The following is a 115,212-nucleotide window of genomic DNA, read 5'->3' on the forward strand; positions in this document are numbered from 1 at the left end:
TGTTTATTTATTAAATTACTCACTCACTCCCTGTACTTGCTTCCCGACTCTCAGCGCACTCGTTACATTTACCTTCAAATCACAGCCAGATAACAAGACCAAAGTTTGACTATTGCCAAAACTTCCTTGGAAATAATGCCAGCACTTTAGGGGGGATCACTAGTTAGTGGCTGGCATGTTCTATTATGTCATTGTTGTTTACTCACAGTCATTGTTAGGACCAGTCCTGTAGCTCTCTGTCTGCATCCCAAATGGCACGCTATTCCCTACATAATACACCAATTTTGATCAGAGCCATATGGGCCCAGGTCAAAAGTAGTGCACTGCATTCTCTGTAGCTTTCTGGGGTTTGAAATCATTCAGTCACACTGGGGGTGGGTGTGTGTGTGTGTGTGTGTGTGTGTGTGTGTGTGTGTGTGTGTGTGTGTGTGTGTGTGTGTGTGTGTGTGTGTGTGTGTGTGTGTGTGTGTGTGTGTGTGTGTGTGTGTGTGTGTGATGCACCAAGCTACCCCTAGCTAAAGGGATCCTGAGTGGCGCAGCGGTGTAAGGCACTGCATCGCAGTGTTCCAGGCGTCACTACAGACCTGGGTTCAATCCCGGGCTGTGTCACAACTGACCGTGATCGGGAGTCCCATAGGGCTGCACACAATTGGCCCAGCGGTTTGGCCGTCATTGTAAATAATAATTTGTTCTTATTAACTGATTTGCCTAGTTAAATATTCAATTAAAAAAGTAAAAAAAATAAACAGCACAGCCAGGGGAGGACTAAGTGATGTGGAGTCTCCAGACAGAGGCCATTATGAGCCCCCCACCTCTTGTGTGTGGACACTTGAGCCATGAACACAACCAGACATTATGTTTTCATCTGATTTTCAAACAAATCACTTCAAAATGTAGGTTACTTTCACACGTTCCTCTAAAATAATTCCAGAATCCAAACACTGGCTGAAACTATCTCACCAGAGAACACATCCAAGTGAGCGAAACAGCGCCCCTCTGTCTTACAACATGTAGCCCATGTATCTGATCCTGTCTGGACAAAAAAGAGTGACATGCCATACTCTTTTTGGCCAGACAGCATCAGATGCGCAACACATACAGTTCCAGTCAAAAGTTTGGATACACCTACTCATTAGGGTTTTTCTTTAATTTTACTCTTTTCTACATTGTAGAATAATAGTGAAGACAGCAAAACTATTAAATAACACATATGGAATCATGTAGTAACCAAAAAAGTGTTGAACAAATCTATATATATTTAATTTTTGAGAATCTTCAAAGTAGCCACAGCTTTTTAGCTTGTCAGCTCAGGAATTCGATCCAGCAACCTTTCGGTTACTTGCCCAACGCTCTAACCACTAGGCAAGAAGTAAAGGTTTTTGGCTTTGGCACCTTGCTGAAGATTTCTTCAAGAGAGAGGACACTATTTCACCTAAGCCAAACTCTACCCAGGGACAGATTGTTGGCTGAATACCCAAAACACTGTTGACCAGAGCCCTTTACTGCAGTAGGAGGCTCAGCTGTCGATTATCAATATCTCCTCTTTGTGCAAACCACAGGAGATTGGTGGCACCTTAATTGGGGAGAACGGGCCCGTTGTAATGACTGGAGCGGAGTCAGTGGAATGGTATCAAACACATGGTTTCCAGGTGTTTGATGCCATTCCATTTGATGCCTCCACTGGTGCATCAAACTGGTGCATATCATAGATGTTATCAGCTAGTTGCTACTCCACAACGGAACCACAAAGCCTTCTGAATCTGACCAGAATATGAAACGTAAGTACAATTCCAAGTCTCTTCTGATGACCTTCTCTTATAGTTTACTCTAAGTTAACTTTATTATTACTTGGTGTTAGTCAGATTGATTATATTCCATGTTCTCTCTCTCTCTCTGCCAAAGGAAAAAACACATTAACCCATTCAGTTGACACATGTTTAAAGTATCACATGTGTGGTAACAAGTAGAACGTGGTAATCCTGAGCTTTGGCACATGTAGCATGTTTTCAACCACTGGAAACAGCTGTTCTATTTTAACTATCAATGACTTCATCACATGAACTGGTGTGTCGTGCATCACGAATGGCATAGGGCTCTGGTCAAAGGTGGTGCACTATATAGGGAATAGGGTGCCTTTTGGCACAGCGACCTAACTATTAACTGTAACGGATTACATTTAAAAAGTAACTTATCCAACCCTGGTCAGAAGAGGTGACAGCCTTGAGGCTATAAGATTTGTGTATCTAATAGGCTATCTGGAGATTATACTCATGCATAGTTCATGAAGCTTTCTTTTCCTGTTGACTGACAGAATTGTTATTTAACTAGGCAAGTCAGTTAAGAACAAATTCTTATTTACAATGACGGCCTACCAGGGAACAGTGGGTTAACTGCCTTGTTCAGGGGCTGAACGACAGATATTTACCTTGTCAGCGCAGGAATTCGATCCAGCAACCTTTCGGTTACTTGCCCAATGCTCTAACCACTAGGCAAGAGTGGGTGTCTGAAGTAAAAGTTTTCAGCTTTGGCACCTTGCTGAAGATTTGTTCAAGACAGAGGACACTATTTCAGCAAATTTCTTAGGCTGCTAACTCTAATGAACTTATCATCTGCAGCAGAGGTAACTCTGGGTCTTCCATTTCTGTGGCGGTCCTCATGAGAGCCAGTTTCCTCATAGCGCTGGATGGTTTTTGCGACTGCCCTTTCAAAGACACTTCTTGAAATTTTTCGATTTGACTGACATTCATGTCTTAAAGTAATGATATACTGTCGTTTCTCTTTGCTTATTTGAGTTGTTCTTGCCATATTATGGACTTTGTCTTTTACCAAATAGGGCTATCTAATGTATACCACCTCTACCTTGTCACAACACAATTGACTGGCTCAAATGCATTAAGAAGGAAAGAAATTCCACAAATTATATTTTAACAAGGCACACCTGTTAATTGAAATGCATTCCAGGTGACTACGTCATGAAGCTGGTTGAGAGAATGCCAAGAGTGTGCAAAGTTCATGAAGGCAAATGGTGGCTACTTTGAATAATCTCAAATATAAAATATATTTTGATTTGTTTAACATTTTTTTGGTTAATACATGATTCCATATGTGTTATTTCATATTTTTGATGTCTTCACTATTATTCTACAATGTAGTGTTATGACCATATTATAACAGTTTATGACAAGCATTTCACTGCACATGTGACAAATAACATGTGATTTGTTTTGACTTGCACTGCCATTTATGTTATGGGTTATTCTGACTATTCTCTCATAATTGATTTCATATATTATTTCAGCAATTTGAGGGGTTTCTGTATAGTTGTCTAATGTTGGTGGGGCATATTATTCTGTTTTCGTGTTAGTCCTAAGCCACTGTGATGAATATAATTGTTTTTCTTGAGTGTATTTTTTCAACAAAGCTGAGATTTACTTTGTAGTCTAAAGTGTATTAATACAGGTAAAATCAGTTGCTGACACAGACATGGTGTCATAGCAGGAAGATGGGAATGTTGTAAATGCAGAGGATGTGAGTTCAATTCCCAGGAAAGGACATAATAATTACTGAACAAATAACCATGCACAATGCAGTCAAAATATGTCAGTTAGAAATATGTCAATATGTCAAACCATGTATGTTAAAAGCACTGTGTATTCTAATGATTCACTTTTGCCTGCAGGGCATCGCCTATGAAATATCTTGAGAAAATATGAATCCACATGTGAAACATGAGAAAATATGAATCTTCATGTGAATTGTTCCAAAACAAATGGTTTCATATGATTTCACATGTGCAAAACTGTTATGTTCCCCAGTTTCTGTGTTGTAGTTTGTATTTGAGTGTGTGTGTTTCAGGAGATGGCTTCCTGAATTCTCCCCAAGCAGCTGATTGGTCAGCCCCATTGATGATTGGAGCTGACCCCACCCCCTCGTCAAGTTACAGCTGTGTCCGATTAGACTCCTTCTGAAGCTATATAAAAGCCTGTGTTTTGATCAGAAAAGACCAGATTGCAGAAAGATCATTGCTGAGAGATGATGCCTGAGAGAGGAGGCTGATGCCTGAGAGAGGAGGCTGATGCCTGAGAGAGGAGGCTGATGCCTGAGAGAGGAGGCTGATGCCTGAGAGAGGAGGCTGATGCCTGAGAGAGGAGGCTGATGCCTGAGAGAGGAGGCTGATGCCTGAGAGAGGAGGCTGATGCCTGAGAGAGGAGGCTGATTGCTGAGGGTTATAGCATATGTTGGTTGTTTCTCAGGCAGTTGGTATGTACTAGGTTAGTTGTAGATGGGAGCAGCTTTGGTATGTTCTGTGTGAGTTTGTTGCTCAGTTAGAGCATATTTGATGTCCTGTATTTCTCAGTGTGTTTGTGAAATTGTTTATAATATTCTGTTTCATTTGTTCCCAGGGGGTAAGGGGAAGGCACCTAGGGAGTGCTTAGGCAAGAGGCCTGCGGGCATACATATACCCGTAGTATATTCACTGTCTAGGCACACTAGGTAAGACTTGGGTGGACCGCCCCCTGTGTTTTGGTTGGCGCACCAGGTGGTGTTAGTTAGGTAAGTAGTGGGTAGGCAGGTAAGGTAGGAGAGGGGGCTTTGATATTTACTTTCTTTGCTTTGGTTCCGTCACAGCACCGTTTCCCCAAAATTACAGCGTGACGGAATAAATTCCTTGTAAACGGTACAATTCTCTGCCTTTTGTCATCCTTACTCGCACCTACAGTCCATGCCTCTTTCACTTCACGTTGAGTTGTAGCAGGGTGTTGCGTTCCCACTTCATAGAGGCGTGCGAAACACGAGGAAATGTTACGTGAAACCTTCTGAAAACAGAAGATACACTACAGGAATGACGGAGTCCATCCAAATCATCTTGGCTCCTGGACTCTGTCCATGAATTTCAAGGCAGCGTTGAAACAATGACGGGTAAATGATCCAGGACGAGCTCAGTTAATCCCTACCATTGTGACAATGAGTCGTCATAATGCTGCATCAAATGTACATGATTTTAGGGGCATTGACAAACACAATGTAAGTAATTTAATTTATGTACCCCTAATTGCACTGAATACATCTGTTTATGCTACAGCTATTGTAAGCAGTAATCATGAGCCTATAAACCAGATTTACACTCTTAGCACTGAGGCGGTGTGCAATAGTAGGAAGACCACTTTTGGGCAGCTCAACCTGTACTATCAGCTCCAATATAAATAACATGAGCAAGTCTACCTCTAAGCTTCCCAGTAAAGCATTAACAATCAAATAACCCAGAAAAGTGCTAAAAATAGCCCATATTACATATGTAGCCATAGAAACAAGGTCCATGAAGTCAATAACTTGCTTGTAACAGATGACATTTATATTCTGACTATCTCTGAAACTCACTTAGATAATACCTTTGATACAGTGGTAGCAAGACAGAAATGCCAACGGAGGCGGTATTGCGGTCTGCTGTATATTCAGAACCACATTCCTGTCAAGCTTAGACAATCTAATGTTAAATACTGTGTTAAATAATATGGCTACAGGTTCATCTGCCTCACCTAAAGCCCATTCTAGTGGGAAGCTTCTATAGACCACAACGTGCTAACAGTCAGTATCTGGATAATACATGTGAAATGCTTGATAATGCCTGCAACCTGGATCAGGTTGTCAGTCAACCTACCAGGGTAGTTACAAACAGCACAGGAATTAAATCATGTATTGATCACATTTTTACTAACGCTGCAGATATTTGCTTTAAAGCGGTATCCAAATCCATAGGATGTGGTGATCACAATATAATAGCCATATCTAGGAAAACCAAAGTTCCAAAGGCTGGGCCAAATATAGTGCATAAGAGGACATGCATTAAGTTTTGTAGTGATTCATATGTTGATGATGTAAAGAATATTTGCTGGTCTTGTGGTGTTTAATGAGCAACCAGGTGCGGCACTTGACTCATTTATAAAACTACTTATTCCAGTTACTAATAAGCATGCACGCATTAAGAAAATGACTGTAAAAACTGTTAAATCCCATTGGATTGATGCGGAATTGAAAAATTGTATGGTTGAGAGGGATGAGGTAAAAGGTATGTCAATTAAGTCTGGCAGCCCAACTGATTGGCACACGTACTGCAAATTAAGAAATCATGTGACTAAACTACATTTAAAAAATATGAAAATAAACTACACTATGAAACAAAGATAAAATATATAAAGAATGATGGTAAAAAGCTTTGGAGCACCTTAAATGATATTTTCGGGAAATAAAGCCAACTCGGCTCCTTCATTTATTGAATCAGATGGCTCATTCATCACAAAGCCCACTGATATTGCAAACTACTTTAATGACTTTTTAATTGTCAAAATAAGCTAACTTAGGGATGACATGCCAGTAACAAACGCTGACACTATACACATCCGAGTATATCGGACCAAATTATGAAAGACAAGAATTGTACATTTGAATTCTGTAAAGTCAGTGTGGAAGAGGTGAAAAAATGATTGCGGTCTATCAATAATGACAAGCCACCAGGGTCTGACAATCTAGATGGAAAGTTACTGAGGATAATAGCAGACAATATTGCCACTCCTATTTTCCAAATGTTCAATTTAAGCCTACTAGAGAGTGTGTGCCCTAAGGCCTAAAGGGAAGCTAAAGTCATTCCGCATCCCAAGAATAGTAAAGCCCCCTTTACTGGCTCAAATAGCCGACCAAACAGCCTGTTACCAACCCTTAGTAAACTTCTGGAAAAAATGGTGTTTGACCAGATACAATGCTATTATGCTATTTTACAGTAAACAAATTGACAACAACATTTCAGCATGCTTATAGGGAAGGACACTCAACAAGCACAGCACTTACACAAATGGTTGATGATTGGCTGAGAGAAATTGATGATAAAATTATTGTGGGGGATGTCTTGTTAGATTTCAGTGCAGCTTTTGACATTGTTGATCATAGTCTGCTGCTGGAAAAACGTATGTGTTATAGCTTTACACCCCCTGCTATAATGTGGATAAAGAGTTACTTGTCTAACAGAACACAGAGGGTGTTCTTTAATGGAAGTTTATCAAATATAATCCAGTTAGAATCAGATGTCTTCAATTAAGTTAAACATCAAATGAATAACTGTATGTTTATCAGTTTGTTTTGACCAATTCAATTTGTCATTGAATTTCTAGAAATATTGATAGTGGATTAAGTGTGCGTGGGGAATAGAGTGGCAATGCTGCAGTGCAGCAGAGGTAACTCTGGGTGGCGGTCCTTATGACAGCGAGTTTCATCATAGCGCTTGATGATTTTTGCCACTGCACTTGAAGAAACTTTCAAAGTTCTTGACATTTTCCAAATTGACTGACCTTCATGTCTTAAAGTAAGGATGCTGTCATTTCTCTTTGCTTATTTGAGCTGTTCTTGCCATAATATAGACATGGTCTTACCTTGTCACAACACAACTGCTTGGCTCAAACGCATTAAGAATGAAATAAATTCCTCAAATTAACTTTTAACAAGGCACACCTGTTAATTGAATTGCATTCCAGGTGCCTACGTCATAAAGCTGGTTGAGGAAATGCCAAGAGTGTGCAAAGCTGTCATTAAGGCAAAGGGTGGCTATTTTGAAGAATTTCAAATATAAAATATATTTTGATTTGATTAACACTTTTTTGGTTACGACATGATTCCAAATGTGTTATTTCATAGTTTTGATGCCTTCACTATTATTCTACTATGTAGTGTTATGACCCTATTATAACAGGTTATGACTGTGAATTGTCTGTCCTATATCTGAGAGCTATAAGAAAGCTCAGATATAAGAAAGCCCCCCAAGAAAATACCTGTATACCTTTGATGTGGAAATGCCCTATTCACTTCCATTCCTTTTTGGGCCCGGTACCATGTTACCTTCAGACGAGTCCTGTGACACTTGTGACACACCATTTGGGAGCGGCAGACATTTCAGTGAGAAGACCGATTTTCGAGATGTCTCCTGGTCTGACAAACACCACTGTAGCTTTGTCACCTTCCACCACAGATGCAGAAGGCCCAAATCGGTGGATGCAGTGGATTTCGATGCAGCCCATGCAAAAAAAACAAACTATATCTAGCTTTAACAGATGGATTTTGATGGGTTTTCTTTTTTTTCATGCATTTTGCCTCGAGCGGAGCATGGGGGGGCTCAAGCTGAGAAATTACTTTTTTTTATGGCCAGCTCATGAGACCCCTTCATGATGTGAGGCCTAAGGCAATTGCCTCTTCTGCCTAATGGTAAGTTTGCCAGTGAGCACAGCAACACTGTCATTTGAAATATGTTATTCAGTTGAACCTTCGCTTTCTATTTATAAAATCAATGCAGTGTGTTGTTTTACAGTTATTCTGCACTGATTCCAATACAGACAAGCTGGTATCGCAGCTTAATCACACAACAAATATTAACAGGCAGTTAACCCACTGTTCCTAGGCCGTCATTGAAAATAAGAAATTGTTCTTAAATCTGACTAGCCTAATTAAATAAAGGTAAAATACAAATAAAAAGTTACAGCAGTTAATGTTAAGACAGTGTGCTGCTTACTTAGGATTTGAATTCACAACCTCTTGGTTGCTACCTGAAGTGCATGCTGCACCACCAAGTATGTGGTCTATCAGAAATGAGTATTCAACAATGGTATAAAGTATACTACCACACTCTCAAAAAACAAGGGCAGGATTAGGGTACACTACAGTTTGTAGGTATACTGGGACATTTTTCCACACAATATTTGAAATGTAAGGTACGATCATCACTGCACGTTGATAGGTGGGTGCAATGTATTGGTGGGACTCATTAGCATATTTGGGGGCTTGGTCAAATATGCAGTGTGTGTATTTGTGCCAACCGTCAGTGGAAGTGTTGCAGCAGTTTAAGTGTTTGATGGTTATTCCGATGCAAGTAGAGGACCTCCTTTGACACCGTCTGTTCTGTCAACTTTGTAAGAGAATCTGCCAGTATTGAGTTGCACTCTGAAGAGGTTATTGTGCATTTCCCAGTAGTTTAGCAGCAACTTGTTTGTTTGGATATATGTTTAGCAGCAACTTGTTTGTTTGGATATATGTTCTTGGTAACAAATAACCATATGGTGGCACTGCTGCTTAATGTCAAGTGTCCCTGAGCACTGCTTCTTTTTAGTTGGTGTTGTCAAATAATCACACAATTATTGACTTGATTCCAGGCAACTTTCTGCAGAAATGTATTCTTGCCAATAATTCTGTGGCCGATCTCTGTCACAGCCATAGACCTTGTGTCGAAGCAGAAAAAATCATGTTGCTGTCATCTAATGACAGCCTAGATGACAGCCTTTTCTTAAAGTATGGGTTGCGACCCGGACCTGTTAATAGGGGGTCGCAACGTGCCAGAGTAAATTTGATAATTATTTAATTAATTACTGGAATTGATTTGGCACATGCGCTCTCTGCTTAAGCAGCGGTCTCTGCTTAGTTTGGCATCTGCGCGAGCGTGAGAGGGACATGCCAGTGTGCCTCGCAGTTTACCGGATCTTTTTACTTCCGTTTTCTTGAAGATCACTCCGCGACACACACGCTGCAGCGCTTGTCCTTCAGCAGCAGATGATGCGCTGTCTGCCACTAACTTGACATTCCTACTTGCCATCACTCACCGCTGTCATCAAATGGACTCATGCTAGCCACAAGTTCTGACTGCGCTCAATTGTCATGAAACGCATATACAGCGATGAGTTTCTCTCTCTTTCATACAAACGTATAACGAGGAGCGCCCACAATGTGTTTTGTGTGTGGAAGTGCTTAGTAATGAGTCTCTCATTACGAATAAATTAATTAAACGACACGTCCTGACCAAACATCCACAGCATGATGGTAAACCCAGGGAGTTATTTCAGAACAGGGCAGAATGCTCCAGGAAACAGTGCTTCGACAGTGGAAAAGTAAGTCAGCTTGCAAGGCATCGTTGTCATTTTATAACAGGTGATGATAAGCAGAAGTAAGGGAGTACTAACTAACTCTCATAGTAGTAGATGTGAGTTTCTCTTTCAAACAATCCCCTGGCCTTGTACACAGCAAATAATAGCTAAAATTCGCCAAAGCAAGCTAGCTACTGATAGTGTAACCCGAGTAACAGTACAGATGAAGATGAAAATGATCAGGCCTACTGTACATCTTACTGTATAAATTATTGTTGAAAACTAGTCTAGGTTGGAACTGTTGCTATTAAAATACAATAATAATTGTTATTTTTAACTGGAATAAACTGATTGAAGCAAGATGTTTTTTTGAGGCAAACACTCACACAGTTCTGGGTTGTCCATCTACAGCAGGAAGCGGTCTCCTGCCTGACTGAGGAAGCAGTAGATGTTCTGGTCCAGTTTGGCACCACATACATATGCGAGTCAGGGTTCTCAACTCTGACATACTTAAAAAACAAGTACAGAAACCATTTCAAAGCTGAGCATAACCTCAGTGTTGTCATGTCAAAAACGGAGCCCAGAATAGACATGCTCTCATTAGGATTGAGTGTGTTTTCTGGTCTACATCTGTGATGTGATCGGTCAGAATAAAAAATATGTATTGTATTTTAACAGCAACAGTTCCAACAGTTCCAACCTAGACATATGTAAGTGTTTTAAATGCTGGAAAATAAACATTAATATATATTTATATGGATATTTTATTTAATTGTTATTTGTTTTTGTCTATATTGCATTTGTTTTAGGCATAATGAAATCTACCAATATTTATGTACAGTTGCATATTTTCCTAAGCTTGTGTACCAGGAAAACACAGAATTTCTCATTTAGCTCCCAGGCTGAAAAAGTTTAAGAACCACTGATCTAAGAGGTTGTAAGCTCAAATCCCATGGGGGTTGCATCCCAAGTGTGCTAACCAATGTTGAGGTCAATTCCATTTAAGTTCCAGTCAGTTCAGAAAGTGAACCCAATTGTATTTTACCGGTATAATAATTGAATTAGAATTGTAATTTCTGTTGTATATTTACAGACAAAATACAGTTCAGCTGTAGAAATACATTAAAACTTGCTTCCACTATTTTCACCGCAACTTAGTAGCCGGTAATTTACTTTAAAATGGTAATACATGTTTTTTTTTAACAGTTTGTGCCATAAGCACATCTAAAGTATCCTATTAGTTTAAATGCAATTGCAAGTGAGGTATGCCAAGTTAATTTGCAGGATGGGCCAAAAATAACGCAAGTCCATTGCGATTGACAGTAAATATATAGCAAAACACTAGTACACAGTATCCCATTAATGTAGAAATGTACCACAAAATGAACAGAAATGGCTAACAGTGTAGTTTCATCACATGTTGAACTAGATGATTTCACATGTGGACTATCACATAAATTTACACATGAAATGTGACGTTTCACGTGTGAATTCATGTGATTGTCCACATGTGAAATCAAGGGAAAACGTTTTTGGAACACCACGTGACATTTCACAGGTGAAAACATGTGATCACGTTTTCAACGGTGCAATTCCACGTGTTATTGCTGTTCAGCTAAAATAGGACCCGGCCTGGGATATGAATTTACAACCTGGATTTGACATCTTTCTGCTGTGCCACAAAGTCTGTAGATTTTCCCTAAACATTCATTACCTACTGTATAATACATCTCTGCATTTAGCAAAAGAGAGCCACTGCTATTTTTCTATTTCTTATTGTTTACTTAAGTTTATTTACTAAATACTTTCTTAACATGTATTTTTTTCTTAACTGCATTGTTGGTTAAGGGCTTGTAAGTAAGTGGAACGATGTGCGCTGAGAGTTGGGAAGCAAGTTCAGGGAGTGTTTCAATAAATAAACGCAACATAAAACAAGAAACATGAACAACGCATAGACTTAACACTGGAACAGAAACAATAATGCCTGGGGAAGGAACCAAAGGGAGTGACATATATAGGGAAGGTAATCAGGGATGTGATGGAGTCCAGGTGAGTCTGATGACGCGCAGGTGCGCATAACGATGGTGTGCACCATAACGAGCAGCCTGATGACCTAGAGGCCAGCGATGGAGCACACGTGACAGTAAGCATTTCACTGTAAGGTCTACACCTGTTGTATTCAGACATGTGACAAATAAAATGTGATTTGTTTTGATTTGAACTGTCATTTATGTTATGGGCTATTCGGACTATTCTCTCATCATTGATTTCATATACTTATTTCAGCAATATGAGGGTTTTCTGTATAGTTGTATAATGTTGGTGGGCATATTATTCTGTTTTCACATTAGTCCTAAGCCACTGAGATGAATATAATTGTTTTTCTTGAGTGTATTTTTTTTAACAAAGCTGAGATTTACTTTGAAGAATAAAGTGTATTAATACAGATAAAATCAGTTGCTGATACAGGCATGGTGTCATAGCAGGAAGATGGGAATGCTGTAAATGCAGAGGATGTGAGTTCAACTCTCAGGAAAGGACATGTTAAATAATAATTAATGAACAAATAGCCATGCACAATGTAGTCAAAGTATGTCAAATATGTCAGCTGAAAACCCTGTGTATTCTAATGATTAACTTTTGTCCTCAGGGCATCGCCTATGAAATATCGTGAAAATTTGAATCCAAATGTGAAACCTTATATTTTCACACGTAAAAATCCACATTATCACAATTGAAGTGTTCCAAAAACACATAGATTCACATGTGCAAAACAAGAGGAAATGTTATGTGAAATCTTCTGGAAATGAAAACATTTGATTTTCCACATGTGAAATCATGTTGTTTTTCCATAAGGGGCACTCTGGGCTATAACATGTAAAGTTCCTATATGCACACACTGATGTCTTCAATTAAATTAAACATCAAATGAATAACTGCATGTTTATCAGTTTGACCAATTCAATTTGTCATATTGTCTTTCTATAAATATTGATAGTGGATTATGTGTGCGTAGGGAATAGAGGGGCAATGCTGCAACGCAGACACATTACAGATTGGATTCATCCTTTTTTAATATGGAAAGGCCATGCAAACTAAAGTTTCGTTAGCCTACATAATAACTGGGAACCAGCAGTACAGCTCTGTTAGCGTGAGTCTGTTTCAGTGGCTTGCTTCGGGTGACAGCGGGAGATGTCCGGGCATACTGTATGTTGAAAGCAGTGGAGGCTGGTGACTTGGTATAGACGAGGAACGCACAGAGATGACAAAGTGTATTTCAAAAATCATCAAAGACTAATTATTTTAACCTAAAGCATTTAATAAAGACATTTAAGGTACAATATTATGGGGAATGGGAATGAGAGGGCTACTTACACCATGTTGGAAAGGGATCACAGCAGTGATTGAATGAGGCATGAGTTGAGGTGTTCAGAGGCTTGACCAGTGCAGTACAGGATTTGACTGGTAAGACAAAAAACTACAAGACAACACAGTACACAGTTTGACAAAAGAGCTAAGAATAAGTTAGTCCAAGCAAGGAGGAAAATCATTGATGTGTAATAATGTGAGTGTAAGTAATTGACTCTACATACAGTAATGAGAGAAAATTGATAGGGGGTACTCAGTGCTCGGAGGGGAAACATTCAATGTGCCAGTGGATGAGCAGGCACATGAGATGTGGCTTCAGTTTATGTCAGGAGAAAGTTGACAATTGTAGTGGAGTCGAGTAATCATCACCTCTTAATCAGGGAACAGGAGGGGACTTCCCTGTAAATACAAATAGCAGATATATTCCATTACATTGTAGGTTTGGACAACAAGTTTCTCTATGAACTTCAACTAAGACACCTCAAAATTCACGAGGTCAAACACAGACTGCGCATCTTGTCCACTTGACACATTAAAGTAGCCCTGTCACGCTCGTCGATGGAAGGATCGGACCACGCTTCCACATGTTTCATAAATATGAAACTCACCAAAAACAATCTAGACCATGACGTTCTGGGCTGCTCAGGCAACTACACAAAAACAAGATCCCACAAACAACAGGTGGGAAAAGGCTGCCTAAATATGATCTCCAATCAGAGACAACGATAGACAGCTTCCTCTGATTGGGAACCATACCAGGCCAACAAAGAAATAGAAAACATAGATTGCCCACCCTAGTCACACCCTGACCTAACCAAATAGAGAATTAAAAGGATCTCTAAGGTCAGGGCGTGACAAGCCCAAGAAAAATTCCTGACTAAAGCCCTGATCTAATGATCTAGATTTCTAATGTTTAGGTGTAGCCTAGGCTGCTGCAACATTTATGTCATAAGTTTTTGCTTGTGTCTTATGTGTTATCATCTTTGCTAAATAAATACCGGAGGAAAGTGGAAAGCCTTAGCGCACGCTAAAAAATGCGCAGCGTCAACCTCTCTCTTTAATATAACTTTTCACGGATGAGGCGATGGAAGTTATCTGATAATTCGGAATTGTTTATAACATCCCAGAAGAGACAGTTGAAGGTTCCATATGTTCAGCAAGTAAAGCATCACAACATGCAATTACCTCTACAAGCTCCTTGTACTTGCCCTTGTTAATGGAACTTTCCCTCTAGTCTTGTCCTCCTAAAAGCAAATTCTTACATGCCCTGCTTTTGTTTTTTCATTTAGCTGAACGATCGTTGTTCTTCAGGTCACTGCACCCACCTTTCGAGCAAGGCTCAGACGTTACAAAAAGCAGGTAAGGCCAGCAATAGCCTGATGAAAGGCTCCCTGTTAACCAGCTACACTTTTGATTCAAGTTTGTATTGAACGCCCTCACATTTTCATAAAGCTGGTCGACCCTCGCTTTTAATTCGCACCTTTTCCATGTATCCCAGAGAATGAAAGAGGTTCTTCAACAAAAAAGTCCACAACATTTTCGGCAGCGTTAGCCATTCTGGCATACAAAACTGCACACTTGTGCAGGTAGCTAGCTAGCTACTGAAGTTAGCGAAGCATAATTAAATAAATTGCACTAACTGAACACAAAAATAAAGTTCTAAAACGAAGAAAACTATTTATAACATACCTCCTCCATCTCCTGTAATTTGAAAAAACAATTTAATAAATTTAATAATAGAACCCCCATAATGATCTGTTGGAAAATGGGAAGATTGTTCCTTCTCACTAACTCACTAGGTTCATTCTCTGATCCTAATTCTATGATTGGATGGACAACATGTCAGTTCATACTGCAAAAGCTTTGATTGGTTGGAGGACGTCCTCTGGAAGTGGTCAGAATTACCATGTATGTCTATGGAAGGGGGTGAGGCCTACGAGCCTCCTAGGTTTTGTATTGAAGTCAAGGTAGCCAGAAGAGGACAGAAGCTAACACCAGGGTTCTACCCCAGACAGTGCTGTTGAAGTTACTGTAGACCTTCATTGCAAAAAGATGTATTTTAATACAATTTTTATTTTTTATGCTCTGAGGAGCACCATAACCCTTACCTAACCCTAACCCAGCTAGCAATGAGGAATTGGCCCAGAAGCGCCCCACTTCAAAATGAATGACTGCCCAGAATCGGCCCAAGTACATTGTACATTTCTCAGCTACTTACCAGAATCCCCCCAGAAGCGGCCCGATGCAAATTTAAATAAATGTATACAAAATGACCTGATTTAGTCATTTTAAATATTACTATTATACATTTTATACATACAAATTATACCCATCCACAAAAAAACTAACATTTTGTCTTGGAGGAAACAGTATACACTTGGTGACCGTGTCAGCGGCATGCGCCTAGCCCGACACAGGAGTTGCTACAGTGCGATGGGACAAGGACTTCCCGGCCGGCCACACCCTCCCCTAACTCTCCCGGTCAGCTAAACCCTCCCCTAACTCTGACAACGCTGAGCCAATTGTGCGTCGCCGCATGGGTCTTCCGGCCGGCACGGGTCTCGAACCAGCCTCTGTTGAAACGCAGTTTTCACTGTGACGCAGTGTCTTAGACCGCTGCGCTCCTCGGGAAGTTTCATCCACAAAGTTTTTAATGCTTATCAATTGCCTTGCACAAAGTATGAAAATACTAAAATACTACACAGGACGCCTAAAGAATTTCATTTAAATGTTAATTGTATTTTTTGATCACAGAAACAATGAGAAAATATGGAAAAAAATAAACAATTAAATGTTAATTATATAAAGCAGCCCATGTAATCATCTGCCAGAGAGTAGCCCCAATCTGCCCGAGCCCCAGGTAATACATTTGGGCCAGATAACTCACACCGGAATCGGTCCAAGCTCAATCCCCGCATCCTAGCAATAAGTAATACTGCAGTAGGTGGCCCAGACTCGGGCCACATGACATCGGCCGAGTCTGACTCTCAACCGAGTGCCCCTACTCTCAGCCGGAATCGGCCGAGATCCACTGTGCTGGTTGGGACCCTTTTAACCCTCCGGTTGTGTTAGTTTCATGTTAATTAATTCTGTGTTCTCGGTCCAAAATGACCACCCCATCATAATACATACGAATTTTATCACCTAATGTTGTGTTATATATTTTTATTAACTTAAGTTAAATAGAAGTTTTGAACTTCTATTAGCTATTTATGGCCTGTAGGCCTCATTGACCTGAGCTCATACAACTTGTTTTTGAGTAAAAAAAAGCATTATGTATGGATTATTTTTACTATAACAAATACTAAGATTAAACATATTGTGCTATTTATCACAGACTACTTCACTGTCAGTTTCCTGGCCTCTCTCTTCCTCACCAGTGTCATGATCAAAGATCTGATCAAGAGCCTCACATACAGTATATCGTTTGGTCATTGTGCTGCCAATGTCACGGACGTAGGAAGAACCGGACCAAGGTGCAGCGTGTTTAGCGTACATTTTCTTTGGAAAAATGACGCCGAACATTGCAATAAACACTACAAAAACAAACCGTGAAGCTAAAGGCTATGTGCACTAAACAAAGTCAACTTCCCACAAAGACAGGTGGAAAAAAGGGCTACCTAAGTATGGTTCTCAAGCAGAGACAACGATAGACATCTGTCCCTGATTGAGAACCCTACCCGCCCAAAACATAGAAATACAAATAATAGAATATAGAATACCCACCCCAACTCACACCCTGACCAAACCAAAATAGAGACATAAACAGGATCTCTAAGGCCAGGGTGCGACAGTACCCCCCCCAAAGGTGCGGACTCAGGCCACAAAACCTAAACCTATAGGGGAGGGTCTGGGTGGGCATCTATCCACTCTGGCGGCTCAGGTGCGGGACGCAGACCCCGCTCCACCACTGGCTCACCTCACTTTGGTGGCACCTCTGGTGCGGGGACCCTCGTCGCCGACCCCGGACTGGGCCCCCTCATTGTGGGCCCCGGACTGGGTTGCCCCCGTTGCGGGCCCCGGACTGGGCGCCCTCGCTGCGGGTCCCGGGCTGGAGGCCGTCTCTGGGGGCTCCGGGCTGGAGACTGTCTCTGGATGCTCCGGACTGGAGGCCGTTGCTGGAGACTCCGGACTGGAGGCCATCGCTGGAAGCTCCGGACTGGAGGCCTTCGTTGGAGGCTTTATGCCATGACTCCTCACTGGAGGCTTCATGCCATGGATCATCACTGGAGGCTTCGTGCCATGGATCATCACTGGAGGCTTCGTGCCATGGATCATCACTGGAGGCTTTGTGCCATGGATCATCACTGGAGGCTTATTGCAATGGATCATCACTGGAGTGGAGAGACAAACAGGAGGCCTGGCTCTGGGAGCAGGCACAGGACTCACCAGGCTGGGGAGACATACAGGAGGCTTTTTCCTTGGCCGAGGCACCTGATACACTGGGCCGTGGAGGCGCACTGTCGGTCTCGAGCGCAGAGCTAGCACAACCCGTTCTGGCTGGATGCCCACTTCCACCCGGTAAATGCTGGACGCTGGCACAGAGCACACCGGCCTGTGAATGCTCAACCGAAACACTGTGCGCATCACCCCATAGCACGGTGCCTGACCAGTCACATGCTCGCCACGGTAAGCACGGGAAGTTGGCTCAGGTCTGAATCCTGACTCTGCCACACTCCCCGTGTCCCCCCCCCCAAATGTTTTTGGAGTGGCCTCCCGGTCTTTAGTGCCAGCCGTGACCCTGTGTAAACCTGAGCCCTATTTCTCGCTGCCTCCGCCTTCCTCTCTGCTTCCAGCTGCTCCCACGGCAGGCGATCTTTCCCGCCAGGATCTCCTCCCGTGTCCAGGATCCTTTGCCATTTAGGATGTCCTCCCATGTCCAGTCCTCCTGAACACGCTGCTCCTCCTTACCACGCCTCTTGGTCCGTTTGTGGTGGGAAGTTCTGTCACGGCGTTGGAAGAACTGGACCAAGGTGCAGCGTGGTCAGCGTACATTTTCTCTTTATTTGGAAAAATGACACCGAACAAAACAATAAACACTACAAAAACAAACCGTGAAGCTAACGGCTATGTGCCCTAAACAAAGTCAACTTCCCACAAAGACAGGTGGAAGAAAGGGCTACCTAAGTATGGTTCTCAAGCAGAGACAACGATAGACAGCTGTCCCTGATTGAGAACCCTACCCGGCCAAAACATAGAAATACAAATAATAGAATATAGAATACCCACCCCAACTCAAACCCTGACCAAACCAAAATAGAGACATAAACAGGATCTCTAAGGTCAGGGCGTGACAGCCACAGAATGAATTGTGAGCAAGACCTCCAAAAAGCTTTATATACCAGAGCTGCAAGAAAAGTTCTATATATTATTGAAACAATGTTGCGATTGTTTGTGAGAATGCCAACAGGTGAAAGGTTCCTGTGGGGGTTGACATGGAAGCCAAGAAGGGGAGTGAGGTGTGTGTGTGTTTTCTCAAACACACATGCATGTGTGGGTCTGGGAGAGGAAGTGTGTCCATCTGATGAATGGGCATGTGCCTGAACTCAATTTTATACACTAATTGTAGTCTCACCAGTTCATTTTTATTGACTGGTTAAAAGTAACACCACAGGTGTACAAAAGTTAAATAAAACACCCAAAATATTTTGCGTGTTCAGATGCCCTGCGTGGACAAAGTAATGGAACCTTATGACAATCAGATTAAATGAACCTACATCTGTCAGAGAGAAAACGTGTAAATTGGTCCAATTCGACCGGAACACAACAGGAGAGTTAAATGACAACGTCAATGGGGTAGGGACGTCCCAAGGATACCAAATAGCACCGATCGGGAAGAATTGCACTGAAATCCAGATAATATGCGTTTCAGGGGCTGGAGCAGAGTGAGAGCTGAGTGGGCGACGACAAAACACTTAACAAAAAGCTGCGCGCCATCTGCTGTTGATGTTGCTGCTTCTCCGCGCCGCGGCAGGGACCGGAGGTACCCCAGGGACCCTGGTGCCTCTTACCCCCCTGCGGATCTGAGAGCCAGGTCCCAGCGTGGAGCCCAGGTCCCCCCAGAGACTGGCCCTTATCATCTCAACTTGAGAGGAAGGAGGAATCACAGAGAGAATACTAATGGGCCTGCCGTTGCACAGCGCAGCGCAACTTTGAACTGTGAAAATTTGGAAACAAGTGATGCATAATAGGGCGGCTCTTTTCTTCTTCTACACGTGCACTTTTCACTTAACTGTACTGCACAACGAGAATCTTAAAGTGGGCATAATCTATCCCTATAAATAGTGTTTGTATGTTTTGCCCACACATTCCGCAACCTCAGTATCTCCACTCAAAAACTAATCAGACCAAGATTAGTTGTAGCAATCCCTCTCTGCGCCCCCGTACATTGGAGGCTGTGTTATTATTAGGTTACATACCTATTCCCGGGTTTTATCAAGCATGTTAAAAATGACAGCTGTGTAGACCCGGAGCACCCTGCCTGCGTGTTCGCTGCGACGATGACCAACGGTGACTGGGGGCACTGGGCATCAAAACAGCTGTGCAGTTGCTAACCAATGACAATCGGAAGAATCCTCTCGGAGTATAGATTCCCAAGCGGCCGTATTCAAACACAACCTACACATTATCAAACCATCGCAGTTGCAATGCAATGCCTGTCTGAACGCTTGGTTTCCCGTGAGCGAGGAGATGCGTACAAAGCCGTGTGCCTGTAGGTCAACTTAACGAGGCTTTTGGAGTAACTTGTGGAATTTTAGACTTGCACGCATAACGATGCCTTATCTGACTAAATCGCTATTTTTATTCTTCTGTCTGGTGGTTACCGGGGAATGCCGTAATCACGGACACCGAGTACGGAGATGGACGGGTACCGTGGAGACGGCAAAGCATGGCACAGAGACAGCAAATCATGGCACGTAAGTTTGTACTCGATACTGCTCACCCAGGGGTGGTTCTGTGGTGTGCAGTGGTTCAAGATCCGTTGTCTTCTTCTTCATCATTGAAATTCACAAAACTTGATATGCAAAATTGGACATGGAAAAACGATCTAATAACTAATTATAAAGGACAGAGGGGCGGTGAAAATCCAACAAGACCCAGACAGACAGTGGTACAAGACACGCAACCTGGTCTCAGAGCATTTCGTATTATTCTGTATGTAAATCTGTGACTCTCCATTTAGTATGAAATGTTAAGTTTGGTGTGGTTACATAAGACAATGGTTACTTGGGGCAAAAACTATAATGCGAATGTCTAGCTACACAAAGGTTGTGAGTTCAAATCTTGTCATGGACAACTATAGCATTTTAGCTTAATTAGCACCTTTTCAACTACTTGCTACTTTGCAACTACTTAGGATGTTAGATAACCTTTCTCCTAATCCTAACCTTAACCCTTTTAGCTAACTCTTCCCCCAACACTAACCTTAACCCATCATAAGTTTAGCAAATTAGTAACATACAATACGCTTTGCAATTCCGTAACATATTGTAGGTTTGTAAATTCGTAACAAAACACGTATTGCTAATTATTAACATATAATACAAATTGTAATTCATAACATATCATACAAAATGGGTGGTGGACATCCACAAATGATTACATTCTATACAAAACATAACATATCATACTAAATGGAGTGTCTCTGATTTACATACAGGATAATGTGAAATGCTATGAGAAAAGGTTGCAACACTAGACAGCCTGTGAAGACCCTAGGTATAGCCTACTTGTTGTGCCCACTCATCAATTACAGTTTAGGGTCTGGCTGCCAAGTGCCTTGAGTAAGATCAGCATGACCACGTGTCTCAAAGCCATCTGTCAAAGCCATCAGGGAGGGAAGCACAGTTATCTGGATGTCACCCAGTAGGGGTTGAGAACTGCAGCTACTGTTTTCATTTAATAAGGCAAAGCAACATGAATTTCCATTCCACTTTGATTGTGCTTTATGTTATAGCGAACGTCAGGGCATGAACGTGAACACGGGTCACTGGTGTAAAAGGCAAACACCCTATGCATTGCGCAAATAGGGTCAGCCCACTTAGCGGCAATTGTAAATTGGCTCATATAGCGAGGAAAGCACGTCCCTGTGCTTTGACTACTCAGATGATGGCCTCACCGTCCTCCATCCCACTTCGGACGCCAATGTAGCGAACTGGGCGGTAACTGGCTTGAAAGGCAAGCACCCTACACATCGCGCCAATAGGGTTAACCCACTCGCTACAATATGAATAGGCTCAGAGAGACCAAAGTGAGATATTCTCCACTCATTTAGAGTTTTATTTGATCTCATTCTAGATGTGCTTGTGTCAAGTTAGAAATGAATTATTCCACCAGACAGTTGTTGTGACTTATTATGGTGTTGTCTTGTGTTGTCTTAAACCAGCTCCTTGACAAAGAAGCCTCCGGATGTGACCAAAAATCGCAAGCTGAAGACAGAGCAGCTTCTGAAAGTAGATGATCATGATTTCACCATGAGGCCAGCATTCGGAGGTAGGGGGAATCACACACACACACACACACACACACACACACACACACACACACACACACACACACACACACTGGCCGAAGAATCCACTGGCCGAAGAATCCAGATATGCTCCTATTGGATGGTTTTAAGGGGACCCCATTTATCTGTAAGATGTCATGTGAAACACCTTAAACATCTTTCACAGACTGCATGAATTTCCCATTCATGGTATTTACCTACCTTAGTTGAATGCATGGACTGTAAGTCGCTCTGGATGAGAGTGTCTGCTAAATGTAAAATGGTAATGCTTTAGTGCTAGTTGACTTCACTCAGTTACTGAGTTCAATGGTTTAGCTGTAAGCCCATTCACAGTCCTGTAACAACTGCAGTCCAACATGACAGGTCAATTAAACACATTAGGTAAAGTGAGAGAACATGATCTCAACTTTTATCCTCTCAAATTACACACCTTCTCCTGCTTGTTAGAAAAGCAAAGAACAAAGTGAGGCTCTTACATCCTGTAAACTATAAATACTTTTGGATAGATACAGTACCTGTGTGTTGGTTAAACAATTAGATTTGCTGAGTTTTAAGCATTTCATATACTTAAAATTATTAGAACATTATTAAGTCAATGATGCCATAATGGGTGGACTGATTCTGATTCTATGCCCATTCTACTGTATTCTAATTCGATGGTTGTAAACCTCTGTTTCGGTACCTCCAAATAACCACATGTCTTACACCCAGCTACCACACTCTAAAGCATCTGAAGAGGATTTTTAAAAGCCGTCTACTTAGTTTTCAGTTACATACTGTACTCTAGCTTGTTATAGCCTACTAACCTGACTCACCATGTTCTTTGTGCAGCAGCATATTGAGAACAATTCATGAGATGTTTCATGGATTTCCTATGAGTGAACCTAGAGATCATTTCTTAGTGCTTTGAGTAGCAACGCGCAAGGATCTGTCTTTTTCAGCCACAGTGCAGATAGGGTACGGTTAGGTTTTGCAACCACCTAAACCCATGCTCTGTCTACCCTACCTGCACTGTGGCTGAAAAAGACAGATCCATGGGCGTTGCTACTCAAAGCACGAAGAAATTGTCTCTGGTGAGTCAGCCCTGTTCCACTTCTTCTTTTTCTTCTTCGATATAATGGCGGTCCGCAAGCAAATATTATAGGTGCATACTGTATTAGCTGTGTATCAGCCTACTATTCTGTAGTATGAATTCATTACACTTTGTGAAAAAAATGGCCCTACCAACTAACTCTACACCCATTAAAACCTCACCACTATTCCACTACTTTGGCCCTATCTGACCCTACACCAGGCCATCAGCCTGGGAGGACAAGACATTATCATTCAAAACATCTTGTAACTGTGCTGCAGTAAAATCTCATACACCCAAGTACTTCTATGCAGCTGCTACCTTAACATCAATCCTCTGTGATTTACATTCAATACCTGCGGTACAATTATCAACCATGGTCATGAACGCCAAAAAAACAACCTTACTGAAGCACATGTTATTCCTATTACTCTCTATTGGCCTCAGCCTATTCACAGGGATCCTTTTAGGATTCCTCACCCTGGAGCCATCTTCCTCTACTACTCTCTTTACTGCCTCAATATAAGACACCTTCTGCACTACTCTGATCCTGGCAACCTCAACATGCCTTTCTCTCAGCAGACACCTCTAATCTCCAGCACCATAGGTACCCCTACAGTTGACACACAACTTTTCCCACTGATACTACACATTCCTTTGTCTCATGTCCTTCTGCACACTTCTCACATCTAGACATCTCCCTCCTACACACTGCTGCCACATGACCATAAGCTTGACACCTAAAACACTGTAATGGATTCGGGACAAAAGCTCTAACAGGATAAGTGACACATTCTAAATGGATTTTATCTGGTAAAGACACTGCATCAAAACTCAGTTGTACAGAAAGTGTCTTCTCTGTTTCACCACGCTCTCCACCAGGTCTGCATCACACCAAATGGTGGGTGTAACAGACACCGGGAATCTTCAACTTCAGTTGATCCTCCTCAACACTTAACGCCACTCCAGTTATCACTCCTTTTAACGGCGCTCTGCTCCAGAGAAGAAAGTGTGGGATGTTATGGGATGCATTTTATCCATTGTTTTTGATGGCAGGCCACTCTGGTAGGCCCACAATATGATGAAACAGCCACAGTAGCCTACTTGGCCACTGTTAAAACTGTAATTTAAAGTGGGTACAGACTCAGTGTTCACAGTAAACTGGAGGTTGCACAGGATTTTCACAACGTTCAAGTTGGCACTCAGCAGAGCTGACATTTGCTCAATGCCGAAAATAATTGGAGGGAACATTGCTCCTGAACCCAGATCCTCTCAAGCTCTGTCAGGCTGGGTGGGGAGTGTCGCTGTACAGCTATTTTCAGGTCTCTCCAGAGATGTTCAATTGGGTTCAAGTCCGGGCTCTGGCTGGGCCACTCAAGGACATTCAGAGACTTGTCCCGAAGCCACTCCTGTGTTGTCTTAGCTGTGTGTTTAGGGTTGTTGTCCTGTTGGAAGGTGAACCTTCGCCCCAGTCTGAGATCCTGAGCGCGCTGGAGTAGGTTTTCATCAAGGATCTCTCTGAACTTTGCTCTGTTCATCTATCCCCCTGATAAGTCTCCCAGTCCCTGCCACTGAAGAACATCCCTACAGCATGATACTGCTACCACCATGCTTCACTGTAGGGATGGTGCCAGGTTTCCTCCAGACGTGATGCTTGGCAATCAGGCCAAAGAGTTCAATCTTGGTATTATCAGACCAGAGAATCTTGTTTCTCATGGTTCGCGAGTCATTTAGGTGCCTTTTGGCAAACTCCAAGTGGGCTGTCGTGCCTTTTATTTAGGAGTGGCTTCCGATTGGCCACTCTACCATAAAGGCCTGATTGGTGGAGTGCTGCAGGTTGTCCTTCTGGAAGGTTCTCCCAAAACTCTGGAGCTCTGTCAGGGTGACCATCGATTTCTTTGTCACCTCCCTGACCAAGGCACTTCTCCCATGATTGCTCAGTTTGGCCAGGCGGCCAGCTCTAGGAAAAGTCTTGGTTCCAAACTTCTTTCATATAAAAATGATGGAGGCCACTGTGTTCTTGGGGACCTTCAATGCTGCAGACTTTTTTTGGTACCCTTCCCCAGATCTGTGCCTCGACAAAATCCTACAGACAATTCCTTTGACATCATGGCTTGGTTTTTGCTCTGACATGCACTGTCAACTGTGGGACCTTATATAGACAGGTGTGTGCCTTTCCAATCAATGTAATTTACCACAGGTGGACTCCAATTAAGTTGTAGAAACATCTTAAGAATGATCAATGGAAACAGAATGCACCTGAGCTCAATTTCCAGTCTCATAGCAAAGGCTCTGAATTCATATTCATAAGGTATTTCTGTTTTTATTTTTTATAAATTTGCAAAAAAAAAATATTTAAAAAAATGTTTTTGTTTTGTCATTATGGGGCATTGTGTTTAGATTGATTAAGATGTTTTATATATATACATATACATTTTAGAATAAGGCTGTAACATAACAAAATGTGGAAACATGGAAATGTGTCTGAATATTTTCTGAATGTTATACCTTTCTTTATTTTAACACAAAATATTGTTTAAATGCCTGATACAATAAGAGAGAGTGCATTATAAGAAAATAAAGTGCATTTTGACAATAAACTGAATACCTGAATTACAACCAAAATTCCTGAACTCTATGTCCGTGCCAGTGAAATGTTTAATGTGCAAGAATTCAGTCAATATCTGATGGATTATACCATTCCAAAAGTTGGAGTATCTTCGTCCGTTCAACTGTTGCATTTATTACAATTGTTTAAAAATATGACCGTTGCTACTTTTAATGTGTGAAATCTAAGCAGACTTGTATTATTGGATGAGTTCAGATGAGACTTGCTCAGGGCTAGTCTTTGTGTTGACGTACATAAAAGTTTGCTTCGTTTGTTGCAACCGAGAAATCTACCAACTTAAACTTTAGGATTGTTTTCTTCGTGACAAAGGTAGCTTTTTTTTTTAACAATGTTTGGAGATGCTGCATTTGAAAATGAGAAAAAATATGGAAGAGAGAGAAAGAGCATGAACAAGTTTTCTTTTCTTTTGATGTTTTCATCTCAACTTGTTTCTTGTTTGGAGCTGATCTGATGAAAGTAGGGGGGCTTGTACTGCAGGGGAACGAAGGGGAACATTGATCAGCAGGGGGTCACACACACATACACATGCTGTACACACACACACACACACACACACACACACACACACACACACACACACACACACACACACACACACACACACACACACACACACACACACACACACACACACACACACACACACACACACACACACTCTCACACACACACACACCATTCAGCAGGGCATCACAGTGTCATGCAGAGCTGGAAATAGCCTGAGTACAATCATCCCCAACAGAGGGGACATGGATCTAATCACACTACAATGGAAACTGACTAACTCAGGCTCATACAGTTACAGTCTCCTCTCCTGTCCTTGAAGAGAAACATGTATGTGGAGTTACACAGGACTCGTACAGATGAACTAGTGGTGTGTCACTTTCTGTATGCAAATGGCACAGTAAAGGAGCTTTCCTTGGACAGGCTTGGCTTATTTTAGTCCCTCCATGCATTTTCAAAGTCTGTGCTTTGTGGGAAGTTTAAAGTGAATGTATGCATGTCGGAACACTGACTTGTAGGCTGCATGCTGTTTGTAGACTTATATTATGCATTTGCTTTGCCCTCTCCTAACACATTTTTTTTCACTATTAAATTGTTTTCCACCACTTCTAGCTACATCTAGTTTCCCATACAGGAACCGAGCAAGCCCGACCCTGCTTAGCTTCAGAGGCAAACCAGTAGTAGTATGCAGGGTGCGATGTGGCTGGAATGAAAGTGCCAAGAATTGCAGCTGGATAAAAGGCAGCAAAAGCAAAAGCCATTGTCACGCGCTGACCTTAGAGATCCTGTTTATGTTTCTATTTTGGTTTAGTCAGGGTGTGAGTTCTGGTGGGTATTCTATATTCTATTATTTGTATTTCTATGTTTTGGCCGGGTAGGGTTCTCAATCAGGGACAGCTGTCTATTGTTGTCTCTGATTGAGAACCATACTTAGGTAGCCCTTTTTTCCATCTGTCTTTGTGGGAAGTTGACTTTGTTTAGGGCACATAGCATGTAGCTTCACGGTTTGTTTTTGTAGTGTTTATTGTTTTGTTCGGCGTCATTTTCCAAATAAAGAGAAAATGTACGCTCACCACGCTGCACCTTGGTCCTCTTCTTTTAATGTCCATGACAGCCATGGACAGCCAACCGAATATAGGGAAAATTGCAGGAAAAAGGGGTCCGTTTTATTTAATCGTGTTATTGTTTTACGTGCTCTTAACCAAATGTGTTTTTTTTGTTGTTTTTTTGCGTTGTTTGTAACTTAAAAAAAAAAAACGTATTCTGTACATAATATTGCTGCTACCATCTCTTATGACCAAAAATAACTTCTGGACATCAGAAGTGGCAGAAGCTTTTTTTTCCTTTAACGAGTCCAACGTGCCTGACGTGAAGGACATACTGCTTTCCCGGGAACAGGCTCAAATCCCTGCAATTTGCGTGAAGATGGAGAAAAAGAGGATGGAGGTCAGGCTGCCTTCTGAGAATTCGTAGGCGATCGAACAAACCCCCACTGCCTTCCGTTTTACTAGCTAACAAGCAGTCATTGAAAAATAAAATTGACGACCTACGAGGAAGATTAAACTACCAACGGGACATTACAAACTGTAATATCTTGTGCTTCACAGAGTCGTGGCTGAACAACAACATTATCAACATACAGCTGGCTGGTTATACGCTGTATCGGCAGGATAGAACAGCGGCGTCTGGTAAGACAAGGGGGGGTGGACAATGCATATTTGTAAACAACAGCTGGTGCACAATATCTAAGGAAGTATCACATGATAAGCTGTAAACCACACTATCTACCTAAAGAGTTAATCTGTATTTTTTGTAGCTGTCTACATACCACCACAGACCGATGCTGGCACTAAGACTGCACTCAATGAGATGATTCCGCCATAAGCAAACAGGAAAACGCTCATCCAGAGGCGGCGCTCCTAGTAGCCGGGGACTATAATGCAGGGAAACTTAAATCCGTTTTACCAAATTTCTATCAGCATGTTAAATGTGCAACCAGAGGGAAAATAACTCTAGACCACCTTTACACACACAGAGACACGTACAAAGCTCTCCCTCACCCTCCATTTGGCAAATCTGACCATAATTCTATCTTCCTGATTCCTGCTTACAAGCTAAAATTAAAGTAGGAAGCAACAGTGACTCGGTCAACAAAAAAGTGTTCAGATGACGCAGATGCTAAGCTACAGGACTGTTTTTCTAGCACAGACTGGAATATGTTCCGGGATTCTTCCAATGGCATTGAGGAATACACCACATCAGTCACTAGCTTTATCAATAAGTGCATTGAGGACGTCGTCCCCACAGTGACTGTACGTACATACCCCAACCAGAAGCCATGGATTAAGGCAACATCTGCACAGAGCTAAAGGCTAGAGCTGCCGCTTTCAAGGAGCGGGACTCTAAACCGGAAACTTATAAGAAATCCCGCTATGCCCTCAGACGAACCATCAAACATGCAAAGCATCAATACAGGACTAAGATCGAATCGTACTACGGCTCCGACGCTCGTCGGATGTGCCAGGGCTTGCAAACCATTACAGACTAGAAAGGGAAGCACAGCCGAGAGCTGCCCGGTGACAAGAGCCTACCAGACAAGCTAAACTACTTCTATACTCGCTTCGAGGCAAATAACACTGAAACATGCATGAGAGCACCAGCTGTTCCGGACAACTGTGTGACCACATTCTCTGCTACTGATGTGAGTAAGACCTTTAAACAGGTCAACATTCACAAGACAGATTACCAGGACGTGTTCTACGAGCATGCGCTGACTAACTGGGAAGTGTCTTCACTGACTTTTTCAACCTCTCACATGTCCGAGTCTGTAATACCAACATGTTTTAAGCACACCACCATAGTCCCTGTGCCCAAGAACACTAAGGTAACCTCCCTAAATGACTACCGACCCGTAGCACTCACGTCTGTAGCCATGAAGTGCTTTGAAAGGTTGGTCATGGCTCACATCAACACCATTATCCCAGAAACCCTAGACCCACTCCAATTTGCATACCGCCCTAATAGATCCACAGATGATGCAATCTCTATTGCACTTCACACTGCCCTTTCCCACCTGGATAAAAGGAACACCTATGTGAGAATGCTGTTCATTGACTACAGCTCAGCATTCAACACCATAGTGCCCTCAAAGCTCATCACTAAGCTAAGGACCCTGGGACTAAACACCTCCCTCTGCAACTGGATTCTGGACTTCCTGACAGGCCGTCCCCAGGTGGTAAGGGTAGGTAACAACACATCCACCACGCTGATCCTCAACACAGAGGCTCCTTAGGGGTGCATGCTCAGTCCCCTCCTGTACTCCCTGTTCATTCATGACTGCACGACCAGGCACGACTCCAATACAATCATTAAGTTTGCCGATGACACTACAGTGGTAGGCCTGATCACCGACAACGACGAGACAGCCTATAGGGAGGAGATCAGAGACCTGGCCGTGTGGTGCCAGGACAACAACCTCTCCCTCAACGTGATCATGACAAAGGAGATGATAGTGGACTACAGGAAAAGGAGGACCGACCACGTCCCCATTCTCATAGACGGGGCTGTAGTAGAGCAGGTTGAGCGCTTCAAGTTCCTTGGTGTCCACATCATCAGAGGAAGGCCCTAAAAATTGTCAAAGAATCCAGCTGCACAAGTCATAGACTGTTTTCTCTGCTACCGCACGGCAAGCGGTACTGGAGTGCCAAGTTTAGGTCCAAGAGGCTTCTATAAACAGCTTCTACCCCAAGCCATAAAACTCCTGAACATCTAATCAAATGGCTACCCAGACTATTTGCATTGCCCCCCCGCTTTTACTTAGCTGCTACTCTCTGTTATTATCTATGCATAGTCACTTTAATAACTCTACCTACATGTACATATTACCTCATTTACCGTGACCAAACTGTTCCCCCGCACATTGACTCTGTACCTGTACCTCCTGTATATAGTCTCGCTATTGTTATTTTACTGATACTCTTTAATTACCTTTTCCTTTTATTTCTTATTCTTATTCATATTTTTTAAACTGCATTGTTGGTTAGGGGCTTGTAAAGTAAGCATTTCACTGTATAGTCTACACCTGTTGTGTTCGGTGCATGTAACTAATACAATTTGATTTGCTGCTACTGTGTACACAGATACATTACTCCTCTATGGCTGGAATATGGCTCAGCTATGACATTCATCTGCCAACTCGGAAATGTCTCGAACAGCAGTGGTCGCTAACATAATGCTGAACCACCCAAGTCGTATGCTATCCTGCATATGTGTGCCTTGTCCTGTGTGTGTGTGTGTGTGTATTTTTGTGTGCGTATTTGTGTGTCCTGTCCCATGTTTACAGTGTGTCCACTCCTTTGGGAGGAACACTAGAGTAATCGCCACCCCCACTGGGATGCTTTTGATTAGCGACAAAATAATTTGTCGCCAAGGCTAAGCAATACTCACTGACGGCTGGCTTAACCCGTAGCCATCTGCTGTAGCCTTAACCCTAGCCTAGCCATCACATCTAGATTTGTATTAGCTGCTGTAGCTAGCTGCTAGCCTTAGCTTACCCTAGCCAGTGATACCTAGCCGGCGATGCTAACGATCATGACCAGATTAAACTGGCAAGGGATCCTCCTGCTGACCGTGTGGATTAGCACATAATGCACTAGGGACTTTACCATCCATAACACTGTCTCAACAGACAGACCAGATGCCAGGCTGGCAGGCTGGCTCAGTTGGGCACTAAAGGACACAGACAGTACTGAGTAGTACTAAATACTTACAGTACTGAGTAGTACTAAGAGCATTACTGTAACTTACATTATACTAGCAGTGACATCGTCTTGCTGAACAACAGTTTTGGGGTGATCAGTAGATTTTGTCTGAATCCCAAGTGGCACCTTGTTTCCTACATTATTTATTTGTTTATAGGGGACAATGCACATTAATCAACATCAATATTACAATAATGCAACATCCATATAAATGTGCCGGGGTTAGCCAAAGCTCATTTGCACCTTTAGTCGCCAGGCAGGTAAGGGCCTTTACACAGCCACTATACAAATACTCACAAAAACAATACAAAATACAAATACATTACATCCAATAATATATCATTCTGTTGGGTTCTGAAAGTAGGAAATATACTTATTCATGTCACTGAGGGAGAGAGGGTAATATATAACATTTACGTTATGTCAGGATATGTTATTGTTAGCCATCAGGGATCCTCTGGGAGGAGAAGAGACACAGTCTGGTACCAGTCACCATGACAGCCATGAGTTGGGGAGGAGTGAGCACTTTGGGGCAGAGGTCAGGTCATATGAAGTGAGGAAGAACCGGTATCACTAAAGGTTCTGTCTAGCAACAGAGATGCATTGGCTGTTCAGATGTGTCGGAGGAGACTCAGCATAGGAGAAAGGGTTTTAAATACTAGTGCTCGTGTGAATATGTTTGATCCTTTGGGAAGAATAGACTTTAAGCTTTCACAGTGTCCGTCGAGTTCTTACTCTAATAATTAGAATCTAACAATTCTAACAACAACAATAACATTATCATCAAATGTCATCTTGCATATGAGGAACCACAGATAACTCATGTGTACAGGTTTGGATAGATTTGAGCCATGTTTTCAATTTAAATTAAAAAATACAATAATCAGTGCAGCTTCTCAAGTCCATGGGCATTGCATTCCAGTATATTGTAGCTCTAACAGAGAAGGCAGATTGACCAATTTTACTGTGTGGAAAAGGGACAACAATCCCCTCTAGTTACTGCCCTTGTTATCCTGGAGGTGCTTTCCTTGAGCATGATATTCCGGTATAGGGGTGGAGGGGCAAGACCATGCAGGATCTTAAAGATAAGGCTTGCATCTACATACTGCTTAAAGCTATCCAGACTAAATAAATGATGTTTGTAAATTATATGGCAATGGTGGTAGCCGTTTGGTTTGTTATCAAAAATCTTAAGTGTTTGTTTGTATAGTGATTCGATTGGTTTCAGAATATTAGCTCCTGCTTGTGACGAGCATGTGAGGCAATATCTCAGATGTCAGAAGATCATAGCATGCCTATATAATTTGGCGGCTTCCAGAGGAAGGTCTTATAAACCTAAAGTTGGATAATCCAAACTTGACCGTGTTATAACCACCTTTGTTCACATGTTTCTTAAATGTCAAGTTGGAGTACAAAATGACGCCAAGATACCTGAAGTTAGACACATTAACAAGAACAGCTCATTGGGAATAATCAATGGATTTCTTAGAGAAGTACATACAAACAGTCTTATTTAAATATTTAAATGCAGGCAAGAATTAGTCATCCATTTAGAAACATGTACCATAGCTTCAGTTAACTTGTTAACAACTAGTTGTCTATTTTCTGAGTGTATATACAGAACTGTATCGTCTGCATACATCTGCATGTTAACTTGTGGGCAAGCAAGTGGGAGATCATTTATATAGATGGTAAACAGAAGGGGGCCTAATATTGACCCAAGTGGGACCCCAATGTTATGGTAAAGAGAGTCCGAATGAGTGTCCCCCAGACGAACCCTTTGACTTCTGTTTGTCAGATAGGAATACATCCAACTAATAACTTCAGTGGACACATTAAGGGAGGATAGTTTGGATAGGAGGACCTCATGATTCACAGTATCAAAGGCCTTTTTAAGATCCAAAAAGACTGACTTCACCACCTATGTCCAGTTTAGATTTAGTGCATTTCAGAAAATAGCAATTGGCTGTTTCGTTAGATTGGTTAGTTCTGAATCCAAATTGCATTTGATGTATGGAGTTGCCCTGATTGAGGTGATCAGTCAGATGATCAGCCACCCAACTTTCAGCTACTTTTGATAGCACTGGAAGAATGCTTATAGGTTGGTAATTTTCCACCAGAGTTGGGTCACCAGATTTTATAACAGGTATGACTGCAGCAGACTTCCAAGCATTGGGGAAGAGCCCATATTTGATGGACAGATTAACTAGATGTACAAGAGGGGCAATCAGATAATATTTGTGTCTCTTCAAGAATACAGTGCCTAGACTAAATACATATTTAGTTATCGAGCTCTTGAAGAAGCTACTAATACTGCCCACTGCTGACGCTGAAATTTCAGGAATTCTGAATATTGGTTTATTATTATCGATCTATGGGAGTGAGAACTGTGGTCTTGGTTGAAAATCTTTAAGTCAGTTCGCTGACAGTCAACCCCAAAAATTGTTAAAGTTGGTGGATTTGAATATATTTAAATCGCCCATGAAGATGATCTCCTTCTTTTGATCGTGTTTTTTAAGCATGGCATTTAGATGGTCATAAAACGAGATATCAGATGTTGGTGGTCGATACAATCCAATAATAGTGAGAGATATATGAGGGGAGAGGAAGACATTCAGCCCCATACATTCAAGGTCATTGGCATGTTTCCATATGATACCATTGCATTTAAAGTTAGATTTCATGTACATAAGCAATCCACCCCCTCTGGACTCATTAAAGTCAGAAAAAGGAGAACATTTCTTCAGCCATGTCTCAGAAAAACAGAAAACAATCTAGATTAGAGTCATTCAATTAAATGTTCTACCTGTTCACTCTTGGAACGAGGGTCCCAGAGTATTTTGGCCTGATTAACGGTTTGAAAAGTTTCATGGTACATTGTTTTCTAATACCTGGCTTAAGGGAAATTAGATTCTGTCTCGAACGTGGGTTTTGTTTGGGACATGTATCAAGAGTTGGCATTAAAATGTAATTATCTGCAGATTGCTAATTCTTTTGAAAAGGCATGTTAGCGACAGAGGTTATGCTCACATACATAGATGTCCTTCTCTGAACCAGATAATATAGGCTACTCAATGCAAACATAATGCACTACTTGGGAATAGGGTACCATTTGGGATGTAGCCTGAAGACATGACCAGTTTGCAATGCATTTTTGCATGTCTGTAGGTCGACTTGACCTCAATTTTGCTCCACAAAGCACGAGAAGAGAGCAACATGAAGTCGTTTAACAGAAGTGCATGGAGTTTGCATAAAGACATCACTCCGGGATGTCTTTAAAAACCTTTGATATGCAATATGTTGCCAAGTTTTTTTTAAGGGGATTTGGAATATTATTTATAATATATCAATATTATTCATTAGTTCATACTATTAAATAATTCAATACAAATTGACTCCAGAAGGCTTCTGACTGTAGACAGTATAATGACATCTAGGCTGTTGCACTGTTACATTCACCACTTAGTTCAATGAGTTGAGATGTCAATGTAAATTGACTGTAAATCGCCATGTGTTGATTTATCGCAAGTTGTAAAAAGAGAACATTGCATTGATGACTACTATGCAGAAACAGTCAGAAACTATTGATCTCCTGGATCTCTTTTAGACCGAACTGGGACAAAGTTGGGGCAAATCGAACCTAGGTCAGAGTGACAGAATGCAGATACATACATACACACACGCGCACACGCACACACAAACAATAGGCATATTAATAGGCCTGGGGGTGTTTATTCGAACATGTACCAGCATTGTTTACCCAATGGACATTAATCTAATCTGATCACAGATACCCCAGGATAGATAAGTAGATAAATGTAAACAAATGACCAACAGGTTGTAGGATGTGTTGCTGTGTGATATGCAGTAGTATCTAAAGTATGGCGGCGTGAAACCACAATGCATGCAGCTCTAGATTTAGATTCAGATCTTTCCTCTGGCTAAATTTATGCAGTTTATCCACATTATGTTATGTTAATGTATGTGAATGAAACTTCTTGCACTTAGGTTAGTTATTGTCTATGCAAGTTATCCCAATTAACCAAAGCCTTTATTGCACCCAGTGATGCAAACAGAAATTGGAAATTGCATCATGTAATAGCAAATTAAAAAAATCTATAATTGTTTCCACAGACAAGCTAATAGCTATGCATCTTAAAAGGGAGCGGAGAGCCACTTTGATATCCAGTAAATGGCACCCTATTCTCTATATAGGGCACTGCATACTATATTCTAGTCTATATAATGCCCTATGGGTCCTGGTCAAAAGTAGTGCACTATGAAGGGAATGGGGCGCCATTTGGGATGCAAACCCTCATCTTATTCTCAGCTCAGAGACTCTTGATTGAGAATCGAAGACAGATTCAGAAGCAAAACCGTGAAGACGTTCCGCATTAAGTGATTTTGAATCACAGACAATCAAAAAGCAGCTTGCAGGCCAATCCAAATCACAACCTCTTCTGAAATAACATGTCAGCTATGACTCCTAATAATGTCTTCTCTGCAGTGAATCTGTCTCCATACATGGGCATTCTACAGAAGTGGTACAAATTGTAGTCCCACGCCAAAAAACTATTTTAAAAAACCCCCCAGTTAAGTCTCCAAATTTAGGACATTTATTTACATCATGATATGTTTTATTTCAATCCAAGGCAATAACAAACATATTATAAAATTAACATTGTACATACTGTATATAGTACATTGTACATAATATAGTACTTATAATATAGTACTTATTGCACTTATTTCTATTGAGATGCGTTTGAAAATAAAGCATTTCATTAATTTTTAAAACACTATTATTTCAATAGAAAATCTTGTAGTTTACTTGTAGATTTTTAACAAATCTTAAAAAAAAAAAAATGATGTCCCCTCCGTTGATGTCACTATCGAAACACACACATTGAAAGACTGTAGAATGAATGTGCCTTAAGCCACACCCATACAAATATCACCAGGTGATGGGATTGCACTCCTCTCCAGCATGGCCACAAGGTGAGTAGTCTGTTTGCAAACATTTTTGAGAAAATGAGTTAGCAAGTTGATAAAGCTTCATGTATTTTTAAGTGTCACTATCGAACACCTAATATACGGCAGCGGTTTCGCCATTCTAAAGTTGAATGCACCGTGCTATACCAACTGAGCTACAGAGGACTACCATGTGGGTAGTGGACAAGTGCACACTTCAGGAAAAAGTGGAGCCAGCAGTGGGGCTCCAATGCTCCAAGAGCCCAAACATTTACATATATTTGGCAGAAACATTAGGTGTCTTTAATGTGCTATACTGTACTGTTTACTTGAGTGTCTTACAATTGAAGAAAGGGCCCGTGGACACTTGATCGAGTGGTCTTGGTGTTGGGCCACTCAAGACCACATAAATTCGGTCTTTAATAACCTTTTACTGCAGTGGGTTAAATCAGGGTCACACAGAGTGTTTCTTGGTAGTCTTAAGTCTTAAACGAAGTATAAAAGTATACACCTCACACACATGGTTATGGGCTTAAAAAAAAGAAGACACCTGTACCATGTCAGAGATGTATATGTATTACATTTTGAGTTTGCATACAAATATTATACTTTATATACATCACAGAAGACTGAAATTGATCAAAACCATTTGAAATAGAAACACCAGATTTTCAGTCATTTAACCTCAGGAAAGGGGGACCTTGTCATGGCCTCAACTCACTGGGTCTGGATCTTGGGACCAATCCTAACTTCACTTTGTCGGGCAAAGACTCAACTTCAAAACTCAAAAGAACAGACAATGACTCTTCTGTTTCCCCACTCTCGCCACCGTGTCTGCGTCGCATCAAACGACGAGCATCACATACACCGTAAACCTTTTCCCTCAGCTGGTCAACTTTTATATTTACTGCTACCCCATTTATCACTCCTTTCATTTATGCCCTTTTCTTGAGAACGAAACAATTAACTTTTCTTCCCCCCCATTCGTTTTACTCCAAGCGCATTCCACCTCTGACCAACAGAAACACAAACAATTATCACTAGACCACTTCTGGTTACCCTCACCGATTCCACATTACCCAACTCCTTTTTTCACCCACTGTGAAACCACAAATGGATCAGCCAAAAGGCAAGGGTCAACTTTTTCTAAAATAATTTGGAGAAGGGAAAGGTGAAAAAAATATACTTCTAACATTCAAAAGTCAACTAAAAACTAAAACTGTACTCCTTCAGTCATATTCAAATGTCTATTTAGATCCCTAAACAGGCTCAGGAACCTGGGAGGGGGAACCTCTTTATTCAGTATTCCCTGTAACAAGTTCTGTTTAGGGATCCAGGTGGCCGTTTTAATAATTGTTTATGTCTTGGGGTGGAAGCTGTTAAGGAGCCTTTTGAACCTAGACTTGGCGCTCTGGTGCTGCTTGCCGTGTGGTAGCAGGGAGAACAGTCTAAGACTTGGGTGACTGGAGTCTGACAATTGTTTTGTACTTTTTCTGACACAGACGAGTATGTATGTCCTGGATGGCAGGAAGCTTGACCCCAGTGATGTACTGGGTCGTACGCACTACCCTCTGTAGCGTCTTACGGTCGGATTCCGAGCAGTTGCCATACCAGGCGGTGATGCAACCGGTCAGGATTATCTCGATAGTGCAGCTGTAGAACTTTTTGAGGATCTGGGACCAGGCCAAATCTTTTCAGTCTCCTGAGGGGGAAAAGGTGTTGTCGTGCCCTCTTCACAACTGTCTTGGTGTGTTTGGACCATGAGTTTGTTGGTGATGTGGACACCAAAGAACTTAACTCTCGACCCGCTCCACTACAGCCCTGTCAATGTGAATGGGGGGCGCTTTCAGCCATCCTTTTCCTGTAGTCCACGATCAGCTCCTTTGTCTTGCTCATGTTGAGGGAGAGGTGGTTGTCCTGGCACCACACTCCAAGGCTTGAGAACCTGTTGTGCTTGAGAACCTGTCGAGCCAGCCGAGGCAAGGAAGCCTGATGAGCCAGCTGAGGCATCCCTGTTGCTTCGGCAGTGACACTTGGACCCAAAGTCACCAGTAAAAATATTATGAATCCCTGTTGTTTCCCCTTGGTGAGTTGTTATTCTGTAACGTATACGCTGGGAGTCGGGAAGAAAGTACAGGGAGTGAATTTAATAATAAATGAAACAAAACAAGAAACACAAGTAGCGTACAGAATCAGAATCAACAACTGAGGAAATAACCAAGGGGAGTGACAGATATAGGGGAGGTAATCAGGAAGGTGATGGAGTCCAGGTAAGTGTCATGAGGCACAGGTGCGTGTAACGAGGTTGGCAGGTGAGCATAATGATGAGAACTGGTGACGTAGAGCACCGGAGAGGGGGAGGGGGAGTGGGAGTAAACGTGACAAAAACTGATTTAAGTTTGCCTACATTCAAGTCCCCGGCCGCTAGGAGTGGTTGAGCATTTTCTTGTTTGCTTATGGCCGTATACAGCTCGTTGAGGTCTTAGTGCCAGCATCGGTTTGTGGTGGTAAATAGATGGCTAAGGAAAATCTAAATGAAAACTCTCTTTGTAGATAGTGTGGTCTACAGCTTATCATGAGGTACTCTACCTGAGGCGAGCAATATCTCAAGACTTCCTTAATATTAGACATCTGGACATTGATCTTGTACTGGTATATAGCTCCATTCTTGTGTATTTTATTTAATTCCTCGTGTTACAATTTAATTTTTAATTTTTAAACACTGCATCGTTGGTAAGCGCTCCTAGGGCAAGCATTTTATGATAGTCTACCCCAGTTATATCGGCGCATATGACAAATTTGATTTGAATATAGGCCTTCGTCCTCTATTGAATTACACAGATTTAAGTGTTACTCACTGCTTGCCACTGTGGGTGGAACAGAGGTACCGCAAGGCCATTACATGAAAGACAGTACAGTCAGAGGTTTTCCGGGTACTTGGCCTACTTTTAGTACCAGAATGCAGTTGCGTAATTTGGCCAGCGGAATTTGTACTAAACCCCAACGTTTCTACTCCCATTTACAGTGCCAGTTAAAAGTTTGGACACACCAACTCATTCAAGGTTTTTCTTTCTTTATTTGTACTATTTTCTACATTGTTGAATAATAGTGAAGACATCAAACTATGAAATAACATGAAATCATTTAGTAACCAAAAACGTGTTAAACAAATCAAAATATAATACCGTTCAAAAGCTTGGGGTCACTTAGAAATGTCCTTGTTTTTGAAAGAAAAGCTCATTTTTTGTCCATTAAAATAACATCACATTGATCAGAAATACAATGTAGACACTGTTAATGTTGTAAATGACTATTGTAGCTGGAAACAGCTGATTTTTAATGGAATATCTACATAGGCGTACAGAGGCCCATTATCAGCAACCATCACTCCTGTGTTCCAATGGCACGCTGTTAGCTAATCCATGTTTATCATTTTAAAAGGCTGATTGATCATTAGAAAACCCTTTTGCAATTAAGTTAGCACAGCTGAAAACTGTTCTGATTAAAGAAGCAATACAACTGGCCTTAGACTTGTTGAGTATCTTGAGCATCAGCATTTGTGGGTTCAATCACAGGCTCAAAATGGCCAGAAACAAAGACCTTTCTTCTGAAACTCGTCAGCCTAAACCTGTTGTGAGAAAAGAAGGCTATTATATGCAAGAAATTGCCAAGAAACTACAGCTTTCATATAACACTGTGTCCTACTCCCTTCACAGAACAGAGCAAACTAGCTTTAACCAGAATGGAAAGAGTGGGAGGCCCCAGTGCACAACTGAGCAAGGGGACATGTACATTAGTGTCTAGTTTGAGAAACAGATGCCTCACAAGTCCTCAACTGGCAGCTTCATTAAATAGTACCCACAAAACACCAGTCTCAACGTCAACACCGAAGAGGCGACTCCGGGATGCTGGCCTTCTAGGCAGAGTTCCTCTGTCCAGTGTCTGTGTTCTTTTGCCCATCTTAATCTTTTCTTTTTATTGGCCAGTCGGATGGCTTTTTTTCTTTGCAAATCTGCCTATTAGGCCAGCATCCTAGAGTTGCCTCTTCACTGTTGACGTAGGGTCAGGTAATGCAACGACAAAGCAATGATTTTGCTTTGAAGTTCAACGCGGATCATTCTCCTAATTGCCTGTAGGAGAATCCAGCTCAATCACTGTAACCAGGTATCACCATCTATGTGCCACCTGACATGCCATACTGTAGTTTGTAGGAAGAAAAAGAGAGTGATATGCACATCTTAAATGTAAAAATACCGGTGGTGGACTAAGAAATAATACTGAGATAAAGGAATGAGAGGCCTGCACAACGAATATTGCTTCTCCCCAGCGCTTTATTTCTGCACCCAAGTATACAAAAGTCTTCATCTTTTTGTACAAATATGTTTTTCTATGTGGTTTCTTTGGTTTGTTTTCTAGGCCCGGCTATTCCTGTTGGAGTGGACGTACAAGTGGAAAGCTTGGACAGCATCTCAGAAGTAGACATGGTGGGTTAAGGCTAACCAATTTTTGTACTACCAAGTTATGACACAAAAATGTCCAACTGCGCATTGTGGAAATAAACTTGTAGTAAATTACCCACATCATTAACACTTATGCCATTTCTTCCTGAATCCAAATGGACACGTTTTGTTTGTATTTTTTTGTCCTGGTAAATCCCTTATGTAACAGACTAACATTTGGATTGTCTTTATTTACCATTGCAGATGGTCATCATAATGATGGGTACTCCCAACTGTTGCTAGTCATTACATGAGGGAGAAGGGTGAAATAGGGAGTGAGAGAGGGATGAGCTCTACTTTAGGGGTTTTGTGAGGAGTTGGAGTACGCAGAGGGAGATGAGGAGTAGGAAGGGGTAAAATCTGAGGAGGAGATTTGAGTCTTTTTGTAGTGGAGCTCAACCCCAGAGGCATGAGAGGTTGCAGAGAAATCAAAGAGACTGCTTTGACCATTGACTTTCAGTCAACACTTAATTTCACCCCCAACAGGACTTCAACCCAAAGTGCTATAAGCACTGACAGCTGGGTTGATTTCTATTTACATGTATAAACTGTAGCACTTTTCTCAAAGTGATTGATTTGTGTAACTTACTCATTGGGATGATTACGATTGGGTATAGTTTTGCACAATCACTGGATCATAAAGTTTCTACATTTTAGACCATTCTATTGGTTCACTCACCCTGGGTACTGGGCAATGCATAACTTTCCCCTTCTCTGTTCCAATAGGACTTCACCATGACTCTGTACCTGAGACACTATTGGAAGGATGAGCGTCTGACCTTCACCAGCTCCACCAATAAGAGCATGACATTTGACGGGCGTCTGGTGAAGAAGATCTGGGTGCCAGATGTGTTCTTTGTCCACTCCAAGAGATCCTTCATCCACGACACCACCACAGACAACATCATGCTCAGGGTCTTTCCCGACGGACACGTTCTCTACAGCCTGAGGTGGGTCTGGGATGCTTTGGGGACTAGGGTTGAAAAATTCCGGTCACTTTTCCAAAATACACATGATTTCTGGAATGAGATGGAAATAAGCAGGAAATCCAGAATCCTGGAATTTCTGGAAATCTGGGCATTTTTGTAAAGTTACCGGAATTTCGCAACCTTATGGTATGGATGGAATGGGATGGAGCAAAAGCCTTCACACACTGGGGCCTTCCCTTGCCAGGATTCGCCTCCCCTGCTACAAAGTGATCGACTGGGATTATGAATTTAGCTGTTGACATGTAAGAACGAAATGTAATCAGTTTAGAATGTTAATTAGTATCCTACATTTTAATATTAAAAATAACATGGTTCTGTGCAGGATGTATGATGACATCTAGACAAGAAGATTAATTTGCATTTTGCTTCTGTTTGTTAAGATTTGAAATGTGCTTCTGGCAGATATTTAAAAAAATCAGTTTTTGAAAACTAGGCCAAAGTGTGAAGGTACTACTAAGTTGTTGGTTATGCCAGATTGTTCTATTATGCTTCCAAAAGTCATTCACCAGACATTGGATGCACAAATTGTGTTCTAATGGGTTGAGAACATGTTTATTGTTATTCATGAAAGTGGCCCTGTTTTTTCAGACCATCTACAAAACTCAGCAAAAAAAGAAACGTCCCTTTTTCAGGACTCTGTCTTTCAAAGATCATTGTAAAAATCCAAATAACTTCACAGATCTTCATTGTAAAGGGGTTAAACACTGTTTCCCATGCTTGTTCAATGAACCATGAACAATTAAAGAACATGCACCTGTTGAACGGTCGTTAAGACACTAACATTTTACAGACGGTAGGCAATTAATAAGGTCACAGTTATGAAAACTTAGGCCACTAAAGAGGCCTTTCTACTGACTCTGAAAAACACAAAAAGAAAGATGCCCAGGGTCTCTGCTCATCCGCGTGAACGTGCCTTAGGCATGCTGCAAGGAGGCATGAGGACTGCAGATGTGGCCAGGGCAATAAATTGCAATGTCCGTACTGTGAGACGCCTAAGACAGCGCTACAGGGAGACAGGATGGACAGCTGATCATCCTCGCAGTGGCAGACCACGTGTAACAACACCTGCACAGGATCGGTACATCCAAACATCACACCTGCGGTACAGGAAAGCAACTGCCCGAGTTACACCAGGAACGCACAATCCCTCCATCAGTGCTCAGACTGTCCACAATAGGCTGAGAGAGGCTGGACTGAGGGCTTGTAGGCCTGTTGTAAGGCAGGTCCTCACCAGACATCAACAGGAACAACGTCACCTATGGGCACAAACTCACCGTCGCTGGACCAGACAGGACTGGCAAAAAGTGCTCTTCACTGACGGGTCGTGGTTTTGTCTCACCAGGGGTGATGGTCGGATTCACGTTTATCGTAGACGGAGTGGGCGTTACAGTGAGGCCTGTACTCTTGAGCGGGATCGATTTGGTGGTGGAGAGTCCGTCATGGTCTGGGGCGGTGTGTAACAGTATCATCGGACTGAGCTTGTTGTCATTGCAGGCAATCTCAACGCTGTGCGTTACAGGGAAGACATCCTCCTCCCTCATGTGGTACCCTTCCTGCATGACCCTCCAGCATGACAATGCCACGAGCCATACTGCTCGTTCTGTGCATGATTTCCTGCAAGACAGGAATGTCAGTGTTCTGTCATGGCCAGCGAAGAGCCCGGATCTCAATCCCATTGAGCATGTCTGGGACCGGAGGGTGAGGGCTAGGGCCATTCCCCCCAGAAATGTCCAGGAACTTGCAGGTGCCTTGGTGGAAGAGTGGGGTAACATCTCACAGCAAGAACTGGCAAATCGTTGCAGTTCATGAGGAGGAGATGCACTGCAGTACTTAATGCAGCTGGTGGCCACACCAGATACTGACTGTTACTTTTGAATTTGACCCCCCCTTTGTTCAGGGACACATTATTCAATTTCTGTTAGTCACGTCTGTGGAACTTGTTCAGTTTGTCTCAGTCATTGAATCTTATGTTCATACAAATATTTACATGTTAAGTTTGCTGAAAATAAACACAGTTGACAGTGAGAGGACGTTTCTTTTTCTGCTGAGTTTACATAGTTATAATCGGTATTGAATTGGTTGTATGGAATAATAAGGACAACAGAAAGGACCAACTTCATTTGGTGTTGTAAATAGGTGATGGTGTATGTAGTAGTGAGTCCGCACTCAAAAAATGTGATTTTCAAAGTTATGTCATGCTATTTATTTATTACAAAAGGCAAAAAGAGAAAGTACCATACAACTTTGAAAATCTTGTGCTAGAATACAATAACTTTTTTGAGTGCGGACCCTCTACAAGAACCTTATGTGTTGCAAACAGGCTCATAGAGGAATCTTAGGTTAGTTGATGTCACATCATGGATCTGTGTTGTCCTTACTGTACAGGGTGACAGTGACCGCAGCCTGTAACATGGACTTCAGCCGCTTTCCTCTGGACACCCAGACCTGCTCACTGGAGCTGGAGAGCTGTGAGTAACTGTCATCAACTACTATTAAGGCTGATACTGTCAGAACTTCTCACAATTTTAATAAGGAGATGAATCCTAACTTAGATACACACACACACACACACACACACAAATCTCCATTTGACATCAAAAGATGATGTATTCAAATGCCTACGATATCTCTAGTTAGGATTTTTCCCACTGGGCACAACATTTAGTATTTTTTACTATAGTAAATACACAAACAGAACAATATTATGGAGAATATATCTAATGTTTGTGCTCCCCAGATGCTTATACGGATGAGGACCTGATGCTGTACTGGAAGAGTGGGGATGAGTCCTTGAGTACGGACGACCGTATCTCCCTTTCTCAGTTCCTCATCCAGAAGTTCCACACCACCTCTCACCTGGCGTTCTACAGCAGCACAGGTACACTAAACCACATTACATTACAGTGCAGTACAGTACAATTAAGACGGCAGATCAATGTTACAGACACATAGGGTAATTTTGGTTGAGCTAAATGTATTGACTAAGATTAGGGATCACGATCAGTGGTCAATTAGGTATTGGCACAGGGATCAACCACACTACATGATTTGAGTTAACTCCAATACACAGTCATTTAAGTCATCATCATCACAATAACCACATGGAGGGAATCATAAGCATTGACATTCCCATGATATTATTGACCCATACTTTCCTTTGGTTTTGTGTCCTCCTGTACAGGCTGGTACAATCGTCTGTACATCAACTTTACCCTGCGGAGACACATCTTCTTCTTCCTGCTTCAGACCTACTTCCCTGCCACCCTCATGGTCATGCTGTCCTGGGTGTCCTTCTGGATCGACCGCAGGGCCGTCCCAGCCCGCGTCTCGCTGGGTAAAATTATGGTGGTGCTACCAATAGCTCAGAAGTCTTACAGTTTGTCGTCTCTAGCGCTGCTTATTCCCCTCATTGTCAAATTTCTGGAATTTGGTGGTATTGTGTAAGTATCACAATGGTTTTCAGCGTCGAGCCTTGAACAATAAAGCCCTCTTTGTCAGACCTAATGAAGATATATTGGTGTTGTACGATTACAAGAAAGAATACATATTCTAAAATACTCAGATACTTATAGAAATGTCTGAACTCTATTCTGGTAGCCCCCATTCCATATATAGTTGAAGTCAGAAGTTTACATGCACTTTAGCCAAATACATTTAAACTCAGTTTTTCACAATCCCTGACATTTAATCTTAGTAAAAATTCCCTGTTTTAGGTCAGTTAGGATCACCACTTTATTTTAAGAATGTGAAATGTCAGAATAATAGAGAATTATTCATTTCAGCTCTTATTTCTTTCATCACATTCCCAGTGCATCAGAAGTTTACATACACTCAATTACTATTTTGTAACATTGCCTTTAAATTGTTTAACTTGGGTCAAACATTTCAGGTAGCTTTCCACAAGCTTCCCAAAATAATTTGGGTGAATTTTGGCCCATTCCTCCTGACAGAGCTGGTGTAACTGAGTCAGGTTTGTAGGCTACCTTGCTCACACTCTTTTTCAGTTCTGCCCACACCTTTTCTATAGGATTGAGGTCAGGGCTTTGTGATACCACTCCAAAACCTTGACTTTGTTGTCCTTGAGCCATTTTGCTTCAACTTTGGAAGTATGCTTGAGGTCATTGTCCATTTGGAAGACCCATTTGCGACTAAGCTTTAACTTCCTGACTGATGTCTTGAGATGTTGCTTCAATATATCCACATAATTTTCCTACCTCATGATGCTGTCTATTTTGGGAACTGCACCGGTCCCTCCTGCAGCAAAGCAGCCCCACAATATGATGCTGCCACTCCCATGCTTCACGGTTGGGATGGTGTTTTTCGGCTTGCAAGCCTTCTTCTTTTTCCTCCAAACATAACGATAGTCATTATGGCCAAACAGTTCTATTTTTGTTTCATCAGACCAGAGGACATTTCTCCAAAATGTACCATCTTTGTCCCCATGTGCAGTTGCAAACCGTAGTCTGGCTTTTTAATGGAGGTTTTTGAGCATTGTTATGTCGATATAGGACTCATTTTACTGTGGATATTGATACTTTTGTACCCGTTTCCTCCAGCATCTTCAAGGTCCTTTGCTGTTGTTCTGGGATTTATTTGCACATTTCGCACCAAAGTACGTTCATCTCTAGGAGACAGACTGCGTCTCCTTCCTGAGCGGTATGACGGCTGTGTGGTCCCATGGTGTTTATACTTGCGTACTATCATTTGTACAGATGAACGTGGTACCTTCAGGCATTTGTAAATTGCTCCCAAGGATGAAACAGACATGTGAAGGTCTACAATTAGTTTCACTGAGGTCTTGGCTGATTTCTTTCGATTTTCCCATGATGTCAAGCAAAGAGGCACTGAGTTTGAAGGTAGGCCTTGAAATACATCCACAGGTACACCTCCAATTGACTCAAATGATGTCAATTAGCCTATCAGAAGCTTCTAAAGCCATGACATCATTTTCTGGAATTTTCCAAGCTGTTTAAAGGCACAGGCAACTTAGTGTATGTAAACTCCTGACCCACTGGAATTGTGATACAGTGAATTATAAGTAAAATAATCTGTCTGTAAACAATTGTTTGAAAAATTACTTGTATCATGCACAAGTCCTAACCGACTTGCAAAAACTATAGTTCGTTAACAAGAAATTTGTTGAGTGGTTGAAAAATTAGTTTTCATGACTCCAACCTAAGTGTATGTACACTTCCAACACTAACTGTACATATTTTTAATCCAACAGATTTGAGCTTTTGCTATTTCCTTCTTTTTTCCACTGCAGGTATCACCACAGTGCTCACCATGTCCACCATCATTACTGGAGTGAACGCCTCCATGCCCAGAGTGTCCTACATCAAGGCTGTGGACATCTACCTGTGGGTCAGCTTTGTGTTTGTCTTCCTATCCGTGCTGGAGTACGCTGCCGTCAACTACCTGTCCACCGTGCAGGACCGCAGGGAACGTAAGATGAGAGACGAGATAAGAGAAAGGGCCAGGTCACAGGTAATGAGATGCTACCATCGTACTGTGCATATAAGACACTTTTCAAAGAGTAACTGAATATCTCTTGTGAATACAGTTTGCTCTTAATTTCACGCAACTCGGTGGGACTGCGAGACACTGCTGACACATTTCTTCCTCTTCTGTCTTAGGGCCTAACTTAACACATGCTAACACATGAATGTTTGGTCAAATGTCTCATTGACATGCATGATTTTAAAAAAATGACAGGCATGCATCTCAAGTTAGTTTAGATGCATTTTTCCTGCCATAACCTCGGTCTTCCCTTTACCTTCTCTCCTTTCCTGCAGTCGCTGCCCTGCACCTGTGGCATGTCCCAGACCAGGACCATGATATTAGACGGGAACTACAGCGAGGCGGACACCAACAGCCTGGCCGGCTACACCTCGGGAACTATGGTGTCCGAGGAGGATGTGGAGATGCCACATGAGGTGATGAACGAGAAGCAGACTCCTGGGGAGCACATGGTGGTCCACCTGTCTGTCAGTAGCGAGTCCACAACCACCAAGAAGAAAGGTATCCGTGCCCTCAAAATTATCCAGAATACACATGCCATCGACAAGTACTCCAGGATGTTATTCCCTGGCTCCTATATCCTATTCAACTTCATCTACTGGTGTTCATACTGCATAGGAGCGTAGGTTCTACTGTATAGGTGCAGTATGGGCCCTGGTCAAAAGTAATGCACTACGTATTGAATAGGGTGCCATTTTGGGACACAGACTATGTTTATCATACGACTGTGTTTAACACACTCGCCATGGACAAGAGAAAGGCTAAGAGAGACCGCTATTGGGGTTTACATGGACATTTTGATACTAATATTTGGATGGACTGCTAACTGGTTTGACTTGGGTACTGGCCCATATGAGACTGATCCAAATGGGTTTATGTTTATTATGTATATTAAGGTAAGTGTGACTCACTCACGAATGACGAGGGAGATTGCGAAAGTCTGAGAGACGGAGACTGAGTTATATGTGGATATTTGGCACTGATGGACAAAGAGAAAAGCCTCAGAGAGAGAGACCGAGACAGTCTTCATCATCCCACTGTAGTTTGTGAATTTCTGTCAATCGATTCCACAGGTTGATTCATAGTTCTGCAAGTACGTATCAGCTGTTGTTTAAAAACTATTTTGTCCAAATAACTATAATTTCAAGTCTTTTGTACTCTGGGCTTGGCATTTGACAACAGAGGTGTGTCTACAATGTTGTTAGCTTTTCATTCAGGTCTATTTGGCATTCAGGTCTAAGTACCAGTTCAGTCTGTTGAAACAGCTCAGTGTTTAACAGAGTTGAGTTTAATGGTTGCGTACAAAATGGCACCCTATACTCTTTATAACGGACTACTCTGGGCAAAAGTAGTGCACTATATAGGAAATAGGGTGCCATTTGGGATGGACATGATGCTTTGGATTAGAGAATCTGCTACGTACATATGTGAAATGTTATGATGCAATATACTAGTGTGTATATATATATATATATATGATACCTCTCATATGGTCATTATTGTATGGTTCAAGTGAGGTCTTAGTGGTGCTAAAACAGCTGTGAAGTCATTTAAAGCACAACAGTAACAATAATGTAGAGCATTTCAAGCTGTGAACAACAGTTACTGGGACATTTGTAGCTTACTGTGTAAAGGAACTGAGGAATTGTATATAGATATGTATTTTCCTTTCTCTGATACCTCTCATATGGTCATTATTGTATGGTTATATGCCATTGTAAAAAAATAATTTAGGCCTACAATGTAAATGTATAAATCTAAAAACAAATACCTTGTATCGTGCCACTGTAGCACTTAATAAAGATTTGGGAAATGAATTACATGTTTAAAAACATCTAAGGTGTCCCATGCCATCGTACCTTAACAAGCTACAGCCACAAAAGGCAACACATGGCTTTGCTTGAGATATTGACCTTAAATGTACAGTATAGAAGATTTTTGCCTAAAACTAAATATACTTTTATTTTGAGCACTAGAGGCTTTAATAGTCCGGTGAGAAGCTGCAACCCTAAAATTAGATGAACGATTCTATTTTCATTCTAATTACGTGGCTGGAACAGCTTTTAGTAAACATGTTTTTTTTGTCAATGTGTGAGCAGAAATTGGCTTTAAGTAAATGCAGCTGTAGGCTTTCTTCACTAGACAAGTTCGCATTAGTTTTGTGAAACCATAATACTACTTTAGCCATTCCATTTTGAATAGGGAGTCACTACAGGAAACTATTTTCCTGTATCACCATGTAGATATTTTTCATTATGAAAATAAAATTTATTGTATAATTTGGTGGTATTAAAATATTATTGGTGAAATGTGTTTTATATGTTGCTGTTAGCATTTCTGTTCTGTTTGTTGCAAGCATTACAACTGTTCAGACTATTAAACTTCCCTCCTCCCCTGGCTCCTGCCTCCTATTTAATTTACTGGTGTTCCTACTGTATAGGAGCAGTATGGCTATGGGAGCCTGGTGAATTGTGTGCCATTTGGGACGCTGACAATGTTGTTCATACTAGTGTGTTTAACACACAGCCAAGGACAAGAGGGACTGAAATTGGTGTCCCCTTCTCTCTCTCACACACACACACACACTTGCTCTGTCAATCAGACTGAGTCGAGAAGAACACCGTATCTGTCTAGCTCTTCAGCGCGCGCCTTTCCGTTTGAATTGTTGACGTAATACGCTCACGCCCCACGATTATCAATTGCTCTGCGGATTTGCTGCTCTCGTCTGGCTAAATCCGCTAAGGTTAGGCTATGCAGCTATCGCAGAGGCCTCTCCTACACTTCCTGCGTTATGCTAGAAGTTTACAGTGCATATTAGGTCATTTGTGGACAGGAACGCTAGCTGTTACTTTCACCAAATGCACAGGAATCGGTAAGTCATTTCATATCGTCTATTTCGGTTATTGCTGGGCTGTTCATGTTATGGTTATTTGTACCTTAAATAGCATGATGACAAATGTATTATGGGCTCCATCGTCACAATGTCACGTTGTCAGACTTCAGTAGTATCCTATTATGGATAGACATTTCCCTTTTGTAGACCTATATCACAAAATATGTGAAGTCGAAGTCTCTATTTATTAATATAGGGTTGAAAACGTCCCGAAATAGCTTGCCGTTTCAGTCGTAGGGCTATTTCCATAAAATAGATTTGGATACAGGCAAATGATCAAGTCTTGGGGCAAAGATTGCAGATCCGAATCGTTTCAGTCAATATACAATTATAAAGTCACTGGGGAGCGATGCAATGTAACGTTAGTGAGGACGTGAAAGATATCAATCATGTTGCAAGTCCGTTTACGAAGCGTGAGCTGTCAAAAAACAGATGGCGGGGCGGGAGTAACTTACCCGTAAACTCTGAAAGTACGTTTAAAGTTTAGTCTATTCGACTATTATTGGCTTTGAAACGTAGGTAAAGTTGACTTTCTCCATTAATATAGCGCTTACATTTTTACTATATGTTTTCTTTCCATTTTTCTGTTACTCTATATTGTGGCTCGTTAGAGAACATACAACAAGAGGCACAGTTTAGTATAACTTCCCTAAAAGGGGTATACGTGGGGAGTTTTGATCTGTCGGGGAAAATGAGTCACTCAGAAAAATGAGTTTGGCTTCATTTTCTGACCTGTGGAGAAAAAAAGAAAGAGCTGTGGTGCCCATGCCTTCAGACCACCCCTTCTTTCCTTCCTAACATTGCGTTATCATGACTAGGCCTACAAGTCACACTATTCTAGTCAAGGATTTCAATCCCCTTGAGAGAGGAGCCTAGTAGAAACAAAGATTTCTGTGTTTTTAAAAGCACTTTTTTTTTTACAGACATCACAAGAACAAAGGTCTGCAGCGAGACTGATTAAGCCATCGTGACAAATACACCTTATTACACTATAAGTATCATTGATATGTAAACACACACTCAGCAAGTATGCAAATACATACATATGCTATATTGTCTGGTGAGTGCAATAACGGAACACCCTCATTACTTCAAACCAGGAGTCAACAGTGCACCACTGACTGAAGTATGAGGATTACATCAGTTCAACGATTTATTTTGTGGTGGTGTCTCCTTGAAACAGATATGTTGTGGTAGATCCTCCCTAGTAAGGTATTGCCAATCTTCTCTAAAGAAACCGACGAACCAAGAAGTAGGCCTAGACCTATTGTTGTTGTGTAGTTTTACTCACAGAAAAACAACATGAAGCAGTATAATTTCTCTTCTGTGTTGTGGCCATGTTGAGAGTATAGATTATTTGATGAATTGTGGGAAAATTGTGACTGACTGACCTACAAATAATGAGTAGGTATTTATGATGCAAGGTGATTTGTTGATCAGTCAATCTTCAGTCTCCTATTTTGGCTGCCATGCCAAACAAGCCCATCTCCAGTCCATCACCTGACTAACCTTCAGTTACCAATGCACTATATACAGACTAAACCTCTCTCTCCTCTCTGTGTTTCGCCTCAGTCTGGCTCCCACATGACTGAGCAGGAGCAGCAGGAGTTTATTGATAGCCTGGAGGCAGTTCAGTCCTGGATACATGTCGTTCAGGAGAGGCTCCGGGTCAATGACAACACCCAGGGCCCCCGAGCAGCCCTGCAGGCCAGGCTCAGAGAGACAGAGGTGAAACCTAACCACTGACACAGAACTCTAACCAGGGATGGGAATAAATTACAGTTACAAAATATAACTACAAAATACCTGAAAGACCAATGTATCAAAATAAAAGATACTTTTGTATTTAATTCAAATGCATGTATTTTAAATTACAAAATAGATTTGCAAGTAGCTGGCTGAACAGCAACATTCTTAGTAACAGTTAGAGAAAAGTTGCTTTTTTGCTTTTACTGTGATATGTCGTTTATCTACCTTAGTTGAATGCACTGTCACTCTGGATAAGATTGGCCTTGTTTCTGGGCGGAGCTCATTAGAGAAACTCAGAATGCTTTGAAATTTTTACATATAGTTACAGTGCATTCACAGTGTTCAGACCCCTTGACTTTTTCCACATTTTGTTATGTTAGCCTTATTCTTAAGTTGATTAAATAGTTTTCTACCCCTCAATCTACACACAATACCCCTTAATGACAAAGCAAAAACAGGTTTTTAGATTTTAAAATGTAAATGTGATATTTAAAAAAAATAATAATAATAATAAAAATTTATACATAAGTATTCAGACACTTTACTCAGTACTTTGTTGAAGCAACTTTGTCAGCGATTACAGCCTTGAGTCTTCTTAGCACACCTGTATTTGGGGAGTTTCTCCCATTCTTCTGTGCGGATCTTCTCAAGCTCTGTCAGGTTGGATGGGGAGCATCTCTGCACAGCTATTTTCAGGTCTCTCCAGAGATGTTTGATCAGGTTCAAGTCTGGGCTCTGGCTGGGCCATTCAAGGACATTCAGAGACTTGTCCCGAAACCACTCCTGCATTGTGTTGGCTGTGTGCTTAGGGTTGTTGTCCTCTTTGAAGGTGAACCGTTGCCCCCAGTCTGAGGTCCTGAGCGCTCTGGAGCAGGTTTTCATCAAGGATTTCTCTGTACTTTGCTCTGTTAATTTTCCCCTCTATCCCGACTAGTCTCCCAGACCCTGAAAATGAAAAACTTTCCCACAGCTTAATGCTGCCACCACCATGCTTCACGGTATTGATGGTATTGGCAAGGTTATGAGCGGTGCCTGCTTTCTTCCAGATGTGACGCTTGACATTCAGGCCGAAGAGTTCAATCTTGGTTTCATCACAATAGAGAATCTTGTTTCTCATGGTCTGAGAGTCCTTTAGGTGCATTTTGGCAAATTCAAAGCAGGCTGTCATGTGGCTTTCTACTCAGGAGTAGCTGCCATCTGGCCACTATCATAAAGGGCTGATTGGTGGAGTGCTGCAGAGATGGTTGTCCTTCTGGAAGGTTCTCCCATCTCCACAGAGGATCTTGTCCAATCAATTGAATTTACCACAGATGGACTCCAATCAAGTTGTAGAAACAGCTCAATGGTGATTAATGGAACAGGATGCACCTGAGCTCAATTTAAAGTCTCATAGCAAAGGGTCTGAAATACTGAAGTAAATAAGGTATTTCTATTATTTATTTATTTTTAATACATTTGCAAACATTCCTAAACTGTTTTTGTTTTGTTATTATGGGGTTTTGTGTGTAGATTGATTTAATCTATTTTTAGAACAAGACCATAACCAGTGGAGGCTGCTGAGGGGAGAACGGCTCATAATAATGGCTGTAACGGAGCAAATGGAATGGCATCGAAACCATAAGTTTGATGTATTTGATACCATTCCACTGATTCTGCTCCAGTCATTACCATGAGCCGTTCTCCCCAATTAAGGTGCCACCAACCTCCTGTAACGTAACATAATGTGGAAAAAAGTGAACGGGTCTGAATACTTTCCGAATGCACTGTAACGTACCAGATGCTCTTATCACAACATAGTGCGATCAGACATTTGATACCAATGCAGGCTGAAAGGGGGCCACAAAATTGTGAACCACTATGGGGGAAATGGTATAGAAAAGTATTTTGAAAATGCATATTACAGCTTTTGAAAGTGTCTTGCATTGGAGATGCAGAATGCATTGGAGTGTAGTTCAGCTGGGTGTAATTCAACATACAAAATACTCCCAGTCTCTGACCCCAACTAACCACTGACACTGTTTTAGGAGATGATGTGAGCAAAACTCAGCCCTAACTAACCAGTCATACTTGCTCAGAGGGGAAAGAGGTGAGACCAAACCCTAACTGCTGAATCAAATCAAATCAAATTGATTTATATAGCCCTTCGTACATCAGCTGATATCTCAAAGTGCTGTACAGAAACCCAGCCTAATGAGGGTCAAAGACGTGTTTCACACTATTCAGCCAGTCTGAACCATTCTGTGCAGGCTCAGATAAGTCTCTTCAAATTGTCCTTTCCAACATGGCTGTTATGACTGCCCTCAACCGATCTCTCACCTTTAACTCCTGTAATACAGTGGTATGTGACACCAGAGTCCAGTTTTCCTTTTTCGTTCAGATGCTTCCACCACTCACTCAGTTTCATTGCCCCCAAGGGACGCTTCTGTATACTTTTTAAATTGTTTAATATATATTTTATATATATATATATATATATATATCACACACAGTTGAAGTCGTAAGTTTACATACACTTAGTTTGGTGTCATGAAAACTTGTTTTTCAACCACTCCACAAATCTCTTGTTAACAAACTATAGTTTTGGCAAGTTGGTTAGGATATCTACTTTGTGCATGACATTTTTCCAACAAATGTTTACAGACCGATTATTTCACTCATAATGCACTGTATCACAATTCCAGTGGGTCAGAAGTTTACATACACTAAGTTGACTGTGCATTTAAACAGCTTGGAAAATTCCAGAAAATGATGTAATGGCTTTAGAAGCTTCTGATAGGCTAATTGACATAATTTGAGTCAATTGAGGTGTACTTGTGGATGCATTTCAAGGCCTACTTTCAAACTCAGTGCCTCTTTGCTTGACATCATGGGAAAATCTAAAGAAATCAGCTAAGACTTCAGAAAATAAATGGTATACCTCCGCAAGTATGATTCATCCTTGGGAGCGATTTCCAAACGCCTGAAGGTACCACGTTCATCTGTACATACGATAGTACGCAAGTATAAACACCATGGGACCATGCAGCCGTCATACCGCTCAGGAAGGAGACGCGTTCTGTCTCCTAGAGATGAACGTACTTGGGTGCGAGAAGTGCAAATCAATCCCAGAACAACAGCAAAGGACCTTGTGGAGATGTTGGAGGAAACGGGTACAAAAGTATCAATATCCACAGTAAAACAAGTCCTATATCGACAACCTGAAAGGCCAGTCAGCAAGCAAGAAGCCACTGCTTCAAAACCTCCATTAATAAAAGCCAGACTACAGTTTGCAACTGCACATGGGGACAAAGATGGTAGTCTTCGGAGAAATGTCCTCTGGTCTGATGAAACAAAAATAGTTTGGCCATAATGACTATCGTTTTGTTTGGAGGAAAAAGGGGGACGCTTGCAAGCCGAAGAACACCATCCCAACTGTGAAGCACGAGGGTGGCAGCATCATGTTGTGGGGGTGCTTTGCTGCAGTAGGGACTGGTGCACGTCACAAAATAGATGGCATCATGAGGAGGGGAAATGTTGCTTCAATATATCCACATCATCTCCAGACATCAGTCAGGAAGTTAAAGCTTGGTCACAAATGGGTCTTCCAAATGGACAATGACCCCAAGCATACTTCCAAAGTTGTGGCAAAATGGCTCAAGGACTACAATGTCAAGGTATTGGAGTGGCCATCACAAAGCTCTGACCTCAACCTATAGACCATTTGTGGGCAGAACTGAAAAAGTGTGTGCGAGCAAAGAGGCCTACAAACCTGACTCAGTTACACCAGTTCTGTCAGGAGGAACGGGACAAAATTCACCCAACTCATTTTTGGGAAGCTTGTGGAAGGCTACCTGAAACGTTTGACCCAAGTTAAGCAATTGAAAGGCAATGCTACCAAATACTAATTGAGTGTATGTAAACTTCTGACCCACTGGGAATGTGTCGAAAGAAATAATAGCTGAAATGAATAATTCTCTCCTATTTATTCTGACATTTCACATTCTTAAAATAAAGTGGTGATCCTAGCTGACCTAAAACAGTGAATTTTACTCGGATTAAATGTCAGTAATTGTGAAAAACTGGGTTTAAATGTATTTGGCTAAGGTGTATGTAAACTTCCGACTTTGATTGTACATACATACACTCTACTGGTCAAAAGTTTTAGAACTGTCATGCCCTGACCTTAGAGCCTTTTTATGTCTCTATTTGGTTTGGTCAGGGTGTGATTTGGGGTGGGTATTCTATGTTTTTGTTTTCTATGATTTTTGTATTTCTATGTTTTGGCTGGGTATGGTTCTCAATCAGGGATAGCTTTCTATTGTTGTCTCTGATTGGTAACCATACTTAGGTAGCCCTTTCCCTCCTTTCAGTGTGGGAAGTTAACTTTGTTTGTGGCACATAGCCTTAAGCTTCACGGTTGTTTTGTATTGTTTATTGTTTTTGTGGGCGTCATCCTAATAAAAGGGAATATGTACGCTCGCCACGCTGCGCTTTGGTCTACTTTATTCGATGGCCGTGACAAGAACACCTACTCATTCAAGGGTTTTTCTTTATTTTCACTATTTTTTACATTGTAGAATAATAGTGAAGACATCAAAACTATGAAATAACACAAATGGAATCATGTAGTAACCAAAAAATGTTTAAACAAATCCAAATGTATTTGAGTCTTCAAATAGCCACCCTTTGCCTTCATGACAGCTTTGCACACTCTTGGCATTCTCTCAACCAGCTTCCATGAGGTAGTCACCTGGAATGCATTTCAATTAAAGTTTCTAAAAAGTTAATGTGTGGAATTCCGTTCCTCAAAACCAATCGGCTGTGTTGTGACAAGGTAGGGGAGATATACAACATATCGCCGTATTTGGTAAAAGTCCAAGTCCATATTATGGGAAGAACAGCTCAAATAAGCAAAGAGAAATGACAGTCCATCATTAATTTAAGACACGAGGGTCAGTCAATCCAGAAAATGTCAAGAACTTTGAAAGTTTCTTCAAGTGCAGTTGCAAAAACCATCAAGTGCTATGATGAAACTGGCTCTCATGAGGACCTCCACAGGAGTGGAAGTCCCAGAGTTACCTGTGCTGGAGAGGATAAGTTCAGTAGAGTTACTAGCCTCAGAAATTGCAGCCCAAATAAATGCTTCAGAGTTCAAATAACAGACACATCTCAACATCAACTGTTCAGAGGAGACTGCTTGAATCAGGCCTTCATGGTCAAATTGCTGCAAAGAAAACACTACTAAAGAACACCAATAAGGAGAAGACTTGCTTTGGCCAAGAAACACGCGCAATGGACATTAGACCGGTGGAAATCTGTCCTTTGGTGTGATGAGTCAAAATTTGAGATTTTTGGTTCCAAGCACCATGTCTTTGTGAGACGTGGTGTAGGTGAACAGATGATCTTCGTATATATATTTCCCACTGTAAAGCTTGGAGGAGGAGGTGTTATGGGTGTGGGGGTGCTTTGCTGCTGACACTGTCTGTGATTTATTTAGAATTCAAGGCACACTTAACCAGCATGGCTACCACAGCATTCTGCAGCGATACGCCATCCTATCTGGTTTGCGCTTAGTCCCATATCATTTGTTTTTCAACAGGACAATGACCCAACACACCTCCAGGCGGTGTAAGGGCTATTTTACGAAGGAGAGTGACGGAGTGCTGCATCAGATGACCTGGCCTCCACAATCCCCCGACCTCAACCCATTTTGAGATGGTTTGGGATGAGTCGGACTGCAGAGTGAAGGAAAAGCAGCCAAAAAGTTCTCAGCATATGTGGGAACTCCTTCAAGACTGTTGAAAAAGCATTCCAGGTGAAGCTGGTTGAGAGAATGCCAAGGGTGTGCAATGCTGTCATCAAGGCAAAGTGTGGCTATTTGACGAATCTCAAATATAAAATATAGTTAAATCAAACACTTTTCTTTGGATACTACATGATTCCATATGTGTTATTTAATAGTTTTGATGTCTTCACTATTATTCTACAAAGTAGAAAATAGTAAAAATATGGAAAACCCCTTGCATGAGTAGATGTTCTAAAACTTTTGGCTGGTAGTGTATATAGTTAGGGTTTCAAAGAGCCGGGAAATTTCCGGAAATTTTCCATGGGAAGTTAAGCCCTGGAATTTGTGGAATTTTGTTTAATTCATAAAAAGTTAGAATTTAACAGTGAACCTTTTTTTGTGGGATACAGGCGAGGCAATTCTAGGTCTTGTTGTATATTTTGGTTAAACTATCCCCAATTCAATGGAATTTCATCCTTCTGCATGCACAGTGCATGCTTCCATCACATGTACAGCTGATTCTCAAGATCTTGCACACTAATGAGATGCTATTGAGCCCACACTACTACACTGTCTGAGCCAAGGTTTACATTCTTTCTGGTAAGTTAGTTGTGATTACAATACTGGGTGGGGTGAAAATGTTTTCTGACGTACATTATTTTTTTGTTAACTTGTAAATCGTAGCCTACAGCAAAGTGTGATTAAATCATTTCTAACTTGTTAACAATTTCTGCTAGTTAGTTTTTGCCACAATGTAGGTTTTAGCTTGCTTGAGCCTGCTAACTGAGAAGTGTTAATTCATCTGTTTCCATACATGTTTCATTTTAAAACATGTATCTTACAAAGGAGTTGTTTAATCTAACTGCTTAACTATTTATCTGTACATGGATTTGTGTGTATATATATATATATATATATATATTTTTTAATGCCACAGGCAGTATCTGATGTGTGGACACATTTCACTGCAGCTAATGTAGAAGGAAAAGCTGTGTACATTTGCAAATACTGTGCCAAATCATATGTGAAGAATGCAACAAAGATGCAGAATCATCTGGTCAAGTGCACAAAGTTTCCTCAGCACTCACAACATGCAACATCTGACAAAAGTCCCTCTACTTCTATTCGAAGTGAAAATGATGAATCAGACACCTTATCGATAGTGACCGCTCATGGTCCTCCTGAAATCAGAAGTTTTTTTGACTCAATGGAGGAACTTAGTCAGAGAAATGCTGATGAATGTCTTGCTCGAGTTGTGTATGCAACTGCTTCACCTCTGATGCTCACAGGCAATGTGTATTGGAAGATATTTCTGAATGTTCTTGGCCCAGCATACACCCCTCCAACCAGACATGCTTTATCTACTCATTTGCTGGATGCAGAGTTCAACAGAGTTCAAGTGAAGGTCAAGCAAATCATAGTGAAAGCAGACTGTATTGCAATCATCGCTGATGGGTGGTCGACTGTTCGTGGGCAAGGAATAATTAACTACATCTCCACCCCTCAACCAGTATTCTACAAGAGCACAGACACAAGGGTCAACAGACACACCGGTCTCTACATTGCAGATGAGCTGAAGGCAGTCATCAATGACCTTGGACCACAGAAGGTATTTGCACTGCTGACAGACAATGCTGCGAACTTCAAGGCTGCTTGATCTGAAGTGGAAGAGTCCTACCCTCACATCACACCCATTGGCTGTGCTGCTCATGCTCATGAAAACAATGGATACACTCTACAAGAGAGGCAAGGGAATGGTTAGGTGTGTGACGGGTCATCAAGATATAGCAGCAATCTACCTCACCAAGCAAAGTGAGAAGAATAAGAGCACCATATTGAAGCTGCCCAGCAACACCCGTTGAGGTGGTTTTGTCATCATGTTTGACAGTCTCCTGGAGGGGAGGAGTCTCTCCAAGAAATGTCCATATCACAGTCTGCTGATATGGACAGCCCCATCAAGAGGATCCTCCTGGATTATGTATTTTGGGAGAGAGTGGTAAGCAGCCTGAAACTCCTGATACCTATAGCGTTAGTCATTGCATGGATTGAGGGTGAAAATGCCATCCTGTCTGATGTTCAGACTACTTGCAGATGTAAGAAGAAATCCGTACTGCCCTGCCCACTTCACTGTTGCTCCAAGCAGAGGAAACTGCAGTTCTGAAATACATCAAAAGCATTAAAACTTCTGCCTGAAGCCCATACACGCCGCAGCGTACATGTTGAATCCCATGTATGCTGGCAAGAGCATCCTGTCTGGTGCAAAGATCAACAAGGCCTATGGTGTCATCACTACCGTGTCTCGCCACCTTGGCCTGGATGAGGGCAAGGCTCCTGACAGTCTGGCAAACTACACTTCCAAGCAAGGGCTTTGGGATGGAGATGAGATATGTTGGCACGACTGCTATATTACATCAGCCACCTGGTGGAATGGACTTTGTGGATCTGAGGTTCTTTTCCCTGTTTCCTCCATCATCCTCCAAATCCCACCAACATCAGCTGCCTCAGAGTGCAACTGGTCCTTGTTTGGGAACACACACACCAAAGCATGCAACAGGCTGACCAATACAAGGGTGGACAAATTGGTGGCCATCCAGGCAAATTTGAGGCTTTTTGAGCCAGACAGCGAGCCATCCTCAAGGTTGGTAAGTGACAGTGAAGATGAGGCCTCAGAGACTGATGTTCAAGATGTGGATATTGAGAAGGTCCCGGGAGAAGACATGGAAGCCAAACAACAACTGTCCCAGACTGTGGAATATGTATTTCTTGCACAGAATAGAATATGTCGACTTCTGTACTATGGGGGGATAGTAGATTGACAGGCTACTTCTTTTGCTGTTTGTTAGGCCTACTCATCTGTTTGGCTGATGAAAAGTAAATGTGGACAGTTCTTCCAATATCTTCAATATGCACCTTGGATTTGGATAAGGACGCACGCAGTTGCGTCCCCGATGTGTCTGTCTTCACTTGTAGCCTGTGAGAAAGACCCGATCACGTGATTGAGAGTCTTGTGAGAGATGCTTCAGATTGCACAGCACACTCGGGAAGAAAGGCAACGCAGCACTCCGGGCCGCAAAAGACATGGATTTTTTTAGGATTCATTGTAGACACAAAGGGGATGCCGCTATGAAATTCGAGGCATTATCAAATGCTTCTCAAATTGTGAATGAGAGACTATTGGAGTATGTACAGCCTGCGCAAAAAAACAAAGCAGAGCTCATACCTTTTCAAGATACTTTTTTCAAGTTATCATTAGTCTCGTCATGCAGCCTTACAATGTATTAAAATCTAAACATATAGCCCAATGTTTGTAGAACACCTAAAATTTCAGAACTATAAATTAAGCATATAGGAATACCTATTTGTTAACCGCTCAACACAGAATAGCCATATGTGCGCACTCAAATCATTTGGAGAAAATATATTTTATTCCGCTTGGTTAAATTTTTATACTTATAATTATAAGCAAATCTTGTCTGCTAAATTAACTACTGTAGTGTAGCACACAGCCATTTGGCATTGCCAGATCAGGACCTAACATAAGGACAACTTAGAGTATGCTATTATTTTCTTCTGAAATAGACTACATTTACTTCATTTCATGTTTCTTTAGACCTGTCTAAAATAAATAATGGATTTATTGTGAAGTTGTAGGCTATATTACATGGATGTATTAGACTTTTTTTTAAATGCCTTGTCTTTGTGGAAACCAGAAGATGCTTAACGTTTGTTTATTTGCTTGACAATCACCGGCTGACAATTTCATGATCGCCATAACCCTATGCTTGACCACATTATCTGTCAGCCCAAAATTCATGATCTCATCAAGCATCTCCTGTGTTACTGGTGGACAGAAAATCCACGAGTCTGAGCATGAGGGTCGCATGAAGATGGACATGGTGCTGGTGGCTGCTGAGGTCTTACTGCAGAACGGAGACCAGGAGACCAGGAGCAAAACCCACGCCAAACTCAAAGAGCTCAAAGCATCATGGGAGGAGACCTGCACCTTCATAATCCACTGCCACAGGTAGCTAACCCACGACTCCTCTGACTTTCCATGACCTCCAATGACTTCTGTGGCAGCTGAAAAGGGCAGGTCAATTACTATGTCTCCTTTTAAAAAGGAATTGCCATGAGTTTTATTATCTGTCACATCAGCTAATATTACACACCCATGGATAATGTATGCATGAGGGAATACATTCTATTCGTTCAGTGAAAAATATTTGATTGTTAATGGCATGGCAGAAGGCCTTGTTTTTGTTTAGGCCATATCAACACAATTTTCTAAGGTCTTTGTTTTTCTATGGTCGATATTTACTCTTCATCCCACCCTACTACTCTCTTTCCCAGCCGGATAGAGTGGGTGTGGCTGCACTGGAGTGAGTACCTGAAGGCGCACGAGGAGGTTGAGATGTGGCTGGTCCGCATGCGCCGCAGTCTGGAGCCGGAGGTGGAACTACAGCTGGGGGTGAAGGAGAAACTGTGGCAGGTGAGCGAACACACCTGACACTGGCCTGGGTGTCAACAATGGTAATGTCTATGTTTAGCCAGTCTGGAAACTCTCTAGTGTGAGTGAAGAGGGTAGGCTGTGGTTCCAACGGATACTGAATATAAAGTAATACTACTGATACCATATCAGAAGCTCAACTGTACTGCCATATTTTGAGTTTGGCTGTTTGGTCATAAGAAATAATAAACCTAGCTACATCAAGCTAGCCTTCAAATGCTGCCAATCATTCCTATAGAGCACCCATAAACCACAGTAGCTAACTTGTATGTCTTCCAGGTAGAAAGTATATAATGTAATCTAATGTGTGTGTTCCAGGTGGACCACCAGCATGTCTTGCTGAGTGACGTGCAGAGCCAGGCACTGCTGTTGGAGAGGCTGTTGGATGAGGCTGCAGCCCTGCACAACCGTACCCAGGACCCCAGTGTGGACCAGGAGGCACAGGAGAGACTGCAAGAGGCATACAATAGCATACGGGACAGGGCTGAGGTGTGTGTGTGCAGTATAATGGAGGCTTTCTGATGACTTGTTCAAAATATCCATATATTCCCTTGAATTCTCTGCACAAAACTCAAGCTAGCATTCTTGTAATGAGCTTAGAGGCCTTAACGGGTCCAAAAAGTAGGACCCATTCCCGAAATGGACCTGGGGCTTTCTCACTCGGAACGAATATGCATGAGTAAATATGTTAAATATAGAGACCCGTTCCGAACGGACCCGAAGAAAACTAGACCTGGTCGGATCCAGACCCGGGCCGATAAAGCGTGAGGGAGAGGAGGTAGAGAGAGCTAACGCTCTAGCAGGGGCCGTGCTGTGTATGTAGGCTACTGTGAGTGTGAGCAAGTGACCTGGTGAGCAGGGAGGACGGAGAGAGAGACGAGAGCCCGCAACCAACCAAGCCGACTCGCGCTATAGGAGACTAATAGCTGCCATAGCTAGGTTATTTATAATCAAATATGATTACCTATTACCTGTCTTAACTGCATTAAAATTGGAGACGCTAGCTAATGTTAGCGAGCTAGGCTAATGGAGGCATGCGCTTTCTCGTCCTACACAGTTACAAACAAGAATAACTCCATTCAAAATATTAAGTAGCAGTCTACCTGTTGGCTCTTGGTTGTTGTAGCCTATCCTTCTTCCTTTTAACTTTTAATTGTCATTTTAATTCCATTTTCCATTGATTATATATCTAACACTTGCCACACATGTAGGCTCTATGACTGTAGCCTATTGCCACTTTGATGATTAGCCAACAACAACAATAAGCTACACGTGCCACTGTCATGAAAAGCAAGAGCAGCAGCAAAAATGATTACATCTATTTTTCTCTACTGCAGCAGTCACGTTCAGACCTGTACTAGTCCACCCGGACAAGTCAATTAAAATTACACATACCCGAGATCCATGAGTGTCATATCTGACCCAGACCCGAGATATTATTTAGAATTTTGGATCTGGACCCCTGTAAGCTATATAGCGAACACAATAGAATGATCGAAACTGTGTCGCTGTTATTGAGTGGTATTATTTCCATTCAGACAGACAGGCTGCAGGGTACAGTAACTAACTTCTAGGTTCTCAGAGTCGAGTAACTTGAGTCTCTTGAGCGTTGTTGGTGAATACTCTTCAATTTGTGCCGAGCTTCTTTTGTTGTGTACGTCCTTTTTTATTTTTCTGTAGTCACACAATCAAGGCAATGCCTTTCCTGTTTCTTTCTGTTTCATCTAGGTCTTTGAAACATCTTACAGTCCACAACGGTCCTCTCCTCTCCCTGTCTCTCTACTTTCAAAGGGAACAGTCTTTTGGTGCTCCTCGCCCGTTTGAACATGCTTAGCTCATGGCAGAGCTGTGCGTTTGGTCCAAAGGGGGAATATCATTCTAATGATTTATATTCTCTTTCATATGGAGGTTGTTGCTCAAAAGTGGAGAACATTTGTTCCCCTACTCTTTGAAAGGAGCTAGAACTAGCTAGTTCTACAGTGCCTTCAGAAAGTATTCACACCCCTTGACGTTTCTACATTTTGTTGTTACAAAGCGGGATTACAATGGATTTAATTGTCACTTTTTGTCAACTATCTACACAACATACTCTGTCAAATTGGATTTAAAAAAGCATTTTGTAAAGAATTCATGAAAAATATAACACTAATAGATCTTGACTAGATATAAGTATTCAAACCCTCTGAGTCAATACATGTTAGAATCACCTGTGGCAGCGATTACAGCTGTGAGTCTTTCTGGGTAAGCCTAAGAGCTTTCCACACCTGGGTTGTGAAACATTTGCCCGTTTTATTATTTTCAAAATTGTTCAATCTCTGTCAATTTGATTGTTGATCATTGCTAGACAACCTTTTTCAGGTCTTGATTTTCAAGTAGATTTCAAACAAAAGTGTAACTAGGCCACTCAGGAACATTCACTGTCTTCTTGGTAAGAAACTCCAGTGTAGGTGAATTAATCTCCCAGTGTCTGGTGGAAAGCAGACTGAACCAGATTTTCCTATAGGATTTTGCCTGTGCTTAACCTCTTTGCATCTTTTTTTTTATCCTGAAAAACTAACCAATCCTTAATGATTACAAATATACCCATAACATGATGCAACCACCACTACTGTGCTTGAAAATATAGAGCGTGGTACTGTTGTAATGTGTTGTATTGGATTTGCTCTAAACATAATGCTTTTTATTCTGAAAAAAAGTACATTTCTTTGCCACATTTTTTGCAGTATTACTTTAGTGCCTTGTTGCATGTTTTGGAATAGTTTTATCTGTACAAGCGTCCTTCTTTTCACTCTGTCAATTAGGTTGGTATTGTGAAGTAACTACAATTTTGTTGATCCATCCTCAGTTTTCTCTTATCACAGCTATTAAACTCTTAACTGTTTTAATCCCTGAGCAGTCTCCTTCCGCTCTGGTGACTGAGTTAGGAAGGATGCCTGTATGTTTGTAGTGACTGGGTGTATTAATACACCATGCACAGTGTAATGAATAACTTCACCACGCTCAAAGGGATATTCAATGTGTTTTTTTTTACACATCTACCAATAGGTGCCCTCACTTTGTGAGGCATTGGAAAACCTCCCTGATCTTTGAGGTTGAGTCTGTGTTTGAAATTCATTGCTCGACTAAGGGACCTTACAATTATCTTTATGTGTGGGGTACAGATATCCCACGTGGCGCAGTGGTCTAAGGCACTGCATCTCAGCGCTAGAGGTGTCACTACAGACCCTGGTTTGATTCCAGGCTGTATCACAACCGGCCGTGACTGGGAGTCGCATAGTGCGGTGCACAATTGGCCCAGCATCGTCTGGGTTTGTTCGGCCTGGAATCAAACCAGGGTCTGTAGTGACACCTCAAGGCAGTTTAATTGGGGCATGCTTTTCATCCAAAATTCCAAATGTTGCCCCCTACCCTAGAGAAGTTAAACTACAATGTAGGAACATGTCATTTTCACTTGTGTGTAGACCCTGGTATGTTGCTGGAGTTGATGAATATGTGTAAAAAAGTGGTGGATTTCCCTTCAACAGGAGAGGCTGTCAGTGCTGCAGAAGATAGCTGAAGAGCACCAGATTTACCAGAGCTACGTCCTAAAGTTCCAGGCCTGGCTGGTGTCCAAAGCTAAGGAGCTGAACACACTTACTGAGTCAGAGGACACAGCCGAGAACAATCTCCAAGCCCTACAGGTGAGAGTAGTACACCCTGGTTATACGACTCCTGGGAGGGACAGATGAGCGTTCCCCCTAGTCACATCACTGTTCTTTTTTTCTTTTTGCTGTAAAAAAAACAACAAAAAACATTGTTTTACTAGAAAGTTTGTTATTTTAATTGCACAATGAATTAAGTTTGAGAAGGGTGGAAAATCGTGACACATCGTAACTCTCCTCTCCCCTCTGTCAGACGCTGGACGACAGTGTGGCCAGTGAGGAGCGGACGCTGCAGCACATCGAGGGCATGGTGGAGGCAGTGCGGGCCAACACGTCGCCCGGGGGGGTGGAGGTGGTGGAGGAGGAGGTGGAGGAGCTTCGTCTGGCCTGGCAGAGGCTCCGACAGAGCCTGTGTGAGGCTGGGGAGGGCCTGAGGAGCAGCCTAGACTCCCAGAGCCAGTACCAGAGCCACTGCCAGCGCCTGGGGGAGGACATAGCGCAGCTCCAGGCCCTGCTTCACAGACTGACCAAAGACCTGGAGACAGCCAGGGAGGGAGACAGGACCGAGGAACAGATGGTTGGGCAGTGGAGGAAGTACATGGTGGGCTTTATACACACTCTCTGTCTCTTTCGTTCTCATTGTCTCTCTCTCGCTAGCTCTCTTCCTAATTTAATTTCCTTGTTGTCTACCTCTCTCTCTCTCCAGTCTTCCCTCTGCCTTCCTTTTTTACCCTTCTCTCTTCCACTCTTATCTCCTTCCCCTTACTTGTTCTTTGCTTTCTTTTTCTCTTTCAGTGTCTCTCTGTCAATTTCACTCCTCAACCCAAGGCTTACAGCTTTAGTTACTAGCTAAAATAAGAGTCTGACACAGCATGGGCAGTTGCTCTAACTATTACCTTGCAGGAATTGGCCCTCTGGCTACATGCCTGGGAGATGTCTGGTGGAGATTACATAGAAGATAATAGTTGTGGGACGGTATTGTATCCTCACAGTCAAAACGTACCTGTTGTGGGGCAGGTTCCCACAGTGGATTTGGATATGGATTTGTATTGATTGTCTGAAGTGGCTTCATTGCTCTTCTAATCTCCTTCAATTCACTGATGTCAATGAATTGGACAGATGCAAGGAAATGCCTACATAGGCTTTCAATACATTGCTTTTACCTGTCCTGTGTTTTCAGATCAGAGGGTTCTGGTGAAAAGTAGTCCACTATGTAGGGAATAGGGTTCCATTTAGGACTGTAGATGATGGAGAAGACATAAGGCTCGGAAGCTAGTAGCTATTGAGGTCAGTTTGAGAAACAAAAGCTAGCAGAAGAGTGATAAGATTCGTCAGAGGCTAAAACAATTAGTATAGTCATTTTATCCCAGTGTCTAGACCAGGGTCCAGATTCACAAAACCTTCTTAAGAAGAAAGGTCTTCTTAACTGCCATTTTTTCCCCCTTAACTATAGATTTAAGAAGAACGTTAAGCAAAGTTGTTGTTTCTCAAAAAGGTTATTGGAAAATGTATTGTGCTATTTCTTACAGTATGTTTCTCATTTAGCAAAAAAGTTAAGAAGAAAATGGATTTAGAAAATAAAGTTATTGGAAATGTTTTAATTCCAAGATAGCTAAACCCTCAGGGCAGTGAGAGGAAAAAGCTCATGAAAGCAATTCACTGTTTAATTCACTCTCAAACCTGAGGTTATTATTTAATTATTTTACACCCAAGAACATGTTTTAGAACAGTAATCTCTGTAAGAGTAAAATATGCTAACATGATTGCCATTGCTAGCTAGATAGTTAGCTAAAACAGGGGTCAGGGTCAGAACGACAGATTTTTACCTTGTCAGCTCAGGGATTCAATCGTGCAACCTTACAGTTAACTAGTCCAAAGCTCTAACCACCTGCCTCACGAGGAGCCTGCCTGTTTCACGAATGCAGTAAGAAGCCAAGGTAAGTTGCTAGCTAGCATTAAACTTATCTTATAAAAAACAATCAATCATAATCACTAGTTAACTACACATGGTTGATGATATTACTAGTTTATCTAGCGTGTCCTGCGTTGCATATAATCGATGCGGTGCGCATTTGCGAAAAAGGACTGTCGTTGCTCCAATGTGTACCTAAACATCAATGCCTTTCTTAAAATCAATACACAGAAGTATATATCTTTAAACCTGCATATTTAGCAAAAAGAAATCCAGGTTAGCAGGCAATATTAACCAGGTGAAATTGTGTTACTTCTCTTGCGTTCATTGCACGCAGAGTCAGGGTATATGCAACAGTTTGGGCCGCCTGGCTCATTGCGAACTAATTTGCCACAATTTTACGTAATTATGACATAACATTGAAGGTTGTGCAATGTAACAGGAGTATTTAGACTTATGGATGCCACCTGTTACGGTTCCGTATTTCACTGAAAGAATAAACGTTTTGTTTTTGAGATGATAGTTTCCGGATTCGACCATACTAATGACCCAAGGCTCGTATTTATGTGTGTTATTATGTTATAATTAAGTCTATGATTTGATAGAGCAGTCTGGCTGAGCGATGGTAGGCACCAGCAGGCTCGTAAGCATTCATTCAAACAGCACTTTCGTGCGTTTGAGCCAGCAGCTCTTCGCAATGCTTCAAGCATTGCGCTGTTTATGACTTCAAGCCTATCAACTCCTGAGGTTAGGCTGGTGTAACCGATGTGAAATGGCAAGCTAGTTAGCTAGCTAATAACGTTTCAAACATCACTCGCTCTGAGACTTGGAGTAGTTGTTCCCCTTGCTCTGCATGGGTAACGCTTCTTCGAGGGTGGCTGTTGTCAATGTGTTCCTGGTTTAAGCCCAGGTAGCGGCGAGGAGAGGGATGGAAGCTACAGTGGGGAGAACAAGTATTTGATACACTGCCAATTTTGCAGGTTTTCCTACTTAAAGCATGTAGAGGTCTGTAATTTTTTATCATAGGTACACCTCAACTGTGAGAGATGGAATATAAAACAAAAATCCAGAAAATCACATTGTATGATTTTTAAGTAATTAATTTGCATTTTATTGCATGACATACAATGTGATTTTCTGGATTTTTGTTTTATATTCCATCTCTCACAGTTGAAGTGTACCTATGATAAAAAATACAGACCTCTACATGCTTTGTAAGTAGGAAACACTGCTGATTTAGCAGGTTATCAAATACTTGTTCTCCCCACTGTATACTGTTACACTGGCAATACTAAAGTGCCTATAAGAACATCCAATAGTCAAAGGTATATGAAATACAAATCGTAAAGAGAGAAATATTCCTATAATAACTACAACCTAAAACTTCTTACCTGGGAATATTGAAGACTCATGTTAAAAGGAACCACCAGTTTTCATATGTTCTCATGTTCTGAGCAAGGAACTTATACGTTAGCTTTCTTACATGGCATATATTGCACTTTTACTTTCTTCTCCAACACCTTGTTTTTGCATTATTTAAACCAAATTGAACATGTTTAATTATTTATTTGAGGCTAAATTGATTTTATGTATTATATTAAGTTAAAATAAGTGTTCATTCAGTAATTGTTGTAATTGTCATTATTACAAATAAATATTTTTAAAATTGTCTGATTTAACCGGTATCAGCTTTTTTTTGGTCCTCCAATAATCGGTATCGGCGTTGAAAAAGCATAATTGGTCGACCTCTACCAAGGACCCATGGAAGAGTAGTGGAGAAGAGATGATTTTATTAGCTCGCAAAGTAGCTCTCATCCTAGAAAAGGTGAGAGACCCCTGGTCTAGAAAAACCCACTTAACCAATTACAGCATCAGAGGCCACTTTGTGCCTGCTGCCTTCATTCCACTGAGGTGAATTTCACCCTTGTCAACGAGGATTGCAATAGTGGTTTAAAATTGCTTGACATTAATGTGAATTACGTTAAGTTTAAACATTTTCTCTTCTATGGGAGAAAGATCTTGTATAACAGTTTAACACTGGCACTAAGGAGGAAATTAAGTTAGCGTTTATCACATTTGGTTGTTGGTGTGTGTTTTGTGTGCAGAGAACGAGTTGCCTGGTGCCCAGGCTGTTCTCTGTGATAGGTTTTTAAACAATTGTTCTTATTTTCCCTTTTGGTATTCCCCTCTCAGAATGTTCGGAATACTCTGTCAGCAGAGGAATCCCAGGTGGAGAACCTCAAGGCCCAGCTTAAAGAACTCTTCCGCTTTTCCCAAGATTCCCGGCATCTCTCTGACGACGTCCTGGCTGTGGTGAAGGAGCACCAGAGGTGAGTGGACAATCAGAGCACTTCACAGTGTAGAAGAAGAGTGACGATGGAGAGGAAGATGCTTTTTAAGATTTAACACATGGAATCATATAGTAACCAAAACGGTGTGAAACAAATCAAAATATATTTCAGATTCTTCAAAGCAGCCACACTTTGCCTTGATGACAGCTTTGCACACTCTTGGCATTTTCTCAACCAGCTTCACCTGAGATGCTTTTCCAACAGTCTTGAAGGAGTTCCCACATATGCTGAGCACTTGTTGGCTGCTTTTCCTTTACTCTGCGGTCCAACTCATCCCAAACCATCTCAATTTGGTTGAGGTCGGGGGATTGTGGAGGCCAGGTCATCTGATGCAGCTCTCCTTCTTGGTCAAATAGCCCTTACACAACCTGGTTAAGTGTGCCTTGAATAATAAAAAATCACTGACAGTGTCACCAGCAAAGCACCATCACACCACCTCCTCCATGCTTCACAGTGGGAACCACACATGCGGAGAACATCCGTTCACATACTCTGCGTCTCACAAAGACACGGCACTTGGAACCAAAAATCTCAAATTTGGATTCGTCATACCAAAGGACAGATTTCCACCGGTCTAATGTCCATTGCTCGCGTTTCTTTGCCCAAGCAAGTCTCTTCTCCTTATTGGTGTCCTTTTTAGTAGTTGTATCTTTGCAGCAATTTGACCATGAAGGCCTGATTCACACAGTCTCCTCTGAACAGTTGATGTTGAGATGTCTGTTACTTGAACTCTATGAAGCATTTATTTGGCTGCAATCTGAGGTGCAGTTAACTCTAATTAACTTTTCCTCTGCAGCAGAGGTAACTCTGGGTCTTCCTTTCCTTTGGCGGTCCTCATGAGAGCCAGTTTCATCATAGCGCTTGATGGTTTGTGTGACTGCACTTGAAGAGCATTCAAAGTTCTTGACATTTTCCGAATTTTCCGAGCTGTGCCTGTCAACTCGAAGTGCTGTTATGGTGAAGTGGAAATGTCTAGGAGCAGCAACGGCTCAGCTGCGACGTAGTAGGCCACACAAGCTCACAGAACAGGACGACCGAGTGCTGAAGCACGTTGCGGGTAATAATCTATCCTCTGTTGCAACACTCACTACCGATTTCCAAACTGCCTCTGGAAGCAAAGTCAACACTAACTGTTTGTCGGGAGCTTCATGAAATTAGTTTCCATGGCCGAGCAGCCGTATACAAGCCTAAGATCACCATACGCAATGCCAAGCATCAGCTAGAGTGGTGTAAAGCTCGGTGGCATTGGACTCTGGAGCAGTGGAAACGTGCTCTCTGGAGTGATGAATCACGCTTCACAATCTGGTAGTCCGATGGACTAATCTGGGTTTGGCAGATACCAGTAAACGCTACTTGCCCAAATGCCTAGTGCCAACTGTAAAGTCTGGTGGAGGAGGAATAATGGTCTTGGGCTGTTTTTCATGGCTTGGCTAGGCCCCTTAGTTCCAGTGAAGGGAAATCTTAACTCTATAGCATACATTGAGTTTCTAGACAATTCTGTGCTTCCAACTTTGTGGCAACAGTTTTGGGAAGGCCCTTTCCTGTTTCAGCATGACAATGCCCCCTTGCACAAAGCGAGGTCCATGCAGAAATGGTTTGTCGAGATCGGTGTGGAAGAACTTGACTGGCCTGCACAGAGCACTGTCCTCAACCCCATCGGACGTCTTTGGGATGAATTGGACCACCGACTAATTGCCCAACATCAGTGCCCGACCTCACTAATGCGCTTGTGGCTGAATGGAAGCAAGTCCCCACAGCAATCTTTCAACATCTAGTGGAAAGCCATCCCAGAAGAGTGGATACTGTTATAGCAGCAAAGGGGGGACCAACTCCATATTAATGCCCATGATTTTGGAATGAGATGTTTGACGAGCAAGTGTCCACATAGTTTTGGTCATGTAGTGTATGTTTTCAAAACCTTTTACCTATATTCTGATTATTTCCAGGGATACACACAACATCCTGAAATATGTGTAGATATCTTTGTTAGAAAGAATACTATATTCCCCTTGACGGAGTGATGCTGAATGTAAAAACTTGGCTCAATTTATTCCACTTTCCCTTACTGATTAGCTTTTGATGTTGTATGATAATTCATGCAAACAGTCTTTTTTCTCTCTATAGGGAAAGACAGGATGTCTATGCTGTTCTATAACATAATAACTTATTGAAACATACAGTGATTACTTGGTTAAATGTCAAACAGGCTGAATGTATAAGCTGCAATTTTCCTCTGACTTTTTACTGTGTTTAAATATATACAGTACATTTTGTATTTTGCATGCAATGCACCATATCTAGCCTGTTTGAAGCCCGTCTCCTCTCCCCTGTCTGCCTATAGTGTGAAGTGTCGCGCAATGAAGCTATGTGTGGAGTCAGAGACAGGGCTGAGACTGGTGCTGCAGGACCCTCTGCATGGCTTCTCTCAGTGGAGCCAGCTGGTCTCTCAGGTGCTGGAGGCCTCAGCAGAGGTGTCTGAGTTCTCCCACATCGCCTTGCTAGTGCAGAACATTGAGGTATAAACACCACACTGCACTGCAGGCTGCTACTGATTTGATCAACTATTATTCCACCATGGGAAATGTTTTTGGTCATGTGCTTAAAAGGGATGTAGCAGGACATGATACAGAACATACAATGCAGCTAATTCAACACTGTAAAATGCATCGAGAAAAGGTGACCTTCAATCCCGTCAATCAAGCAGCTAAACCAGGATTGTATTCGTAAGGTAACCCGTTGATGGCTGAGAAACCAAACTTGTAGTCGCTGTGGCACTCAAGGCCTGGAGACCTCCACTGTAATAATGATATACTGTAGTCATGGTACCTTAATTAGGTCAGCTATGGAAATCCATTCAGCCCTACAGACAGACAGTACTTGACAGAGATTGGCTTGGGCCGTGTCCGAAATGGCACCCTATTCCCTGTTTAGTGCACTACTTTTGATCAGGGCCCATAGGGCTGTGGTCAAAAGTAGTGAACTATATATGGAATAGGGTGTCAAAAGTAGTGTACTATATATGGAAGAGACTGCCATTTGAGCCTTCTCCATCATTAAATTGAATCTATGGCTTTCCCTATATAACCTCCTCCCCTCCAGACATGGGAATACTGAAAGCACAGGTCAGGGAGTTCAATCATTTCCTGATCTTTGAAAAAGAGACATCTGAGGATCATGCTTGCTTTTCGTTGACACAGAGGAATGTGTGATTTAGATGCCCCGAGGCACATATTTCTACTTTTTTTTCTGTCTTTGTTTCCTCTATTTCTTTCTATCCCCCTACAGAGGTTGATGATGCAAAGTCTACAGCTGCAAGAGCGGTTGAGTCTGCTGCAGGTGAAGAGAGATCTGCTGGTTTCAGTGTTTGGCTCTGACAGAGCAGAGAGTCTACTGACGGAGCTCAACGCCGCCGTGAAGAACCGAGAGCTACTGCACAGCCAGCTTCTGCAGAGGAAGGGAAGACTGCAGGTGTGTGAGTGCGTTCGTGTGTGTGTCATTGGGCTCTGGTCATATGTAGGTCATTATTAGGGAATGGGGTGCCATTTGGGATGGAATGTAATTTTTGTTATAAACTGGGTGGTTCGAGCCCTGAATGCTGATTGGCTGACAGCTGTGGTATATCAGACCATATACCACGGGTATGAGAAAAATATGTATTTTTGTTCTAATTATGTTGGTAACCAGTTTATAATAGCAATAAGATACCTCGGGGTTTGTGGTATATGGCCAATATACCACGGCTAAGGGGTGTATCCAGGCACTCCACGTTGCGTCGTACAGCCCTTAACCGTTGTATATTGGCCATATACCACACCCCCTCGTGCCTTATTGCTTACGTATGTCCTTAGGGTTTGATCTCAAGGACGAAGGACTTTGGCGACGCCTACGAGTCAATCAGGAGCAAGCTGACCCTCCTGAGAGACAGACTGATCTCAGCAGACATCCTCCAACCAGACATACTGGCCAAGAAGAGCCAGTCAGACCAGCTACGGGTGGGTCACTTAATACATTCTTAACCTGTGGCTCATTCTCAATTAATCTTTCCTTGCATCCTCTCTCCTCACCTCCTTCTCAAAGGCATTGGAGAAGGTTCGAGTGGAGTGACCTTCTCCTCCAATATGGTTGGCAAGGAGGCAAGGAGATAGGATGCAAGGAATTGAGGAAAGATGAATTGAGATTGAGCCTGTGTCCAGGGGGTCCTATGAGACTCATTTAGAACATATAAGCATGTATAAAGCATTCATAAAGTTGCTTTGTGTCTCTCAGGGGATCAAGAAGGACTTGGAGGACTGTGAGGCCCACATCACAGCTCTGGAGACTCTGGTGTCATCCAGCTCCACTAACAAGACCCGGTCTGAGAGACTGTATGGGGACTGGAGGAACCTATACAAGGCAGTCCGGGTAAGAATGGAAGGATTTGACTAAGCAGAAGTTTTGAAAAAGATGATACTTTAGTGGCAAAAAATTGCTTTTGAAATTAATAACATTTCCTATTCATCAATCTGTGTATTTGTGAAGTAATATTTTAGCATGTGATTTCATTTGCTTAATGTGTTGTCTATCCCTGTGTTCATTTGGCTGAGTTTTGTTATCCACTCACCTTCAGACAGTGAGTCATGTGACTTGCTATATAAAGCAGACAGGCAGGCAGGCATCGAGGCATTCAGTTACTGTTCGATTGAACGTTAGAATGGGCAAAACGAGTGACCTAAGCGACTTTGGGCGTGGTACGATCGTCAATGTCAGGCACGCCGCATCCATTATCTCAGAAACGGCCGACCTCCTGGGCTTTTCACGCATGACAGTGTTTAGGGTTTACTGAGAAGGGTGTGAAAAACAAAATGGGCGCAAACAGCTCGTTAATGAGAGAGGTCGAAGGAGAATGGCAAGAATCGTGCAAGCTAACAGGCAGGCCACAAACAGACAAATAACGGCGCAGAACAGCATCTCGGAAGGCACAACTCGTCAATCCTTGTCATGGATGGGCTATTGCAGCAGACGACCACACTGTGTTCCACTCTTGTCAGCTAAAAACAAGAAGAAGCGGCTCCAGTGGGCACACGATCACCAACACGATCACCAACACTGGACAAATGAGCAGTGGAAAAACATTGCCTGGAACATTGACAGCGACTTCAGTTTACTTGAGTGACCTTCGCAGTCCCCAGACCTCAACTGAACAGAGCATCTTTGGGTTGAGATGGAACGGGCTGTTAGCAGCATGAATGTACCGCCCTCCAATCTGCAGCAACTGTGTGATTCTGTTGCGTCAGCATGGACCAACATCCCTGTAGAATATTTATGACACCTTGTAGAATGCCCCAAATAATTCAGGCTGTTCTGGAGGCAAGGGGCCGGGTCCACCCCGGTACTAGATGGGTGTACCTAATAAACCGTCACTGAGTGTATATCTTTTGATATTAACGTGTGTGTGTGTGTGTGTGTGTGTGTGGCAGGTGAAGGGGAACGAGAGTGAGGAGAGCATCAGGGAGCACGAGAGTTTCCATGAAAGCCTGCTGAATGTAGAGAAGTGGCTGATGATTATGAGGCAGAAGCTGGAGTCCTACCGCAGTTCTGCTGGGGAGTGGAGTGTGGACAACAGACAGCATGAAGCTGAGGTACTGACATACCACACATCTGTTATGTGGCACTGATTATGGCTGTTTTGATGAAGATAGACAAACATGACTAGGCACTGGACTACTATGGAGAGGATATCCTGTGTTAAAAAAAATGTAATAAAATGTTCTCTACTGACAAAGAGTTATGGGAAATAAACTGTGACTCTGTCCAGTGCTGAACTTGCATGTAGTTAATATGTCACGTCCCATCCTGTGTTATTCCTCCTCCGGTCCCGTAGAGGGCACTAGGTGAGTTCCCAGAGAAGGAGCTGCAGCTGCACCAGACAGAGGTGGAGGGCCAGGGGGTGCTGAAGAGGACCTCCGAGGAGGGACGAGTACACATCCTCAGGGACATGAAGCGCTTGAGAGAGTCCTGGATGGCCCTGCATGACCTCAGCCTCAACCTCTTCAGGTACATTACGCTATAGCGGGCTTGACGGAAAACTCTTAGAATTAGATATAGAACTTTGGAATCAACAACTATGCTTGACAAAGATGGCTGCTATTATCATCACATTCTAGAGCTTTGCACATGTATCGAATCATCCACCCTTGTGAATGATAGTGTCTCTATGGGAGGACTACTCTAGTACCATTACCACTAATGCTACTTCATCTCTAGTTTAGTGTGTTTCAGTGAAGGTTCTCGACAACCTCATATGGCTTGTGCACATCTATCTCCGAAAACTTTACCGACCATAGCCTTCTACAAAGAAGTCAATATGTTGCACATGCTGTCCCTGCATCTGGGTGAAAAGTGTTTAATGCGGCCAATTACACACCAATCCTAAGAGATTCCTTCAGTTACTGACTGTCTGCTGTTCCATTCCCAGGCTGCTGAATGGGCACAGCTCCTCTGAGGACCATGACTTAGACATCCAGAGGGTGAGAGGTCAGGCTGGGGAGTTGACAGGCCCAGCTAGGGAGCTCTTTCCTGGGGAGGGAGGAGACCTGTACAAAGGAAGAGGCTCCAGCAGCAGGAGGGAGGGTGCTCCAGAGGGATCCCCAGGAGAGGACCATGGTGTCTGGGTCTCTCAGAGCTATGGATCAGGGTCTGGGAGAGGGGGAAGAACAGGGTCAGGGGCAAGGATGGAGCAAAGCGAAGGGGCAAGTTTTAGAGCAGAAGAGGGTGTGTGGGTCAAGGGAGGGTTTGAGGGCAGTGTGGAGGATATGGATCTCTCTGAACATGGGGAGAGAGAGGGCAGTGGTCAACAGGGTCCAATGGCGTTAAGCCAAGGAAGCAGTCAGAGACTGGGACAGGGCAGTGGGGTTGAAAGCAGTGGCAATTGCAGGGAGAAGGGTGGCGGTGAGCACAGCTTTGGTGTTGAGGAGGTGGACTCCATTGCCTGGAGAGGGGGGTATGGTCAGGGAGGAGAGGGGGAGACCAGAGGGGAAACCACAGGGATAAACTCCTCAGGCCACACAGGAGGCAGAAGCCCCCAGTGTGGAGTGGTGGGGGGCTCTGGGTCCAGGAGTAGCAGAGTGGTGGGGGGCTCTGGGTCCAGGAGTAGCGGAGTGGTGGGGGGTTCTGATTTTACAGGTAGCGGTGTGATGGAGGGATCAGGCTCTAGGAGTAGCGGAGTGGTGGTAGTCGGGGTGTCTGGGTCCAGCAGTAGCGGGCGGACAGAGGAGTGGGTGGATGAGCAGAGGTCCAGAGGTGTGGCTGAACCTGTGGCCATGGAGGTAGATGTGGGGTTAGGGCAAGGTCATAGTCAGGGCAGCAGAAGCAGCTATAGAGAGGGAACAAGTGAAATGGGAGACCAGAGTGGAAGTGGAGGGGGACACCCGCGACACAGAGGGTCCTTCATCCTGATCAAGACAAAGATGGAGGATCCAGTCATGGACCAAGGCTTTGCTAGAAAAACTTTTGGAGGGCTACAGAGCTCAAGTCAACACACCAGGGTACGGTTTACTATCTACAATGATTCTATTAACTCACAATCACATACTCATTATTTTCTAGTTAATAAAATAATTTCAACTTCAAATGGGCATGGTATAATTACAGTGGGGCAAAAAAGTATTTAGTCAGCCACCAATTGTGCAAGTTCTCCCACTTAAAAAGATGAGAGGCCTGTAATTTTCATCATAGGTACACTTCAACTATGACAGACAAAATGAGAAAAAAATCAAGAAAATCACATTGTAGGATTTTTAATGAGTTTATTTGCAAATGATGGTGGAAAATAAGTATTTGGTCAATAACAAAAGTTATCTCAATCCTTTGTTGACAATGACAGAGGTCAAACGTTTTCTGTAAGTCTTCACAAGGTTTTCACACACTGTTGCTGGTATTTTGGCCCATTCCTCCATGCAGATCTCCTCTAGAGCAGTGATGTTTTGGGGCTGTTGCTGGGCAACACGCACTTTCAACTCCCTCCAAAGATTTTCTATGGGGTTGAGATCTGGAGACTGGCTAGGCCACTCCAGGACCTTGAAATGCTTCTTACGAAGCCACTCCTTCATTGCCCAGGCGGTGTGTTTGGGATCATTGTCATGCTGAAAGACCCAGCCACGTTTCATCTTCAATGCCTTGCTGATGGTAGGCTTTGTTACTTTGGTCCCAGCTCTCTGCAGGTCATTCACTAGGTCCCCCCGTGTGGTTCTGGGATTTTTGCTCACCGTTCTTGTGATCATTTTGACCCCACGGGGTGAGATCTTGCGTGGAGCCCCAGATCGAGGGAGATTATCAGTGGTCTTGTATGTCTTCCATTTCCTAATAATTGCTCCCACAGTGGATTTCTTCAAACCAAGCTGCTTACCTATTGCAGATTCAGTCTTCCCAGCCTGGTGCAGGTCTACAATTTTGTTTTGTCCTTTGACAGCTCTTTGGTCTTGGCCATAGTGGAGTTTGGAGTGTGACTGTTTGAGGTTGTGGACAGGTTTCTTTTATACTGATAACAAGTTCAAACAGGTGCCATTAATATAGGTAACGAGTGGAGGACAGAGGAGCGTCTTAAAGAAGTAGTTACAGGTCTGTGAGAGCCAGAAATGTTGTTTGTAGGTGACCAAATACTTATTTTCCACCATAAATTGCAAATAAATTCATTAAAAATCCTACAATGTGATTTTCTGGATTTTTTTTCTTCTCATTTTGTCTGTCATAGTTGAAGTGTACCTATGATGAAAATTACAGGCCTCTCTCATCTTTTTAAGTGGGAGAACTTGCACAATTGGTGGCTGACTAAATACTTTTTTGCTCCACTGTAAGCAATAAGGCATGAGGAGGTGTGGTATATGGCCAATATACCACCCCTAAGGGCTGTTCTTATGGATGACGCAATGCGGATACAGGATGCAGCCGTTAGTCGGGGTATATTGGCTATATACCACAAACCCCCAAGGTTCCTTATTGCTATTATAAACTGGTTACCAACATAATTAGAACAGTAAAAATCTTTTCTTGGTTGTCATACCCATGTATACGGTCTGACATAACACAGCTTTAAGCCAATCAGCATTCAGGGCTCGAACACCCCGGTTTATAACAACATTTGACATTTTAGTCATTTAGCAGACGCTGCTATCCAGAGTGACTTAGTGCATTCATCTTAAGATGGCTAGGTGAGACAACCACATATCACAGTCGTATTAGCAAATTTTTCCTCAATACAGAAGTTGGTTGACCTCCTGTAGGGGTGGGACGGCCAACAGACCGGAGGTGGCAGACGAGTGCTCGGGTTGAGATGTGAGGTTTGAGCATAGCCTGAAGGTAGGGAGGGGCAGTTCCCCTTGCTGCTCTGTAGGCACGCACCATGGTCCTCTCCATGCCACCTGACAGGCGCGACCTGCCAGGTTGAATGCAATCCAGGAGTGTGCAGAGCCTGAGATGTACGCACAGCCCTGAGAAGGTGGAGGGGAGGATTTGATGTTTCACGGTGTCGAAGGCAGAGGATAGATCTAGGAGGATGAGAACAGAGGAGAAAGAGTCAGCTTTGGCAGAGCAGAGAGCCTCTGACACAGAGGAGAGCAGTCTCAGTTGAGTGACCCAATTTGAAGCCAGACTGGTTAGGATGAAGATCGTTCTGAGAGAGATAACAAGTTGGTGAGTGACAGCATGCTAAAGTGTTTTGGGAAGAAAATAAAGAAGGGATATCTGTCTGTAGTTTTTGACATCGGAAGGGTCGAGTGTTGGTTTCTTGGGCAGAGGAGCGGCTCTGGCCATCTTGAAGTTGCAGGGGACGCAGCCAGTGTTCAGGGATGAGTTGATGAGGGAAGTGAGGAATGGGAGAAGATCTCCAGAGATGGTCTGGAGGAGGGGATGTTGTCGGGTGGCTGGACATCACTAGTCGCAGGATGGAAAAAGATGTTAGTTCTGTTTAAGTGGGACCAGTGGACTCAATAGGCTGAGTGAATGAGGAGCGGATGTCGTCAACCTTTTCTTAAAAGTAATTGACTCATCACTCAATATTCTCATTAACTGATATTACACTTCCGTTATAAACCAGAATATTTAGAAAATTAGATAACTGATTCTCTTTTGTGAAATATCACCTCAAGTAAGTTGTTGTGGTCCTTCAGGCAGATCCAGGGTCAGCTCTGAGTGCAGCGGAGTACGAGGACAGGAGGAGTATTTTTGAGGCCTGGCTACAGAAGGAAAACGATACTCTTTCAGGGATTCTCAACACCAAGGGACCGCTGAGCACCAGAGAACTCAAGATCAGGCAGAACACACTCAAGGTTGGTGCTAATGAATTCTCTCAGAAATATACAGTATTCCACGCCTGTTTTATATTCACACAGAAATAATGAGGTACTCAAGTGCTGTAGCCATCTTATGGTTAGACTTTAATCTTTTTTAAACATTTATTTCAATTTTATTTAACCAGGTAGGCCAGTTGAGAACAAGTTAACATTTACAACTGCGACCTGGCCAAGATAAAGCAAAGCAGTGCAACAAAAACAACAGAGTTACACCTGGGATAAACAAATGTACAGTCAGTAACACAATAGAACATCTGTATACAGTGTGTGCAAATGAAGCAAGGCAATAAACAGGCCAATAGTGGCAAAGTAATTACAATTTAGCTATTTACACTGGAGTGATATATGTGCAGATGAGGATGTGCAAGTAGAAATACTGGTGTGCAAAAGAGCAGAAAAACAAATATGGGGATGAGGTAGGTAGTTGGTTGGATGGGCTATTTACAGATGGGCTGTGTATAGCTGCAGCGATCGGTAAGCTGTTCTGACAGCTAACGCTTAAAGTTAGTGAGGGGGGGGGTTGCAAGTTGTTCCGGTCATTGGCAGCAGAGAACTGGAAGGAAAGGAGGTGTTGGCTTTGGGGATGACCAATGAAATATTCCTGCTGGAGCACGTACTATGGGTGGGTGTTGCTATGGTGACCAGTGAGCTGGTGTAGGCGGAGCTTTACGTAGCAAAGACTTATAGATGACCTGGAGCCAGTGGGTTCGGCGACGAATATGTAGCGAGGACCAGCCAACGAGAGCATACAGGTCACAGTGGTAGGTAGTATTTGTCATTTTGGTGACAAAATGGATGGCACTGTGATAGACTACATCCAGGTTGCCGAGGAGAGTGTTTGAGGCTATTTTGTAAATATCATTGCCCGGAGTCAAGCATCGGCAGGATAGTCAGTTTTACGAGGGTATGTTTGGCAGCATGAGTGAAGGAGGCTTTGTTGCGAAATAGGAAGCCAATTCTAGATTTAACTTTGGATTAGAGATGCTTAATGTGAGTCTGGTAGGAGAGTTTACAGTCTAGCCAGACACCTAGGTATTTATAGTTGTCCACATATTCTAAGTCAGAACTGTCCTCCGTAGTGATGCTAGTCGGGTGGGTGGGTGTGGGCAGCGATCGGTTGAAGCGCATACATTTAGTTTTACTAGCATTTAAGAGCAGTTGGAGGCCACGGAAAGAGTCTTGTATGGCGTTGAAGCTCGTTTGGAGGTTTGTTAACACAATGTCCAAAGAAGGGCCAAGATGTATACACAATGGTGTCATCTGTGTAGAGGTGGATCAAAGAATCACCCGCAGAAAGAGCGTCATCATTGATAAATACAGAGGAAAGAGTCGGCCTGAGAATTGAACCCTGTGGCACCCCCATAGACTGCCAGAACAGGCCCTCCAATTTGACACACTGAACTCTATCTGAGAAGTAGTTGGTGAACCAGGTGAGGCAGTCATTAGAGAGACCATGGCTGTTGAGTCTGCTGATAAGAATGCGGTGATTGACAGAGTCGAAGGCCTTGGCCAGGTCGATGAAGACGGCTGCACAGTACTGTCTTTTATCAATGGAGGTTATGATATCGTTTAGGACCTTGAGCGTGGCTGAGGTGCACCCATGACCAGCTCGGAAACCAGATTGCATAGCGGAGAAGTGGTGGGATTCGAAATGCTCAGTGATCTGTTTGTTCACTTGGCTTTCGAAGACTTTAGAAAGGCAGGGCAGGATGGATGTAGGTCTGTAACAGTTTGGGTCTAGTGTCTCCCCCTTTGGAGAGGAATCTTTAGGAATCTCAGACGATGCAAAAGAGAGGTTGAACAGACTGGTAATAGGGGTTGCAACAATGGCAGCTGATAATTTTAGGAAGAGGGTCCAGATTGCCTAGCCCAGCTGATTTCTAGGGATCCAGATTTTGCAGCTCTTTCAGAACATCAGCTATCTGGATTTGGGTGAAGGAGAAGAGGGGGGGTTTGGGCCAGTTGCAGCGGGGGTTGCAGAGCTGTTGGCCGGGGTGGAAAGGTGGAAGGCATGGCCAGCCGTAGAGAAATGATCGTGGATTCATCAGTGGTGACAGTGTTTCCTAGTCTCAGTGCAGATGGCATCTGGGAGGAGGTACTCTTATTTTCTATGGACTTTACAGTGTCCCAAAACTATTTGGAATTAGTGCTGCAGGATACAAATTTCTGTTTGAAAAAGCTAGCCATTGCTTTCCTAACTGACTGTGTGTATTGGTTCCTGACTTCCCTGAAAGGTTGCATATCGCGGGGGCTATTCGAAGCTAGTGCAGTACGCCACAGGGTGTTTTTGTGCGAGTCAAGGTCAGTCAAGTCTGGAGTGAACCAAGGGCTATATCTGTTCTTAGTTCTACTTTGTAAGGGGCATGCTTATTTGAAGATGGTGAGGAAATCACTTTTAAATAGCAACCAGGCATCCTCTACTGACGGGATGAGGTCAATATCTTTCCAGGATACCTGGGCCAGGTCAATTAGAAAGGCCTGCTTGCAGAAGTGTTTTAGGGAGCGTTTGACAGTAATGAGGTGGTCATTTGACTGCAGACCCATAACGAACGGACGCAGGCAATGAGGCAGTGATCGCTAAGATCCTGGTTGAAAATAGCAGAGGTGTATTTAGACGGCAAGTTGGTCAGGATGATAATTATGAGGGTGCCCATGGTTACGGATTTGGCATTGTTCCTTGATCATTTGTGTGAGATTGAGGGCATCTATCTTAGATTGTAGGAGAGCCAGAGTGTTAAGCATATCACAATTTTAGGTCACCTAGCAGTACGAACTCTGACGATAGATGGGGGGGGGCAATCAATTCACATATGGTGCCCAGGGCACAGCTGGGGGCTGAGGGGGGTGAGGGACTTATTTCTGGAGAAATGGATCTTTAAAAGGAGAAGCTTGAACTGTTTGGGCATAGACCTGGATGGTATGACAGAACTCTGCAGGCTATCTCTGCAGTAGATTGCAATTCCGCCCCCTTTTAGCAGTTCGGAAAATGTTGTAATTGGGGTTGGAAATTTCAGAATTTTTGGTGGCCTTCCTATGCCAGGATTCAGACACGGCTAGGACATCAGGGTTGGCTTAAAACAAGTTCCTTTGTCAGTAATATACATGCTTTGTGAGAACTTCTGGAGGATGTTATGTTCAGAGTGCACCAAACAAAGCTCTAGGATGGTCGAAAATAATCTTCTGGCCGGCGGAGTTTCTTTAAGAGCCCCGATCACTTGCTGTACGGTTTTGGAAACATAGCAACTTTCATATTAGCGAGAAATAATTTTCAAAAAACAAAAGGTTAAATTACTACACCCTTATAGGGCTGATTGGGGTTCCCGCATCCATATTTCCATGTTACAGCGCTTGTTTACTGACGTAGCTATATACGTCTCCGAACACCTGTGTGTAAACAGAAGGCGGATGCGGCAAACGTGTTGTCACTGAAAAATACTGGCGGCTGCAACTGTGTTAAAACTGGTTGAAACCGTGTACAGTAAGTGTCTATTTGTGAAATTATTCTGATGTGATAAGAAAGTAGAAGGCTTTATTTCTAAAACCGTACCACAGTTGAGAATCATTTTACGTTTCAGAGGATTTGGCTGTTTTGGCTGCCAGAGCCAATTTGCCTCTAAACAGAGCATGTAAGGTCCTTGGACTATAAGGAGTTGTGTTAGGCTCTTTTAGTTTATTAATGGGTTAGGTAGAAACATACCTTACAGCAAGGCCCTAACAAATACACACCGCAACCCTTCCAGCGTTCCTCTAGACGGCTAAAATAACTTTTGGCAACTGACGTCCAGTACACTTACATCCCAACCAGAAGCTGCCTGACAGTCAGGCAGGTTGTGTCCTAAATGCCATCCTACCCACTTGGCACACACTGGTTGAATCAGCGTTTCTACATCATTTCATTTCAATTAAATTTCCAACGTGAAATAGACATTGGATTGTCATCTGGGTGTATTCTCTATATATACTTTTCATATAGGGCACTGGCCCAAAATAGTAAATAGGGTGCCATTTGGGATGCCAGCAGGCCATGTTAGTGGTTGGAATGTTTTTGTCAGGATAGGATAACAGAGCACAAAGCATGCCTTAATGTCAGCAGACATTGAATCAATGCAGAAAGGGGATTGAAGATGTTTGCTTCTTTGTTTGGGGATATACAGTATGTATGTGCTGCTGTGGTTTCAGTAGAGAAAAAGGGTTAAGTATTCCTTCAGTATTTACTGCTGTAGCTATTCTTCTGTGCAAAGATCCTGTGTAGACATTACACACACACACACACTGCTTATTGTTATTACTTTATGCAACAATTCCTCTGCTTACCCCTCAGCCATATGCAACTGTTTAGTCTTCTTCATTCTCCATCCCCCTGTTGTTCACTTGCCTCTTCTCTCCTCCTCCTCTCTCTCTCTCCCGCTCTCTTTCCCACAGACTTTGCGGTCCAGTGTGGGCTGGGGTCAGGAGCAGTTCCAGCTACTGCTGATGTCTGGGGCGGCTGCATCCGGAACCGGGGACGGGGCTGACCATTGGGCTGAGGATGTGGGTATGGAGGAGATACGTTATCGCTGGATGCTCTACAAGTCCAAACTGAAGGATGTAGGAGACCTCAAGGCTCTGTTGAATGTCAAGGTAAGAGATGCTATAGGATCTATATGGTTCTCGTCAAAAGTAGTGCACTATATAGGGCAGTGGTCACCAACTCCAAGGAATTCCTAGTCGATCACCAAACATTTCTGTTAATAAAACAACGATAGGGCCTCCCGAGTGGCGCAGCGGTATAAGGCACTGCGTCACTACAGATCTGGGTTTGGGAGCCCCATGAGCTCTAGTGGCTCCTTGTGGTGGGCACATGCACGCTGACTTCGGTCGGCAGCTGTATGGTGTTTCCTGTATCGGCTGGCTTTCGGGTTAACCGGGCAGTGTGTGAAGAAGCAGTGTGGCTTGGTGGTGTCGTGTTTCGGAGGACTCATGGCTCTCGACCTTCGCCTCCTGATTACTACTCCCATAACACAAAAAGGGGTAAAAGTACCCTAAAACAATTGGTGTGTGTGTACAATGTAGAACATAGTACAAGTAACGGAAACCCTTGGAATGATAGACCATCAGATGCAGGCCATCAGTCCAGTAAAAATAAAGTATGTGTATTTTATGCGCACTCAGCTGTGCATCACAATTAATACAACAAATGATCTATTATCAGTTTGATCATATACCAACATTTTTTTAAATATAATTTCAAAATGGTCTGAGAAGAACAACACTGGCAGGGCAATTCAAGCATAGCCATGTATTGGACCTATAACCTACTGCACAAACCTTGTTGCGACAGAGCTCTTTTTAATTGGTTAATGTTGCATAGGCTTACATTTTTCAAGTCATGTTTTTAAACAATCTGAGTGGTAGGTCACGGTTTGCATTTTGACCCGAAAGTGATCTTGACTTAAGGAAAGGTTGATGACCTCTGATATAGGGAATTAGGGTGCTGTGTAAAATGTCCATGCAGCAGAGTGCGTTGAAGAGTATCCCATAATAAAGAGATGATACATTGGTCTACCACAAGGGTGCAGTGTATCATCATTGTTAGGTCATGGTCTGACTGAACTGTACTGTATAAAGCATAGTTTTACAGTATTTTTTTCACAGTATAGTTTTCTGGGTTTATTTCCATTAGGGTGCAAGTGCTGCTGGACAGGAGGAACACACCAGGACAGCAAAGGTACAGTTATCAATCCAGCTCAGAGCTTGTGTCATGGTCAAACATTCCTTTTAATATTCAGTGTAGTTCAAACTGGAAAAATGTGTGGTCTGGTGGTCCAAGCTGCGGCCTTTGGAACACATATATTGCTACAGCATGGGTTTGTCTGCATGGGTTTGTCTGTCTTTGTCCTATTAAGAAAGACAACATGCCAGGAGTGGGACTGCTCCAGAGAGTTTAAAATCAGTAAAAGTACCTCTTCAGGGGAGTCTTTGAGCCTCCCCACTCCTCTGGGCTTAGAAAACACAGCTCTAGGGCCACTTGTCTGACCACCCAAGACTGGCACCAAGTCAAGCCTGCTGTCTCCAACAAACCCCAGTTAATTTGGCAGCCCAGTGGGGTGGAGCAACCTGGTCTCAGAGCATTCTGTGTTATTCTGTATGTAAATTCAGGACACTACATTTACTATATGTTTCGTATGGTATATCTTAATTTTTGGATGTCCATCATCCATTTCGTATGATATGTTATGAATTACAATTCTTATGATGCGTTACGAATTTGCAAAATGTACCATATATTTTCAATTCCCAAACGTAAAATATTTTACGAATTACAATTTGTTGTGGCTAACATTAGCTAGGTGGCAAAAGTTAGATAGGGTAAGGGTAAAGGTTAGGAGTTAGGTTAAAGGGTTTGTGGAAGGGTTAGCTAACATGCTAAGTAGTTGCAAAGTAGCTAAAAGGGTAATGAAGTCCTGATGGTATACGAACACGCAACCTTTGGGTTGCTAGATGTTTGCGTTATACGCCCACACCGATCAACCACCCTCCTTTCATTTTTACCTTAAGTAACCTTCTGTGTTATGTAACCATATCAAACGTAACATATTTTACTAATTTGAGTGTCCCGGATTTACATTTACTTAGTTACATCTAGTCTTTGAGACCAGACTGGGTGGAGAAGAGATTAAGCAATGCCATGCTCCGTCACTCCCTCCCTCGCCCCCCATCAGGTCTCTCTTTCTCTCTTTTTTTCTCTCTCTTTCTCTCTCCCCCCCCTTTGGTGGAGCGTGGGGGCCCTCGATATTACACAAAATTCCAGAGGATTTGCACCATGTTTTGCGTAGGTAGATGTAGTTCTGAGGTCAGTTTAAGGGCAACTTGTACCTGGAGCCTTGGTTTCAAACCTTGTCCTCCTCTCCATCTGTTGATGGCTAAGTTAGTGGACAGCCTCATCCCAGTCCTCTCTGCTCTAGGTATACGTTTCCTTTTGGCACAGATCTAGGATCAGGATACCCTTCTACAGTCATCACCTTAACCATTTGGAGAAAGGGGGGAATGGATATCAAATCCTTGTCTAGGAGCAACCTCATTCTACTCTGTCTTCTTCTGGTCTCTTGTCACTCGCACTCTCTCTCTCTCTTTGCTCTCGCTCTCTCTCTCTCTTGCTCTCTCTTTCTCTCGCTCTTTCTCTCGCGCTCTCACTCTCTCGCTCTCTCTCTCTGTCGCTATCATATAGCTGTGAACGCAGCAGGTGCATGGATGGTAAAAAATAAGCAGAGTAGCTCACCGAGTTTACCCCCAGGTTGTTGATTATGAGTAAAACAGCAGACACAGATGAAAGACAAATATGGTAGTGTGACTCACAGCAAAGACAAAAAGTACATGCCTAAAGTACCCCAATGACAAACATCAGTGCACTGCAGCATCTGCGCTAAGATATGGAAACTCATCCATCCACAAATCACTGTATAGGAATTGTGGTTGCTAGTTTTGCGGGCTATGAGTCTCTACATCTGTCATAACTTGGATTTTCACGCTGTATAGACGGCTGTTATTACTTCCCTTAGTTATTTTAGTCATGTTTTAAAGGTGCTTGTTAGCATTCTTAATACACACTATCCTATGATTGTAGATATGGCTCCTGTACCTCACACATGCCTTTGTCCCACGTACACACACCTATGGAGATAACAAGGGAGATAACTCTTCTGGTCTCATTCGCTAGTTTCAGTTCCTTTCTGACCTGTCATTACTTTGGAGTATAAACATAGGGTTGTTTACATAATTGCGCCCCCTGGCCTACAACCTTCCTATCTACTGAAAAAGGCAAACCCAACAACAACTTCCTGGTCAACTTTAACACAAACATGCAGAGGATGGCATGAGAGATTGCAGAGGACCCCTCCAATTTACTAAACTCAGAGTTCACACACCACCTGGCCTGCATTATACCTCTCCACTGCCCAACAAACTCAAACCCCCTGGCCAACAGCAATCTCCTTCACTGGCTACACACAATCCTCACTTACACCAGATAATGAATTACCCAAAAATTAATCACCAGTGTCATTTATAATTGAAGTGCATAAAAATGATAAAATAATCCTCTTCATCACCCCTATTCCCATTAGAACAGCTCTGAGCAATTTTCACTCTGAACATAGCTATCTATAGGTCTGTCAGGCAGGGGGTTGAGCTTAACAGTGCTTGACTAGCTTAGAGCTTGTATACAATGATTGATTGATTGATCTCTTTAAGGGCGCTTAACACCTGTCTGTCAAATGGATTGCTATTGGGACTGTTTAGTTTGAGTATCTGGGACTGAGGTGTTAGCAGTTGTTGTTCAATAACACAGACCCCAAAGGAAATCGGGGGGAGAAAATATATTTATTCAAAGAGAACAATCATAGTTTTTATGCTGGGAAGTAGATGGGAGATTCTTCCGTCTGCAGTGTTTTCTTCACTGAATAAAGAGCCATGATGCAGTTTATACCCAAGCCTAGCCAGTGGTTGACCAATATAATTGGGCCAATAGCCAAATGCCAAGTATCCCGTTTCAGGCACAATGTATAGATAATTTGGACCAATGAGAACTTGCCACATTTAGCTATGAGTCCTGGACTGAAACCCCTCCTGTGTCCCTGACCCGTTAATCGTCAGTTCCCCGTTACAGAAAAACAACTATTTCCATTGATACTTAATTCCCTCTTGACCTCTGCGTTGTGTATTTATCTTCGAATATTCTTAGAGGTGATGGGAGTTTGGATGTAGAACGAGGAAAGGTGCAGGCCTGTTGAGAGGCTTTCTCTTGCCCTTCCTCGTCTTCCTCCTCTCTCGATCCTAGGTGCTCTGGAAAGTAGTTTGAGAGAAGGAGGGAGAGGTGGTTGATGGAACTGAGTGAGTGAGCATAAAAAGGTGGAGTGCAGAGAGGACAGAGTGGGCGAGGATTTACTCTCTTCACTTGGAAGAGCACTCTGCTCTGTGGTGTGTGTTAATGCTCTGTGTGTGCCATCACAACCCTGATTATATTGAAAGGGCTGTGAGCCTTTACTGTTTGTTTACTTAGCGAGCGAACACTGACCCTACTGTATGAGTCATCTTAAAAGTGACTTAGTTTAACACTCCCTGGGATATCTGGGAAATGTACATCAAACTGGTACATAAAACTAGAATTGTACTATAATGGATTGTCAGTCCATAACTCTGTCTATGAATTTGAGTGGTGACATTTCTCAAGCCTAGCCGACTACCAACAAAATGTAGCTGAGCAGTCAGATGTACCCCTTTTTAAACATTGGCACGTTGTTTCATTATGAACCAGTCAAATGTGGCATCATTACCTAGCAAGTATGAGAAGCATTTATTTAAATTTCAGCATCACAGAATGTTCTTCCACGTTGAGAGGCAGATGTACAGGGAGTCTGGTGCATTGGATTAACATTAAGTTGGATGGGAGACAGAAATACTCTGAGAGTGAAACACCTACTTTTGTATTAGTTTTGATGTCATTTGGGGTTGAATTTGAGGCATTTCTGTTTCCCATATAATTACATGGCCCCTCTAAAAGGGTTTACGGTTTATCCTCAATCACTGGTTGTTTACTTGTGCACTTAATGGAATAGACAAGGAATGTACAACAGTATGTGCATTTGAGAGAAAGTATAAGAATGGGATTTGATGGGTTCAATTACCGTACTCACAACTATTGATGTCTGTGAGTGTTTGTGTAAATGTATATATACACACAGTGTATGTGTTAACATCTCTATATTGTCTCCCTGTAGGGGAAGACTCCAGGCCTGCTGTACCGTGTGTGTCGGGTGGCCCTGCCCCTCTGGCTCCTGCTGTTGGCCTTACTCCTCTTCGCCTTCTTCCTGCCCTGGATGGACGAAGGCTCCAGCTGCTCTCTGTCCAACAACTTTGCCCGCTCCTTCAACATCATGCTACGCTACGACGGACCTCCACCCACATAGAAGAATCATATAAGTTGATTCCTCTTCATCCTCAATCCATTGTGTGTCTGTGTGTGTGTGTTAAGGCATCCGCATGCTTCCCAGCCGAAACAGTTCGGAGAAGTTTGTGCATATATTATGACGACATTTTGTGAAATTTTTGTCAGTTTTGGGCTTTTTCGGCTGTTCGGGCACACGCATTTCTTTTCTGGATGCAGGCTGAAGTTCGGAGCCAAAGTCTACGCCCCTTCGTCGGTGATTGGTCAACAATAGGGATTCTTCAATAAAGTCTTTGTTGTCATTCAACGAGGCGACTCGTTTTCATGCAAATTCTTTCATTGAGAAATACTGCACCAAGCATCTTAGTTAGATGTAAAATTGTGCGACTAAGATCTCTGCAAAAAAAAAACGTCAAAATGAATGACAGATTTCTTGGGTTATCTTGAATTAGTTCTTACTATTTTGCGGAAGCGTATACTGGCTACGGCGTTTCAAATTGACACACAATGATGTTGCTGTTTTTTTCCCTCATTTTTCAAGCGAATGTCTTTTTAAGGGAGTATGCGAGAACACTCGTTCGGCTAGGCGCCAGTCGAACCGACGCATGCTGACGCCTTTAGTGTGTGAATGTGTGTCTGTGCTGGATGTGTCACTGTGTGGGCGGGTAGCCTCAGCTCTTTCCACCTGTTCCTCTTGACTCAAGCTGTTCTCCACTCTGCAACCCACACGATCAAGCCAATTCACACAGGCTGGCAACACTTCCATCCATCCACAGAGTAGCTTACTCCACTCCCTCTCCTTTTCACAGTACTACAGTAGCTACAACAATGGCCACCAAGCACTTTAGGAGAGGATGAGGATGTGGATTTTTATTTCCTCTATTTGGAGGGATTTGATGTCTTAGAAAATTACTGCGTATGATCATACACTCCCCAAAAATATCATGTGAATACTTTTAAACTGCTTTTAAACTGCACAAATAGCGTTATGCTTTTTTCTATTTTTGTGTAATTGTAAGCTTTATTTTTTACCTGTACATAATGCCTTTTGCATACAGTACCCTTATCAATTTTAGCACTGTGTTCATAAGCCTAGGCTGGCTTCAATTTTAGATGCCGGGTGTGCTCACATCCCAAAACACAACGTCTGGGGTGTATTCATTACATCTTGCAACGGAAACCCTTTACCGTGTTCAACAACCAAAAGGAAGCAAACCTACCTGAAATTGTCAAGTAGGAACTCTCGTTTTTGTTATTTGGCGTAAACGGACGTAATGTTTTGCAACAGAATCAGCGTAATGACTACACCCCTGTTCTATCATGTGTCAATTCAAATTAATCAATTTGACATGTTTTGTTCCAGTGTTAATACAAAACAGTCAATTTGTGAAACTGACCATACGGAAAATCAGTCAGTGCTGGTATACATGATGTACCTACTTTTGACTGTTTTAGTATATTGTATTTGTACTGAACTGTAGGTATGTTTGAACAATATGCTTTTCTTTCCTAAAGGTGCTATGCTATATTTGAACACTGTCATAATGATCCCTTCGCACAGTTTAACTTCTATCTTGGCCCCTGACGTTTTCTTGGACCACAGAGTACTTTAGATGCTAAGTTTACTTTCTTTATAATACACCATGTTCAGCAGGGCCCAGATTATATCATGGAAATAGCTCCTGTTATGGGAGAATATCCTTTTTTGAGCAGACTCTTAAAACGACGCAATGACCCAGTCAACCTTTTCTCTCTTTCCTCTCTCTTGCATCCCCCTCTCTTCTTTCATTCACTTTTGTACTTTTCCCTCCCGCACATGTTTGTTTTACAGACCCGAGGGTTGCTAGGGCAACGGAAACCAAATCGCATTATATCTATTAGTGTCCTATCACACAGCACAGATATTTTTGTTACGACAGCAAAATTAGGTTATAACCCACAAATAGTTTTTTTTTTTTTTTTTTACATTTGATTAATGTTGAACTGTTAGCTTTTGTTCAGAATGAGGGAGAGCGTGTGTTTAGTTTTAGTTTGACTGTCTTGTCTCAGAATGTTGCACAATCTGTATCTGTTTTCTCCGTCAGGGAAGGTTTCAGAGGGCTGTCTTAGTCTGTCATCATGAATGTTGACAAACTGAATTTTAATGAAAAAATTGAAGGAAACCCGCATGCCTGCCCTACCTGTACAAAGCAGACTTGAACCGAAATATTTATACCATTCTACTGTTATCTATACACAAGTTATGCAATGCTCTTATTCAGTCTTCATACATATTAATGAAACATATCTAGCTCTTTTAAATGTGAGAATATTAAACGTAAATGCTAAACTAAATACAGAGTACTAAACATCACCATAATATGTGGCATTCATTTGAGTAGCAATTAGCTACAAGATAGGTGAGAGGATAGGTGAGCGATAGTGGTGGAGAATGAAGGGAATCTCATGGAATACTGTATCAGATTACTCCGCAGTGTGCAAAGGAAGTAGGGTTGAAGAATTCAGCTTTTTTTTTATTTTTTAACAGACCTCCAGGTTGGAATATTTCAGATACCTCTTGATTCCGGGAATATTCCAACCAGGATTTATGGAAAACTTTTCCAAAATTCCCAGGTTATCAACATTTTCCAACCCTAATCAGATTCCTCTGAGTGTTTTACAAGGAGTTTGATACATTTAGCAGAGCACTTAGTAGACAAATGTAATACAAATGGACAAATTAGATTAGATTGGAATAGCTTGTCCTGCAAATGAGTATCTGCTTTGCAATTTTTTTAAATGCACATGCATGCAGGAATGAAGATTCAAAGCTTTTGTAAAATGGTACAATATTATGCTCTATTTTATTACTATATTTTGAAATGAATGAAATGCTTAAAATGTATCAACAGGGCCTAACCAATATTTTTGTATTGTACTCAAAACTGGCAATAAAATATGCAGTGTGTATAATTGATATCTGAGTCTGTATGGTGTTGCTCATGGTTGAGCTACTGTTGGGAATTACTGGATCAGCATGAGTAAAATGACTGAGTTACCAGGTCTTCATCTCAAATGGCACCCGATTCCCTACATAGTGCACAATTTTTTGACCAGAGCAGGGCTCTGGTGAAACCTAGCTAGCCATGTGTATGTGACAAATACATTTGATTTGATTTTATGTAGGGAATTCGATTTGATTTTATTTGGATCTCTTTTGCCTATTTCTCTTTTCTGTCTGGATAACGCATAGATGGTGGACAATCTATTCCTAGTATTTACAGAATGTCTGTCTCTTACCAACTGAATACCGTTGTGAATAGAACTTGGCCGTTTTATATGGTGCCATTTGGGATGCACCCGGGTTTAAAGTGTAGCATGCTGTTTAGTTTCACAAGCCTCTGGTTAGTCAATGATTTGAAAGGCTATGAGCATGTCTTGGAGTAAGCACACATTTCCTTATCACATACCAGGATGTTAGGTGAGGTTGTGAACTTGTTCCTATACAAGTCAAAAAAAAGACTTAATGGCGGCCAGTATGATATAGCAAAAATTGCGAATTATTCACAAAAATATGAACACAAATAAACATAGGAGATCAGCATATTATATTACAACAGGTTGCATACTAATACACATAGGTTGCACCTCTAAAAGTCATTATTTAATTCCAAAAAATATCTTTCCTCCTTTCTGCCCTTTTTGGATGTGAGATGACTGAACAGCTGTACGCATTCGCTTCTACACCTACTTTCCACCATCTTGCTTTCACCTTTCCAGTTGTATCAGCTCGGGGGAAGGGGGGGTGAGCAAAGGGCAGAAGGGAGGGGACAACATTTTGGGATGAAATACAGCCCAGCTAGTAATATCTGATAGGTGCAGATAGGTTTTCCTTAACCTGTGTTGAATAGAGAGTTAGGACTAAACGGGTCTAACAAGGTGGACACCACTGAACAAACCAGACACACTGACACCCAAAACCTGACACACAGCCACAGCCTCACAGTCAAATATGAAGCATTTACTAGCTTTTCTACTGCTTGCCTTGCCATTTCTCTCTCTTTCTGCAAAACAGCTCACGAGATGTGCAGTTGTATCGCAGTATGACATTCTCAGTAAATTAATTTGGCTGTGATTTAGGCCACCAGTGAAGCAAGAGCATCTCATCCGAGGAAGACACAGTAGCTGCCCTGCCAAAACATCTGATTTGTTAGTTACAGATGAGCTCCCAATTCTACACACACACACCCACGCACACACACAACCTCTTGGTAGACAAGCAATATTTATGTCTGGTGCTTGTGCATGACAAGCACTCTGTTGCAACACTCAGGTGACCGTTTGCCTTCCAGGTGTGTGTGTGTGTGCCAGCCACTAGGGGCAACAGTGAGTACTATTACCATCAAGTAGGCTTGGGTTTGCTTGGGCGTTGTGGACGGGGTTGGCAGATGGCCGTAATCCCATGACTGGATCCGAATTCATTACGAATGGATCCAAAGGTCATGACTGGATCCGAATTCATTACAAATGGATCCAAAGGTCATGACTGGATCCGAATTCATTACGAATGGATCCAAAGGTCATGACTGGATCTGAAGGTCTCGTGTTCAATCCCACACATTTTTTTTGTTTTAACCCAATCCCAAACCTTAACCCTTGACCATTCAGAATGAATTTCGTAACATACTGTTTTAACACTATCCCACACCTTAGCCCTTCACTTAAAAACACGTCGACATTTCGTTTGGAGAAATGGAACGACGCTGCGCTGGAGGAGCAGGGTGTCAAAAATAATTAGAAATGTAACTTTGGAGCAACTTTGAAACTTGCCATTTGGATAAACGTGGATAAATGTCAGAATCTGTAGTCAAATTGGTCAATCTTGTTGGTCTGTATGGACTCTGCCCTACCTGGCAGAGGCTGAAAGCGACAGTGGCACACTTTGCTATGTGCACAAGCCCTTGTTTGGCCTAATTACTTCAAGCGGAATTCCCTCTTGGTGTAGTGGGACTGTTTTCTCTTCTCTCTCTGTTCCATGTGTGCGGAATACCACAATCCCACTCACTGATATGGGTAGTAGTGCTGAAATCACTGTCCCTGTGAATGTGGGTGGCTGTGTATGTGTACTCCTGTGATTCTGAATGTGTTTTCCTACTACCCACGTACACTACAGATCACAAACTCTTACCTAATACATCTCTTGTGTGAGTGTTTCACTGATTGTTTCCTCAAACCCACGTACACAGTACCTCACCACACTCTCGATCAGTGTACATGTACATTCCACTGCCTCTACCCATCCACCCACTCTCTGCAAACTGCATCCTCACTCACACACAACCCTGCTTTTCTCAGCTACACCACTGAGACTCAATCTGGCATGCTAAATAATCTGTGATCGAAATACTCTACTCCTTCCTACTCACAAAGCCTTCCTATATGATATTTAGCACTTCCCAGAGAATATATATAGAGAGACACAGTATTACACAACAGTGGCGGTCTGTGCCATTTAAGATGGAGGACATTTTTTTTCATGAGCATGGCCTTATTTCTATTACAGAAAATTGGATGACTCTCATTTATATTCCATACACCCAGCTCAATGTAACATCGATAGGTTTAGGCTACTACATGTTACTAAAATTTTCCCTACACCCATCATGAGGTTGCTACAACCTAGCCTATGAAGGAAAGTTTATAACAGATGCACATGTCGAGATACATTTTTGTAATCAAGGAGACATTGTGTAAGGCAGTATTGAATGTGTCAATCTTGCCTGCACCTAGCTGATATACTGTAGGATGTCATCATTAGTCCAACAGTTGCAAACAAGAGTTCAAGTATGTTTATCTCTGTTCCGTTTGCTTCCGTTTAAGAAACGTTTTTCAACAGAATTGGCAGAATGAATACACACCTCATCACACGCAAACACAGTTAACTTTCATATCAGCCACACACAAACAGCGTGGTCCCTTTCATCGTTCAATAATTCCATCTCGCATCTACACACTCTCCTCCTCTTACCATTTCCCTTCGCTTGTGGACTTCAGTGCACAACACATCAGCTGAGTGACCAGGCCAAAAAACCTAAGGCACAGCTTACTTCGTTGACACCATATTAGCTAATGTCAAGTCAACATAGCTACTAGAACTAACATGTTAGCAAACCCGCTACAATTGTGCAGTACAGTGTACAGTCAGCAGGCAGATTAGCAGTTAAACCGGCGGGCCCCAGTGGCAAAAAATTAATTAAACCAAACCTTGACTTGGAAGAGTTCCCGTGTTGGATAGCCATAGCCAGCTAGCTAACATAGCATCCCTCTCTCTGTTTCAGCCATGTGTTTGAGTAGGCTAAACTAGATAGCTGCATTGGCTAGCTAAGTAAGTGGAAAAAAATATGAAATATAGCTAGATCTCTCTCTTGCTTCTCCTTCATTTTGGAAGAAATTAATTTGTTCAAAACTATTCTACTATTGTCCTTCTCTCTCTTTGAGTCAACTACTCAAATCATTTTATGCACTGCAGTGCTAGGTAGCTGTAGCTTGTGCTTTCAGTACTAGATGTATTCTCTGATCCTTTGATTGGGTGGACAACATGTCAGTCCATGCTGCAAGAGCTCTGATGATAGGTTGGAGGACAACCTCCGGAAGTTGTCATAATTACTGTGTAAGTCTATGGAAGGGAGTGAGAACCATGAGCCTCCTAGGTTTTGTATTGAAGTGAATGTACCCAGAGGAGGATGGAAGCTAGCTGTCCTCCGACTACATCATGGTGCTACCCTACAGAGTACTGTTGAAGCTACTGTAGACCTTCATTGCAAAACAGTGCATTTTAATCAGTTATTTAGTGAAATATGAATGTATTTAGTATAGTTTTATCTAAAAAGGATCCCATTTTTAATGTTTCACTATTTTATTTTTATGAAATTCACTGAGGAGGATGGTCCTCCCCTTCCTCCTCTGAGGAGCCACACACACACACACACACACACACACACACACACACACACACACACACATACACATACACACACACACACACAGCATCTTCAAGGCCTGGCTAAATGATATTATACAATGAATTATCCTCTTTCTCTATAAGGGGTGATTTGTCATCATACATGATAGACCATTCTTTATATAGTAAGATGGGAGAGAGTAAAACCAAAGCAATGAATGGTCTGTCATTTACAGTGCATTCAGAAAATTATTCAGACCCCTTACCTTTTTACACATTTTGTTACATCAGAGCATTCTTCTAAAATTGATTTTTAAAAGTATTCCTTAATCAACCTACACACCATAATGACAAAGCAAAAACAGGTTTTTAGAAGTGTTTGCAAATTTATAAAAAATTAACAGAAATATCTTTACATAAGTATTCAGACCCTTTGCTATGAGATTCGAAATGAGCTCAGGTGCATTCTGTTTCCATTGATCATCCTTGAGATGTTTCTACAACTTCATTGGAGTCCACCTGTGGTAAATTCCATTGATTGGACATGATTTGGAAAGGCAAACACCTGTCTATATAAGGTCCCACAGTTGACAGTGCATGTCAGAGCAAAAGCCAAGCCGTGAGGTCGAAGGAATTGTCCGCAAAGCTCAGAGACAGGAATGTGTCGAGGCACAGGTCTGGGGAAGGGTACCAAAACATTTTCTGCAGCATTGAAGGTTCCCAAAAACACAGTGGCCTCCATCATTCTTAAATGGAAAAAGCCTCGAACCACCAAGACTCTCCCTAGAGCTGGTCGTCTGGCCAAACTGAGCAATCAGGGGAAAAGGGCCTTGGTCAGGGAGGTGACCAAGCACCTGATGGTCACTCTGACAGAGCTCCAGAGTTCCTCTGTGAAGATGGGGAAACCTTCCAGAAGGACAACCATCTCTGCAGCACTCCACCAACAGGCCTTTATGGTAGAGTGGCCAGACGGAAGGCACATGAAAGCCCACTTGGAGTTTGCCAAAAGGCACCTAAAGGACTCTCAGTCCATGAGAAACAAGATTCTCTGGTCTGATGAAACCAATATTGAACTCTTTGGCCTGAATGCCAAGCGAAATGTCTGGAGGAAAGCAGACACCATCCCTACATTGAAGCATGGTGGTGGCAGCATCATGCTGTGGGGATGTTTTTCAGCGGCAGGGACTGGGAGACTAGTCAGGATCAAGGGAAAGAAGAACGGAGAGAAGTAGAGAGAGATCCTCAGACTGGGGCGAAGGTTCACCTTCCAACAGGACAACGACCCTTAGCACACAGCTAAGACAATGCAGGATTGGCTTCGGAACAAGTCTCTGAATGTCCTTGAGGTGCCCAGCCAGAGCCCGGACTTGAACCCGATCGACCATCTCTGGAGAGACCTGAAAATAGCTGTGCAGTAGCGCTCCCCATCCAACCTGAGTGAGCTTGAGAGGATCTGCAGAGAAGAATGGGAGAAACTCCCCAAATACAGGTGTGCCGAGCTTGTAGCGTCATACCCAAGAAGACTCAAGGCTGTAATCGCTGCCAAAGGTGCTTCAACAAAGTACTGAGTAAAGGGTCTGAATACCTATGTAAATCTTTCAGTCGTTTTTTTTATTCTTTATTTGTAAAAATTTCTACAAATCTGTTTTTGCCTTGTCATTATGGGGTATTTGTGTGCAGATTGATGAGGAAAAAATACAATACAGCCTGTAACGTAACAAAACGTCAAAGGGTCTAAATAGTTTCAGAATGCACTGCATGATGCCTGAAGGGCACATGTTCTGTAGATAGTGCATAAACACCCACACACACACACACATTTGTCCTTTCCATTCTCCAGATGATCAATCATGATTCCACGTAACCACCATGTATCAGTATGTTCCCCTGTCGGCTGAGAGAGCACAGCAGCATGCTGACTGCTGTTTACACACTCCAAATGTTCCTCCCTCATTCACTTTGGTCACATCCATTCCCTTTAGAGATATCTCCTCAAAGCAAGACTACAAACACAATTACTGTTAAAGGCATAGCTGGTCCCCGCAGCAATGTTCCTAAATCTAGTGGAGAGCCTTTCCCAGAAGAGTGGAGGCTGTTATAGCAGCAAAGGGGGGGACCATCTGCCCATGATTTGGGAATGAGAAGTTTGATGAGCGGGTGTCCACATACTTTTGGTCATGTAGTGTATTTCATTTCATCTTTTTTTTGTGACCTTGGTCAGTGGTTTATGTATATTTCTGCTATGTGTTTTTATAATGACCTAGATGAAAGGAGGAAATGCTAGCGGAAGGTTGAAAGTCTACCATTGTTTGCATTCCAAATGGAACGCTATTCCCTATTTTGTGCACTACTTTTGACCAGGACCCATATCTCTGGTCAAAAGTAGTGCACTAGTTAGGGAATAGTGTTTCGGATGTATGACCTGTGGCTGGACAAATGACTAGTGAGCTAGCTGCCTGCCTTCCGGAACAGTAGGTTGCTGATTTTATTATGGTAACCGGATTCAGACAATTCTCATTAGACTGCAGAGTAAACAGAGGAGAGAGCTGTATTCAGGGGGCGGAGGGTAGACACAGAATCAAGGTAAACACCCAGCTAGCACATTTGGTTCATTGGGAGTTGTGGGAACGTATGTTTTGGGTTCCACATTGTTTTTGGGAACGAAGCCATACGTTTTCTGACCAGTAAAACTGAACTTTTTTATTTTTAAATTAACATTTTGCCTGTTCTGGGAACGTATTTATAGGTTGCAGGGGGGGGGGGGGACACACACATACTGCTATTAGCCCATACGAAATCATTGAATAACAGATTCACTACATGGAACATGATAGTACCTCAAAAAAATCGAACGGAAGTTTGTTCCGAAGTGTCTTTCCTATATGTGCGAGACAAGAAAGATCAGGAAAAGTATATTTTTTTAACATGTATTTAACCCCTTAAATACATGTTCTTCTAAGATATATGGAATTATTTTAAGGTCATACCAAGGACCATTTTTCTGTTTGATTTGTAATTTTTATTAAATAAAATATATGCAAAAATAGTTTGATCAAAATGTTAATTTGGCCTTACTGCTATTAGCCCATACAAACACATTGAATAACATAGTGCAGTAGTCCTTGCACAGTCAGGGCTCTCTCTCAGCTCAAAGGTGCTCCACAGCAGTATAGTCCCATGATCACTTAACCTGTAAACAACTCTTAGGAACTCCAATTTCCCTCTTACTGCACCTGGCCCCTTTGTCCTGCTACTGCCGTCTGCTGACCACCTCCAGTTTGCAGTTTGATTGACTGACCGACACTTCACCACCCACATGGGTAAATATTTAATCCTTTCACTACGTTGCCATAGCAGCAGCTGCTTACTGGGTTCCCACTAGTTACCACAGCCACAAAGTCAACATTGGCTATATCGTACAAATGTATGATATCAACAATTAGCTTTTTTATATTCATCTATGGTTAGGCTTAGGCATTCACATTTGAATAAGATACATTTTAGAAATAGGCGGGGTTTATGACTTTGTGACTGGTAGCTAGTAAAAAACACATTGCTGTCACAAGGTGTTGACCTCGGGATGACCTCATAAATCTTGATATGATGACCCTGTAAAGCTACACTAGTCTAGGTTTGGAAAATTGAATATCTTTCTCTCCTCTTTCTTCTCTTCTCACCAGGTTAAGCACTAATGCTGAGGCCTCTTTATAGTCTAAGTCGGTCTGAGTATGTTTTTGTTTTAACTGTGTGATCTTTGGAAAACAAAACATTAATTTAAAGGTGAGGTGCTAGTCCAGTGCATGTGCTGTGTTCTGTCTCTGCCCCCCATGGAATGTGTGTGTGTGTTTGTAGAAAGAGTCCTGTCATGGAATGTGACCTGCCATCAATCTGTCCGAGTAGATTTACAGCTCCCTCTCTGATAGGTTGCTTTCACCGTACTGTCACCATCCTCAGGCCATCCTTGTTTTTTCTTATTTTTGAACTCCTATACATTCATCTCAGTTCAGCCATGATGATAACTGATCGTTATCTAATCACATTGTAAGAAGATAAATTGTAGAAATTGGGAGAGACTTTGTGTCTGTAGTAAGTAGTGACAACCGTGTTGCTGTCACAGGGTCTTGACTTCGGGGATGACCTTGTGACACTGTAAAGTTACACTAATCTAGGTTTTGAAAATTGAATATCTTCCCTGTAAGCAACTCCAGTGTAGATTTGGCCTTGTGTTTTAGATTATTGTCCTGATAAAAGGTGAATTCATCTCCCAGTGTCAGGTTGAAAGCAGACTGAACGAATTGTTTCTCTAGGAATTTGCCTGTGCTTAGCTCCATTCTGTTTATTTTTTATCCTGAAAAACTCGCTAGTCCTTAACGATTACAAGCATACCCATAACATGATGCAGCCCCCATTATGCTTGAAAATATGGAGAGTGGTACTCAGTAATGTGTTGTATTGGATTTGCCCCGAACATAACACTTTGTATTCAGGACAAAGAGTTAATTGCCTTGCCACAAACCTGATGCATGTTTTGGAATATGTTTTTGTATTTTTTACAAGCTTCCTTCTTTTCACTCTGTTAAGTATGTTAGTATTGTGGAGTAACTACAATGTTGTTGTCCATCCTATCACAGCCATTACACTCTGTCACTGTTTTAAAGACACCATTGGCCTCATGGTGAAATCCCTAAGCGGTTAATTCTTCTCCGGCAACTGAGTTAAGAAGGATGCTTGTATCTTTTCAGTGACTGGGTGTATTGATACACCATCCAACGTGTAATTAATATCTTCACCATGCTCAAAGGAATATTGAATGTCTGCTTTCTTATACCAATCTACCAATACCAACCCTTCTTTACGATGCATTGGAAAACCTCCCTGGTCTTTGTGGTTGAATCAGTGTTTGAAATTCACTGCTCGACTGAGGGACTTTACAGATAATTGTATGTGTGGGGTACAGAGATGAGGTAGTCATTCAAAAAGTATGGTAAACACTATAATTGCACACAGAGTGAGTCCATGTAACTTATTATGTGACTTGTTAAGCAAATTTTCACGACTGAACTTATTTTATTTAGGCTTGCCATAACAAAGGGGTTGAATACTTATTGACTGAAGACATTTCAGCTTTTAATAAACTTGTAAAAAATATATATATATATAAAAAAAGCATAATTCCTCTTTAACATTATGGGGTATTGTGTTTAAGCCAATGACAAAAATCTCAAATTAATGCATTTTAAATCCAGGCTATAATACAACACAATGTGGAAAAAGTCAAAGGGGTGTGAATACCAGGGCGGCAGGGTAGCCTAGTGGTTAGAGCTTTGGACTAGTAACCGGAAGGTTCCAAGTTCATATCCCCGAGCTGACAAGGTACAAATCTGTCGTTCTGCCACTGAACAGGCAGTTAACCCACTGTTCCTAGGCTGTCATTGAAAATAAGATTTTGTTCTTAACTGACTTGCCTAGTTAAATAAAAGATAAAAACTTTCTGAAGGCACTGTCTATGAAAGGGAAAGGGGGATACCTAGTCAGTTGTACAACTGAATGCCTTCAACTGAAATGTGTCTTCCGCATTTAACCCAACCTCTGAATCAGAGAGGTGCGGGGGGCTGCCTTAATCGACATTCACGTATTCGGCGCCTGGGGAACAGTAGGTTAACTGCCTTGCTCAGTGGCAGAATGACAGATTTTTACATTGTCAGCTCAGTAACCTTTCTGGTTACTGGCCCAACACTGTCTACGAACATACAGTACCAGTCAAAGTCTGGACACACCTACTCATTCAAGGGTTTTTCTTTATTTTTACTATTTTCTACATTGTAGAGTAATAGTTGAGACATCAAAACTATGAAATAACTTATATGGAATCATGTAGAAACCAAAAAAGTGTTAAACAAATCAAAATACATTTAATATTTTTGATTCTTCAAAGTAGCCACCCTTTGCCTTGATGACAGCTTTGCACACTCTTGGCAATCTCTCAACCAGCTTCATGAGGAATGCTTTTCCAACTGTCTTGAAGGAGTTCCCACATATGCTGAGCACTTGTTGGCTGCTTTTCCTTCACTCTGCGGTCCAACTCATCCCAAACCATCTCAATTGGGTTGAGGTTGGGTGATTGTGGAGACACGGTCATCTGATGCAGCATTCCATCACTCTCCTTCTTGGTCAAGTAGCCCTCACACTGCCTGGAGGTGTGTTTGATAGTCCCACTAAGCACAAACCAGATGGGATGGCATATCGCTGCAGAATGCAGTGTGACTTGAATTCTAAATAAATCACTGACAGTGTCACCAGCAAAGCACCCCCACACCATGGCACTTCCTCCTACATGCTGCACTGAGGTCCAGTTAACTCTAATGAACTTATCTTCTGCAGCAGAGGTAACTCTGGGTCTTCCTTTCCTGTGGAGGTCCTCACAAGAGCCAGTTTCATCATAGCGCTTGATGGTTTTTGCGACTGCACTTGAAGAAAAGTTAAAAGTTCTTGAAATGTTCCAGACTTACCTTCATGTCTTAAAGTAGTGATGGACTGTCGTTTCTCTTTGCTCATTTGAGCTGTTCTTGCCATAATATGGACTTGGTCTTTTACCAAATAGGGCTATCTTCTGTATACCACCCCTACCTTGTCACAACACAACTGATTGGCTCAAACGCATTAAGAAGGAAAGACATTTCACAAATTAAATTTTAACAAGGCACACCTGTTAATAGAAATGCATTCCAGGTGACTTCCTCATGAAGCTGGTTGAGAGAATGCCAAGAGTGTGCAAAGTTGTCATCAAGGCGAAGGGTGGCTGCTTTGAAGAATCTAAAAAATTAAATATATTTTGATTTGTTTAACACTTTGTTGGTTACTACATGATTCCATGTGTTATTTCGTAGTTTTGATGTCTTCACTATTATTCTACAATGTGGAAAATTGTCAAATAAAAATAATAAAAAATAAAAACTTCAGTAGGTATGTCCAAACTTTTGACTGCTCCTGTATGTGTTTTTTTAAAGTTATTCAAGTATAAATGACAAAAGTTACAATAGGTTTCCATAGATTTTCTGTTAATTACTAAAATTACTGAAGATTCCGGTAACTTTGGTAAATTACCGGTATCTTTTCAACCCTATCCATTACAAAAACAAATTTTAAAAACGTGACAGTTTTGTGAGTGTTGTGAGGAGCTGTGACGAACCAGTGTGGTTTGGGTGATTTGGATTGGGCAGTGAAAATTTGATTTGATTTGATTTGATTAGGATCTCTTTTAGTCCCCATTTGGACTAATCTTCCAAGAGTCCTTAACATTAAAATACAATTTATAATACAAACACACTTTCACATATAACACACAATTACAAACATACATAATACACTAGCATAATGACCCAATAAATACTCAATCTAAAAAAATATTGATTCTTCATCTACTATAGTCCCACAACATTTCTATATACTATATTTAAATTGTTTTTAAATAATGTTTAAACTGATATATTGAAAGGTTTCTACTTTGCTCAGTTCATTTATTCCATTTCTTTATTGCTCTAAATCGAAATGTTATTTTGCCCATTTCTTTTTTCTGTCTGGATAACGCATAGATGGTGGACAATCTATTCCTAGTATTTACGGAATGTCTGTCTCTTACCAACTGAATACCATTGTGAATAGAACTTGGCCGTTTTAAATGATGTATATTATAAAATATTATATTATAAAATAAGATTTTCAAATATCTTGTCGATTGATGACCAACCAAGAACACTGCGCATTACTGCAACAGAAGAACCATATCTCCACCTTAAAACAATCCTTGCTGCTTTATTCTGTGCATTCTGCAGCCTCCTAACTTCACTAGATGATGCATTTCCCCAGACCACCGAACAGTAGTTCACTTGACTGTCAACCAATGCCTGTGTTATTTGCTGAAGGATTTTCCTGGTAAATATTTGGCTATCCTTCTGATTATGCATGCTGTTTTAATATTTTTTTTTACATAGATTAGTTATTTGAGACGACCATGATAAGTAGTTGTCTAGCTGCACTCCCAGTAGTTTGGTTTCTGCCACTTCTTCAATTTGTACTCCTCCCATACTTAATTGTATCCTATGCTGTTTTGGCCTTTTCCTAGTTGAACAGACCAACATAACGTTGGTTTTCTTGGTGTTTAAAGCAAGTTTGTTTTGGCAAACCCATTTCCTGATAATCTCCAAATCTCCTTGCAAAGCTTGCTGTACCTGTTGAACCGATTGTCTTGCTGCATAAGTTGTAGTGTCATCTGCAAATATAGTAGCTTGAGTTTCAACCAAGGCATAAGGAAGGTCGTTGGTGTATATTAAGTAGAGAAATGGCCCAAGGCAGCTGCCCTGCGGTATTCCACAGTTTAACACATTAGGGGAAGAAAATGAACCATTGATATAGGTGGACTGTTTCCTGTCAGTTAGATATTGGACAATTGAGACAATTAATTGGTAAGAAAGCTTTCAGGAGAGCTCGATAATACAGGCGGTAAATTGCTGTCACCAAAGATGTCCCAGACTATTATACTGTAGGCCTATAAGGTTATAGTATATCGTTACAGTTTATCCACTCAGAATCTTGGTCTTTTTTTTCTTGTTCACTGTCCGCTTTAGTGCTTGTTTAGTCCTTGATTCACCAACACCCTTTTTTAGCACTGAAATGCTGTATTGTTTCAATGAGCACTTTGTATCATCTGGTAGGCTGTTTGATTCAGTGTCCTCTGTCTCTGTACAACCCTGTGTGGATGAACCAGTGTGAGGAGGAGGAGGTACAGTGTGTGTGAACAGCTAAAATAGTTCTTATTTACTAACTCTATTTTGTCAATGTACCAATCAGGCTTCAGGAAGAAGCATAGCACAATTACAGCAGCCATGAAGGTTTTAAATTATATCACTGAAGCGCTTGACAAAAAACAGCACTGTGTCTCACTTTTTATTGATCTCTCTAAGGCTTTTGATACAGTTGATCATGCTATACTAAGGCAGAGATTGTCGAGTGTAGGTCTTTCAGAGCATGCAGTTGCATGGTTTGCTAACTATCTGTCTGATAGATCTCAGTGCACTCAATTTGATGGGCTTATGTCTGTTAAATTGTCTGTCTTTAATGGTGTGCCCCAAGGCTCTGTACTTGGTCCTCTCTTATTCACTATTTATATAAATTATTAAGACAAAAATGTCCAAAATGCGCAACTTCATTTTTATGCTGATGATACTGTTGTTTACTGTTTGCCTCGTCTCTTACAAAAGCTTCCCAGAACTTGCAAACTGCTTTTTATATTGTTCAACATACCTTGTGTCAATTGAAGCTTATCCTCAATTCTGACAAAACTAAACTAATGGTGTTTTCTAAAGCAAGAAATAGACCTCTGAACCTTTCACCCATTATTACTACCCGTCAGGGCAAGGATATGGAGGTTGTAACCTCATATAAATATCTTGGAATTTTAATTGATGATGGCCTCTCTTTAAATTGCATATTCAACAACTTACAAAAAAATGTAACATGAAATTGGGATTTTATTTTAGGAATAAGGCCTGTTTTTCTTTTGAAGCCAGAAGGAGGCTAGTAATCAGCTACATTTATACCTTTACTAGACTATGGGGATATTTTATATTTGAATGCTTCCGCTCAGTGTTTGAGATCAATTGACACCCTTTACCATGGCACTTTGAGATTTATTTTAAACTGCAAAACCCTTACACACCACTGCACTTTGTATACCAGGGTTGGCTGGCCTTCTCTAGTCACTCGTAGGCTCAGGCACGGGTATACTTTTATTTACAAAGCCAATTTGGGTTGACTACCCTTTTATTTGGGCATTTTTATTGGTCAGAAATGCGGTGGGTACTCTCTTCGTTTGCTGGACTTTATCCTGCTAACTGTTCCAAATGTCCGAACTGAATTTGGTAAAAGGGCTTTTATGTACTCTGTGCCATCGTCTTGGAACACCGTACAAAATACTTTTAAACTGGAAGAACTTGTCCCGATTGGTATTTTTAAATCACTGATGAATGATCTTGAGACTGATTCCCTGACCTGTCAATGTTTTTAATTTGATATTTTTTATTTTGTTATACTCTTGTGAATTCTATGGTTTTTACTAGATTACTTGTAGTTTTTCATGTTGTTTTTCTGTAATTTTTGTAATAACTTGGTGCTGCCTATCTTGGCCAGGACACTCTTGAAAAATAAATTTTAAATCTCAATGAGCCCTTCCTGGTTAAAAAAAAAATATATATATAACATTTTTATCTGCAATTTTATGGCACATCTGTATATTCCTAATCCGCACACATTTTGTGTTGACTAATCCAGACAGATCATCGGTAAGTGTCACACAAATCGTCTTTCTATCTGCTCATCAGGACCTACCAGTTCTGTCAAATGAAACTTCTACACACTTGCTGACTGTAGAACTACACACAGGGAATCTAGGTCTAGAAAATTAAGTCTCCGTATGGTGAAACTATGTCACGATGACACAACAGGGTGAGAGTGGGAGAGGATGTTTTCACACCTGACACCTCCATTCATATTGTATTTGTATCATGTATTTGGCCCAGCTGCTGTAATACATTCGAGTCTAGACTGATGCATAAGATTGTGTGTAGACTAGAGTAGTGTCTGTGTACTGACACAGTGTGGTTGACGCATGCTCAGTATGTCTGTGGTTAAAATCTTGTTCTCCCTCTGATCATCTAAGCTCCATATCCAGCCAATCAGGAGGACAGAGAGACAGAGAGATGGATGCTGAGCCACTGGAGGGGTGGGGGTGAGAGGAGCTGTTTATTTGTTTATGTTTGTGAGCATGTGAGCTAGGCTCTATGGTTTTGCATGTGTGGCTGTTTGCTATGCACAGTAGTACTACTGAATGTAGAGTTGAAGTCGGAAGCTTACATATACCATAGCCAAATACATTTAAACTCAGTTTTTCACAATTCCTGACATTTAATCCTAGTTAAAATTCCCTGTCTTAGGTCAGTTAGGATCACCACTTTATTTTGAAATGTCAGAATAATAGTAGAGAGAATGATTTATTTCAGCTTTTATTTCTTTCATCACATTCCCAGTGGGTCAGAAGTTTGCATACACTACATTAGTATTTGGTAGCATTGCCATTAAATGGTTTAACTTGGGTCAAACATTTCAGGTAGCCTTCCAGAAGCTTCACACTACAGTTTTGGTGAATTTTGGCCCATTCCTCATGACAGAGCTGGTGTAACTGGGTCAGGTTTGTAGGCCTCCTTGCTCGCACACGCTTTTTCAGTTCTGCCACAAATTTTCTATAGGATGAGGTCAGGGCTTTGTGATGGCCACTCCAATACCTTGACTTTGTTGTCCTTAAGCCATTATGGCCAAACAGTTCTATTTTTGTTTCATCAGACCAGAGAACATTTCACCAAAAAAGTACGATCCTTGTCCCCATGTGCAGTTGCAAACCGTAGTCTGGCATTTTGACGGCGGTTTTGAAGCAGTGGCTTCTTCCTTGCTGAGAGGCCTTTCAGGTTATGTCGATATAGGACTCATTTTACTGTGGATATAGATACTTTTGTACCTGTTTCCTCCAGCATCTTCACAAGGTCCTTTGCTGTTGTTCTGGGATCGATTTGCACTTTTCACACCAAAGTACATTCATCTCTAGGAGACAGAACGCGTCTCCTTCCTCAGCGGTATGACGGCTCCATGGTCCCATGGTGTTTATACTATTGCATACTATTGTTTGTACAGATGAACGTGGTACCTTCAGGCATTTGGAAATTGCTCCCAAGGATGAACTAGACTTGTGGAGGTCTACAATTGTTTTTCTGAAATCTTGGCTGATTTCTTTTGATTTTCCCATGATGTCAAGCAAAGAGACACTGAGTTTGAAGGTAGGTCTTGAAATACATCCACAGGTACACCTCCAATTGACTCAAATGATGTCAATTAGCCTATCAGAAGCTTCTAAAGCCTTGACATCATTTTCTGGAATTTTCCAAGCTGTTTCAAGGCACAGTCAACTTAGTGTATGTAAATATCTGATCCACTGCAATTGTGATACAGTGAATTATAAGTGAAATAATCTGTCTGTAAACAATTGTTGTAAAAATTACTTGTGTCATGCACAAAGTAGAAGTCCTAATTGATTAGCCAAAACTATAGTTTGTGGAGTGGTTGAAAATGAGTTTTAATGACTCCAACCTAAGTGTATGTAAACTCCCGACTTCAACTGTATGTCCACTGTTACACCTGCTTTTCTAGATGGAGTACAGTGGTCCATGTTCGTTACATCTACAGAAATAGAGTCCTCCTATTTCTATTGTTAAAACCTCAGAGCCTCTATCTCCTCCAAAGCTTTTCTCTGCAAAGGACATACCCCTCAAAGGACATACTCCAAGTTTACTTACAGCTTCATTACAAGCCAGTATCCATTATTGCCAAGCACAGAGTGACTAATGAGTCACACTCGTCCCACGCTAGTCCCTCCACCACATTAGCAACCCCACTGGGGATTCATAAACATTCCCGGCTTTCTCTTATAACAACAAGACAGGAAATAGAGGTGTCACATCTCCCAGAAATAAGGAAGTGTCCCTGCCTTATGAAGTCACAGGACTGTCCCAAATAGCACCCTATGTGGTCCCTGCTCAGAAGAAGCACAATTTTAGGGAATAGGGTGCCATTTGGTACACAGACACAAAGACAGTTGTCATCTGCCGCCACTTGTCATCTGTGCCCAGAAACATCAAACCCCTGCAGATTGATAAGGTAAATTAACCGGGCCTAATCTATGGATTTCACATAACTGGGAATACAGATATGCATATGTTGGTCACAGATACCTTTAAAAAAAGTAGGGGTGTGGATCAGAAAACCAGTCAGTATTGAGGCTCCCGAGTGGCGCAGTGGTCTAAGGCACTGCATCTTAGTGCTTGAGGTGTTACTACAGACACCCTGGTTTGAATCCAGGCTGATTTGGGAGTCCCATAGGGTGGCACACAATTGATCCAGCGTCGTCCGGGTTTGTCCGGCGTAGGCCGTCATTGCAAATGAGAATTTGTTCTAAACTGACTTGCCTAGTTAAATAAAGGTGAAATATATATTTATTTATTTTTATTCACGTGTGACTACCATTTGCCTCATGCAATGCGACACATCTCCTTCTCATAGAGTTGTTCAGGCTGTGGCTTGTTGAATGTTGTCCTTCTCCTTTTCAATGTGTGAAGTTACTGGAAGTTACTGTGTGAAGTTACTGGATATTAGCTGGAACTGGAACGCGCTGTCGTACACTTCAATCCAGAGCATCCCAAACATGTTCAATGGGTGACATGTCTGGTGAGTATGCAGGCCATGTAAGAACTGGGACATTTCCAGCTTCCAGGAATTGTGTACAGATTCTTGCAACATGGGCCCGTGCATTATCATTCTGAAACATGAGGTGATGGCGGCGGATTAATGGTACGACAATGGACCTCAGGATCTCGTCATGGTATCTCTCTGCATTCAAATTGCCATCGATAAAATGCAATTGTGTTCGTTGTCTGTAGCTTATGCCTGCCCATACCATAACCCCACCGCCACTATGGGGCACTATGTTCACGATGTTGACATCAAACCGCTCGCCCACACGATGCCATACACGCTGTCTGCCATCTGCCCGGTACAGTTGAAACCAGCATTAATCTGTGAAAAGCACACGTCTCCAGCATGCCAGTGGCCATCAAAGGTGAGCATTTCCCACTGAAGTTGGTTACGACGTCGAACTGCAGTCAGGTCAATGGAAGAGAAATTAACATTCAACTCTCTGGCAACAGCTCTGGTAGACATTCCTACAGTCAGCATGCCAATTGCACGCTCCCTCAAAACTTGAGACATCTGTGTTGTGACAAAACTGCACATTTTGCACATGCCTTTCAACTGAATTGTAGAGTTACCACCCATGACTGTATTTGTTCATTTAAAAAGGCCTTATTTTGAGGGCCTAGTTTTCCCATAGTACAGTGGCAAACTCAAGGTTTACAGGCCTGCAAGTCACATTATGATGGCTTGCAAAGTGATGTGTAATTCCTACTGGAATCCAGCCAAAGTGGGGATATCCAGCATTTGGAATTATTATTCACCCATAAACATTCAGAATGATATGAGACTACCTAAACCATCTAAACTGGAACAACCATTTCAGTAACTGGTGCAATAAGTCCACGTAACAGATTGGATTAGAAAATAGAAAATATATATAATATTTATATTTGAGTAGCATAAGACTAATTAATAAATCAATGTATATGAAAAAACAAAGATATTGAAACAAACCTTTTTTTAACCTGCAATACAGCATGCTGGGGAATATGGTAATGATGGGCATGGTTTTTGTATAACACTGATTATTAACACCAACACTGTGTTACGTCCGTCTTTAAATGAAGACCAAGGTGCAGCGTGGTAGGCATACATTTTCTTTATTTTTTAAATGTTCCACCAAAAACAATAAACAACTCTACGAATGAACGAAACGCTTAGGAGTGCAACCCATGCAACAAACAAAGACAAGATCCCACAAGAGAAGGTGGAAAAAAGGGCTGCCTAAGTATGATCCCCAATCAGAGACAACGATAGACAGCTGCCTCTGATCGGTAACCATACTCGGCCAACAAAGAAATATAAACATAGATTTCCCACCCTAGTCACACCCTGACCTACCAAATAGAGAATTTAAAGAATCTCTAAGGTCAGGGCGTGACACACTGGGGTTCTTTTACACCGATGACTGTTAATTTAACACTTACAGAATTCATTTAACACCTGAATCAACACTAGAAATGTCACACTGAAAAATCAACACTAGGTAACACTGTCAATTTGCTGTGTAGTTAGCAATGTTAAGAATTCAACTCCAAACTGCTGTCAACATCAGGATACGACTTGAGAGCACTAATTGTCTCCAAAAGTGGCTATAGCTTTGACTGCATGCTAACAGTGAATTCAGAGCCATTCAGTGGCTAGCTACACAACAAACATAATTTTCCCAGGTTCCCGTGAAGCAATTGTAATGACAGTCCATCACGACAGACCCAAGAGTTTCCTAATTATATCAAGGGGTAGTCTGTGTTTAATTTAATTGTGTATTACAAACACAGTTTGAGATCATTGTGAGGAGTTTTCGCCAATGGTTGCATGGGGAATTGGGCTTCCCGGGAAAATGGCCCGAGGTTGTAATGGTAAGCATGGAGGCGGGGCTTAGCAAAGGGTCAATTATGTACCTTAGGGTGTTTTCAAATACAGTCCTCTTTAAAATAACCAATCTCAGTCCTCTTTAAAGTGAACTCTGGGATGAAAAAAGCTAAATAATGAAATTATATTTGTATTCACACTGCTCTTGCTTTTAAAATGAAGACTCAACTCTTTTGCCGGTTCACTTCACCTATTTTGTGGGCTGAGTACTCTTTGCATTCACATTTCTATGTTTAGAAAGGAACCAAGATCTTTTTCCGACATTCACTCAATGCACTCTGGGTTTTTAGCAAGTGCAGGACAAGCCATTTCATTAGAGCGTGTTATCAGACAGCTAGATATACCTACTCAAATTTTATTTAAGCTAATAGTTAGCATTTTGTTAAAAGATCAGATATAATATTTATAATTAGAAGATGTTATTGGTAACAGAATAAATAGCAGAAGAATAACTGCAGATTAAATAATGCTGTATTTGAAAATGATGCCCCTTTAAGAGCTAGCACTGATTCCCCAAATATGTTACCTTCTATTCAAGGTTTGTAACGCCCTTTCTTTTTGGTCTATTTAACTAATTGTTGCAATGGAAGTCCAAAACTCTATCCCACCAAAACAGGCAGAAATTTCAGGCGGTCTTTTCAAACAGCTCTTATGCTAGAATGGCATTGTCATAATTTTCACAATTTCACAGTAATATTCCAACCACATAGCGTGGAAATATACACTACCGTTCAAAAGTTTGGGGTCATTTAGAAATTTCCTTGTTTTTGAAAGAAAAGTACATTTTTTGTCCATTAAAATAACATCAAATTGATCATAAATACAGTGTAGACATTGTTTATGACTATTGTAGCTGGAAACGGCTGATTTTTAATGGAATATCTACATAAAGAGGCCCATTATCAGCAACCATCACTCCTGTGTTCCAATGGCACGTTGTATTAGCTAATCCAAGTTCATAATTTTAAAAGACTAATTGATCATTAGAAAACCCTTTTGCAATTATGTTAGCACAGCTGAAAACTGTTGTTCTAATTAAAGAAGCAATAAAACTGGCCTTCTTTAGACTAGTTGAGTATCTGGAGCATCAGCATTTTCTGGGTTCGATTACAGGCTCAAAATGGCCAGAAACAAATAACTTTCATCTGAAACTTGTCTGTCTATTCTTGTTCTAAGAAATTAAGGCTATTCCATGTGAGAAATTGCCAAGGAACTGAAGATCTGGTACAATGCTGTGTCCTGCTCCCTTCACAGAACAGCACAAACTGGCTCTAACCAGAATAGAAAGAGGAGTGGGAGGCACCGGTGAACAACTGAGCAAGAGGACAAGTACATTAGTGTCTAGTTTGAGAAACAGACGCCTCACAAATCCTCAACTGGCAGCTTCATTAAATAGTACCCGCAAAACACCAGTCTCAACTGTGATTTTTTGCCCATCTTAATCTTTTATTTTTATTGGCCAGTCTGAGATATGGCTTTTTCTTTGCAGCTCTGCCTAGAAGGCCAGCATCCCAAAGTCGCCTCTTCACTGTTGACATTGAGATGTTTGATTTTATTTTTTAAAAACAAGGACATGTTTTTGACTGCACCGGGCCGTTAAAGGGATTATGTATTAGGAACCACTGTAGAGTACTATTTAGATGTAGCTAAGTGATGGAGTTGATTTGGGTTTATTTCTCTGAAATTCAACCACTTTCTGTGGGAGTAAAATCACTTTCAGCTCTGTGCTGTGTTATACAACAGCTGCCTCCGCATGGTACTCAGAGTGGGCTGGGGAGCATTGACCCAACGCTTCATACATATGACTGTACTGATCGGTTCTGAGCAAAGCAGACCCTGAGATAGAGAGAGAGAGGCTCTATTATTTGAACTACAGCTCTGAGAAAAACAAAACAAATATGTACTTCTATTCTCGCTTCTGGGACTGGGCTGTTTTTCAGCACTGCACTCTCTAATTTTCTTTGTTTCTCTGTCTTCCCCACCTGTCTCTCTCTTTCTCTCCCTCTCTGTCTTGCCCACCTGTTTCTCTCTCCCTCTATCTCCCCCATCTCCTCTCTCTCTAAGGTCTCTTACGCTTCTTCTTTAAATTTTGTATTGGCGGATTGCAATCAACTGAAAGGTACATATACCGGCCACCTACAGTACTGTACTGGAGTGTGAGGCTGGCCATGGCCTCCCTATTTATCTATTTCTCTTACCTAGCCCTGTGTTTCTGCCTACTGTTCTGGAGTGTGAATTCATTACACTTTGTGACACAAAAATGGTAGGGACAAAGGATGGGGAAAAGGGAAGAGGGAAGAAAAACCTATTAAAAACTCCCCACCATTCCACTACTTGGCTCTATCTGATCCTACACCATGCAAGCAGACTCGGAGGACATGACGCTATCGTTCAACGCACCTTGTAACTCTTCTGCAGTAAAATCTCGTACACCCAAGTACTTCCCTGCAGCTGCCACTCTTTTCTGTGATTTACATTCCATTTCTGCCATACAGTTGATAACCATGGCTATGAACTCTAAGAAACCAACCTTACTGAAGTACATGTCATTCCCATCACTCTTTATTGACCCTCGGCCTGCTCACAGGGAGCCTCTTAGGATCCTTTGCCCTGGACCCGTCTTCCTCTAATTCTCTATTCACATCCTCAGCTTACGACAACTTCTGTACGACTCTGACCCTGGCATCCTCAACATGCCTTTCTCTCCCCGGACACCTCTGATCTCCAGCACCATGGGTACCCCTACAGTTAACACACACCGATACTACACATTCCTTTGTCTCATGCCCTCCAGTACACTTCTCACAACTAGGAATCTCCCTCCTACACACTTGGGGAACAGGACAGGAGGAGGGTAGTTTTCTCACCTGCCCTCATCCCTCATGACAACAACAAATTCTGCAAAAGATGTCAGGTTGAAGAGGAGAAAGGTCATTAAGAAGGGTTCCTCATACCCAACCTAGCATCAATATAGTACTGTGTGTGTGTGTGTGTGTGTGTGTGTGTGTGTGTGTGTGTGTGTGTGTGTGTGTGTGTGTGTGTGTGTGTGTGTGTGCACTAAGCCTGTGTGCACTAAGCCTATCGGCTACTCTGAGGAGGTGACAAATGATTCATTCCGCAGGGCATTCTATACTGCTGTTGAGAGCTGAGTCGCTATGTTTCTGTGCTTCTGACTTTGCTGCCCTATTTGTCTGCTCAACACTCCTCTCTCCGCATCTGTCTAACTGCCTGTCTGTCCTCTCTGTGTGCCTTGTTCGAACCAGCAGCA

The 115,212-nt window shown here is 42.0% G+C and overlaps 2 protein-coding genes across 3 annotated transcripts; both read left to right on the plus strand.

Annotated features, from left to right (window-relative positions):
- The first annotated feature begins 19,621 nt into the window (after nt 1-19,621).
- Nucleotides 19,622-48,170, plus strand: LOC112262291 (gamma-aminobutyric acid receptor subunit rho-2-like). The gene is made up of 9 exons (XM_024437974.2): nt 19,622-20,179; nt 21,649-21,755; nt 40,127-40,194; nt 40,936-41,159; nt 43,584-43,666; nt 43,936-44,076; nt 44,380-44,532; nt 46,465-46,685; nt 46,994-48,170. The coding sequence occupies exons 1-9, from the start codon at nt 20,037-20,039 to the stop codon at nt 47,342-47,344; spliced, it is 1,491 nt and encodes a 496-aa protein (XP_024293742.1). The 5' UTR covers nt 19,622-20,036; the 3' UTR covers nt 47,345-48,170.
- Nucleotides 48,171-49,435: 1,265 nt separating this feature from the next.
- Nucleotides 49,436-92,738, plus strand: LOC112261566 (nesprin-3). Of its 2 annotated transcripts, XM_024437002.2 has the most exons (19): nt 49,436-49,590; nt 51,184-51,339; nt 60,976-61,148; nt 61,475-61,613; nt 61,950-62,120; nt 65,156-65,311; nt 65,526-65,873; nt 69,378-69,514; nt 71,877-72,051; nt 72,821-73,003; nt 73,384-73,527; nt 73,802-73,936; nt 74,992-75,153; nt 75,396-75,568; nt 75,990-77,058; nt 79,678-79,836; nt 84,283-84,480; nt 85,523-85,567; nt 89,616-92,738. In XM_024437002.2, the coding sequence occupies exons 2-19, from the start codon at nt 51,196-51,198 to the stop codon at nt 89,802-89,804; spliced, it is 3,900 nt and encodes a 1,299-aa protein (XP_024292770.1). In that variant the 5' UTR covers nt 49,436-49,590; nt 51,184-51,195; the 3' UTR covers nt 89,805-92,738. The 2 variants fall into 2 exon arrangements, with proteins under 2 accessions (XP_024292770.1, XP_024292771.1); XM_024437003.2 differs by lacking the exon at nt 51,184-51,339 and having other exon boundaries at nt 49,437-49,590.
- The last annotated feature ends 22,474 nt before the right edge of the window (nt 92,739-115,212 follow it).

The sequence above is a fragment of the Oncorhynchus tshawytscha genome, linkage group LG11, assembly GCF_018296145.1.
Source record: "Oncorhynchus tshawytscha isolate Ot180627B linkage group LG11, Otsh_v2.0, whole genome shotgun sequence".
Lineage (NCBI taxonomy): Eukaryota > Metazoa > Chordata > Actinopteri > Salmoniformes > Salmonidae > Oncorhynchus > Oncorhynchus tshawytscha.

Excerpts from the sequence above, each read along its gene's own strand:
- LOC112261566 (XM_024437002.2), top strand. The coding sequence starts at position 51,196 with ATGACTGAGCAGGAGCAGCAGGAGTTTATTGATAGCCTGGAGGCAGTT. Across the intron at positions 61,614-61,949 it reads TGAAGGAGAAACTGTGGCAG|GTGGACCACCAGCATGTCTT; the intron begins GTGAGCGAACAC and ends TGTGTGTTCCAG. Across the intron at positions 72,052-72,820 it reads TGCTAGTGCAGAACATTGAG|AGGTTGATGATGCAAAGTCT; the intron begins GTATAAACACCA and ends ATCCCCCTACAG.
- LOC112262291 (XM_024437974.2), top strand. The coding sequence starts at position 20,037 with ATGCCTTATCTGACTAAATCGCTATTTTTATTCTTCTGTCTGGTGGTT. Across the intron at positions 41,160-43,583 it reads CACGTTCTCTACAGCCTGAG|GGTGACAGTGACCGCAGCCT; the intron begins GTGGGTCTGGGA and ends CTTACTGTACAG. Across the intron at positions 44,077-44,379 it reads GGCGTTCTACAGCAGCACAG|GCTGGTACAATCGTCTGTAC; the intron begins GTACACTAAACC and ends CCTCCTGTACAG.